This window comes from Canis lupus, chromosome 14 (assembly GCF_048164855.1).
Source record: "Canis lupus baileyi chromosome 14, mCanLup2.hap1, whole genome shotgun sequence".
NCBI classification, from domain to species: domain Eukaryota; kingdom Metazoa; phylum Chordata; class Mammalia; order Carnivora; family Canidae; genus Canis; species Canis lupus.
Genome location: NC_132851.1, coordinates 36,407,400 through 36,513,229, shown reverse-complemented (window position 1 = coordinate 36,513,229; position 105,830 = coordinate 36,407,400). Strand labels below are relative to the sequence as shown.

Genomic DNA, 105,830 nt, shown 5'->3' with positions numbered 1-105,830 from the left:
GGGCTGCGAAGGCGGGCTCTCCCCTCGGTCCTCCCCTCCCCTCCTCGCCGGCAGTCCCCTGGCGCCTCCCCTCTGCCCCCACAGCCTCCGTCAGTCCATGTGGCCCACATCACTCCTTGGGCAGGACACTGGCACCTCCCCGTTTCCACGGGGCTACCTGGGCAGCCCATAGGGACAGTCGCCAGGCTGCGACTTCAGAGGAGGGTGCCCTGCCCTCACCCTGCAGGGCTGTGATGCTGGGGCGGGGGCACCTTATGCAAAGTGCACAGAGCTTCCCGGGGGCTGTGGTGGCCCCGCGCCCCAAGCTCCTTCACAGCTGCCCTGAGCAGCCCCCCCTCCCAGCGGGAGATGGACGGAGCCTCTCAGCAGAGGCCAAGCCAGGAAGGGTCTTGGTGTGAGTGCCCCCAGCAAACCCAGAGACAGGAACCAAGGCCACCAGCAGGTCCCGGAGGAGGAGGGGGCCCCGTGGGGGCGTGAGGAGTCAGAGGGAAGGGAAGGAGCACGGGAGGGAGCGTTGGCGTGAGGACCGCTGCCTGGGGTCCCCCCGGCCTGGAGCGAGAGCTGGCCTGCGGGCGCCCCAACCCCCGGGAGCTCGTTCCTGCCGCCAGCCGGCCAGGGCGCCAGCAGACCTGCACCCCACGCTTCCTGGGAGGCCGAGCAGCTACCAGCTAGAAGTTTCTAAGGGATCTTGTGGGCGGCGTAGGGAGTGGAGGCTTGCCCAAGGCCCTTTTCTGAGACAGGCTGGGTGTCGTGTAATGAGAATAGATACTGGGTCTCTGCCCCCACTTCCTGACAGGGAGCTCCTACATCCCTTGGGATTTCCGGCCAGCCGGCTGATAGGAGTGTCTTTTGTTCTAATGAGAGAAAGACCCAGAATGATGAGAGGCTTGGAATGCTCAGCCCCACCCCGTCCTCAGGGGGGAAAGGAGCTGGAGGTGAGTGAATGATAGCTGTGGCCACGAGCCTCCGCCAAATTCCCTAAGCGGTGGGGTGCGGAGAGCTTCCTGGTGGGTGCACCGTCCACGTGCTGCGGGGCGGTCACCCCGGCTCCAGGGGACAGACCCTCCAGACCTGCCGCCTGCGCCTCTTCATTCGCCTGTATCCCTTGTAACAGTCTCGATACCAGGCTGGTAAACCCAAGTGGCACTTTCCTGAGTTCCGTGAGCTGTCCTAGCAAATTCTCAAACCTGAGGAGGGGGTCAGGGAACCCCAACGTGTAGCTGGTTGGTTAGACGTAGGGGTGCCCAGGACTTGTGAAGCGTCTCTGTAGCGGGGGGTGGGACTGAGCCCCTCACCCAGCTCCCCAGCAGTTCGTGTCAGAGCTGAGCGGATCTGCAGGGCGCCCCGCCAGGGGCAAAGTGTGGGATCGGCTGGGGTGGGAACCCCACACTGGGCGGCCGAAGGCGTTGTGAGTAGAGGACAGGTTCCCTCACTGAGCCGGGAAGGGAGGCGGCCTCTGGCCCTGTCTGTGGCCTCCCGCGGGGCAGTGGGGGCCGTGGGGGTGCGCGGTGCGCTGCTGCCCAGGAGGTCCCCCGTGGCAGGGGCTGCAGCAGGGAAGGCTGAAACCCTTCACTCAGGCGCAAGAAATGGCTTCCAAGGCCGTGCCCGGCTGTCCGTGGCTCCCCCAGGACGGGGCTGAGTCTGACCGTCCCCCATCCCAGACGCACCGTCCGGGGAGGTGAGGTGGGCAAGCCCGCAGGAGGCCTTGTCCGGGGTCGATCTGGCTCGGCTCATCCCCTGGGGCACCGGCTGTTAGGATTAGATGAGCGGATCCTGTGTGCCCTGCATGTGCTCACTACATGGCCAGTTGGCCCCTTGGCCGGGGTCTGGGAATGTTCCTTGTGGCCCCGGGCAGCAGGAGGTCCCATTTGCGGTGTCCATGCTGCACACCTGTCCCAGGTGAGTCGCCCGCACCGTGAGGGCCCCACGCAGGGCCCGTGTGAGGCTGTCCTTCCTCTGCTCGTGTCCAGAGACGGAGATGCCTTCGGAGGGAAGCGCAGCAGTTCCCCAGCGGCACGGCCGAGCTCGGGGGGCCGCTGGCCCAGCACGGGGCAAACAGTAAGTAAAGCAGGACAGCGGAAGGGTCTGGTTTTCCTCTGGCCCAGCCTGAGGAGGGAGCCCAGGACCCAACCGGGCTTACCCGGATTAAACCGAGTGCCGAGCTGCAAACAGAGTGGCACCTGCCCCAGCTGGCCCTCTGGGAAGGGGGCGCTGCTGCTCGCTGGGCCTGTGGGCAGGTGCACGGGGGCCATTAGCAGGAGCCAGGCCCAGAGCCCGCAGTCACAGCGACGGTGGGGAAACTAGAGGGCGAGTTGGTGGGTGTGGGGGCAGGAGGATCAAGGAAGGCTTCCCGGGGGAGGAGGAGGAAGGGATCTCTAGGACTGCGGGGAAGGGGGATGTGTGCTAAGCAAAGACCTGGAGGCAGGACAGCAGCCTCCTGAACCCCTGGAGCACGGAGAGCATACCACTCCCCCCAGCCCCTGAGGACGGGGCCTGTGAAAAGGTGATGGGTGACCTTGTGGGGACGTGGTGGGTGGGGGCTGGGCTCTGTTTGGGCTCAGATGGGGGACATTGGCCTTGGCCTTGCTGCAGTTCACCAGGGGGAGGATGGAGGAAGGGCTTTCAAGTGGGAGAACAAGCATGTGCCAGGAGGCCTGGCACAGACCGGAGGGCAAGGCATATGGGCAGTTAGTTGGGGGGAGTGCACGGCCCCAGGGCCCGGGGAGGGCAGGGAGGCCCCAGGAGGCACCTGGGGGCTCTGGGGCAGGTGGAGCGCCCCCCACGACGAGCCCCTGGACCCAGGAGAGGCCAGGCCGGGAGACAAGGGCTCGGAAGCAGGTGGCTGAAGAGGGGAAGAAGAGGGGCTGTGCCCAGGGGTGGTTATGGCTGGGGCCCGGGGGCCTGGGGGGGCGGGGGACGGGGGTGTTGGCCACTGCCCGCTTCTCCTCCTGTCCCTGCACCCCGCCCCGCGAGGCACACGGCGTCCCGGCCTTTTCTTCTCCGTCGCCAAGCCTGTGTGCCTGGGGCCTCAGCTGCTCCCTCCGCGCGTTGGGCGCTCTGCCCACAGGCCTCACGTGGCCTCTCGCGTCCCCACCTCAGTTCCACGTCGCCTCCCGCGGGGGGCCTGTCCTGACCACCCGGCTCTCCCTGGAGGACGTGGCCCAACCTGGAACGATCTCTGCTCGCCCGTGCATGGTGTGCTCTGTCCTCTGCCAAAACGTGAGCCCCTGGGAAGGCGCCGGCAGGTGGAGGGCCCCGGGTGGGAATCGGCTGCAAGCCGTCCCCAGCCTGGGGGCAGAGCCCTGAGGCCATGCCGTCTGCAGCTCAAACAGAGCCCCAGCTCCGCCTTGCTGTGCGACCACCAGCGGGCGCCTCCACCTCTCTGCTCCTTGATCTGTCGTCCGTAGGTTGGAGATGATGATGCCCCTCAGCGGGGGTTGAGGGTTATGTAGCTAAGGGGCCTGGAACGGTGCGGGCATGTCTGGGTGCCCAGCAAACACTTGCGGGTGAAAGAATGAGCATAGCCATTCCCCGGCTGTCGTGGCCCTGCCACCTGTGAGATGTGTGGCCTTGGTGACGCCTCTTTGCCTCCCTTGGCCTCAGTGTCCTGCTCTGAACAATGGGACCTACCCCATGGCAGCCTCCAAATCCGTCACCCACAGGAACAGGAGACATGGGGCTCTTTCAAGGATCTCCCGGGTGCTCTGTGTTGTCCACGGGGTCACTGAGGTCCCACCTGGGACCCCAAGTTCCATCATGCAAAACACGTTGAGCAAAGCACACACACACAGTCCGTGAAGAGGCCACAAGATGCAGACGGGGGGAGTTTGAGCGCAAGGCTGGGCCTGGGTCGTCAGGGCGCCCAAGACAAGAAGACCCCAGGCCGCGGGTCTGCTCTCTGTAAAATCCTGAGCCACGGCCGCCCAAGGACCCCCACCCACCCAGACGGAGAGGCGCGGACTGGGAGTCAGGGGAGAGGAAACAGGACAAAGCGCTGGCTCAGCACCACAGAAGGCAGACGTGTCTCCCCGCAGCAGCCTCTGACCAACAAAAAATTGACGGCAACCCGAATGACCATTAACAGCGCCCGGATGAATCAACGGCACTTACGGACACGAGGCCAGACGGGCTGATAGTACGTGTACAGCCAAGTGTGGCTGTCGTGGGTGACACGTGCACACAGCCAGCCCCATTCAGGTGCACAACACACACCCCTGCCCCCACTGCAGTCACAAAAAACTTTACTGCTTCCATGCATCAAAAGTCATCTAGAAAAATCCTTTGAGGAGGTGGCAGGGACACCTGCCTCCCCTAGAATAGTGGCCCCCTTGGGGCCCAAGAGAGGCTTTCAGAATGGGGTGCAGGTTGGGGGCACTTCAGTCCCATTGCACTTGCTTTACAAGTACATGGAGGGTGGGGGAGAGACAGAGATGATGGAGGGTAAAGGGGCGAGATGATCGAGACCTGGGTGGGGAGAGACGACGGAGAGACAGAGATGAGAGAGACAGATTAAAGCCTAGGAAAGCTCATGCAGAACAATGTGTGACTCTGGTGCAGATATTGGCAATTGTCCTTCTTGGAATTTTCCCGTACTTTTAGTTCCATAAAGAAACAAAAACTTTGCAAGAGTTACCAGAGAAGATACCAAGTGCGATAAAGTCTTGAAGGACGAGGGACAATGTTGTCTTTTTGGAGGAAGCGGTGTTAGAAATAACCCAGGCACCCTGAAAAATGGCCCAGCCAAGCCTGCGTTCCCATGCCCCTGCCCTTTCCGCTGTCAGAATGCCCCCGTCGCCCCCGGGTCAGGGTGAACTGAGTCAGGCCACGTGTACTGGAAGAATCAGAGCTTCATCGTGGGGCCAGCAGGAGCCAGGGAGCCATGTAAAGCAGGGGTGCTGCTTGTTGGCATCTCCCTGTCCTGGTTCCTCCAGGTGCCCGTGCCATTGGCTCCTGGACACTGCGGTCCTACAGCTGGGGGATCTAGAGTCCTCCTCCCTCCCAAGGGCCAGGAATAGGCTGTGTCCTTTTCATTTCACCAGCTGAGCCGGGTTGGTTGTGCCCTCCTGACATTTGTTCCCTTTGGGCAGGACAGGCCTGCCATGGCCCCACAATCACCTAGCTATCATGCTCTGTCGTCCAAAATTCACCAAGCGGAGCAAAGATCCCTAGGAAGATGCCTGAGGACCTGAACCCTGGCTCAGCCTCTTGTCAACTCTGACCTCAGACAAGTCGCTTAAATTAAATCTCTTTTCCTCATCTCTTTTTTCATCTTTCAAGCCTCTCATTTTCATCTCCATAAATGGAGATAAACATTCTTACTTCATGGGCACCTTATCCTCCGTGTTCCTACACATGACGGCAACTCCTCAATAAATCCTGGGTTCCTTCTCCTCTCTTCTCATTGCCTTTCTTTGTTCTACAAGGTACGTGTCCAGCCATATACCTGCCATTCCACCATTCTAGGAAGATTGACACCTGACATCTCTGTTCCCCATTAGTCTACTATGTGGGTTAATTTATTAGGTAACAAGAAATAATATAAGACAGATCTCTCTAACACACATGCTCAAATGAGAAATGGATTGCCTGACAAAGGCCTGAGCTCTGTAACTTGTCACAATGAGCTCTCTGCATTCAAGCAAAGGCTGGATTTGTGGATGGTTTCAAAAGACCATCCCTGCCAGCCCAGAAAGTACTGTCATTATAATGCCTTATGAGCCAGCCTGGTCCTAGTAAGCAGAAAAGAGTGATGTGCATGCGGGCACCTGGCTCCTGGGTCTTCTAAACAGTGTCTTAAGGGATTAAGGATCAAAAGAGGGTGTCAACATGATGGGTTAGGGGCCTAGACTAAGACTCTTACTAAAAACAATGATAAATGTTGGTAATTATACAAAAAAAACACATTTGTGAGTGCATCTCTTGGCTGGCAGAGAAGTGAGAGATACTCAGCCCAGTACCTGTGTGTAGGCAAAATCCAGAGGCAAATGATGCACCGATGCCAGCTTTCACTTTGAGGGTTTTTGTCAAAGCGGGAGCATCAGTTTTTGCTGCCTTACAAAATTGAAAGGAGGAAGACAAATCCCTGAGCTCATCAGGTGGGAACTCTAATAGGAGGCTGCTCCTCATTAATTTGGAAGCCCAAAGGATTAGATCTTTATTAAAAGATAAACTGAAAATACCCCCTACTCTACTCAGTAGAAATAAAACTCCCCTGTTTCCACCCTCTGACTCCCACCCAAATTGGCCCTCCTGTGAATCTGCAGTCCCAAGTCATGCTCCCTAAATACCTTCCTCAAACCTCGAGGCATTCATAAGTTGTCTTTTTTTTTATAGATTTTTTAAAAGATTTTATTTATTTATTCATGAGAGACAGAGAGAGGCAGAGACACAGGCAGAGAGAGAGAAGCAGGCTCCACGCAGGGAGCCTGATGCGGGACTCGATCCTGGGTCTCCAGGAGCACGCCCTGGGCCAAAGGCAAGCACCAAACTGCTGAGCCATGCAGGGATCCCCACATTCATAAGTTTGAACGTGGTCCTAGACATCTAGCACCCCCTGCCACCACATGGCATCTTACAGAAGTAAACACATCTTCTCTGAAGGAATTCATGGTTGTCCCAAATTTCCGAGTTTCTATAAGGAAAAAGAATAATTCTCTGTTAAAGTTATCATATCCAAAAGGAAACAGTGGATCAAGCATGAGAGCCAGAAGAAACAAAATCAGCAAACTTAAGCTCAAAGAAAGGTATTAGATATTGGTTTTATCACACATAGACTATAAAATAAGTATGCTGAATATGTTATGAGAAATGAGAAAAGATTAAAATGAGCAAAGATCAGGCAGCCCGGGTGGTTCAGGGCAGCCCGGGTGGCTCAGCAGTTTAGTGTCGCCTTCAGCCCAGGGCGTGATCCTAGAGACCTGGGATCGAGTCCCATGTCAGGCTCCCTGGATGGAGCCTGATGCCTCTGCCTGTGCCTCTGCTGTTCTCTCTCTCTCTCTCTCTCTCTGTCTCTCATGAATGAATAATTTTTTTTTAAATCTCAAAAAAAAAAAAGTAAAATGAGCAAAGATCTAGAACATCATAAAATAATCAAATGAAGCTCCTATAACTGAAAAATAGAAGAGCAGATTAAACCCAACTCAGGGGAGAACTAGTGAATGGAAGAGAGAGCTGAACACATTATAAAAAATGCAGCCCACAAGGACTAAAAAGCATCAAAGAGACTTAAGAAAACACAGAGGACAGTGAGAAGCTCTCACATATATCTAATCAGAGTTCCTGGAGGAGAGAGTAAAGAGAATGGAGAAAAGGCAGTATTCAAAGAGATAATGACTGAGAACTTCTCAGAATGATAAAGACAAAAATCCCCATATTTAAGAAGCTCAACAAACTCCAAGTAGCATAACATTTAAAGTACACAATAGGCACATTATAATACAATTTCAAAGACCAGATGCAAAGGGATAATTTAACAGGAGCTAGAAAGACAAGACAAATTACCTTCAAAAAAAGTAGCAATTTGCTTGATAGCTGATTTCTCATCAGCAAAAACAAAGTTCAGAAGTCAGTGGAATAATATCTGAGAATGTGCTAAGTAACATGAGTACTTTTCAACAGGTGAGATAACATTTCCTATTAAAAAAAATAGGGTTTTTCACCACCAAAACCTCATTAAAGGAAATTTTAAAGAATGAACTCCAAGCAGAAAGAAATGGATACCAGAAAGAAAAAGATGCAAGAAGGAACAATAAAGTGGCACATACATGAGTAATCTAAACAAGCATTTATTGTGTAATAATTATGGATTATGGAGTTAAAACAGTGGAATTAACATATATAGCAAAATAGCACAAATGTTGGTAAGGGGATGATGAGAATCAAAGTGTTCTAAGGTGCTTTAATTTCAATTTCAAAGATTTAGGATGAGGGTAAAGATATTGATTAACTTAGATTTAAGCTTTGGTATTTTAATCATGGAAATTTCAATTCTGGGGTAAACATTAGGAAAAGGAGAAATACCGTGAGCAATTTCTAAACTGGATACTCTAAAAGGAATTTTAAAAACACAATTATTCTATCCAAAAAGAGGCAAAAGGGAAAGAAAAGGGGCCACAAAAATAAATGAAAATGGCAGAACAAATAAAACCACAACAATGGTATTATCCTCATATTATAGTTGGGAAAAATGAGGCACACAGCAGTTAAGTAACAGAAATGGTTATAAAGAAAAGTTATGGAAATAAAGTAATGATATACCCCCAGATAAGACTACACAAAAGGAAAAAGATATACCAGAAAAATACCAATAAAAGAAAATCTAAAGCCAAAGATAAATTATTTCTAGAGATAAAAGCAATGACATCATGATGGTAAAAGCGATAACTCATCAGGAAGCTATAATAACTCTAAATATATATGCAACCAATAATCTAGCCTCAAATACATAAAGCACATCTGATAGAACTACAAGAAGTATACAAACATCTCTAAGTGAAAGATCAAGAAGACAAAAAGTATTAAAAATACAGAAAATTTGAAAAATTCAACCAATAAATTTGATTTAATAGACTTATGTAGAATACCTCACTCAACAGCTACAGAGAGACATTTTTATCAAGGACATATGTCAATATTTGCCCTATGGCCCAGTATATAGTTGAAGGACTGTTGTCATACATTCTCTGAACCCAATAATGCTTAAGTTAGAAATCAATCAGAAAAAGTTGATTATAAAAGTCTCATGTATTTGGAAATTAGGAAACACTTATAGATCACTCAGAGTTGAAAGAAGAAATTACACTGAAATGTAAGAAATATTAAAGTTGAATAATAATAAAAGTATATTCCAAAACTTGTTTAATACAGATAAACGAAGGATGTTTTATAAACTTAAATGCTTATATTCAAAAGAGGGAAGCGTAAAAGTTAATGAACTAAGCTCCATTCCTAGGAGCTGAAAATGATGGTAGAAGAGATCAAAGAAGATAGAAGAATATAATAAAGATAAGATCATAAATTAATAAAAGAAGAAACACAAATAACAAAAAGCCAAAGGTTGTTTCTTGAAAAGGCTAATAAAATTGAGAAACCTCTGACTAGATTAATAAAAAAGAAAAGACACAAATAATCACATTACAAAAAAGAGAGGACATCAGATACTGCAGACAATAATAAGAGGATATTATAAAAGGAAATTATGAAGAATTTCATACTAATAAACTTGAAAACATAAATGAAATATAAATTTTCTAGAGAAATGTAATAAAAATGGAAACTTATGATAATAATAATTAGACTGAATAATCCTAAAGCCATTAAGAAATCATATTAATGGTTAAAAGACTGTTTCCAAATGAAAATCCAGGCCCAGATAGTTTTTACCAGTAAATTCTAGTTCAAGGAACAAAACATTCCAACGATACACAAAATATTTCTGAATGTGGAGAAAGAGGAAAAACACTCATATCTTTTATGAGGCTTGTGTAACCTTGATACCAAAATCTGACAGACAGCATAGAAAAGGAAATTTCAGCCTAAATCATGCATCAACGTGGATGCAAAACTTCACATCTAAATGTTAGCAAGTGGATTAGTGGTATGTGAAGAAGATGACATATCATGACCACGTTGCATCTATTCAGAGAATGCAAGGTTGGTTTTACATTGGTAAAAATATAACGAATTTGCCACGTTAACAAATAAAAGAAGAAAAATCATACCCTTCGTATAGATGTGGGGAAAGTCTTTGATAAAAATCAACATTCTTTCATGATTTTCAACCCCCACCAAGCCACCAAAAAACCTCTTAGCAATCTAACTGGATAAAAGGATATCTATAAAAACTATACACACAGCAAACCTTATTCCTAATGTTGAAATATTGTAAGCACTCTCTTTATGATCAGAAACAAAACAAGGATGCTCATTATTTCCACTTCTATTCAACACCATATAAGTGGTCCGTGTCAGCAGAGAAATGCAAAGGACAAATTAAAAGGCGTAAGGACTAGAAAGGAAGAAACCAAACTATTGTCATTTGCACATTATATCACCAATCACACAAAAAATCCTAGAGAATATTCAGATTTATTAAAATTAATAAATTCTTAGCAAAGCTGTGGGGGACGAAGTCAGCATAGAAAAATCCACAGCAATTTTGAACCACAGCAACAGCTAGAAAATAAAATGATGAAATTTACCATTGATTTCTATGGTACAAAAAAATACAAAGAATCTGTGGCAGGCAGAGTAATGGCATTCCATACATGTCCGTGTCCTAATTCCTAGAACCTGTGAAATACTTTGGGTTATGTGGCAAAGAAGAGTTATGGGCACAGATAAAATTAAAGCCGCTAATCACTTGACTTGAAAATAGGGAGATTATTCTGAAATATACAGGTGGGCTCAATGTATTCACAAGGATCCTTAATGGGGAGAGGGAAACAAAGGACAATCCGAGAGATGGCAAGTTGGGAAGAATTTAGCCTGATATCCCTGCCTCTGAAGATGGAGGAAGGAGCCATGAGCCAAGACATGCTTCAATCTTAGAAACAAGGAAACAGAGTCTACCCTAGAGCCTTCACAAAGAACACAGCCTTCCAACACCTTGCCTTTTGCCCAGTGAGACTCAGTTTTGAATTCTGACTTCCAGGCTATAAGATGGCAAATTTGTATTGTTTAAAGCACTAAATTTGCAGTAACTTGCTACAGGAGTGATAGGAAAATAATATGGCACCTAAGAGTAAGTTTTTTCTTTGATGTGTAAGACCATCACGGAGAAAAATATTTATCGGGCAGTATTAAAGGAAATCTGACTAAATGGTAGAATCCTCTGTCTCATAAAGGCATTAATTCTCACCAAATTGATCTATAGATAGCGCCAACGCAACCCCAATAAAAGTCTTCACAACTTTTTTTGTTGAAACTTAGCAAGTCAATTTTAAAATGTATTTAGAAATGCCAAGACCCAGTAATAGCCAATGTACTTTTGAAGAATAAGTCAATATGTATTATGATACAAAATAAATAGACACTGCTGAATAGAAACATGGATGGACTGAGAGCCCAGAAACAGACCTATGCACATATGGACACACGATGTGTGAAATGCTGCTACCACACCCCAGTGGAAAGAGAGACCTTCCCTCAAATAGTGCTGGGAGACTGAGCAGCCACCGCGAGAGACATCAGACCTCACTACACACCACATACAAGAATCTGTTCTAGGTTAAGACCTAAGTGTGAAAGCCAAAGTATAGAACAATTAGAAGACATCATAGATATCTTTATGATCTCAGGGTAGAGATGGATATCCTAAGTAAGACACAAACATCACAAGCCATAAAAATGATAAATTTCACTATATTAAAATTAAGAACCTTTGCTCACAAAGTGGGAAGACAAGTCACAAACTGGGAGAACTATGAGGTGGGTCTGACACCATAATGAGATTATTCAATCTGAAAATAATGTAAGTGACTTAGATTCATGGTCCATAGAGAAGAGCAAGTTCTATGGCCCCTCCTGACTGTGACTGGGGCATGTCTCCTCTGGGGAGGGGGACAGAATGCGATCTAGTGAGCACCAGAAGTCTCTACCATTCCTAGGAAAGCCGAACTGGCCGTACCATACGACCCAGTGATTCCACTAGCATGTACATATCTTAATATTTAGTGGCTTGTGCAACAAGAGCCCCGTGCCAGAATGTTCGCAGCAGGATTGTTCATAATAGGAAATAGGGACATGAGTCCACATGCCATATTAAGAATGGTAAGTATGTTGTGGCATTTTGGGATAGCAGAGTACTATGTAATGGTGAATATGCAACAACATGGAACACTTCAAAAACATGTCGATGGAATGAAGAAAGCAGCCAGAGAACATATGCATTATTATTCTAATTACACGAAGTCCCCAAAGCAAAGAAATCACTGTATTTATTGAGGAAACATACTCAAATTGTTAAAAAAAAAAAAAAAAAAGTAAAGACAAGTGAATAATTGACACAAAATTTGGTATAGATTCTTTCTGGGGTAAAGAAGGATGGGTTTTGAGAGGGGCAAACAGGAGGCTTTGGGAATTAGGTAGTGTTCCACTTACTCACCTGGGCAGTGGAAACTTAATTATATGCCTCTCTCCAAAAATTGAGATGTTCGCTTCAGGCTTGCATGACGAGAATTGTCAAAGACATGGCTTTCAGTTAAGAAAAAAAAGGAAGAAAGAAAAGATTCCTTGGCACTGGTTCAGCAAACCAATAAAGAATTCTTCCCTTTTTCCACCTTTGGAATTTAGTTTGCCATTTCAAACCTGCTGATTAATCTCACCAGGTTCCTGGCAGCGGTCCAGGCCAGGAAATGGGTGAGGCGCGAGCCAAGGGACGGGAGCGCCTTCAGCACTGCGGACAGCGGCCAACAGCTGGCCCAGTGGAGCCCAGTGGAAGGACAAAGGTCTACCAAAGTCAAGACCCACCCACCAGCAAGCTGGTGGCCCAGCTGTTCAACAGAACCCAGGTCTCCCGCGGCCTGATCCAGTATTGTTTCCATTGCCCCCACCCCACCCCACAGCTTTGGGGAAGAGGACCAGAAGTCCTCCATGAGCCAGCAAGTGACAGGGGGACTTCCACGTGTGGCTCCCGCATTGAAGGCTTGGGCTTAGCAGTCAGTCCAGTGGGTGTTAGGCCCAGACCCCGCCCTGGCCCCCCGGGTGCTCTGGGAAGCCTCTGCACCTCTCCAAGCTTCCTCGACCATCACATCCCGACCCCGTCGTGCTGCTGTGACCGCAGTGTTAGACATATCAGACACTCAGTAGTACCAAGTTGAGTAAACAACAAAATTCCCTCAGCCTTTCCCTCAGTGGATTTCAAATCAGAAAGGGACTGATTTTATGGTAAAACAATACTACCCTTCAGAAACTGTTTTGGAAATAAGCCCCATAGTATTTCCATATGAAATCTTGGCATTTGCTAACAACGTCTTACTTGTCTTAGTTTTGTCCAGTCCTGTTTACTTCACTCTGTCTCGCCAAGAGGTGCTTGGAGAACAGGGTGACCAGATGCCTACAACATATTCCCAGTGCCAAAGGTCCACAACCACACATCACAGTCCCAAAAAAGAAAAAGCTCCCAGAAAGGTAACATACCCTTCTTTCTACTGATCACTAGATTCTGCTAGTGTTTTGTTTAGAAATTTTCACCTATAGTCCTTAAGTACTATTGGTCTATAATTCCCCTTATTTTGTATGATTTGTATTAAAGTTATTCTAGATGCACAGAATGGATAAGGCACTTTCCCTTCTATCTTTTTATATGGCCTAAAATAGTTTAAATAGCATTGAAATGATTAGTTCTTCAGAAATTAGATACCACTCAGCTGTGAGCCCATCTGATTGTGGTGCCTTTTCACTGATAGGCCACCAAACACCTTCTAATCTCTTATATGGTAATTGGTCTATTAGAATTTCCCATTTTTTCTTGGACTGATTTTAGTAATTTACTTTTACCAGGAAATCGCCCATTTCCCTAGAGTTTTCAATTTGTTATCACGGAGTTGCAGAGAATATTACCTCATAATTATTTTTATCTCCCCTGTATCTGTAGCCATACTAGTATGTCTGCTTGCTCGCTCCTAATCTGGCCTAACTTCACTTTCTCTCTTTATTCTCCATAATTGGACTCACGAGTGCTTTCAAAAAAAAATTTTTGTATTGGCCATTTCAAAAAACAAGCTTTTGCATTGACATATTCTTTCCGCTATTTTAAAATGTTTTCTATTCCATCAATTTCCATTCTTATCTTTATGAATTACCTCTTTCTTATTTCTTTTTGTTGTTTCTTTTCCTGATTGCTAAACACGTTGCAGTGTTCAGACTTTCTTGGTTCTAGTGAAGGCATCTCGGGCTGTGTGCTTCTAAGCTGTGTTAACTCCACTCCATATGCTTTAGTGTGAAGCATCTTTGTCTTTGCTTTCCAGATAGTATGTGATTTCTCCTTCGATTTTCTCTTTGATCCAAGAGTTCTATAGGAATGTTTTAAATCTGCAAGTAAAGTGTTTCTGAGTCCCTTTTTATCATTTATTTCTACTTGTATTGGATATAGCCAGAGCATGAGGTGAGAAACTGTTCTTGTGCTCTTGAATTGGGGAAAATTTTCTTGGTGGCCTATTAGATACTGTTTTAAAAAAAAACAACAACAACTAATTTTTATCAGTGACCTTTTGGGAATGTATGAAAATATATTCACTATTTGAGAACATATGTATACATATAATTTATGTAATATTAATGTTATATGTAATTTTAATATAGTATATATTGATTATAGAATTGATCATACACATAATTATATAATTATGCAATATTTATATATATTAAATTTTCTATTATGTGCAATTTCATATTTCATATATTCACATTTATTTGTTGCATTGTTTGGTGTTGTTAATTTCTTGCTTTTAAATTTCAAGTGTACAGGAAAACTGAGAGACAAATATAAGGTATACTCTATATCCTTCACTAAGATTCAATAACTGTACATTTTACCATATTTGTTTTATTTACCATATTTATACTGAGGTGCTTGAAATTTAAGTATGGGTTTCATGGCATTTCACCCCCAGATAGCTGAATTTGCCTCTTTAATAAAGAAGGAAGCTTCTCCACCTAATCATGGCACCATCACTGTACACGAGAAAATTATAGTGATGTTCTATGACCTTCTAAAACTCCATCTACATTCAAATTTCCCTAATTGCTCCTCAAATGACTTTTAAAAATCTGATTTGTTCAAACTAAGATCCAATCAGTGGCCATGCAATACTTTGGATTGCTCCTCAATTTCTGGCACTTTTGTCCATTTCTGATAGAGATATGCAATTGTCTCTCACTCACTGAGCCTGTTCCTAGTGGGCTTTGCTATATATGCTTAGCTTACTCAGCTTTATACCTTTTTTTTTTTTAATAAAGGCTCACGGATATAAATCACTTCATTGTATGACATTCTAACTTATCACACATATTTTTTACTTTTTAAAATTTTTTTTTATTTTTTACTTTTTTGAGATTAATATGTGTCAGTCGTACTTTTTAAATTTGCTTTATCCTTGCAAATGTCCTCCCAACAGTTTTTAAAAAATATTTAAAATATCATTTTTTTTCAGGTGTATATCTAATAGCCTATAACTGGCTTTGTTCCTTCCTTCTGTTTGCTGGTTGAACCCAGCGCGACACTTCCCTTCTTCTATTGGGAGAATTCAGTTCTTTCCAATCAAGATGTAAACTCATGCATTTAATGTAGTTTTAGAGTAGTCCAGTTGCTTATTTCTTCTGCATCATTGTTTCTCATTTTTGATGGCTTGATCAAGTTTTGGTTCCTCCCATTTTTCCCTTTGTTAATTTGCAAGTCTGTTAATTTGCGAGCCCTTCTGTTCTGTTCTGGACTGAACATTTGTGTCTCCTCAAAACTCCTGTTGTCAAAGCCACTACTTAATGTGGCTGTATTTGGAGAAGGGGCCTAACTAAGGTCAACTGAAGGCCTAAGGGTGGGGCCCAGATCCAACAGGTTTAGTGTCCTTCTAAGAAGAGACACAGAGTGCTCTCTCTCCCTACCCTCGCCTCAGCGCCTACACAAAGAAGGCCCACAAGCACACAGCAAGATGGCGGCCACTTGGCGGCCAAGAGACAAAAACCCAAGTGCGAGATCTACCTTGCCAGCCCCTTGATCATGAACGCGCAGCCTCCAGAACTGTGAGAAACCAATGTTTGTCGTTCACGACCTCCCAGTCTGCGGTATTTTGTCACGGCAGCCTGAGCAGACCTTGGGACACCTCCCCTTATACTGATGGCCACCTTCTCGTCCCTGTTCGTACAACCAGACACAGATTTCTCCACCAGTAGCTAAAAATAGGATGACAGCTATTTCACACAATAAGATGTTCTATTTTTCCCCTAATTGCTTCTCCTCAGTCCAATAAGATGACACTTCTAGAATTCTTTTATTTTCTTCCTCTCCCGTCCCTGTCAAAGATGAGATCCTTGGAAAGTTTATCATTTCCCCCCTGCCCATAACTTGCAGAGGTTGCTGAGCTATGACTTTTATAAATAGACTGTCATTAGAATTTTTGCTTCCAGTAGGGACCTTCTATTTCAGGATCCCTTAGTTAGCACTTGGATGACACAGTCCAAGACAGGTCTATCCTTATTCATTTTGATTTAACGTATCCACATATCAAGGCCCGCTGCTCACCACTGTGTCTTTCCCTTTTCATGTTTGTTCGTTTTGCGGGCTCTGCGCTTTCTCATTTACTTTTGGGCTTCAGTCTTCTCCTGAGTCTTTTCCTTGCGCGGGGGGTGCAGGAGATGAACAAGGACTCGGGAAGTGCTCTCTCAGACATCTTCCTTTTGCCTTCACAGGTGAGTGAGCACAGTCTGGGGACAGGGTTCTTGGGTGAAGGTCTTTGCTGGTCATGAGATTGGCCTGAACCCCACCCCCATCCCCCAAGGCTTGGCCACGTGGTGTGCTTCGGCCAACAAAACCTGTTCAGAAGTGATGTAGGTCATTTCTGGGCCGAAGCTTTCAGGGCCACGGTGAGATCTGTCAGATTCCCTTCCCCATCAGGGATCCTGGGAGCCCCTGGCAGGGGGAGCATCTTTCAGGGCCTGGGTCTCAGAGGGACCTCAATGAGCAGAGCTACCTGTCAACACACATGAGCCAGGAATAAGCCTTTGTAATCGTAAGCCACTGACTTTTTAATTTAAAAATATGTTTGGTGCTGCTATGTTCTAGTCAACTCAGGCTGCTACAACAAAATTCCACAGACTTGATGGGGAGGGTCGGGCTGGGGGTGCTTAAAGCACAGACATTTATTCTCACAGCTGGGGAGGCTGGAAGTCCGTGGTCAGGTGCCAGCAGACTCAGTTCCTGGTGGGAGCTCTCTTCCCAGCAGCTGTGTCCTTACATGGCCAGAGACAGTGAGCTCTGGTCCTTTCCTCTCTTCGTAAGATGTCTAATCCCATTGCCCCTGTGGCGGGTGGCTGGTGGCAGGGTGGGGGCTCATCTAAATCTGATTACTTCCCAAAGGTCCCACCTCCAAATACCATCACACTGGGGGGTTAGGGCTTCAACACAGAAATTTGGAGACAAGCATTCAGTCTGTTACATGCTGTGTAACCTACCCCATCGTGACTGATTCAGAGACAGATGGGACAGGGGGCACGCACTCTCCCTGGGTGTAACTCTTCCCTTCCTGTTTGGCTCTGAGCCCCCTTAGATGCCATCATTTTTTGTTGTCAGCTCTTTGGGGGCTCAGATCTGACTGCTGGATGCTCCTGTGTTAGTCTGAACCTTCTCCACCACCACGACCCCCCTCCCCCACCAAGAAGCAGATGCTGAGATGCAGTTGAACACACAGGAACTTTACTGGGCAGGAGGCCTGTGAGAGGAAGCGGGGAGACAGCTGGGAGAGTCATCGCCAGTGATGGAGATCTGACCCCAAGCGAGAGAGGAAAGAGGGAGGGAAGGAAGGACAGGAGGGTGGAGGCCAAATGGTCAGTCGAATTCAGCATCCTGCTCAGAAAAGGCAAATGGGCTGGAGGTAAAGCGACGCCTGACCCCAGAGCCTGGACCTCATCCTCTTCCTGCACCCTCTGCACGACAGCTGAGAGACGCATGGGTGCGACCCACTGCGGGTCAGCACGGCTGAGCACGGGCTGCACGAGAACGGAAAAGGGTGGGCGCATGTGGGGCTGAACCCGGGCAGTATTGCTGATGAGGGCAGGGAAGCCACCAGGAGCGCAGTGCCTGGGTCTGTGACGTGTCAGTGCCCTGACCTCCCCTTTGCAGCCTCCAGGGCCCGGACCGGGAACTGGCCCAGTAGATGCTCAACAGACCTTTGTGTCAAGAAAGGACAAGTACACATAGCTCCGTTCTGTTCCTGATAATCTCAGATTCTAAGATCGAGGCTGGGAGCGACGAGACTCTGGGGTGCAAACACCAAGGAGGGGTCCACCTGGCCCCACCGGGTCATCCCCCCTCCTGCCTCTCTCTGACCTCCCCTACGCTCTCTCTCCGCACAGCCACCTCCTCCTCTCTGGCCTTCTCTCCCGCCGCTGCCTCCCCCTGCACGGGTCTAAAGCCCCCAGGACAGTTGTGTGGGAGTCGCCAATGTCCTTGCATTTGGAGAAACAGCAGTAGCTTATGAGAGAGGGACGGAGACAAGCAGAACCAGCTCGTCTTGGTTTGTGCTCACCTGCTCCAGGCAGTCTGCGAAGAGCTCAGCACGTACCACGACCCCATTTCACAGCTGGGGGAACAGACTCAGGTGAAGTGACAGGCCCAGGGGCGGACCGCCAGTACACGGGGGAGCCAGGACGCAAGCCCAGGACCTTCGGACTCCAAAGCCCGCCTGTTTGCATGACCCCTGCCTGAAGTTCCGAGACTGTGCGCCCCCTCCCCCGCCCCGCCACCGCCCCATCAGCCAGGGGGCTCCTCTGCACCTGTTCTGCAAGGGAAGGGCCCCGGTGCTCGGAGTCCAGGGGCCTCGCCCACGAAATATTGGAGCTCAGCTCCAAGCCAGGCCTGCCCCGAGTGCAGACCGAGCCCTCAACTGTGACAGGCCACCTCTGAGCGTGTGACGGCCCCGGCCGGCCGGCCCTGTCTCAAGCCCCGCATCCTGGTGGGGCCATGCTTGAGTCAATCTATTTTTTTTTTTAAGATTTTATTCATTTTCATGAGAGACACACACACACACACAGAGGCAGAGACACAGGCAGAGGAAGAAGTAGGCTCCCTGTGGGGACCCTGATGCGGGACTGGATCCTGTGACCCCAGGGTCACGTCCTGAGCCGGAGGCAGAAGCTCACCCGCTGAGCCACCCAGGGGCCCCTTGAGTCCATCTCGATGCTTGTGTGGCGTTAGGACTGCCTGGTTGTCCTCTACCCAGGAGGCGTGGAGTCTCTGCCCAGCTCCACCCGGGCTGCTCTGGGACACTGAGCAGGACAGAGACAGGTGCGCCGCCTGTGGTGTGGGTCTGGCCTCAGCCCGGTGGCATCAGGGCCCCCGACTCCCTCCAGCCTCCTCCTCACACCCTCTCGGACACCCACCACCTTCGCACTCCCTCCTGCTCCGGGAAGCGGAGGCCAGCGTCAGGGTGTGGCCGTCAGGGCTGGGCCGCATGGCCAAAATGCTGCTAATGTCCCTGCATGGGAAATCCTTCGGATTTGTTTTTTTGGGTTTTTTGTTTCATTCTATTTTCCATTTTTATTTTTTGGATTTTATGCAAAAGGTATTATTTGTGATCAAGAATAAAAAGGACAAAATGATTTTAACAAAAGAGCTGGTGATTCAACCTGCAAACCATTGAGGAGATCTGCGATGGGCCCCGGGATGGTGGGCAGGGGCAGCGACCTGGGGACCTAGGACGCCACCCGGAGCTGTGGGGATCACCATGCGCCCGCCAGGCCTGCCCTGGGGCATCGGGGGCCAGACAGCATGTGACCCGCAGTGACCTCGCCCAGCTCGCCCCCCGACGTCCCCCGGGTCCCTTGTGAGCAAGAGATGCTCAGCAGCGGCCTCTGATGGGCTGGTGATGCGAGCTGCGCCCACAGCGGCCCCAGTGCCTTCAGTCATCAGAGCTGGTGTCTTCCTCGATTCACCTGGCCATCCATTTCCTGGTGACCTTCCTCCCTCCAGGTCAGAGAGCTCCTCGGGCCCGGGCCCCTGTGCTGACGGGGCAGGCAGGATGTGGACACCCCACACCCAGGCAGTGGGGGCTTCCAGGCCCCAGTTCTGTCCACACACTGAACACGGGGCTTCTGAGTCGCTTCCACGGCCGGTGAGAATCATCGTGAACTGGCCCTGTCTCCCGTCCTGCGGTGGCAGCGGGGCTCGGAGCCATAATCTCTGATCTCATTTGGGCCACCTTCCCCTGGGCCACATTCTAGCCACATTCACCATTTTGTTCTTCCCTGAACAAGCCAAACTCCTTCCACTGACCCCAGGGCCTTTGCATGGCTGTCCCCCCTGCCCGGACGCCCTCCCCTGAACAGGAACATGTCATTCCATGTCTCAGCTCAAATGCCGCCTCCTCAGGGAGGCCATCCCTGACCACTGCACCCAAATATCTCTCTGCCCACCCCCCACAGTGCTGTCCCATGTTTCCTCATCCTCCTCCTACCATCTGGCCCCAGCTTCACCCTGCTGCTTATCCACTTTTTTGTCCCCCCTCCCAGCAGGACGCATGCCCCAGGGAGGCAGGGACCTTTCTGTTGGCCCCCCGACCCCCCTGGCGGGCCCCGGAGGCAGAGGCCGGACTGCTGAGCTGCATAGACTGTCCTGGGCTCATGGGACCAGGAGGTGGATGGTGTCCCAGCTCTGCCCACGATGACTCCCTGGACTTCTCTGGGTCGTGGGCTCTGCACCTGTCCAAGGAGGTAGGAGACCTGGTCCCTAACCCCTGGCCCTGGCCCTGCGGCGTGTACTCAGGGTGCCAACAGAGCCCGCGCCATGTTCACAGCAACCATGCATGCCGGGGATTAGCCTGTGCCATGGCCGGGGGGCTGGAAGGAAATGTCCCCTCTGCCGGGAAGCCCTCTGGAGTGGCCCAGTCGGGGCTCTCCGGGCTCGCCAGCTCCGGCCCCTGCCGTCTGCCGTCTGCCCGGTGGAGCCCAGCACCATCCGTCGGGTGCAGGGAGCCCAGCCTGGCGATGACGCAGGGGCAGAGGTAGAGGCCAGGCACGTGCACGGAGCACCCGGTGCTGATTCAACCTGCTGAGAGTCCCCCTGGCCCTGCGCTGTGCCAGGGACCCGGGTGGGCTCCCGTCCCCAGGACGCTCGGGGCCCAGGGCAGCAGCGGAGCAGGGCCGAGCGTCTGCGGGGTGCGGGGCCAAGCCCAGACCCAGCCTTCGGGCAGGGAGCCCTCCCAGGGGTGGGGGGGCTGCTGGACCGAGGCCCCCGGAAGGACCCCGCCTCTCCCCCTCCCCCCGGGAGCTGACAGGCCCGTGCGGATCCAAATGGTACACCTGCGGGTCCCCGAAATAGCAGCAGTGCGCACAGCGGCCGCATCACGCTGCAAAGCCGCTCCACCTCGGCTGCGTCTGCAAAAATACCTCCTGCCACACAAAGGTGAAAACGGCAGAGGCGAGAACCGGTCTTCTGGGGAGGGAAAACAGTAGAACACCCTCCACGGGGATCAGTCAACTCTGGGTGTAGGCACGGCCAACCCCCGGGGAGGGACCAGGTCCCACCGGGAGGGACTGGCTGCAGGCGGGGAGCCGCAGGGATGGCCCTGGGGCCTTGGCCAGCAGCCACCATGCCCCATCCCCTTCATCAGATGGGACGGCTCCCCTCTTGCTTCACCCCCTGGGAGGGGCACAGAGAGGGCGCCCCATTCGCCCCAGGTCACCCTGGAGAGAGGGACGCCTAGGGATTCAGGCCGTGGTGGCCTGACCCCCGTGTCCTTACCCCACAGGTTGGGAGCCACCGGGGCCTCCCCCCACCCCCCCCAGCTGGCACCTGCTCCAGTCTTACCTCACCCGCAAGTGTTCAGTTCAGACCAGGAGGCTCAGGTGGGCTGCTTCCCCAGTCCTCCCCTGCGTACCTTCCAGCAAAGTGTTGTTCTGGTCTGTTTTTTTGTTTTTTAGATTTTATTTATTCATTCCTGAGACACAGAGAGAGGCAGAGACATAGGCAGAGGGAGAAGCAGGCTCCCTGCGGGGAACCCGATGCGGGACTCGATCCAGGGACTCCAGGATCACGCCCTGGGCTAGAGAAAGACACTCAACCCCGGAGCCACCCAGGTGCCTCTGTTCTTATCTATTTTTAAGAGCAGCGGGTTTTTATTTTTAATTTTGTTTTATTTCGTATTATTATTTTATTATTTACTTTAAGCAGGCAGAGAGTGAGTTCAGCAAACATCTCCTCTCCGTGAACACCGAGCCATTCCAGGCGCTGGTGGCGGGGAAGCGACCAGGAGAAAGGTCCCCGGTGCTACTTCCGGGCCACGGGCTTGTTGCTTGTGAATCCGTTTCATTCATCGGGTCAGCAGCTGCCAGAGCCTCTGCTCTGCGGTGTCCCAGGGACCCAGGTGCAGAGGGTGGGGGGCTGGGCCCTCCTGCGCCCGGGAGCCTTGGTGGCCTTGGGGGTTGGGGGTCAGGGGTGGGTCTGCTGCTGAAGCCCTGGTTCCCGAGACCCACCCCCCACCCCGGGGGGCACAGGGTCACAGCTGCTGGAGGCACCTGTGGGCTACGGAGCCTCGGGGACCCCTTGATAGATGCTGGGCACCCCCAGGCTCTGTGGGGTGGCGTGGAGGTGGGCTGCGGTTCCTGCCCCATTAAGATGCCTGAAGTCCACCAACCACTTGTCCGCTCATAGTGTGTGTGTGAGTGAGTGTGCTCAGGGCTTCAGGGAGTGTCCTTAGCTTGAAGGGGGGCCCTTGAGCCCTGGCTTTGCCTTCCCCGCTCCAAGGCCCAAGAGTTTAGGAACTCAGAGATGCCCAGCAGGACCCGCCCGGCTTGACATCTCGGGGAGGACCCCTGGCCAGTTTGCGGCCCATGTCCCCTGGTCACCTGGCCACGGGTGTCCAGGGAAGCCGAAGGTCTGACGACCCAAAGGCCACAGGCCCTGACTGTCCACCCTCAGAACCACGTTCCCTGCCCGCTGACATAACGTTCTGGGGCCCCGTGGGCAGACGGAGGCACACCCAGCCTCATTCCCTTCTCCACCTGTGGCTCTGCCTCTGGTATCTCGGAAGTCCTGGCCAGAGTCCCACCTCCCTGCCCTGTGACCCTCACTGCATGTCACCCAAGCCTGGGACCTATCTTGGCATCCTCTGGATTCAGTCGCGGAGCCCACTGAACAGCCTCCTGTGCAGCGGCCGCTTCCACTCGTGCCTGTGCCGGGAGAGGCGGGGCACCGCGCCCGAACTCCCACCCGTCCACCCCACAAGGGCCTGGACTCATGGCTACTGTCCTGAACTCGTGGGGCCTCAGCTGCATCACCAGCCAGCGGGGACGATGACAGTCTCAGAGTTATCGTGAGGACACGACACCAGCTCAGGCCCAGCGCCCAGCAGGTGTCCAAGGAACATGCGCTCAGGACCAGTCATCCACCAGGATCCCTGTACCACTCTCCCGCTCGAGGACTTACCATGGCCCCCATGTCCCCTCACGTCGTGTGGAGGCTCTTTTTTGCCATCTCAGCTGAGCCAGACTGAAAGGAAACAGGTGAGTGCTGAGCCCAGGATGAGCCCCTTGGGTTGCCCTGTGTTCAAGATCCTTCTCACCAGAGACCCGCCTGGGACCGACCTCACGTGGGGCAACGGCCTCAGACTTGCCAGCGAGCGAGCCCAGCCCTGCCCGTTAGCTGCCATCCAGCGGTGCACCTGCTGCGTGCCCGCTGGGCGGCCACGACCCCGCACGACCAGGCTGAGGCGGCCACGGCCCTGCCCTCGAGGAGCTCCATCAGGCGGGGGATGTAAGTCCGTGCGGGGACACAGGAGCCTAGGCCAGCCCGGGGGCCCAGGAAGCTTCTGGAGGGCATGCTGGTGGAGCTGAATCTTGAAAGACGAGAGGATGAGAGCCCAAAGAGGGTAGGGAAAGGTGTGCCAGCAGAGGGAACAGCATGAGCCAGGGCACGGAGGTGCTGTCGAGACAGAGGCTGGTGCTGGAGGAGGGGCGGAGGGAGGCAGGAGCTGAGGTGGCAACGCCGGGGGCAGCCTGGGCTGGTCGAGGAGCCCCCGTCGGGTTCCAGCAGCGAAGCGGTGTGTTCCGAAGGTCGCGGCAGGCAGGGGAGAGAGGGGGCTGCTCGGCGGGGCCGCCAGGACCTGGGCCGGAGGACGGCCTGTCTGTGTGGGACCAGGGTGGCGTCCAGGCCTCCTGCCCCCTGTGCCCAGCAAGCCGGGCCGGGACAGCGCTCTCGAAGGGCGGCCGGGGCCTGGCTCTGAGGCCAGCTCTGCGCCCGCCCAAAGGCAGATCCCACGCTCAAGTGGATTTGGGAGATGCTGTTCACGGCACTGCAGCCTGCGGGTCAGGACGCCTGTTGGCAGGCCCAGGCTCTGCGAAATCCTGAATTTTCCTGCTTACCCAGTGTCCCCAGTGCGCCCAGAGAAACGCTCTCCATGGTGTGCTGATTCACATCCCAAAGGAGAGTCTGGCAAGCTCCTGAGGGCCTGGCTGCCTGGCGACAGAGCCCTTCTCTCTGGAATCTGGGGGCCCAGAGTGAAGACACGCCATCCGCTGCAAATGTCGTGGGCCGGGAGCACCCGGTGGGGGCCAGCGAAGCTGCGAGCGCGGGGAGGCGCCTACAGAGCTGGCATGGGAGCCCCGAGGAGACCACAGCTTCTCTTTGTGATTGGGGCCCATGCGGCTTAGCGCCTCACCTTCCCCATCTATAAAATGGGGGCAGTGATTCCGCAGCCTCTGCCTATTTTCAGGGGTGGGGGTATTAACGTGACACAGCATTACACGCAGGCATCCAGGGAGTTTGATGTTCTGGAAGCAGCAGGCCGTTGTGGCTCCTTGCCAGCAAACAGTCCCGGGCCAGCGCCGACCATGACGATGTCCGCGCAGGCACCGGGGCACCAGCCTGGGAGCCGGGCCTGGAGCACGGTGGCTCCGGGGCTTCCGCTGGCAGCAGAGTGTTCACGGTTTCAGGGACACAGTGCTGTGGTGGCAGGCCCGGGGGCGCCCACTCTGACTCCCCACGGGACCAGCGTCCACTGCTGGGCTTCCCTGGGTGAGACCGGGTAACCCGCCTTGGTCCCTGGAGGCCAATGACAAGCCGGCGCGGGTGGAGAGCCCCGCAAACAGGTAGGCAGCAGATGCTGTAAGGGCGCGATGTTCTTTATTACCTGAACCAACACATCTGTTTTTACTAAAGAAGATACCGAGGTCCAGGGAGGCCCAGTGACGGACACAGGCCGGCTGCGGCTCCTGCCAGGCTTGGGATGAACCCACAGTGGCCTATGCTGCACAGAGAACGTATCTGCTCCCCTAAATCAGGGGGTCTTGCTGGGGGTGGGGGGAGGGGTGGGGCTTTCCTGCCTCCCTCCCTTTGCCCCAGCTCCTCCTAGAAATGCTTTCCCAGGTCCTTTCTCATTGGTTGGGAGTTGAGTCCCCCCCCCACTGGAGCTGGGCTGGAGTGGGTGCCCCCGGAACCCTAGGGGTAGCAGAGGAGCTGGGCTCACCAGAGGCTCCCCAGAGGCGCCTGCGGTAGTCTAGGCTCCTTGTGGACAGTCAGGCAGTGCCAACCCACAGACCTAGCTGAGCCGCTGAGGTGTGGGGGGTGCTGGGGACATAGGGGAGACGCCAGGAGCCAGGTTCTGCTCCAGGGACCTCACTTCCACCGGTCGGGGGGGCAGGTGGGGGGTAGAGAGTGCCGCGTGTGAGTGTCCTCTTCCAGCCCCAAGATCCCTCCCTGAGGTCTGGCTCCGGGGGCTTGAGTCCAAAGGCCATATTTTGGAGCGAGGAGAAAAGGAAGAGGCAGCCTTTGTGTGTGTGTGTGGGGGGGGGGGGCGGTGGTCTGTGACTCTCCAAGGCACCATGACGTTGGGGTCAGAGGGCGGCTGGGGTCCTCGAGGGAGTGCTGGACAGAAGCGGGGTTCGAGGTGGTAACTGTCCTGTGTCCTTGGGCACGTGACTGTCCCCCGTTGGAAGCCTTCCCACCTGTAAAACAAGCAGGTTGGACTAGGTCACATGCGGTCCCTTCCCCCTTCCGGTGGGCACAGGCGGTTCCATTTTCCCGAAAGGCAAGGCGGTGTGTAAACCGAATGAAGCTTGGGTCTGTCACTGGAGAGCATCCCCGCCCGCCCCGCCGGCACCTGCGGCGGGGACAGCCCGACTCCCCTGCCCACCTGGCTCCGAGCGGGGCCACCTGTGGGCCGGAGTCCAGTGCCCCCTGGTGGCGCCGGGCGGGCGGGCAGGCGGCTGGGGCGGCCCGGCCCGACGGCTGTGACTCAGGGCTGCGGCTGCGGGGCGCAGGAGGCCCGGCCGGCCGGTTCCGCCGGGTAATTACCAGCTGCGGGAATCCTTGTCGGCGCTCGCGGTGACTCACCGGGCGGCCGGGCTCATTCGCCGAGAGCAGGCGCCTCGGCTTCCAAAATGAATTCCAGGGGAGCACCTGCTCCGCGTGGGGGCTCCCCATCCCCGGCCCGCTGCGCCCGCAGACCCGGCCGGCGGCCCAGGTGGGGCCCACAGCTCCGGCCCCCCTGCCCGTAGGCCCGGGGGTGGGGGGGGCGCGAGCACCCGCGGGTCCCATAAATGGGGTGGACAGCGCCCCAGCAGCGGAGGGGGGCCTCGGGGAGGCACAGGGTTCCCACGCTCTCCTGACCCCGAGTCCCCGCCGATGCGCAGCCCGAGGGGGCGACCCGGAGGGGTCAGCGCTCCGACCCGAGAGCGCGCACGGCCGGGGCCACCCCCGGGCCCACCCCGCGACGCCCTCGGCCACCTCTCCGGCGTGTTAGCGCGCCGCCTGGGGGCGTCCCTTTACCCAAGTCTCCATCTCTTCCTTGGCTGGGGTCCAGGGACGGTCGCCAGACCCAGGGAGGGGGAGCCCGGGGTCTCCGCGCCTTGGGCCTACCCACTGCGAGCTCCACTGCTCAAGTGGGGATTAAGGGGGTGGGGGTGGGGGGGCGGCGAGGGAAAGCCCTCGAGGACCCGGGGAGGATGGGGGGAAGCGGGCGGAGGAGGCTGCTGTGGGCCGGGGCTGATGCGGGGAGAGGCCTCCCCTCCGGACCGACTCAAGCAACCGCTGCGCCCCCGCCGGAGCCTCGTGCTCCCTCCCCGGGGCTGGTCGGGAGTGGGGCCCTCCGGGCGCGGGCGGGGGAGGGCGGCGCGGTTAGGTTCTGGGCGCAGCACCCGGCGCCCGGCCTCGGGGAACCAAGGAATGTTTCTGGGAAAAGCAACGGGGAGGGGACGAGGAAGGGGGAATGCGGCATCCTTCCCCGAGGCCGCGACCCCGAGCGTGGCGGCCGATCTCATCCCCGGCGCTCCCCGGCCGAGAGCGCGGGATCAGCAGGTGCCGGGCCACCTGTCCGGCGACGCTCGCCGGGGGCTAGGGCGGCCCCGGGGCCCGGGCACGCGTCGCGGAGGTGCGCCCGCGGCAGGTGGCCGCCCCGGAGCGCCCTCCCCCGCGCGCCCCCCGCCCCCGCCCCCGCCCCCCTCTGGCGGCTCCCCGGAGGTGCCCGTCGGCCTTGTCGGGGCTCAGCCCCGCGTGCCCCCCAGGCCCGGTCCTCTCAAACTCTCCGCCCCGCGTGGCCGCAGGCGCTCCCGGGAGCCGGGCGAGAGGGACCCGGGCGGCCGCCTTTATCCTCCCATCCCCCGCCGCGACCCGCCGGCGGCTCCGCCCCCCACCCTCGCCCGGGCGACACCCGGCGCTCGGCCCGCCCCGCCCCCGCCCCCGCCCCCGTCCCCGCCCGGCCGCCCCTCCCCGGCTCCCTCCGCGTGCGCCGCGCGCCGCGCTCGGTCTGCAGCGGGAGCCGCCGCGGCCGCCTCGCCAGCTGGCTGGGGACCAGGCGGGAGGTGGCGCGCCCGGGAGGCTGCGGGAGGGAGGGCGGGGGGGAGGCAGGCCTGGCCGCGCCGTAGCCCGGCCCCCGCCCCCCGGCCCCCGCCCCCCGCGGCCCTCCCGCCCGAGCGAGGTGCCACGCGCGCGCGCACACCCGGGCGCACACACACACGCCCGGACACACGCGCACACACTCGGCTCCCTCCGGCGCGCACGCACGCAGCGCCCCTGGCAGACCAGCGCCGCGGCCGCCTCCCCGGACGCCCGGACGCCGGAGGGCCCCGACCCCGGCGCGGCTCATGCGCCCGCGCCCCCCCCGCAGCTCCGCCAGGCCCGCGGGACCCCTCCCGCCGCCGCCGCCGCCGCCGCCGCCGCCGCCGCCGCCGCCGCGCCCGCCGCCCCCGGAGGAGCGGGCTGGCCGGCCGCCGCCGCCGCCGCCGCCGCGCCGCCCCCCGGCCGCCCCCGAGGCCGCTCCGCCGCGGGCCCTGCCGCCCTGGGGCCGCGCCCCGCTCCCGCGCCCCGAGGGCTGAGCCCCGCAAACTTCGCCGCCCGGCCCGCGCCCCGCGCCGCCCCCGCCGCGCCCCCGCGCGCGGACCCCCGGGCCTCGGGCCGCCGCGCCCGCCGCACCTGCCCGGCCCCCTGCCCGCCCGCCGGGGACTCCGGAGACGCCGCCACTTCGCAAACTTTTGCGGCCCCCCCCGAGGGGGGGCGGGGAGGCCCGGGGCGGCGGGGGGAGGTCCCGCGCGGCGCGCAGACCCGCGGGCTCCTAGCCGGCCGCCGCCGCCCCGGAGCCGGAGCCGGAGCCGGAGCCCGAGCCGGAGCCGGAGCCCGAGCCGGAGCCGGAGCCCGAGCCCGAGCCCGAGCCCGAGCCGGACCCCGAGGGGCGCGGGCCCCGGCGGCCGCCCTCCGGCCGCGCTCGGGCTCCCGCCGCCGCCCCTGCTGCTGCTCGGGCGGGGGCGCGGGGCGGGGCGCGGGGGGCGCGGGGGGCGCGGGGCCCGGCGGGGCCGCCGTGCATGGCCCTGCGCAGCGGGGCGGGCTGCCTCGGCCGGGTCTGGCGCAGGGTGTCGGGGCTCCCGGACGCCTGGCCCCGGCGCTCCAGCAGCCTCCTGTGCCTGTCCGCCTTCTCGCCCGAGCCCGGGCCCGCGCCGCCCCTGCCCCGCCGGCCGCCCGGCGGTGGCGGTGCCGGTGCCGGTGGCGGTGCCGGTGCCGGTGCCGGCCCGGCCGGAGGGGGCCCCCCCCCGCCTCCCCGCCCCCCGCCTCCCCGCCGCCGCCGCCGCCGCCGCTGCTGCTGCTGCCGCTGCCGCCGCCGCTTACAACTTGGAGGCGGCGGCGGCGGCGGAGGAGGCGGCGGCGGCCGCCGGGCGCTGCAGTGGGACGCGCGCGGCTGCGAGCCTGCGGGACATGCCCCCCGCGCCGGCTCCTTGCTGGCGGCCATGAAGAGGCAGAACGTGCGGACTCTGTCCCTCATCGTCTGCACCTTCACCTACCTGCTGGTGGGCGCCGCCGTCTTCGACGCCCTCGAGTCGGACCACGAGATGCGCGAGGAGGAGAAACTCAAAGCGGAGGAGATCCGGATCAAGGGGAAGTACAACATCAGCGCCGAGGACTACCGGCAGCTGGAGCTGGTGATCCTGCAGTCCGAGCCGCACCGCGCCGGCGTCCAGTGGAAATTCGCCGGCTCCTTCTACTTTGCCATCACGGTCATCACCACCATAGGTAAGGGCCGCGCGCCCCGCGCCGGGGGAGCCGGGGGGAGCCGGGGGGAGCCGGGGAGGGGGCGGCCCGGCGCGCGGCGCGGGGCGCGCAGGGTTAACCGCAGCGGGCAGCCCGGGGCCGGGGGCGGGGGGGGCCTCCCGCCCGCCCGCCCGCCGCGCCCCCTCCTCTCCCGGAGCCCCCCCTGCGCCCCCCTGCGCCCCCGCGCGCCGCGCCCCTCGCCGACCCCACCCGCGGCCCCGCCGGGCGCCCGCTGTCTGGCCGGGCGTGCGCGCCCCGAGCGAGCGTGCCGGAGCCGGGAGGGCGGAGGCGCCACTTTTGCGAAGAGAGTGGAGCGCTAAGAATAATCCCAGAGCAGACACCCACCCACCCACCGCCCCGGCGCGGGCTGGGCTGGGCTGCGCGGGGCTCCCAGCCCTACACTTACTACCGCTCCGGGACGCGGAGAGCGCGGCCCGGTCCCGCGGCCCTTGGGGACTCGCGTCCCGGCGGCCCGGGGACCCTCGCTCGCCGCCTCCAGCCCAGATGTCAGCCGCCCTCCCTCCGGGCTCCTCTCTCGCCGGGCGGTCCCGAGCCTGGTGCTGCCCAGGACCCGGGGCGGGGGACACTTTGCTCCCTGCTGCTCGGGCTAGGGGTGGCCGCGGGGACACCGCTCGGAGAGGGCAGCGCAGGACATGTGCACCCCGCCAACCCCTCCGGGCCGGGGCACAGGGTGAGGCAGGTGGGCTTGCTGCCCAGGAACTGGGGAGGCTCAGCCCTGGTCTAGGGAGACGGTCCAGCCGGTGCACCCCGGGGACCGCTGTGGGTCCCCCTCCCAAGGGCGCCTCCGGCCGCCAAGCCGGGTGCCCAGGGCAGTGCCCCCACCGAGCTCAGGGGGTTTGGAGAACCCACACGTGTGACCCTTGGAGACCCTTGGGAATTGGAGCAGGTGGCGGCTTCACCCCAGTGGACGAGGCAGCTGGTCGGGTGGTGTCCCTGTGCTTTGCAACTTGTCTCGGCCGCGAGGCACCCTGCCTCTGCACGGCCATCTCCTTGGACCTGTCAGGGCCACTGTGTCGGCTCCGGTGGCCTCTTTTCTGTGCCAGGTCCCGTGCCTTGTGCGCCCTCGCCGCCGCGAGGCCCCGGCCTGCCCACGGCTCCGTCCTCCCTCCGCCCCGACTCCTCTGGACCTCCTTCGCTAATTTTCCCCTAGATGTTTTTCTTTGTCTGGGAAGCTCTGCGTGCTGAAAGAGCAGGATTTCTCAGTGCCATATGCAACAGGAAGCGCCAGCACAGGACGGCCTGTCTTTGCTTCTTGCTTGAGAAGACTTTGTGGAGAGTCATCTTGTTTGAAATGTTTAATTCATCGGTGCAGGTTTTTCTGTTTTGGGAAGGCAGTTGCTCTTCTGTCGTCTACGTAACCAGCTCCGCTCCCGCCTGCCCCACGCGCTTGGCCCGGCGGCCAAAGCACAGAGGAGCCCTCCTTTCCCCACCCTGTGCTTCCAGCGCCTGAGAGGCCCGGGCGGTCACTACCGTCATCTTTCTCTTTAAACTTCCAGCCTGAGCTGTGGCGGCCACACAGGGACGCACAGGGCGGGGGACCCCAGGGACCCCGGGGCCTGTTTGCTGGGGAGCCAGAGCCAGGGATGTGCCTCCCCGGCTGACTGCCCTGGGGGAGAAGCCCGGCATCCCCTAACCATGCCTTGTGTGACCTCGGCCAGCACCCTGGCCCCAGGAGTGAAAGGAGCCCCTGAAACCCCTGGCTGCTCTCGGGAGCTGAGCTCCAACAGTGAGACGGCTAGGGTGGGGTGCAGAGCAGCCCCCCAAGACGGTCCCGTTTACCTGAAAGAGTAAATAGCGAGACTGATAAAGTTCACATCGGGGTGTGTTTATAGATCCTCGCTGGTGGTTCCGGGCGTATGCCTCGAACGCTGAAGGCTCCAAAGAGAAAAGTCAAGGAACGTGGGGCCAGATGGGGGTGGGGAGTGGGGTGTTAGGTCAGCAGAGCTCACAGTGGGGGCTCCCCTCAGTCCCAGACCAGGGTGGGGGGGGCATCTGATGACCTCGTGGATCTTTCTCACTTCCTTCCTCGGTTTCCACCTGAGTTTCTGGAAAGAAAGGTTGGAATACGTCCGTAAGGAAGAAAACACTGCCCCGAGTCAGCTGCCCTCACCCTGTGCTTGGAGCCCAGGGAGCTGGCCTGTCCCCTGAGTGTGGTCGTGTGGGGGACCACAGGCAGGTCAAGCCCTTTCCTTCCTGGGCCGTGGCTTTCCCACCTGTGGAAGGAGCCTGACGCAGCACTCACCTGCCAGGCCCATGGGGTGGGGGGTCTCCCAGGTGGCATCGCCCCTGCTCTTGGGAGGTGTGAATCCAGTTCTTTGACATAGGCCGGGCCCGCCCGTCTGCCCTCGGCAGCTGTTTAGCACCGGAGCTCAGATTTACAGGAAACAAAGCACCTTTCTAGTTAATTCTGTTTGTTTTCTTCTTTTTTTAATATAAATGCAAATTAAGGTCCTCCTCGGCCTAGAACAAAACCCAGCCCCAAGCCAGGCCCTCCGAGGAACTGTCTCCTATTGGACAGTGATATTAATGAGTCAGGTGAATCTTCACGGGTGTTCTTATTTTTAATCTAACCTTGAGCGATTTCTCGAGCCTGCTGCAACTTTGAGCTCCCGTCAGCGAGGCGGGCGGGCCGCAGTGGCCCTCGTGGTCTGTCAGCGAACGCCGCTTCTCGGATCCGGTTATTAGCTCACTCTGTGAAATGGATTTTAAAAACAATATAATTAGCACTTTGCGCCGGCTCCATGGCCACACCTCCGTGAGAGGCTGGGAAGGGATAGCACGCCGGCCCCCCGGCCGGCTCTGGGGGGAGCCGGGGCGCAGCCACTGCGGCCCAAGGAGGGGGTCACGGGGCCAGCGGGCCCGGAAGGGGCACATTTGGTGCCGCCACTGACGTTCGTGCCACCTGAAGCCTCTTCTGGGGACGTGGTGGTGCTCCCTTGTGAGCGGCGGGTGTTGGGGACGGAGGCCCCGGTCCCGACCCCGGTTGTGCTTGTCTGCTGAGCCGGGTGCCTGGAGGCCCCTGCCCTGCAGGCCCAGGGCCTGGCGACAGGATCCCGCTGCTCCCCCGGGCCAACCTGCAACCGCCCTCCAGGAGGTGCTCCCGGCCCAAACCGTTCCAGGGCCACTGCTCCCTGGACGGCAGAAGGGGATCTCCGGGTCTCTTCCGTTCTGACTCTGACACCTGTGACCTCCGTGGTCACCCCCCTTTAGGACCATTAACCAAGAAGAAAGCACGCCAAGAATTCAGATCTCATCCGCAGGGCCCGGGAGGACCGCGTCCATGCCGGTCTGCATAGGGGAGGACGGAGGGCTGTTGGAGGTGCGGGTTGGCAGTTCGGCTACAGCCGGGAGGGGCAGTGTTTCTGTGGACCCTCCGGGTGCATCGGAAGCCGGGGCGGCCCCCCAGGAGGCACGGTCTGCGGCCGGGGCGGGGCACACTCCGAGCAAAGGGTTTGGGGCTCCTCCCTTGGGCGGGGGAGCCTCCCGCCGCTGGGGGTCAGAGTGCAGAAGGGCAGCTCCCGGGTCTCGTTCCTGTGGGACCCCTGGGGGTGGGGTGGGCACTCACTTGGTGGGACGCAGCCTCCGTTCTTGGCGGTGGCTTCCAACACGGGGTTTCCATGCTAGCTGTGCGCCCGCGCCTGCCTCGTCTGCATCGCCTCTGAGACTCTGGGGACAGTCTAGATGACAAGATAAGGTCCGACTCAGGCAGGAGGGAAGCTGCAAACCCAAACAGTTGCTTGCGCTCCAGTGTGAAGAGCAGGGGGGCGACTCCCGGGTAAGCAGTCAGTCGGGGCCAGGGTGCAGGACCCCCAGGGGGAGTGCTCTTCGGTGGCTCCTCCCGGCAGGTCCTCTCCCTCCAGGGAGGCCGGGCTTTTGGCCGGGCTTTCCGCTGGGCCACCCACTGCCTCCCTGAGCCGCGCCCCTCCCCCCTGCCCGTGGTTGTCACGGTTTGTCCTGCCCCAGGCAACGAGTGTCTGTACCCCGTCCACCCCCCACCCCCACCCCTGGGCACCTGCGGGCCCAGCGCGGGGTGGGCTCCTCCCGAAGGCGGGCAGAGCGGAAGCAGGCCCCGCGGGCCGAGCAGGCTGGTGCCAGAGGCCGCGCGTGGAGCTTGCACACGGGGCGCACCCCACCCAGGAGACCTGCGGGAGCCGTGCCCCACTTGCCGGATGGGGGAACTGAGGCACCAATGAGGCAGCACAGGGAGGCGGGAGCTTGAGCCGCGTCCCGCACCGCGGGCTCCACTGTGGCGTGGGCCTGCGGAACATTCCATCGGCGCCTCTCTGCTTCTCACGTTGGCTCCGCTGCCGAGGAGCCCTGCCCTGCGAGACCCGGAGAAGGCCCGCTCACCCACACGGGGCCCCGGACGGGAGGCGGTGGCGTCCCCTGTTCCCTTCTGGTGTGTAGGGGTGGGCGATGCCCGTGGGGCCCCTCCTGTGCCCGGGCGCTGCCTGGACCTGGCCTCGCTCCGGGTGGCACTGACCCTCCGGCGAGTGTTGCGGACTTACAGCCGTCGTGGAGGAGACGGGGACGTGAGCTTCCCTGTGACTCTGGGGCTGTCCCGGCTCTCACGGCCACTCCTGTTCTCCCCCGGGGGCATCGGCCCAGCCAAGCCCAGGGGTAAGAGCAGCAGCAGGAGGGGAGGCAGGGTCACCCAGTGACCCCATCCCTCCTCCATGCACCTGTCCACACCTCCCTGTGTCCATTCCCATGCGCTCACACCCTGGGTCCTCCACGCACCTGTGTTCACACCTCTCACCCTCTGGCCGTTCCCACGTGCTCACACCCTGGGTCCTCCACGCACCTGTGTTCACACCTTCCTCCATCTGTTCCCATGCACTCACTCACTAGGTCCTCCACGCACCTGTGTTCACACCTCTCTCCATCCGTTTCCACGCACTCATACCCTGGGTCCTCTGTTCACCTGTATTCATACCTCCCTCCATCCATTCCCACATGCTTACACCTTGGGTCCTTCACACACCTGTGTTCACACCTCTCACCCTCTGGCCATTCCCATGTGCTCACACCCTGGGTCCTCCACGCACCTGTGTTCACACACGTCCCTCCATCCATTCCCATGCACTCAGTCACTAGGTTCTCTACGCACCTGTGTTCACACCTCCATCCATCCATTCCCACACACTTACACCCTGGGGCCTCCAGGCACCTGTGTTCACACCTCCGTCCATTCTCCTGCGCTCACTTTCTAGGTCCTCTGGGCCCTGTTTCTTCCTGTTCTGTGCACCTGTGCATGCGTACAGCCATCCTTCTGTATGAAGTTCACTCAGTCTCTCACTCATTCACCCCTCAGTCCTCCATCCCCCAGTTTGTTCACTCCTCCATCAGTGTGTTTTTACCCACCTTCTTCCCTGGGCTGAGGGGGGCACTGTGCTGGCAGGAGGCATGCAGCAGTGAGAGGCGTGCAGCGCCTCTGGGACCGTCTCAGTAAGTGGTCGATGTGGGGATCTCCACGGCGTCCCGGCCACAGCTCCTTCCTAAAATAATGGTCAGCCAATCCCAGTCACTTCTGATTTTTATTTTTTTATTTTCTATTTTTTTTAAGATTTTATTTTATTTATTTTTAATTTTTTAAAGATTTATTTATTAGAGACAGAGAGAGAGAGAGAGAGAGAGAGGCAGAGACACAGGCAGGGGGAGAAGCAGGCTCCATGCAGGGAGCCCGATGTGGGACTCAACCCCGGGTCCCCAGGATCACGCCCTGGGCCGAAAGTGGCGCAAAACTGCTAAGCCACTGGGGTGGCCCACTTCTGATTTCTAAAAGTACTTATTGAGGGTCACCTGGGTGGCTCATTGGTTAAACATGCAACTTTTGATTTCGGCTCAGGTTGTGATCTCAGGATCATGAGATTGAGCCCCGTGTTGGGCTCTGTGCTCAGGGAGGAGTCGGCTTGAGATTGTCTCTCCCTCTCCCTCTGCCCCTCCCCCTGCTCATGCACTCCCTCTCTCTCAAATAAATAAATACAAATCTTTAAAAAATGTTTATTGAGTTATAACATTCACGCAGAAAAGGACACTTATCAAAAGTATACTGCTCAATAATTTCTTTTTAAAAGTTTTTGTTTGTTTCAGGGGTAGAATTTAGTGATGCATCAATTAGTTGCACAGAACACCCAGTGCTCATCCCGTCACGTGCCCTCCTCCACGCCCGGCACCCGGTGACCCCAGCCCCCCAGGCCCTCCAGCCACCCTCAGCCTATTTCCTAGAGTTCAGAATCTCTTACAGTTTCTCTCCTTCTGTGTTTTCATCTTATTTTTCCTTCTCTTCCCCTTGTTTTTCTGTTTTCTTTCTAACGTTCTGCATGAGTGAAATCATATGGTATTTGTCTTTCTCCGATGGACTTATTTTGCTCAGCATAATACCTTCTAGTTCCATCCATGTTGTTGCCAATGACAAGATTTGATCCTTTCTGATGGCTGTGTAATATTCCGTTGTCTATAGCCCACATCTTCTTTTTAAATTTTTTTTTTTTAATTTTTATTTATGATAGTCACACACAGAGAGAGAGAGAGAGAGAGAGGCAGAGACATAGGCAGAGGGAGAAGCAGGCTCCATGCACCGGGAGCCCGATGTGGGATTCGATCCCAGGTCTCCAGGATCGTGCCCTGGGCCAAAGGCAGGCGCCAAACCGCTGCGCCACCCAGGGATCCCAGCCCACATCTTCTTTATCCTTCATCTGTCGATGGACACCTGGGCTCTTTCCACAGTTTGGCTCTTGTGGACATGGCTGCTGAGAACATTGGGGTGCAGGTGCCCCCTTTGAATCACTGTGTTCGTATCCTTTGGATAAATCCCCAGTAGCGCGATTGCTGGATTGCAGGGTAGCTCCATTTTTAACTTCTTGAGGACCCTCCATACTGTCCTCCAGAGTGGCAGCACCAGCTGGCACCCCCACCAGCAGTGTAAGAGGGCTCCCCTCTCTCCGCATCCTCGCCAACATCTGTTGTTTCCTGAGCTGTTAATTTTAGCCATTTTGACCTGTGTCAGGTGGTATCTCCTTGTGGTTCTGATTTGTTTTTCCCTGATGCCGAGTGATGTTGTTTTGCTCAATAATCCTTATAAACAAGCCATGCCCTGGTAACCAGCACTCAGATCAAGAAATACTATTACTAGCACCCCAGAGTCTCCCTCACCGTTCAGCTTCTTTTTGAATGCCTCCAGTGCCAGGGAGCTCATTGCCTCTCATGTCAGGGAGCAGGACGTGCTTAGATGAATGACGAGGTTCTTGTGTGAGGTTCTGACCTGGTGGGGCCACAGTGTGGAGAAGAGGGCTGTGTGTGTTGGGCTGGGGGAGGGATTAATCTTTAAAGAGGTGACCAGTTCCTATGGTGGTCACCTAAAGACGGGTCAGAAGGTCTGCATTCAGAAACTGAAAGTTGGGAGGCTCAGGCCCAGAAGCGGAGGGAGGGGGGGCCTGTGGGGAGCAGCTGGAGCGGGTGGGGGGTTGAGGTCGTCCAAGCTGGCAGCCCAGGGCCCACCCCTCTGACCTAGAGCATGGGCAGCCCCACGCTTTCTTGGCACCAGCCTTGCCAGAGCACCAGGAAGATAGTGGGCACCAAGGCCCTGCACCCAGCAGAGCCCCAGGACTTGGGAGGGGCCCCGGGCGGGCTGGCCAATGAAGGGGGCGGGCGGTCTGCACTAAGTACCACGGGCAGAGGAATTCTGGGACGCCAGCCTTCCCGAGGGGGTCCGCTTCCCCCAGCTATGGCGCGGGGGTGGGGGTTGGTGTCCATCCCATCAAGGGGGTTTTGTTTGAGGGTCCCTCTTCCTGCCTGGGCTCACCCCAGATCTCTGCCTGCAGAATGTTCTCTGTTTTCCACCGCGGGCACCCGCTGGTCCCGAACCGACGACGTCAGGGCCCTGGAGCAGGTCCAGGTTGCGGGGTTTGTACCAGTCCCGCCTGCCCCTCCCCTCCCCCCCGCCGCGTGCGCTCTGGGAGCCCGGTCGAAGGCGGGATGCCCTGTCCGCCTGTCTGGGTGCCGCACTGAACGCCCCCTCGCGTGTGCCCCTCCCGGGCGGCCGCTCCCTCCTCGACGCGTCCTGAGCTTCGAGAACCAGCCGTTTCTCTGTCCCGCGTGGCTGTGAAGGCAGGTGCCGTCCCTGGAGCTGATCCGTGAGCGACACACCAGCGACACGCTAGGCAGCCGCGCCGCGGGCCTGGACGGGTGGGGGGGTGGCGGATAGAAGTTGCGGTGGTGGGGAAAGCGAAGAACATTCGGGGCCGCGAGGGTGCCGGCGGCTGGTGGGCTCCGGGGGCCTCCCTGGCTCGTCTCCCCGGCCTGGCGCCGCCTCCACACCCCCCGCTCTGCCTGGGCTCCGGGGCTCAGCCCGGCCTCGAGCGGTGGGAGAGACTGCTCGGGGCGAGCCCCGATGGTCCTCACCCTTCCCGCGTCCCCAGCCCTGGAAGGAGCCAGTGGGTGGCCCGGTGGGGGGGGGCAGGCATCAGACCAGAGGAAGGGACGCTGGGGCAGGGGTGCGGTGTGGTGAGGGGGGCGCTGGGCCGGACCCCCGGAGCCTTGGGGCAGGTCCGTGCGCTGCCTGAGGCCGCTGCCTTCCCCTCCAGGTGACTGAGCACAGAGGGGCTGGGGGGTGCGCGGATCTGGGGTCCTGTGGCCCCGGGGGGGGGGGGCTGCCTGCGTCTGCTCATCCTGGGGGCCCCACCCTGGGTATGTCCCCTGCGCCTCAGCTCCACCGTCTGTGACACGGAGCCGTCGGGCTTCGGGTGTGTGGCTGCAAACGTGGGGCACACGCCTGCAAACGGCCCCCTCGCCAGCACCGACGGCAGGCGGGAGGCTGGTGAGCTCCCGTGTGGGGCACATCGGGGGAGTTGTCACCATGTAGCCACCCAAGTCACCCTCTAGGGGACATCTGTCTCCCGCACTGCCTCGTCTGGGTCCCAGGACCCTGACCCTTGTGAGGCGTCTTGCCCGCCGCAGGAGGAGGCTCTCAGGTGGGGTGCCGGGCTTGGGGCTTTCGGGGGCCATCATGCACCAGCCCAGTGTTCCATTTCCCCAGCCTGTTCCTGTTGAAAAAATGTGGCTTCGGGATACCACCCCCCCGGCCCGTGAGGCCCCATACTCCTGTCTTCCCCCTGCCAGTGCCCCCGTCCCTCTGGGGCAGAGCCAGGTCCACAGGCCAAAGCCCCCCTGGTCCTCCCACAGGTCGGGGTCTCTCCTGCCTCCTGCTGTGCAGCCGTGCCTTGCCCTTCCCCAGCTGCCCCTCCCCTGTTCGGCCGAGGGCCTGTCCCTCTGCCCCCACCCATCGCACCTCGCTGTCCCGGGGCTCCCCCTGGCCCCCGGTGCCACAGCTTCGTGTCTGCGCCGGAGCGTCCCTGCTGCTCACCTGAGGCCTCAGGGCAGGGCTGGGCTCAGGCTCCCGCAAGGGGGCTCACAGGCCTGCTGGACCCCGAGTCACACCCCGGGGCCCCCAGAGCAGGACAGCTGGGGGCTGAGCGGCCCAGGGCCCCGTCTCCCCACTTGGTTAGGCCTGGGGGCCACCCAGCAGGTGCAGGTACACCTCCGCCTGGGTTTGAACTTGGTTTTAATGGAAGAGAGCTGGGTAGGGGACTTGCCCCATGGGGAGCTTCCCCCCGTCGGCATAGATGTGTCATCTCGGGCCCCGGCACCACTGCTGGTGACAGACCCGTGTGAGCTAGAGGGGCACCCGGCGGGGTCGCCCATCTGTGGAGTGGCCCTCGGCTGTCGCTGGCTCTGCTGGATGCGTGAGGTGCAGCTTGTTCAGGAAGGTGAGGCCCCTCGGCGAGCGTCACCAGGCCTTCGCCTGAGCTGGGGGTGGGAGGGGGGAGTCATAGGTTCACTCGCTGCCCCTCGGGGCTGCTGGCCCTCCGGCTTCCCGCCCTGCGACCCCTCGGCTCCCTCTCCCTGCCTCCCGCACACCCTGTTGCCCCACTTGTCTGGCACTTCCCCACCTGGGACGGTGCCTGTTGTTCCCTCCACCCAGCCTGGCACACTGTGCTCCCAAGGTGCTGGAGACCGTCCTCGTGTCTGTGCTCTGGATGCTGGTCAGAAGGTCACCCAGTGGGTGCTCGGGCTGTGCTGGCGCTGTCCACGTGAAAGCCCCTTGGCCCTACGAGGTATTTGTGGATTGGCTATTGGAGGGAGCGTCAGGACTAAGACGCCGTGTCAGGGACCCCGAATGTTAGTAAGTGTGCAGCCTGTGGCGGAGGTGTCCTTGGGTCCTGTTGAGCATTTGTTGGAGCGGTGGGGTGTGGGCATCCATCTGGGGCGCTGTGAGTCCCAGGGGACGAGGGGCAGAGGCTGGGGGCTCACAGCCACTACCTGGTGGCCTGGGCTGTGCAGTCGTGCCCTGGGCTCCCGGGATCGTTTGTGCTTGCACATCTGCCCCTTCTGCTGCACCTGCCGCACCTTAGAGCCCGGTGGGGGGGCGGGCTTGGTGAGGTGCCTCTGCCCTTCGAGTCAAGTACTTCTCTGGAACCTGCGGGCCTGCATGCGGCAGAGAGTGCGGGGCCGTGCGGAGGGCCCGCTCTGGCCGGCGGTGCCCTGGGATCGGACCCCCCGACCCGATCCGACCCCGGGGAATTCCCCCCCCCACACCTGCACGGACTTTGGGGCTGGGTACTCCCGAGCAGCAGGGCCGTCCTGTGTGTGCTCCACGTTCAGCAGCCCTGCCCTCTGCTGACGAGTTGCCAGCGGCACCCCCACCCAGTTGTGACAAACAGAAATATCTCCAGACATTGCCACCTGTCCCCCGAGATGCAGAATGGGCCCCGGCCTGGTGACTTCTCTTCGCCGAGCCCCTTCGGTGGAATCGGAGAGTAAGCCGCCTTCTGGGTGATGGCGGGTGTGCTGGCGTGCCCCGGAAAGGGGGCTCCTTCCCTCTACTCCAAGGAGGACACACAGGGAGAGGTGGTCCAGTTGTGGGGTTTTGCCCAGGAGGTGACTCAAGTGAGCTTTCAGGCGCACAGTGTAGATGGGAATGAGGGCTCAGGTGGGGCTGAGGTGGGCTTGTTCCTGGGGGATGGAGGGAGCCACTCGGGGGGGTTGGGGTGTCACTCAGAGGTAGGGGTGAGTCACTCAGGTGGGATTGGTGGGAGTCGCTCCGGAGGGGTTGGGGTGAGTCAGGTGGGACTGGGGTGAGTCACTCAGGTGGGTTTGGAGTGAGTCACTCAGATGGGATTGGGGGAAGCTAGACACTCAGGTGGAATCGAAGTGAGTCACTTAGGGGTAGGGGTGAGTCACTCAGGGGGGCTCAGGGTCAGTCACCAGGTGGGCCAGGGTGAGTCAGGTGGGCTCGGGGCGAGTCAGTCAGGTGGGCTTGGGGTCAGTCACCAGGTGGGCTTGGGGCCAGTCACCAGGTGGGTTCAGGGTCAGTTACCAGGTGAGCCCTGGGTGAGTTGCCAGGTGGGCTTGGGATCAGTCACCAGGTGTGCCGGGGCCACTTACCAGGTGGGTTCAGGGCCAGTCACCAGGTGGGCCAGAGCGAGTCAGTCAGGTGGGCCAGAACGAGTCAGTCAGGTGGGCCGGGGCCAGTTACCAGGTGGGCCCTGGGCGAGTTGCCAGGTAGGCTCGGGGCCAGTCACCAGGTGGGCTTGGGGCCAGTGACCAGGTGGGCTTGGGGCCAGTCATCAGGTGGGCCAGGGTAAGTCAGTTGGGTGGGCCTAGGTAGGGGGGAGTCACCAGGTGGGCCCTGGGCAAGTTGCCAGGTGGGCCCGGGTGGGGAGAGTTGCCAGGTGGTCCCAGTGTCAGTTGCCAGGTGGGCCGGGGAGCTTCGGGGTGTTGGGCAGCACCCCGGCTGGGCCCTTGGCCACCCCTCATTGAGGTGGGGGAGCGTGGCCCCAGCCCCAGCCCGGCTCTAGGGCCCGGAGTGTGTCTGGAGACAGCTCCGGGTTCTGTGCCTGCCGGCTGGTATTGCCGCCTTTGTGTCCTTGGAGTCGGTCTGCAAAACGGGTGCTGGTGACCCCGGGGCTATGAGGGCTCCCCCAGTGTGAGTGCCGTTTCCGGGAGCTAACAGATTCTTTGCGCCCTGAGCACTGAGTCCCTCTGGCTGTTGGCAAATGGGTCTGTCGCTTGTTAGGGACGGGGCTCAGGCCAGAGGGACCCAGGCGCTGGCAGGGTGGATGCTGGGGGTGTCGATCCACACGGTGGCTCTCCCGTCACTGAGCACTAGCAAGCGACAGCAGAAAGCATTTATAAGGAGGGGAGAGTCCCCGCAGCGTCCCTGTGGTCACACACAGACGGCTGTCGCTTCTCACGTTCACACGCGCGTCGTTGCCGCACGTGACCCCTGGTTCTATCATTTTATCGGCAAGAACGTGTTCGAGCTTACGTCCAGCTGCCAGGAGCAGAAAGTCCAACTAATGGCGACTTGACCCCACCGCAGTCCCGTTTCCTCAGTCGAGGCGGGTGGGCCGACGGGGCAGCTCCCTGAGGCCCTCGGAGGCTGCGGCTCCTGCTGGAGTCACTCTGCGCGGTCATCTTAGCTTGGCTTCTGTCCTCAGGCCGGTGCCTCATGGCCCCCAGGTGGCTGCACCGCCACCGGCGTCACCTCCAGCATCCTCCTGGCAGCAGGAAGCAGGCCAGAGAATGAGCGAGAACGGCAACGTCCCAGCCGGGCGGGCCCCTGCCTGTGGAGCTTTCCTGGAGGGCGCCCCAGGGCCCCCCGACACCTCGTTGCCCAGGACCGTGTCTCCTGACCGATCCTCGCCGCAGGGGGATGGACGATGGGGCACGCGTTTCTGGGTTCTGCTGTGTTGGCAGGCCCCGCGGCGTCTGAGGGCGATGCCTGGTGCTTCTGAGCCCCTTTCTCCCGGTGAGTTTATATCCAGCCTCGTGCTTCTGCCGTCTTCAGGGAGGTTTATTTTTTACGGCTCTGCATCCACTAAAGGAATGTACTGTTGTCCCTTTACTGTCCTATTTATAGCAATTTAATGTACCTTTTTTATTTTCATTTTTTGCCAATTATAGGTAGTGCTTGACCGAACATCTGCGTGTGCGCGTGTGCGTGCGTGTGTGTAGACTCCGCTGGGTTCTTACTGGAGGGTGTCTGGTGGTGGCGGGATTCCCGGGCCTGCGGGCGGGAGCCGCGGCGGCGGCCTGTGCTGTGTCCCCAGCCACCACCACGGGGTGCACGTCTCCTGTGCGCCTGCGCCTTTAGCCCTCCTCGGCCACGCGCGAGACATCTCTTCCCGTGTCGCAACGTCTTCTTGGTGACCTTTGTGTGGCCTGGAGCCGGTTGTGCGGGGCTGGGGGGCTGGTGTCCCCCACTGGGAAGACCCACTGTCACCCCAGATGCAGCGGGTCCGGGGTGTATGGGGGGCGGTCTGCGGGCGCAGTTGTAAATCCTGGAGCCCACAGCCTTGTGAGCGGCGCGGAGCCAGGAGGGGCAGCGGGGTCTTGTGGGCCTTGGTGTCTCCGGAGACGGGAAGGTCTCCCCCGGGCCCGTCTGGCCCAGCTGGTTGGCTGGAGCGTGGAGCGGAGGGGCGGCCCCGGTGGGGAGGAGCGGGCCCCGTGGGGAGGAGCGGGCCCCATGGGGAGGAGCTGCCCTGGTGGGGAGGAGCTGCCCTGGTGGGGAGGAGCGGGCCCCGTGGGGAGGAGCTGCTCTGGTGGGGAGGAGCGGGCCCCGTGGGGAGGAGCGGGCCCCGTGGGGAGGAGCTGCCCTGGTGGGGAGGAGCGGGCCCCGTGGGGAGGAGCTGCTCTGGTGGGGAGGAGCACCTTCTATGACTGATGAGCCACGTCTGTGAGGGGAGAGAAGGGACGTCTCGGTGGCTACCTCCCTGCCCACCCTGGACCCGTGAACGAGAACTTCAGAGATGAAGGCTTTTCCGAGTGCTGGCGCTGTGGCTAGCCCCGTGGAGATGTTGTTCGTCCGTGGGATTGTCTTTTTTTTTTTTTTTTAAATAAGATTTATTACTGAGACACAGAGAAAGAGAGAAAGAGAGAGAGAGAGAGAGAGAGAGAGGCAGAGACACAGGAGGCAGGGGGAGAAGCAGGCTCCATGCAGGGAGCCCGATGCAGGACTCGATCCCGGGTCTCCAGGATCAGGCCCTGGGCCGAAGGCAGGGGCTAAACGGCTGAGCCACCGGGTGTCCCGGGATTGTCTGTTTTATGACTCGGTTCCAATCCTCAACCACCTTCCATCCGCGTCGCAAGCCTGTGAGGTTGGGGTTGAGGACTACGCCCCGCTGTGCTGATGGGACTCGGGGTGGTCCAGTGACTTGCCCGCGGTTCCCCCGGGGGCCTTGACACCCGAGCTCCAGTGATGGGTCCTGGAGCCCTGCATCCTCTCTGGCGCACCCGCCCCACCTTCCCTCCTGGCGCCCAGGGGTGCTCCACCCGCCCGGGACCCTGGGCTGGATACCGGAGCATCAGCCTCTGTGATTATCTGTCGGACGCGGGGGCTCACGGGCCATCTGTCCCAGCCTCTGCGGATGGGCTGGCGCCGTGCCTCACCCCTCCCGTGACGGGGAGCTCGCCGCCCGCCCTCAGGTAGCAGGGGAACGGCGCATGTGGCTTCGGGGTCCAAGCACACAATGGGACCAGAGGACCTGTCACCTGCTCGTTCTGGTTTTGCCGGCCAGAGCCGTGGCCCGGGGCAGGTGCAGCCGCTCTCCTCCCGCCACGACCGCCGTGACAGTCGTGGCTCGTCAGGGCTCCGGCTCCTCGCGGACACCGCCTCTGGGAGTCTCATCCCCTCCGCAGCCTGGGCAGATGGATGATTTCACGTGTTCCCATCGTAAGCGGACGCGGAAGATCAGGGCGGTGAAGTGACTGGCCCGAGGTCACGCAGCTCAACGGCGGCAGGGCCGGGAGCCCGACCCCGCAGCCTGACCTCGGAGTCTGTGCTCATAACCCTAGTGTCACAGACTGCCGCTTTCGACCTTTGTATCAGTTAGCTAGTGACGCGTAACAAATCACCCCCCCAAAGGCGGAGGCTTAAAACAACCCCCATTTATTACCGTGCGCAGCCTGGGGCTCAGCCGCTCCAGATGGTCATCGCTGGACCTGCAGGCCGCCGGGCCCGCTCTGTCCTCAGCCGCTGTGTGTCTTCCTCCCGGCGATGGCAGAGGCCCAGGAGGGCAGGGAGGGCAAGCGGGGCACCTCATGCCGTGACCCTGCTGACACGTGCCAACGGCTGACACGAGTCACGCACGCCCAGGGCGGCACATACGCCTGCGCAGCACCCCGCTGGCTGACCGGGAGCCCGTCCACACCCCTCGCCAAGCCCCTCGAGCTCTCTGACATCGGCTGCCGCCGCCAGGCGCGGTGGAGGGAAGCCCGGCTTAGGACTCCAGTCGGGTTCGGATGCTGCCCGTGTCACAGCTCTAAGCTGATGTGCTCTTGTCTCTTCTGGAATGTAGACGGTGCACTGTCTCCCGCTGCGTTAGGCGGCTCGGCGGCCGAGACAGGGTGCCACGCACCGGGGGCCTAAGCACCAGGAACCTGATTTCTCCCGGGTCTCGGCACCAGAGGTCTGAGGTCAGGGTGTCTGGAGGCTCCTTCTGAGGCCCCTTCCCTGGCTTGTAGGTGGCATGTCCCCTCCCCCCCATGTCCTCCCACGGTCGCCCCTTTGTGCGTGCCCAGGTCCTCCCCTCTGCCTCTTACAGGACCTGACCACTTTGCAGCAGGCCCCCACGCACAGCCTCAGTTTACCTCAATCACGTCTCTGGAGACCCGTCTCTGAACACGGTCACATTCAGAGGTCCTGGGGGGTTAGGACCGGAGCAGGAATTATTTGGGAGGACACAGTCCAGCCTGTCACCCCCTCGTAGGGCTGAGGGTCCGGTGAGACGGTGGGGACGAGAGCACCCAGTCCAGGGCCTGGCACGGAGCAGCGGCTCACAGAGGCTGGTTCTGTGCCGCGTCTCGCCTCATTATGGCCACAGAGGTTCTTGTGGCCCCAGCGTGCCGTTATTCTCCACATCAGCTGTATGTTGGGCGAAAGGGCCACGGGGGACCCAGACCTGTGCCCCAACTTGCTGGCTCCCACCTCGGCGTCCCCATGGTCAGACTTGGGGTGATCCTGCCTCCTTCAGCACCTCCGTGGGGACAGCGGCGGGCGGGGGGGGGGATGCATGAAGCCTCCTGTGCCGCCTTTAAGCTTCACTGTAGGGACGTCTGGGTGGCTCAGAAGTTGAGCGCCTGCCTTTGGCTCTGGGTGTGACCCTAGGCCCCAGGATTGAGTCCCACATCAGGCTCCTTGACAGGAGCCTGCTTCTCCCTCTGCCCGTCTGTCTGTCTCTGTCTCTGTCTCTCATGAATAAATAGGATCCTTAAAAAAAAATAAACTTCACTGTAATCAGATTTTTTAAACAGCGTGTGGTGCTCCTGTAACTTACACGCGACGCAGGTTGACGTTGAGTTTTTGGGGGTGGCCTTCGTATTATGAGTCTGCATAATAAACGAGGCCTTATCTTTTGGGGATAAACCCTTGAGTGGTTGAAATGCGGAGTCTGGGGATTTGCTTCAAAAGCATCTGAATTGCAGGGGATGTGGGGGGTCTGGGGTGGCGGGGATGGGGATGGAGATGGTCGGAGCTTGGCCCTGAGCTCTTCATGACTGGAGCTCAGTTATTTGCGTCTGGGCGTCTGCGACACCGTTTTTCTTACGTCGTGTGTATCTGGAACCACGGAAACGACTTGAACCAGAACATAAAGTAGCAGAGGCAGCGCCGGGGCAGGCCCGGCCCCTCGGCCCCACTCCCGGGAGGTGGCCGCTGCCAGCAGCTCGCCGTGCGGAGGGGGACGGGGAGCTGGCTCGGCTCCCGCGCCGGCCCTGGCCTGCTCACAAGCTTTCTTTGGCCTGTACATCACTTGAAAATATTTGGAATTATTAGTTGCCGACGCGTATTGATCTCTTAAAAGAACCAGCTCTTGGTTTTATTTATTAGTCGGGTTATGTGTCTTATCGATTTTCACGGTTGTATTTATTAAACACCTCTTTTGCATCCTTTACTTTGGTTTTTCTCTCCCGACGATCAAGCACCGAGAGTGACTGGGCTGTGTTTTTTTTTTTTTTTTTTTTTTTTTGTTGTTGTTGTTGTTTGGTTGTTTTTTTTAAAGGAACGCATTAAAGGCTACACATGGTCCTCTGCGCGCCACCGTGGCTGTCTCCCGTAGCTCTGCCATTGTCGCCGGTTCCTAAATACCTCACCAAGGAGCGCATTTTTTTTTTCTCTAACCCAAGAATTACTTGAAGTATGCTGTTTTAACAGGACCCACCTCCGTGCACACACGCTTTTGTCAGCATGGCGATCGCGAACGTGAGCTTTGTGGCCTGACTGCCTGGCCGTTACCCTGCCCTGGCCGTGTTACTAGCTGTGTGACCTTGGGTGTGTAGCACAACCTCTCTGTGCCTTGGCTTTTGCCATCTGTGACGTGGAGATAATGGTCCTAACCATAGCCACAGCCGGCGAGGTGCTCAAGAAGACTAAGTTAGCCGTTGTGTTCCACGCCGTTGAGCATGGAAGGAGCTCACGGTCATCAGGTGTTCGCTCTCCGGAGGCGCGTTTCTGATGTTCGGCATCTATGTCTTAAAACTTACCGGACTTTCTCCCTTGTCATGAAAAGATTACTTTTGGTAACGCTCCGCGGGTTTTGGAAAAGAGCATCTGTCTCCCTGGCGTGCCTGCCATTCGACCTAAACCTATAAAATCAAACTGGTTTATTAGGTTATCCAGGTCTTTTCCAGCGGTGGAAAAGTGGCGACGTCAGCCCACGCACGTGTTGGAGGAAGCACACGGAGCGTTTTTAAACGATCGCTGTCTCGTGGCCTCTTGTGCACGGTGCAGAGCCTGTGCTCCATCCGTCCCGGTGCCCACGGCGCCCATCCCCATCGCGGTCCCACCATGGTCCCCTGGCGCACCCGCTTCCCCGGCCCTGCGCCCGTGTGTACGACCATCCAATTATCGTCATTACTTCGGAGGCCTCCTTAATTCCCGACGACACCTGCGGGGCCTCCTCCAGCACTCAGCGCTGGGGGTTCTCCTGCTTCCCCTTGCAGTTCCGACAGTTTTAGCTCCATGTGTTTCAAAGCCTTGCGGTTAAGACGTGTAGAGGTTCGCGTTTGCGGTTTCCTCCTGGTGGCGAGGCCTTACAAAGCCGGCTTCCTTATTGTTTTTGATATTTTCCTGCCGTATGTGCTTTCTTGTCCCGAGATTACGTCTGTGCCTGATTTCTTTTATTAGCGTTTGTTATATAGACGTTCCTGTTTTTAGCTTGGGTTTTATCCTTCCCCTTTAGGAAGATCGTGGCACGGCTTATAACAAAAGGCACAAAAATAAGGTACAAAGCCAGGTCAGAAATCTGTGTGTGCGTATGTGAGAGAGTGATTCATACATATTAACCCTCACGATGGCCACGCGAGGTGTTCATATGTGTTTGGGGCCTCGGAGGAGGAGGAAGGACAGAGGGACAGCCTGTCCGACGCTGGGCAGGACATTGTGGAGTGGGGCGCGCTCTCGTGCCTCCACTGAGGGCTGACCCCGCGAGGTATCAGCAGCCTCGAGGGGGCCGGGCTGAGGGGTGGGCAGCCGGGGGCCACCCAGAGGACATGGAGTTGCCAAGGGTGCCTGGGTGGACTGTCCAGGGAGTGACGGGCTGCTCCCTGGGGTACACCCCCCCCCCCTCACCGGGCCATGGGCGCCCAGGCAACTTTGATCATCCCACTCCGCCTTCCTTAGTTGTGCTATTTGTGCTTGTGCTGGTTGCATCATCTATGTTCCAAGCGGGAGAAGAAGGATGGGACCGAGGTCAGGAGGGCTGTGCCTGCTGGGATTGCTCTCTGAGCACACTTTCCTGGAAGCCCACAGCAACTCCTGCTTCTGTGTTCTTGGCCGGGGGTGGGTCTCCTGGGCACACGCAGACAGCGGGGTGGGGTGGGAGGTGGCCGCGTGGCCCCTCTCGCAGCCGCCTCCGGGGCTCCTGGGGTGGAAGGGACCTCCCGGCCTCCTGGCAGGGACAGCCTCCGAGCCCTCGGCCGCCGCCAGTACTACCGTCCTGGTGAGTGACCTGGTGCCGCACGGTCCGAGGCGAGCCCGCGGGCAAATCTGCCCCGATGTGGGCTTTCCCTCCCTGCGTGGGAAGTGAGCCTGCAGCCCGGGTCGGCCCTGGGGTGTCCTGCTGCTGAAGACGCGGGCCTCGGCTGCTTTATTTGGCGTCGCGGGGTGTCTCAAGCCTCCCTCGTGGGGGAATCCGCAGAGACGATGGGGCTGAAATGGGAAAGGCTTTCACGGGAGGGGGGGGACCCCGGAGTGAGACGAGCAGGGCTGTATGGGCGAGTGGGAGGGAGCTGCCTGCTTTCCAGACACCTGCTCTGCACCCTCTGGGGGGGCCTCCGACGTCGGCGGGACATCATCCTCTGCTTCCGAAGCACTTCGTTCCGGGCCCAGCAGTGACCTTGCAAGGAGGACGTGCTAAGTGGGCTGGGACCCCATCTCTCCTTCCTGGCGGGGGTGTTGGCCGCCAGCCAGGACCTTGGCCTCCTGTGCTTCAGGCCAGTCCCCTGGGGGGCTCCCCTTCCCCGGAGCCCGCCACCCCACCCCCACCCCCACCCCACCCCCAGACCCGGGAGACCTGGCCGGCAGAGGTGTTCTGGGTTTTTTCCTTCGGGTTTTGTTTTCCAGCCCAGCCTGGGTCCTTTCTGGGCACAGAGAGGAGCCCTCTAATTTTTGGCTTCCTCCGGGGATGACCTAAGCATTTGTTTTTAAAGGGCTGGCGGGGGCCACCGGCCATTATGCAACACTGCACTGAGACCGTGTTACCCGCTGGCCCTGTTCCAGCGCGTGCATTGCTGAGGTGGCTCAAGGCCTGTGCCGCTGTGCATCGCACTGGCCGCGGGCCCTCAAATCAGATCGAGTCACTCCCTTGCTCAAAAGCCGGCCGTGGCTCCCGGCGGCCTGCGGCACGCGGGCCCGACTCCTCCGGCCCTTGAAGTCTGAGCTCTCGCGGCCCCTCGCCCCGTCCCGCGGGGCACCCCGCACACCCTGCTTACCAACCGCTCAAGCCCCTTCCTCCGTGAAGCCCTCTGCGGCTGAGTAGGGGCCCTCCCGGGAGTCCCCGCAGCGCTCGGGCCCCCCGCTCGCGTGGCACCCGTCGCCCTGCGTGCCGCTCCCTGGCTTGCTCCCCTGGCCCCGCGGTGGCCGAGGCACTTGTCCTCCGGCGTCTGGCACCGAGCAGCCCCTCGGAGACTGTTTGTTGAATGAACAGGGGCATGGAAATGGAACAGCTTCCACAAGAGCTATATTTAATTGTTCTAGAATATTCTCCAGGCCTTTCAGAAAAGCAGATTCTTGAAAAACAACAGCTGAATGGCAGGTGTTCGCGTGGAGTGGTGGGTAGTTGTGGGGAGGGCAGTCCTGTCTTCTGCGGGATCTGGGGTTCCCTGCACCCCTCGGCCTCACCGTGCACTCTGAGGTGCCTGCTGACTCTGTGGCCTTTCCTCCAGCTCCCTGGGCCCCGCAGGGCCTGGCGTGGCTTCCGTGGGGCTGCCAGGAGCTTGGGAAGGGAGCCCTCTTCCCGCCCAGGCTCATCCCCTGAGCTCCGGGCCGGGCCACCTGCGTGTGGGGCCAGCTCAGCGGTGGTCCCCGGGGGGCTCCCCGCCCGGGTCCTCACACTGGCCTCACCCCTGCAGGTTGCCAGGGTCTCGCCCCGTGAGGTGGGACTGACCCCGCCAGCCTCACTGGGGAAGCTTCTGGACTCTCCCTCTTGCTGGTGAAGGGAGCCCTCAGCCTTCGCGCCGCTGTGCCGCCCGCAGCCCCACAGCCACGGCGAGCCTCCCAAAGCTGGCGGCCCCCCGGCCCGGCACCCAGGCCCCCAGGGGCTCTGGGAGGTCTGCAGGGTCAGGTGCGAAGTCCTGGGCTGTGTGGATGCCGCCCCCCTGCCAGGTGCGGGTCGCCGTCGCATGGAGCGGGGTCCCTTGGGGGGCCTGCACTCCACCTCCCGCCTCCGCCGGCTGGGCCTTGACAGAGGCCGCGTGCCCCCTGGGGCTCCGACTGTTGGGGGCCTGGCCTGCCCTGCCCCGGGCTAGCTGGGCAAACAGACTGCACGGCGCCGTCTCCATGGGTGGAGAGGGTCGCGCAGAGGCCCTGTGAGGGTGCAGCCACCTGACGTGGGTGCCTTGGGACGGGGCGGGGGTGCCGGCCTCGGTGCCACACATCCCTGTGCAGAGGTGAGGTGCGTGGCTGGGGGTGCTGCTGTTGAGGGAGCTGCAGACTTGGGGTGTGCAGGGGATGGAGGAGCCAGCGTTGGGGCCGAGTCCTGCCTGGGGGTCGGGCCAGCATCCTCCCCACCGCTGAGTGACCTGGAAGCCGAGCCCTGGCACAGGCAGGGAGGAGGCCCGGGAGAGCGCGGGGCTGGGTGCGGCAGGGGCTCTGCAGGAGGCGGAGGAGGGGCCCTGCTCTGGAGCCTGAGAGTGAGACCCACGGCTTCACGTCCTGGCTTTGCGGTTCTCCGGGTATGGCGGTGCCCCCTGTGCGCCCCCTTGCCCCCTGGCGCCTGGGGCTGGCCGGAGAATCCACCGCAGAGGGCTGGGCGGGGACTCAGAGAGGGAGGCGGGTGGCGGGCCTGGCACACCTGCCTTGGGACCCGTCTTCCCTCCGAACTGATGGCAGCTGTCCCCGGGGCGAGGTGCACTTGAGAGAGAGCCCTGGCTGCGGGGGGGGGGGGGTGGGGGGTGGGCGGTGGCGGCGCCCGGTTCACCCCTCTGCCTAGTGGGCACACATGCAGGCTTTGCACGGTGGTGGCCGCGGGGAGGGTGACCTGGGGACATTGAAGTCACAGAGGGCAGAGCGGCTTGTCCCGGCTCGCCTCCCGCCCCGGCTCCAGCCCAGGGCTGTTCCCCGAGTGGCGCTCGGTGCTGGCCAGCCCCGGCCCCTCTGGAGGTGTGCAGGCCCCTGCCCGCTCAGCAGCTGCAGCTGCCTCTGCCTGTGAGATGGGAGGTGGGGGATGGAGCATGCCTCTGCGGCCCTGCCCCCGTGCCCCCCATGTGCCCCCCAACCTCCCCGGAGGACCAGGCCTGAGCTGGGCCTTCACTAACCCCTGTGCCCCCTGTGTCCCCCTGGGAGGACCAGGCCCTGGAGCTGGGCCTTTCTTGCTCCCTGTGCCCCCCACCCCGCCAGGAGGATCAGGACCTGAGCTGGGCCTTCCTTAACCCCCATGCCCCCTGACCCCCCCAGGAGGACAGGCCCTGGAGCTGGGCCTTCCCTGCCCCCCTGTACCCCGTGTCCTCTCCGGGAGGACCATGTCCTGGAGCTGGGCCTTCCCTGTCCCCTGTACTCCCTGTGCCCCCACAGGAGGACCAGGCCCTGGAGCTTGGTCTTCCCTGCCCCCTGTGCCTCCCGTGCCGCCCGCCCCCCCTGGAGGACCAGGCCCTGGAACTTCAGGCCCCCCCACTCCTGCTGCTGCTGCCCAAGGCCGAGCCAGGAGCCCACACTTGGCTCACTCTGGGCAGAGGCTGTGCCAGCAGGAAGAGGAGCTGCGGGTGCCCGCTGGCCTCGGGTTCGGCTCCCCAAGTCCCCGGAGGCACGGGGTAGGCCGAGAGGCTCAGGGGGAGGGACCCAGGAATCGTGACTCTCAGGACAGCAGCGAGCCTGGCACTGGGGTGCTCACCGCCCCGGGCCACCCCTCCGTCGCTCGGGCGGCAGCTGTGACCTGGGGTCCCGGGCAGCTGAGGAGGAGCCCCCGGCTGCAGGCTGAGTGCGGGCCGCTGGGCCCGAGGGGGGTGGGAGGGCGTGGGCCTTCGTCCTGGCCTCGGCCCCTGCGGTCGCCCAGTGCTTGGGACACAGAGGAGGGCCAGGTAAATGCTTATTAGTGAGCGGTCCCAGGTGGCGTCCTGCCCGCTCGGCCCTGTGGCCGCTTCCTCTCCCTGGCTTCTCGAACCCTGCTGAGAACGGCAGCCTGGGAATCTCCCAAAAGGCCAGGTGCGGGTCCTGCCCTTTGCCCTCCCGGGCTGTGGCCTTGCGTGAGCGCAGTGACCTCTCTGAGCAGCGTGTCCTCCATGAGAGGGACCCCCGGTGTGGCACCTGCTGGGCTCTTGGTGACCGCGCGGGGCCCCGCGGCTAGCCGTCAGTGTCACTTGGGCTGCGCACACCCAGACCCAACGTCCTGGGCCGAGGGTCACCGCCTGTGTCCGTCAGGATTGTGTCCATGTCCTTAAGAAAACTCTGACCACAGCGGCTCTGACGGTCTGGGAGGAAGTTTGGGTGTCAGCAGGCCGGGCTCGTACAGCTCCTGGGGGGAGGCCCCAGCACCTCCGGCCTTCTGTGCTCCCCCGTCCTCACCTTGCCTCCGGGGCAGGAGGAAGCAGAGGTGCTGAGGTGGGTGTCCCCTGGGGTCGCACCCAGGCCTTAGGGACATAGGAGCTCCCCCGCCACGCTAGCCACGGTCACTGGCCAGATCAGGGTCCTGTGGCCACCCCTGGATTTGTGGGTGGGCCCGTGGCCATTCGGATAAAACTGGGGCTCTTGGAGTGAGGAGGAGGAGGTAGGTATCCAGCGGACGACCTACGTGCAGTCCCTGAATCAAATGCTTATTACTCTGAAATGTGCTTTAAAACAAAACAAAACAAAACAAAAAAACCCCAAACCCGCATCAGAGCATCTTTTGGGCCCTCTGCAGCGGCTGCTCGGTCTCTGCCACTGTGTGGGTGTCAGCGCTGGGCGTAGCTGGCCCGACGATGGACGGTGCAGCTTTTTGGCCCATGTGAATCTAGGGGGGAGGCCACTCATTGCTGTGTCTCAGAGCGAGGCCCGTGGTTGGAAGACGGGAGCCCTTGCGTCAGTAAGGGCGCAGCGATGGCCGCAGCCTGGCCAGGGCAGGGGGGGCGGGGACCAGAGGCCAGCCCGGTGTGCCCCGGCCCCCTCGGGAGCGGTGCCTGTGGCTTCAGACCTGGCCACGCAGCGGAACCAGGGGCCTTCCTGACCGAGGCCTCACCCCGAGGACCTGGCTTCCTGGGGCCTCATCCCAGCAGAGCCAGACGTCCCTGCGGGGTGGCTGCAGGGCTGGGAGCGGGGACAGACAGGGAGCAAGGACAGCGAAGGTCCACATGTGCTCGGAACTGACCCCTGGAGAAGGGTGTCCTGAGAGCGCGGGTGACCGTGACCTCGGTGCTCTGAGCCCACAGAGGGGAGGTGGGTTCAGCTCCTGAACCTGAGGGGCAGGGGCTCTGGGTGCCCTTCCAGGGGGAAGTCTTCTCTGAGAGGCTCTGAACCTTTTACGCCGTGGGTGGAATCTTGATTCCCGAGCTAGCCGGACGTCCTGCGAGGCAGGTGGAGCCCCGGAGTCCCGTGGCGTCCAGGCCCGGCAGGTGCGGGCAGCCGCTGGTCCTGGCGGGCTGGGCGGCCGGGTCCTGCTCCGCGCCATGGGTGCTCGGTAGCATCTGTGGTTCTCTTCTCCTTTGTGAAGGGGTCCGGCCCACTTTGCCGTTCCCACAGCGCTCGGCCTTCGGAGAAATTATTCTCTCACTCGGCCCTGGGCTGCCTCTTGGGGTTTGCACAAAACAGCAGCCCTGCCAGACTGGATGCGGGGCACAGCTTGGCATCGAGGGTCAGACCAGCCTGCAGGACAGGGTCGTGGAGAAGAGCCACGGGCCTCGGGGTCAGGCAGGCCTGCTCGGTGGGACTCGGTGTCTCAGCCTCAGTTCCCACCGGCTGCCCCAGGGTTTGCACACCCAGAGGGGACGCCCAAAGCATCTGACATCCCGAGTCCTGCAGGACCCACCGTGCCCGCCGTCCACCTTGCTGGATGTAAGGGATGCGGCCGCAGGGCAGTGACAAGCGAGGGGGGGCTGTGTACCTGCTGGTGTACAGAATTTTGGCATTTTAGCCACATGGTGTTTGTACATTGGCGACAACCACTAATGATGTGTGTGCCCATCTTGCAGGGGACAGCGGTGTCTGTGAGGCATCTTGTGCACAGAGGGCAGTCCCTGCCAGTCCTGTTTGGTCTCCAAGCCCCCCCAGGATGGGTTTCTCATGCCCAAGCCCAACTGGAGCTCCTGGACGGGGAGGCCCTGGGCCCAGTGTCCACCGTCCCTGTGACATCACACCTGGCTGGCTGGGGGGTGGGGGCGGCACCCGTGCCCACTTCGTCTCCTCGCCCTGAGTTCCCAGTCTTTGCACTCTGCTGAGCTGGGGGCGGGGAGGGGTGAGCAGATCGTGAAGGAGGTTCTGGGGACCGTAGACACGTGGGCTGCGCTGGTGGCTGCAATGCGTGTCCTCGGTGGGAGGTGGATCTGAAGGGGGCAGGCCCGCGTGGACTGCTTCTCAGGGAGGCCCGTGTGTCCCTGAGCCCCAGAGCCTGGGCTTTCACCCCTGCCTCTGCGGCCTGCCCACCGGGGGCTGTGGAGAAGCGTGCCTCTGCTTTATACGAAGGGTAAAGTGAGCCTAGGCCAGTGCCTGGCACATGGCGGATCCGTAGTAACCACTTACTCTCGTAGAATCAGGGGCAAGCGAAGGCCTCAAGGCCCTTAGGGGATGAACATCCCGTTCTCCGGGTGGCCTTGTTCTGAGGAATCCGAGCGTAATCGTCAGGCGCAGTTTCTGAGTGCCCGTTCTGCACCCGCCCCAGCTAGGAGCGGAAGTGAATAAGCCCTGGGTCTCGTGTCTCAAACAGCTCACAGAATGGAGTGGGAGAGCGACACGAACTGGCTGACGACACTGCAGGGGACCAAGGGCGAGGAGGTGGGACGGGGGGCAGGGACGTGTATCAGTCAGCGCGGGCTGCGGCCGTAACAAGCAAGCCCGGGTGTCGGTGGCTCCGCACGATACACGTTTGTTTTGCTCTCACGCCAGGGCAGGCCAGAGGCTCTCTACTGCTCGGTCGTTCGGGGCCCCAGGCTCCTTCCAGCTTGAGGCTCTGCTCCCCTCAGGTCCTCGGTGGCCTCTCTGTTCCGCCGGGGGCTGGAGAGGCGTGAGCTGGGTGTTGCCACGGGACAGATCTGGGATCGCTGTGCCTCGCTCCTCCCGTCCCACGGGGTGCCACGCGGTCACGTGGTCCTGCCTGCCTGCAAAGGGGCTTGGTGCACCTGGGCTCGCTATGAGCCCAGGACGGAGCCGGGCTTTGCGAGGTTTGGCCGGCCCAGCGGGGTCAGTCGAGATCTTCCGGGAGAAGCTAAGTTGGGCTCAGGCTGCGGAGGTCAGCTGGGAGTGGGGCGAGGTCCTTCCGCGCCAGGGCCAAGAGAGCCCGGCTCATTCTGGGGGCGGGATGGGTGGAGGGCAGCGTGGGGGGCTGTAGGATGCCTCCCCACTGCCCCCGCTGCCCCCCGTCCCCGAGTCCCCGGCTGCTTTGGTGTTTGTTCCCAGCTCAGGCGCCTCCTGGGCACCCAGGCAGGGCCCTGCTGCGGACAACGTTGCCTCCCCTGTCCTCCTACCTCTGCCCTTTTGGGGCGGCTGGCCAGCCGGGGCTCTGGGGGCTGGACTACTTTTCCTGTCATTCACATGGCCGAAGGGCAAGGAGCCCGGATCTGAATCCCTTTGTGTCTGACTCAAAGGCCAGTCCTATTTCTAGAACCCCACAGTACTTTTTTATCCCCCTCCCCAAGGCTGTGAGGACGTGGGGTGGGGACCCAGCGTGGGGGAAGTTCGAAGGGGAGGAGTCGCCATGTCCCTGGGCTGCCCTGCCAGAGGATGTGGCCCTTGGGGGCGGCCTTCTGAGAAGCGCCTGCCGTGCACGCAGGCCTCCCCGGTGAGGGATCCCCGGTTTGCCGCCTGGCCTCAGGGCCGGCGGGAGTCTGAGCTCGGGTGACCCTGGCCGCCTTGGTGCTGTTGGTGTCCATGAAGATGTCAGCAAAGTTGGAGGGCCCAAGGCGGAGCACGGGAAGAGGGGGACGGGGGCTCCCGGCCAGGTGGGGACGGCACAGGTGTTCCAGGCCGAGCAGGCGCTGGGGTTGGGGGGTCCGGGATTCTGAGTCCCGCCTCCTCCCTCCGTGTGCCCGGGTGTGGGAAGGAACCTCAGGTTCGTCCTCCGTGCCCTGGGAGTGCTGGGTCCCCTGCCCCAGAGCCAGATGGCCCCGGGGACCCGGGCGTCTATGTGCCCGTCTCGGTCAGTGCAGGTAGCCGTAGCAAAGTGGCTGCAAGAACACCGGTTTATTCCTCACAGCCCTGGAGGCCGGGAGGTTGCTATCGCAGCCGTGGTCGCGTGAGGGCCCGATTCCGGGCTTGCAGGCGGCCACCGTCTGCCGTCAGAGAGAGAGAGAAGACTGGTTCCTTCCTTCTCCGGAGGTCCCGGGGCCCCAGCCTCATGATCCTAATTACCTCCCGATGCCATTGCACTGGGGTTAGGATTCCAAGACTCCGTATGAATTCTGCGGAGACACAATCGTTCCGTCCCGAGCAGACCCCCAGATGGGCTGGCTGTGGGCAGGGGGCTGGGGGCTGCCATCTAGACCCCAGGAGCACAGAGGGGCGAGCACACGGTCTGGCTCTGGGAGGGGGGCCCCGAGTCCAGCCTTGGAGGAGGTGCTGGCACACTGGGTGTGCGTGTGCGCAGGGGGATGCCGGGGTGGGCCCCTCCCCGGTGCCCGCTGCAGCGGAAGCAGAGGCAGGCCTGACCGTGTCTTGGGCCGCGGTCCTGCAGCCTGCCGAGGCACGTGCCCCGTCGTCCCCAACACGTGTGTCTCCGACACTGTGCATGTATATGTGTCTGCGCCCTCTTTCCTACCTGCTTGTGCCAGCCGTGCAACCCTGGCAAGCTCACGAAGCTTTCCCAGCCTGATCTTGCGCATCTGTAAAATGGGCTCCTGGTGCCAACCGGGGCGGACAGTCGGGGCCGCTGACCAATGTGTGACTGCAGAGGTGACAGGTGGAGCGCACGGGGGCCTGGCAGCTTCCCGGCACCGCTAGGGTGCCCTGTTGGGACTCCCGGCCCAGGCCCAGCAAGGGCTTCTTCGTCGCAGCGTCATCGAGGTGCGGTGCACACGCCCCACGGTTGCCTCCTCGAGGTGTGCGATGCCACGGTGTCTAGTATGTTCACGGACTGTGTGACCATCCACGCCCCCGCCAGCTTCAGAGCTGGCTCGTCTCTCCAGAGAGAAGCCCCAAGCTCTTTAGCTCTCACTGCTGCTGCCCCCTGACCCCCCGGCTCCCCCCGCTCGAAGCAGACACTGCCCTCCCCTCCGTCTCTGTCAGGCCAGGTCCTGAGCCCGTTTGCTGGGTGTTCGGGGGAATCAGGTCCCTGAATGCCTCCTCACTGTAGTCTGTGCCCACGTCCCACTCTGACAGGGGACGGGGCGGGGCTCTGTCGGTGGGCAGCGGGCCGAACCCATCTCTCACCATGTCCTGTCATGCCCCTGCCTCCCCCGCCCTGGACTGGCTACACCCCAACTCCCCCACTCTGGCCGGCCTGGCACCTAGCCTGGCACCCTGTGACGCGGAGACATGGGCCCCTCGAGGAGCCCGTGAAGGTCTGCGGGCGTGGCTGCTTCTCCCTGGGGCCCGGTCCCTGGAGGACGCACGGGACCGGAAGGGGGGCTGGCCCCTCTGTGTCCCTGCGCCGGGCCACGTCCTGGGGAGCCTGGGCCCACCCGGCCCCGTGGCCCCTCTGCTCCCCGCTCCCTGGAGGCGGTCCTCAGGCGTGGGGCCGTTGCCATGGGAATTGTGTATTGGGATCTATTTTGAGACCGTTTTGTAGTGTGATTTTTTAATACAGCCTGGGGTTGGCTGTGGTTTGTCTACGTTTGTCCAAGTGAGTGAGTCTCGACTAGCCAGTGGGGTCCGGCCATTATTCCTGGATCTCACATTGCCCAGACCTTGGGCAGTTAGTAAGAGGTGACGGGGCCTCACAAGGACCCCCTTCGAAGCCTGGGCTTCCCAGCCCGCCTCCGCCAGGTGCAGAGGGGCTGACACGGTGTCCTGCCCCCGGCTTCTGCCTCCGATCAGCTGGGTGACATCAGTGGGCGGGGCGCGTGCCTCTGCCACAGAGGAACCGGGGAGCACCTCCTGGGCACCCGGGAATTACATGAATGCTTAGGGGTAGGGGGCTGGCCATTGAGCCTTGGCAGGTGCCGCGACGAGTGGCCACCATTGGCATTAGCTCCAGCTGCCACTTGGCCTGATGCAGGGTCTCCCTGGCATTGGCCTGATGCGGGGTCTCCCTGGAGTTGGCCTGATGCGGGGTCTCCCTGGAGTTGGCCTGATGCAGGGTCTCCCTGGCATTGGCCTGATGCGGGGTCTCCCTGGAGTTGGCCTGATGCAGGGTCTCCCTGCCATTGGCCTCATGCAAGGTCTCCCTGCCGTTGGCCTGATGCAGGGTCTCCCTGCCATTGGCCTCATGCAAGGTCTCCTTGCTGTTGGCTCTTACAAGAGGCCCCAACGTCCCCTGTGCGGCATCATCAGAGCATGACCTATGTTCATACACTCGATGTTTGCGTGTCGCACCCGCCTATAGACCCCACAGGGTCTGGGCCGTCTGTTCCTGCGATGCCCACTGTGTGCCTGGTCCCTGGGAGCCGCAAACAAACACTTGGAAATAAAGAAGGAACGTAGTAAGCTCAGTGCCGCCGTGCAGGGACAGCCCGTGGGGCCTTCTGGAAGCATCTCTCGCCTCCCCTGGCAGGCTTCAGGGTCCTGCTGCTAGGGGCCCCGGACAGCATCACCAAGGAGGGATAAGCCAGGAAAGGGAGCAACGGAGGGAGGCTCTGACGGTGAAGCGCTGCCCATGGTTGGGGTCGGGTCGCTGGGAGCCTGGGCACCCCCCGTCACTGGGCTAGCTTTGCCGCCCCTGGCCCCAGGGGCAGAATGGCGGGTGTGGGGCCTGCGCCCCTGCAGGTGCCTCTCGCTCTGTTCCGAGTGCTTCCTTCTTGCAGATGCTGTCGTTGGAAGGGGCGTGGATGCAGGAAGGGAGCCCGTGGGCTGAGCCGAGCAGGGGCCACTAGGACTCCCGCTGCGCGCAGCTCGGGGCTCGGGGGCCGCAGCCACAGGTGCGTCGTGGGCAGGCTCAGGGCCCTGCTGCGGAGGCCGGAGGTGGGGAGGCCAGGCTGCCCGCATCTGCCCCACACGGGGGTCTTCACCGTAGAAAACTAAACGTCGTGACTACTCTGATATCACACGATCCTCGTGAGACCAGTTAGAAGACACGGATAAGGAAGAAAGACCTGCCGCTTCCGCCCGCCACGCCTGTGGTTCAGGGATTCCAGATGCTGCCCGTCCTCACCTCCCAGACACGCATACAGCCGGCGCCCACTTCTTGCGCTTCTTTGCTCTTACAGAAAAACACGTTCGTTCTCCCCTTAGTTTCCTGTAACTTCGGGGATTCCCGTTTAGCAAACCCACACCCTGCTTTGGTGATGTGGGTGTAAGGCTGTGGCCCTGGGGGGCCACTTAAATAAACGGCCTGTGCAGTGGAATCTTCCTAAGCCACCTTCTCCGGCGTCAGGGACGTGGAAGATTGCACGTCGTGGTCATCGCGATGGCTGCCGTGGTGAGGTGCTGTGCACCCGCCTTCGTGCGTCCACGCGCGGCCCTCTACCTGCAGCTCCGAGTCACACCCGTCCAGCCCCGTTCCGTCCTCATCAGACAGGCCCTCGGGGACAGAGGAGCTCTGCGTGGCCGTGCAGGGGGCGCCTGCCCGCGGCGCCTGGGCCCTTGGGTGGCGGGCACGGAGGGCAGCCCACATGCGGGGCGCGCTGCAGGGTGCGGGGGTGCTGTTGAGGCTCCTTGGCCTCCAGGTGCTTGTGCACGACACCAAGAGCCACAAATTAACGTCCTGAGGCTCAGTGTTCCTCGTCTCCATGATGGGGACCACTGGGTGTCCACCTTGTCCACCTTGCACGGGAAGTGTGACGGCGCCGGGCCCTTGGTGGTGTCAGGTGCCAGCCTTCCCAGAGAAGTGCATGGATGGCACCGCTGGGTAGGGGCATCCCAGACACGCTGGGTGTAAGTTCCTTCTGCTCCCGGGGCAGGGCCAGGCCCACGGTGCACCTTGGCCCCTGCCAGCAGGACCTACCTGGAGCCACTGGTCCTCCCTCTGTGCCCGTGTTGTTTGGGATGGGCTTTACAGTGGGGAAGTGGCCTGCAGGGGTGACCGATGGGGGTGGGTAACGAGGGCAGGTGCGCTCCTCCCCTGGCAGCTGGGTGCCCTCCGGGGCTCCTGCTGATCATTCGGGGAAGGGCGAGAAAGGGCCCCCAGTTGAGTGATTGGTGTCGCTGCTGAGAACCCAGTGCCTGTGTGCGGGGTCAGCGGCCCCAGAAGTCTGAGGGGTTTGGCAGGTCCGGGGTTTCTGGGTGGGTAGGGAAGGCGGGGTGTGGGGGGGGGGGCTGACCTAGTGGCAGCCGTGTTAGCCCAGTGATCCCCAGGGAGAAGGGGTAGATGCAGGCGGGTTTGGTCCTGCTGGGAGACACGCGGCTTCAGGGTGCTGGCTCCGGAGCACAGAGGTTGGGTAAGGGTCCCACTCGGGGCGCCGGGCTCTCGAGGGCCTGAGCCCACACCCCGTTCTCCCGCCGCCCGCGGGGTCCTGGGGTGACGCCCCTCTCCGGCCGCTCAGGAGGGGTCAGGCGGCCCGACGCCGGGGTCTGTGTGCGGGTTGCCCCGAGGGTGACAGGACCTGAAGGGTGGGAGGCTGTGGGCCCCAGGGGCCCCTGGTCTCCCCACAGGAGCGGGGTCAGCGTGGGGAGGGCGCAGCGGAGCCAGGGTCTGGGAGGGGGCTGGGCTCACCACCCCCGCTGGGTGGCCTCTGCGAGGACCCCCTGTCTCTGGGGAGGCCTGGCCCCCGGCTGCTCTCGGGGACTCAGGCTGACAACGGTGAGGCCCGCCTTTCCTCTCTGGCCCTTCGCTCTTATAAAACTGACAGAGTTTGGGAAGGGGGAGCTGTGCTGGGCACCTCCTGAGGGTTCCCTCCCCTCCTCTCTCCTCTCTTCCCCTCCCCTCCCCTCCCCTGCCCTCTCCTCCCCTGCCCTCTCCTCCTTTTCCCTCCCGTCCCCTGCCTTCCTGTTCCCTCCTCTCCTGTCCCCTCCTGTCCCCTCCCCTCTCCTCCCCTCCTGTCCCCTGCCCTGCCATTCCCTTCCCTCCCCTCCCCTGCCCTCCCCCTCCTCTCCTCTCCCCTGCTCCCCCTCCCCTGCCCTCCCCTGCCCTCCCGTCCCCTCCCCTCCTCTCTACTCCCCTCCCCTCCTCTTCTTTTCCCTCCCCAACATCAGAAGAAGGTGAGGATCCCATTTTTGTCAAATTGATTCTCGCCCACGCTGTGGCCTGTGGAGCTCCGATGCTCAGGCCCAGGCCAGGGGTGGGCCCGATGGGCAGAGTGGGCACCAGGGCGGCGGGGACCCTGCTGCGTCAGGTGTCCTGGCCCCAGGCCACCTCTCCCACCTTCCCGACGGCCAGAGAAACACCAGCAGAAGGGGGAAGAGACCCCTGACGGCGGGACCTTTGTGCACGTATCTTATAAGTCAGGCGACACCCTTCGGGGTGAGGTCCCAAGGGAGCGGGTCCTGCCTTGACTTCGGAGTCGGGCGGCTTTGAACCCCAGATGAGCTCACACCTACCATGGGGCCTGGATGGTCCCCTCGGCCTTGGGAGGCCGCAGCTGTCCCCGGTCCGTGGGGTGTGCGCCATGGCCCTGGGCTCGCGAGGATCGAGAGACAGTGGGCGTCTCGTGTGGGGCGCCGGCACACCCACTGCCGGGCGTGTCTGTCTTCTTCCCCATCTTCTGGTCCCAGAGCCCACATCTGTGGGATGGAGGGCCAGGGTCCCGGGGAAAGGACCCCACTGAGCCTCCTCACCTGGAATAGGTGCCTGCCCCGTTGGGAGCTTGTAATGAGCAGGGACGTGTTGCTGCGTGTGGACAAGTCCCACAGAGACGTTTTAGGGTGTGGCGAGCTGGCGTTCAGTAAATGGGTGCCTCTCTCTCCCCAACGTATCGTAGCCAAGTCCCTGGTCTCACTGCGTTAGCCGTGCTGGAGCCATCTGTGTGCTCAGCCCCGTGCCGTATCACGGAGGTGCTTGTAGGCACGATCACGTGGGGCCTCGTTTCACAAATGCGGGGACGGCAGCCTGACGCCCGTCCCACTCGGACAGCTCTGAGGCCCCAGGCACGCAGGCCTGAACCAGCCGTGCCTCCCTGCTCCCCCTGCCCCAGCCCCCTCCACCACGGAGCCCTCAGGTGCAGGGCGGGCAGGTGCTGGGCCGGACTGGTGTGGCCACGGTGCTGCACATGGTTAAGGATGAAAACTAGATGGAGTGAAAGTCAGTGGAAAGAAAGAAAATCAGACTAGATGTTGCCAAAGACGTGGTGAGGCGCCGGTTAAAAGATGCAGGTTTTTTTTTTTTTTAAATTTTTAAAGATTTATTTATTTGAGAGAAAGAAAGCACGAGTGTAGGGGGGAGGGGAGCAGAGGTAGAGGGAGAAGCAGGCTCCCCCCTGAGCAGGGAGCCCGATGCGGAACTCGATCCCAGGACCCCAGGATCATGACCTGAGCCGAAGGCAGATGCTTCACCGACTGAGCCGCCCAGGTACCCTGAAAGATGCAGTTTATTGTGGATCTGGATCTTTCTGTGCGGCCAGGTACCTCCCCTTCAGTCAGCAGGCAGGTGAGCACCTGCTGTATGGGACGCTGTGGTGGTTGAGAGCACAGGCTCGGGCTGGCGGCTGGGTTCGAGTCTTACCTGTGCTGCCCGCTGGCCTCAGGAGCTGGGTGACTAATGAAAGGGCCCTCTCTAGGATCAGTTTCCTCATCTGTGAAATGGGATGATGATGGTGCCTGTGGAGCTCAGGGAGCCAGACCCATGTAAACCTGCCAAAAGCCAAGATGTAGGTGCTCACCTGTATCTATTTATTTAGCATTTGATGGATAGAAGGGTCCCACACAGCGTTGCATACAGTGGGGCTTAACCCCCAGCGACAGCATTGCGTATCATTTTACCTGTGCTAGGCAACAGTACAGGTGGGGAAACCGAGGCCCAGGAACGCTAGGAACTTGCCTCTGGTCGCCCAGCAGTAGACGGTAGAAGCAGACTTAGACCTGTGTCCCTGTAGGACGATTACGCTTATTCCCTCCGGGTTTTCCCCATCCCGTAGTGGGGATGCCGACAGCCACAGTGTGCACGCCTGGTCTCTGGGCGCAGACCCCAGGTGGGTCCTGAGTTCTCCCTTGAAAGCCTGAGCCTCGGGGCCACGTGGCTATCGTTTGAGCGCTTTTCTGCATCCCAGGTCTGGTGCTGAGGGAGCACAAGGGGGGCGCTGATGAACTCAGCTCCTGTGAAGTCCTTTGGAGCTGTGAGTCTCCCATGTGGCTGTGCCAGGTGCGGCCTGCGGCCTCACCTGGCACCCAGGTAGACAGGTGGAGTCTTGGTGTCATCCGCATCCCCAGGGACTGTGTGCATTCAAGTTAGAGAGGCACTGGTCTGGACAGTGGGCTCTAGGTCCTCCTGCCCCGGCTGTTTAGAGGCAGATCTTGGGGGTAATGACACCCCCTTTGTGCCTTGTTCCATTTCACAGAAGGGGGAGTTGTTAGGAGCGGGTGAGGGTGAGGAGCTGAGCTCCATGAGGACCTCCTGTGCAGCACCCCGGGCAGCTGGGGAACCTAGCAGGTGCTCAGTGTGGTAGGCAGAGCAATGCCCCCTCACCCCAAAAGCCGGCACACCTGTGAGTATGTTACCTTGCGTGGCCAGGGAAAATTTAAGGTTGCGAATCGGCTGACGTTAACACGGGGAGCGTGTCCTGGTTCATCCGGGGGCCAGGCTGAGGCCAAGCGTCCTTAAGAGCAAGGCGGAGACGGAGATGGAGGTGGAGAGCTGGGGGGGGGGGGGCGGAGATGCCTCCCACCTGCTTTGGAGGCGGAGGAGGGAGGAGGGCGAGACCCAGGCAGCAGAGTGCCAGAGCTCCCAGAAAAAATGGGATCCCCTAAACCCTGATTTTACCCATTTTTTCTGACTTCCGTGCTCTTGAAGTGTAAGAAAATACATTTGTGCTGTTTTAGGCCACAAGTTAGCGGCGGTTTGTTGCAGCAGCTACAAGAAACCAGCACAGTTGATACATGTGAGCCCGATTCCTTTGTGTCAAACTGTACTGGGGTCTGTCCATCCTTGTTTTGGGAAGTGAGCATCCCCACCCCCAAATCTTTCAGGTAGAGCTACCGCCAACAAAGACCCGTTGGGGGTCCTTTGTGCGGGCGGGGTGCTGCCCTGGGGACTAGCAGGGGCAGGGGAGCCCTCTTTAGAGCTCCTGGGCACTGAAGGGGTCACCCCACCCAGGCGGTGCTGCTCCGGGCCTGAGGTTTGTCCTTCGCCTTCCTGCTCCCACCACAGCAGGAGGGCCAGAGGCTGGCTGGAGACCTGCCCTTTGGGGGAATGGCGGCAGAGGCTGATGGCCAGGACCCTAATCCCCTTTTTTGCACTTATTAACCGTAACAGCTGGGGAAGGGCAGGGTCAGCTGCCGCGTGGCTCGGTAAGAAAAGCTTCTCCCCCTGCCCCCCTTCCCTCCTGCCATCCCTGACCTCGTCCTGTCCTGCTCTGGCCACACCTGTGCGTTCCTGCAAGCTGCCCCCGCCCCCAGCCCTCCCACAGCTTCACTTCTGGAGTCCTGGGCAGGGGCGGGGTGGGACCACTGGCCTCCCCGCTCGCCTGCCTCCGTGTCTGTGCTGCCCTCCTGTCCCTCCTTGCCGCAGGACAGTGGGCCTGTGGGTAGGAGGCCAGGCCTGGAGGCTGGCGGGGCGTGTGGGACCTCGGGGAGGCCCAGGATGGGCCTGAGGAGGAGATTGAGTCATGACACAGGCCCCCAGGGCATGGACAGCTGCGTAGTGCTGAAGCCCAGCAGCGGCTCCTGAGAGGGCCAGGCCCTGGGCAGGTGCTGGAGGAGGGGGGGAGGGGGAGGAGGGGGAGGAGGGGAGGGGAGGCAAGGCTGTGTGCCCAGCGCAGCACCGTCAGGCCCTGAGCACCTTGTAGCCCCAGCTGAGGCGCTCCCGACACCGTGTCCACCTCGCCGCCTCACACTGGGCAGCAGGGCCCCTCAAGGCAGTTGCCCTGGCAATGAGGAAGCAGGGTGGTGTGGGCTCTGGAGGGCACGAGTGGGTGGGCTCGGTTTTCCTGGGCGGTGGCTCTCGGCCGCCCCCTGGGGGTCATGGGTCCAGACCTCGTTGGTTCTTCCTTGGGAATAAGAGCTGGGCCAGATTTCCACTCTTGAGTCTCGTCCCCATAAAAGAAGGAGGTAGTCAAAGCCCTCAGGGCACCCCGGTGGTAGGCGTGGGTTAGCTGCCCCCCCTCCCCCTTCCACCTCCACCTCCACGTCCAGCCCAGGAAGCAGGGAAAGCGCTCCCACCTGCCTGCTGTTCCATGAACACTTGCCCAGGACACCATCTCTCACCATCTCTCCTTCCTGCCTCAGTCGGCTCCAAGCCCCGCCCCGACCACACTGTCATCGCCCTCTGTCCCCTCCTGTGTCACGTACCTATGCCCTGGCCCTGCCTCCTTCTGTCACAAGGGAGTTTCCATTCCAGTCAGGGAGGTACAGCCCCACTGCCGATTCCGGGTCCTCCTCGGCGGCCAGAACGGGGCCAGCAAACAGTAGGCGCTCATTACATGCTTGTGGCCTGCATGAAGGGGCCCTGCGGTGCAGCTCGAGGCCTGGGGACGGTTGGGGAGCTGGTGCTCCCGAGCCCACCTCTCTTGGTTTGAGTCCCGGTCTGCTCCTGGGAAGTATCTCAAACGGTGCATTTTCTTGCACTTTCACCAAAGATGCGTGGCAGGTGCAGGGGTGCCTGTCGGGAGCTGGGGGAAGCAGGGGAGGGGGCGGCAACGAGGGCTCTAAGCTGGGCTCCTCTGCCACAGGCTCTGAGACTTCCCGAGGCCGATGACCTCGCTGCCTCAGTTTCCCGTCTGGAATACAGCAACATCACGGATCGGAACAGCCTCTGTGGGAGCAGCGGTTGCGTGCGCTGTGTCCGCCCCGCAATGACAAGGCGGCGCGTGGCTTGGATAGTCAACAGGCGTTTGACTGAATGAAGAACGTCCCCAGTATGTGACTGTCTTCACAGGTAGCAAACTATTTCCTGAGTGACGTCATGAGATAAAAGGGACAGAAGATGAAAACAAATCCAAAAAATAGTCTCCTTTAAAGCTTTACTAAAATACTCACCTGGTTGCCTCTTTTATGGACGATTCTGAGCTTCGTGTGCCCGAGCTGGGGCGTGGAGGCCCTGCCTGCCTCGTGAGCTGCTGTTCCAGAGCGTCCGCGGCCCGTGACTTGGGGCTAAGTGCTCCGTAGAGCCTCCCGTTTAGCCGATACCGTCATATTTCCGGGCAAGTGGAGGCTTCATTTAATGGCTAAGAATAGCACGTTTGGAGGGGTGGCCGCTCACCCGGGGCCACATGCACGCAAACCAACCAAACAGCTCTGACCGGCGGTTTGCGCAGGTCGTGCCTTCGCGTAGCCCAGGTATTAGGGCGGCACGTAAAGGTGTTCAGTGAAGCAACCTGCTCCTGCCCTGTTCCGTGGGCAGGACGATGGGACGGTGCGCATCAGCCCCCACCTCCCTGGGGCATCCCTGGCAGCTGCCGCGGGGCCTCTGGCCAAGGGACCTGACCCTGGCCTGCCCCGGTGCGGAGGCAGCGTCTGTGCTCCCCCATCTGGGTCGCCCCAGCTCTCCTGTCACCCTGTGACCAGCGCTCTGGGCGAAATTCTCTCCGTCCTGAAGTCTTTAGGTGGGCTCTCATTCCCTGCCAGACGTCGGGGAGGCGAGGCTCGGAGAGGCCCAGCAGCCAGGTAGGGGCACCAGCATGCCCGGGTTTAGTTCTGGCTCAAGCGGGCACCAGCCTTCCCACCACACGGTGTGGCCGGGCTTCCCTGGGGTGACAAGGCAGGTGTCCTGGGGGGACAGGGGGGACCTAGCCAGGAGGACCATACAGGATGCAGATGGAGGGTGCTGCATACAGGTGCTGCGGTGGGTGTAGAAGGCCCTGGCGTCGGGTCTGCGGGGAGACACGGTGAAGGAGGGCGCACAGGCTGTGCTGGGGGCCGCGCCGGGCAGTGGGGGTGCCGGGGCACCGTGTGACCTGTGTGGAAGCTGTGCTCGGGCCCTCGGGGCTGGGGAAGGGGGCCATGGGGAGAGTGTGGCCTGTGTCAGGGGACAGGTGATGGGGGCGGGGGTGCTGAACCGGTCCCCACGTGATGGAGGCCAAGACCAGCGACGGCTCTAGGAGACGACCGCGGTCGTTTAGCAAGTAGAGGACGAGCGCTGTGAGAGTGCGAGCCCCGCCGGGATCCGGCCTGACAGAGAAGGGGTCAGCTGGTCGCAGGGAGAGGGTGAGGGGCTGTGGACGGCGTCCCGGAGCAGGGGCCGCCCGAACGGGCTCACCTGTTTGGTCCTGGGAGCAGCCTGTCCTTACCTGGACCTGTGGGAGGCGGGAGGTGGGAGGCGGGAGGCGGGGGCAGTGGTGTCCTGCGCCGAGTCACCTCCCGTCCCCTGCCCAGGCCGCCCGGTTTTGCCTTCGTCCCGTCATTCTCAGCTCAGGTCTGGGCCCCAGGCAGCGTTGGGTCCCTGGCACCCCGGCTCATCCCAGTCTCCCTGGCCCCCGTGTCTCCTGAGTGCCCCCCAAGTTTTATGGCTCAGCCTCCATCGGAGGGACCACTCCTCTTTGATCCCGGCCCCCTGCCCTCCCTCCCAGGGCTCTTCCTTCTGTCCAGGTGAGGGATGGGGGGGGAGGGGGCGCTCCTGGGGCTCCCGCAGCTCTCGCTGGAAGGCAGGGAGGCTCTCTTGAACCCCGCCTTCTCCCCCAGGAAGCCTCCCTGACTGCCCTGGATCCTCTCTCTCCCCCTGACCCCGGTTGGCAGAGGCCACGGTGACATGGGAAAAGCTGTGCATGTGGCCTTCAGCAGTCGTTCCCCCTCTCGGGGCCTTGGTTTACTCGTACGCGAAATGGGGTCAGCACCATGTTCCCTGCAGGGTGGATTTGGGATGGCGAGGATCGCCGAGACGCTGGCACAGGGCCCGGCCCCTCTCCGCCCGCTCCCAGCTGCCCTGCCAGGTGGCGCCGCTTCGGTCCTTCCTGCCCCGACCGGTGGGCGTCTCGGGCTCTCGCCCCCGCCCCCCGCCCCCGCTGCCTCCCTCCGCCCAGCTCCGGGCTCTAGAAAATCTGCCTAGTCAGGTCTGAATGAGGGAGAGCCAGCCAGCCAGCGTGTCTGGGTGGCGAGAGAGGCTATTTTGGGAACGAGCCGGGGAAGGAGTGTTTTGTTTTGTTTGCTCCTCGTGATTACAAGAGGTGGCACAGTCCTGCCTCCCTGCTCCTCTCCTGGACACCGAGGGAGCCGAGCGGGCTCCGGGGAAGAGAAGGAGGGACGCGGTCCTCCGCGACATGGGCTGTCAGGCTTCCTGACGGCCAGAGGCCGCGTGGGTCTGCAGCCCCCATCACTTGTCGCTGTCAGCTGGTTCCGGAGCCATGTCTGAGAGGAGGGGAGTGGGGGGGAGGCTCGAGAAAGCAGGGAACTCGGATCCTGACACACCAGACTTTTATTTCCAGCTCTGCCATCTGCCTGTGTGTCCACCCATCCACCCACCGACCTGTCCATTTTGAACCAGCCGTCCTCCTGCTCGCTCATCCACCCCCTCGTCTGTCCCCCAACCAGCCATCCATCCATTTGTCCCTTTGGACCATGTATTCGCCTAACCATCCATCTAGCCATCCATCCACCATCCATCCACCCATGCACCCATCCATTTGTCCCTTTGGACCATGTATTCGCCTGAGCATGCATCCATCTATCTTCTCACTTATTCATCCACCCTTTTTTCTGCCCACCCATCCAGCCACCCATCTGTCTATCCACCCACTCACCCATCCATCCATCCACCCATCCACTCACCTACCTACCTATCCATCCACCTACCCATGCATCCATCCATCCATCTACTCATCCATCCATCCATCCACCCACCCACCTACACATCCACCCATCCATCCACCCACCCACCTATCTACTCATCCATTCACCCATCCAGCCACCAACCTACTCATCCATCCATCCATTCATCCACCCACCTACACATCCATCCATCCATCCATCCATCCATCCATCTATCCATCCATCCATCCATCTACTCATCCATCCACCCACCCACCCACCCATCCTTCTGCAGCAGGCACTATAGCACAAATCTGTGCTTGGTGCTGTACGAGGCTCCAGGATAGTATGGGTAATGAGATGCCCTGCCTTTCCCAGTAGAAGCCATGATTACACAGGAATTTGGCATTGAATTTTTATCTTTCTGGATCCTCCAGTATCTCCGGGTGCTTGGAAAGCTTCAGACTAGGTGCAGTGTGAGGGAACCACATGGGGGCCAAGATGAAAGACTCTTGGAGGACGTGATACCTCAGCTGGGACCAAGGAGAGTCCAAATGTCTGTCCAACCTGCCGGGGCCTCCACGGCTGCCGCCTTTGCTGAGGGAAGAGCCTGGAGGGCAGCCCTGATGTGGGGATGGGCTTCTCATCAGAAAGCCCGAGGGTCTGGGGCTCAGAGAGGAGTAGGGGGTGGGCGTGGGGGTGGGGCGTGGGTTAGATAGCGCTTGGCCCTGAGTGCTGGAGAGCGTCTGCCCTCTGCCTGCCCATTGGGTAGAGTCCCTGGGATGCCTGGCAGGGGTGGGGGTGTGGGCACCTGCTCCGAGGCCTGCTTCCTGTTGGAGGCTCGCTCTCGCTGACCGGGCAGCGCCGTCCTCGGGTGAAGGGAGCTGGGGCAGTGGGACACAGCACCCGAGGGGCCTGGTGGCTCGTGTTTTACAAGTAAATGTTAGAAATACTCCCCAGAGCCTTCCCTGGCTGTGTAAGCAGAAAATTGAGATAAACCTCGGTTATTCTTAGGTTATGCTTGGTTATTTAGAGTTTTCTTTTCCTTAAAAAAAAAAAAGACTCATCCTTTTCCTCCCCCAAGAGTATTAAACTGGAAAGCTCTGTTCTTGAGGGAATTGAATGGACAAGGCTTTAGGCTCAGCGTCGTGCCCTGGGCAGTGACTTGCTGTGTGGCCTCCGTGCACTCGCTTGCCCACTCTGGGCCTCCACATCCCCCCACCCCAGGGTGAAAGGATCATGGGGATTAGATCTGACCCCTCCTGCCCCGAGGCTCTGCAGTTTGGGGACGCGAGAGGCGAGGTCCCTGGCAGCGTGGAGCTGGGAGGGTGCCGCCGAGAGCAGAGCAGAGCTGGCCTGGGGAGGGAGGAGTGGGCCTGGGGGCCTCCGGAGGGCGTGGAACACAGACTCCTCTTGAGCTGGTAATACCGCCTCATGTTTGTAGGGAGATTTGTGGGTTTTGAAAGCACTTCCCCTTGTGCCGTCCGATTTAGGTTTTGAGTATCTGTCCAACAAGCATTTAAATATAACGATCCCTCAGAAACGTCTGGAGAGAAGAGGCAGAGGGGTCTCCGGTGGGTGTTCTGAATGTGGGCCACGGGAGGGGTGAGTCCTGAAATTGGGGGGAGGGTCCCCCGTTGCAGGGGGGCGGTGGGGGCTCAAGTAGGCGGACGCTCTGGGCAGGGGGGCTTCGCTTCAAAGCAAATATGGCACAAAAATAGAGCATTTCAGGTGCGCTTTTTATTAAGATAAAGCCAAATGTTTGTAAAATGCGTTCGTAGCGTCCTCCATTCCCAGCCACGTATCTGTGACCTCTTATGATAAAATACTTGCAGAGAGAGTGGTCCTTGTCCCTTGGAAACCCGGTATGGAATCGGAGGCCCTCAGGGCTGGCGATTTTGGGATTCTCGTCCGTCCCTCCACGGAGCAAAGCCCAGGTGGCTGGGATGTGCCAGGCGCTGTGCCCCATCGTGTCAACATTGTATAAATATTCGAGCAGAGATTGAGTGTGGGCGGGGCTCGGGGCGCAGCAGCAAGCCTCCCAGGCACACACAGTGCCCCCGCATCTCCCTGCCGTGTGGCCAGCGTCGCCCTCCCCGGCTCCCAGGACGGTGAATTCTGACTGCAGGAGAGAAGGTGCGGGGGGAGCCGGGGCCGGGAACCCCTGCCCGGCCCCTGTGGCTCAGCAGGACCCTCAGCTGCTGCCAGGGAGGAACCCGGTGTCAGGAGTGCCCGGAGGGTGCCACCTGCCAGCCAGCGGTGGACAGCGTTCGGCTGCACGGCGCTTGGCATATTTATGGGCCCGTGAAATATTAACTAATCATCACTTGGCACTTTTCTCCTGAACACTCTTTGGGGTCCATGTTCCCCCTCCCCAAAACATGCCCATTTAATCCACCTCCAGCTCCCAGCACGAGAATCCCACCCTCGGAGCATCCCAGGGTGGGTGGTGCCCCCATCTTCCGAGTATCCGAGGAAGCCCCCTCGCTGTTTGGGGAGGGGGTCCTGGGGGGCAGCAGCAGGTGCGTGGCACATGGTCAAGGAGCCAGGGTGGGTGGGCGAGATCCCCAGTGTGGGCACCTCCATGTGTGCTCACCATGCTCCGTGTGCTTGGGTCCTGAGCGACCCCGGGGGCGGATTCTGGGCTGTGTGGCTCGGTGCCCCGTGGCACCGCCGCAGCATGGGTCTTCCACTTGCACCCCTGGGCCCACTGGGGATGACGTTCCCTGGTTCCTGGGGGGTGTGAGAGTGAGGATGTTTGAGACTCAAACTGGTGCTGCAGGGGGTTCCTGAGATGGGGGAGTGTGAGGTAGACTGGATGTCGTCGGGTCCTCGGGGGGCTGGGCCTCAACCCACATGACCAGAGGTCAGAGAGGGCTGTGGCGGGAGGACGTGCTGGTCAGGCGGGCTCCTTCCCTGGGCTCAGGCCGGAGCATCAGCCCCAACAAATGACCCTGGAGCCCAGAGCCAGCGCCCTTGTGCACAATGCCAGACAAAGACTCGGGCGAGGGGCTGGAGGGGGCTGCGGTTGGCAGGATGGGGGTGTCAGGGGAGCCAGCGGATGTCTGTGTCTCTGACCGTGGGGCACCTGCAGTGGTGACGGGCCCAGCTGGGGCTGCAGAGCGTCCGAGGCCACAGGGGCTCCAGGCCTCCCTCAGGCTCCGGCTCCTCCTTGCACGTTGGGGAACAGCTCAGGGCAGGTCGTGCAGCCTTGGTCTTGTTTCTGGTGACCTGTGGCCCGGTGTTCTTGTTTGTGCATTCATCCAGATATTCTTTTTTTAAGATTTTATTTATTTATTCATGAGACACAGAGAGAGAGGCAGAGACACAGGCAGAGGGAGCCTGATGTGGGACTTGATCCCAGGACCCCACCCAGACGCCCCTCATCCAGATATTATCGAGCTTCTGATATTAATGGGAACAGATGCTCTCAGGAGTGAGTGGGGCTCTGCTGGCCACCCACCTGGGCTCATCAGGATCAACCTGAGGGGGACGAGGGGCCAGGCAGGGGGTGACGAGGGGCCGGGCAGGGGAGTCTCACTGCATCTGCAGCTTGAGCACACTAAGGGATGACAGGCAGCCGCTTTGGTCCTCTCACCTGTCATGGGGCAGAAACCCTCACCCATATTTTGGGCAAAACGGCCCATTTCCCTGAGATTTCTGGTTCTTAAAATTCCCTCTGGGGCAGCAGCAACCATTCCATCTCTAGGAGGCTCCAGGCCAGTCCCTTCTTGCTTGTGGTCAGATGACGAGGACCCTAATGTGGGGTCGGGAGGTGGTCCCTCCTCAGGGTCGTCCTCCGTCAGTGGGGAGGACAGGGAGGAGGATGGATGGGGCGGAGCAGGAGCAGCCACAGGGCGCCCGGCCCTGCTTAGCCCCTGCCCCCGTCCTAGGTCAGCAGCTGCCCCCGCCGGCTCACCCTCGGGCCCGCGAGTGCTCCCCCGACAGTCATTAGCCTCATGAACCCCTCGTGTGCGCCAGGCCGTCACGGTGTTCGAGGGGAGCTGCGATGCAGGCCCGGCTGGCGAGGCCGTTACCACCATCCCGTGGAGTCGTGTGCTGACGTGCGAGAACTCAAGCTTACTGGTGTCAGGGTGCCCCACTTTTGCCCCTCCGGTCTATCCAGACAGCAACCGGAACGACACATTGAAAATCAAACCAATCTTGCTCCTTTTGGATCTTATTCTGGGTGGAACGAGAAGCCACCTGTGAGTTCGAAGCCAGGTTCTTCCCATGGACACAAGGCCCCTGCCTGATCTTAAGTTCCCAGGCCATGCTGCTCCTACCACAGGACCTTTGCACATGCTGTTTCCTCTGCCCGGAATGCCCCTCCCCCAGCTATCTGCCTGGCTTGCTCTCTCACTGCCCTTCGGGAGAGGAGAAAAGGGCGCCCTTTCTTGGCCTCCACTTGTACAACCCTGCCTCTTTCCTTGGTGAACCTAGAATTCCCACTCGGCTCCCGTCCCGTGGAGTCTCCGTTCTGGTGCAGGGGGGAGTGTGGTTTACTGCTTATCGGGTGGTGCTGTGGTTTTCTGCTCTTCCCCCAGGTCTTAGAGCGTGTTAGGTGCTCGGTACGCGTTCTCTTAATGAGTGGTTGGGGCACAGAGGTTGGTTTTCCCCGAGTTACACAGCCAGGAAGCGGTAGGGCTGGGATGGGAAGCCCTAGAACCAGGCCCCGTTGTCTTGCGGGTGCTGGGGAGCCATGGCAGGCACTCGAGCCGGGGAGCGCCCCTGCCGGCACAGTGGGCCTGGCCAGGGAGAGGCCCCCCGCCAGGCTGGGGCTGCCCTGGGGCTGGATGAAGAGCCTATAGCAGGAGCCCAGTGAGGGAGGGAGGCGATGCATGTGGGACACATTTGGGGCTGACGGTGGCCCACCCTGCTGACTCTTTGTTTTTGTGAAATCCACCCTTGCTGTCCACCCACAATATTCTCTTGCTGCCAACCACCCCCCAACCCCAAAATCAAAGGGCCCGGGCTCACCCAGCAGCCTCCCGTGCCCCGGGCTTCAGCGTCTGCGTAATTAAACACACACACGCCACTGGGGCCAATTTTCCGGATCACGTCTACTTGAAATCCTTCCATTTTCCACCAGCTGAACGGGAGTGAGAAAGGATAATTTCGGGGGAGCGCATCCACCGTCAGTGGACACGGGGCCTCGCAGCCCAGGCCCAGGCTGAAGGTGTGGGAGGGCGGACGCTCTTCTTGCAGGGCGAACATTAGCTCAGCTGCCTTTGGTTATTTTTGGGGAGGACGTTCACAGGAGGGGATTATGAAAATGGGTGGACGTAATTCCTTCGGCTTCCAGTAGCTGCTTTCCCCTTCTTAGTAGCGACCCCCGCCACCGGGGACATGGGGGGTGGAGACTGAGCTCGGGAAGGACAGCGACTCCCCAGGCCAGGCCCCCCGCTCCCCCAGCACCAGGCGCCCCTGGGTACGCGTCCAGGCCGGCTCCGCAGTCAGAGCCCCTCCAGGGCCACCGGAGGCTGGGGCGGGCTCCCTGCGGGCATGCCCGGGTCCCTCCAGGTCTGCAGGCTGGCAAGACCCTTAACCCTGCTTGGGTCTCTGGCTTCAGGGCTGAGACGCGGCCGCTCGGGGACGGGCTGGTGCCAGCCGGGGCTTGCGGGCAGCAGGCGGCGACGGTCAGCTCCCGCGTTTCTGTGCTGAGCCAGTCAGAGGTGGGAGGCCGGAGCCGCCTGTGAGGGGGGACAGTGCAGATTGCTGGGGTAGCTCCCCTTGAGCTCAGATACCTGTCAGAACGTATCACAACTTCGGAGCGTGCAATCTGGTGGCACTTGGTGCATTCACTGTGCATGCAGCCGCCACATGTGCCCCGTCCCTATCGTCGCCCCCACAGGGGACCCTGCACCCACACACACCAGCCCCCTGCTTGCATTTCACATAAATGGAGTCAGACACGTAGGTGGCTTTTTGGCATCTGGTTCCTTTCACTCGGCATCAGGTTTTCAAGGTCCATCTCGAACCCCCCCCCCCCCCCCGGTCTAGGGCTGAGTACTCTTCCCTGGAGAAGGAGCACCCCTTGCTCATGCCCCCCTCCGTGCGTGGACACGGGGGCTGTGGTCACGCGTGCACGACTATTTCTGTGCTTCTTGCGGTTCCTTTTGGGGGGACTTCTCGTGGGAGAAGAATCGGGGGCTCGTGGGGAACATCTGTAACCGAAGGACCCCCCTGGCTATTTTCCGCAGCGGCTGCACCAGCGCACAGCCTGTGCTTCCTTCAGAGGGAGCAAAGGTAGACGCTGGAGACCTGTGGGTTTCCTTTACAGCAGAAGTCAGGGCAGGTGGTTTTGGGAAGTTCTAGAAGCTTCCTGTCTCTCTCAGCGTGAAAGCCAAAGTCCTTCCGCATCGACCCTGCTGCTTGGGTCCCTGGGATGTCAGTACCTCCTCCCCCTCACCAGCGGCCCCCAGTCACCCTGTCCCTCTGCTGTCCTCCCAAGGGCCAGCATGCTCCTGTCTCAGGGAGCCCCTTAGCCACGGGGGTCCCTGCAGAAGAGCGTGGCACGTGCCCTCAGCGCTTTGGCCCTGCTGTATGACGCATTTGTTTATTATGTTTGGTGTTCATCATCTCCCAAAAATGTCAAAACGTGCTCATTAAATGGTTAAACATGTGAACGCAGAAAGGACCCAGATGAGCTCCAGAAGAAGCCTCCCACCGCTTCTCAGAGGCCAGTGGTGCTGGGAGCCCTGGATTCCGGCACTGCCTTCCCAGTGTCCAGGCCATTCCCTCCTGCTGGTGCTTCACTGGCACGCAGCCCGGGCAACTCTGCTTGTGCCATTGAACCCCAGGCTTGCAGGGACAGTGGGGGAGGTATGGATGCACTGGGGCAGGTGCCCGGGGTTGGACCACCAGCTCTCCCAGGCTCCCAGGGAGGGTGAGGGAGATGTGGATGTGCTGGGGCAGGTGCCTGGGGTTGGACCACCAACTCCCCCAGGCTCCCAGGGAGGGCGGGGGAGGTATGGATGCACTGGGGCAGGTGCCTGGGGTTGGACCACCAGCCTCCCCAGGCTCACAGGAACAGTGGGAGAGATGTGGATGCACTGGGGCAGGTGCCTGGGGTTGGACCACCAGCACCCCTAGGATCACAGGGGGACCGGGGGAGGTGTGGATGCGCTGGGGCAGGTGCCTGGGGTTGGACCACCAGCCACCCCAGGTTCGCAGGGAGAGCGGAGAGGTGTGGATGTGCTGGGGCAGGTGCCCGGGGTTGGACCACCAGCCAGGGGCTGTGTTAGAGGTTAGAGATCCAGGCAGTCATCCCCTGTTGGGGTGACCACATCGGTTCACCTTAATAACTGAGAAGCACCAGTTAGTGTTAAGCTACGAACCTACACCTGTTTCTAGGAATGTGTGCTTATCATGATTTATCGTGTTCGAGATTTTAAAAGGGCTGGAAAGACGGCCTGAAGCGCCAGCCCCAGTACCATTCATGCATTCGGTCATTCAGCCGGTCAGTAAGCAGATGTCCCTCGAATCCCCGTTTATTCCCACGCGTAGGACCCCCCCAGACACGGACACGGCACATCCGTGAGCACGCCGACCGCTGACTGGTGGGCCGTCCCTTGCTATTCCGGGTGGGGCTTCTTCGGGATCGTAATCTGAGTCACTAGTGAGAGATGCTGCTCCAGTCAGGTTAGAGCCCCGTGGCTGGCACGAAGGCCCTCCTTCCACGCGGAGCCGGGGCCAGCATCCCTATTGTTCTCATTAACAGAAGTTTAGAAGCCACTGACCTATCGTCTGCCCAGGTTCTCCCTCGCTCTTCTCCACAGGACACCGGAGGAGACTCAGAAACTGATGGGTTTGGCAAAATGTCAATTGTTGGTCTCGGGCTTTGCACGCCAGGCCAGTGCACACCTGCAGGGGCAGGTTCGGGGCCGGCAGGGGAGCGCGCCGAGGCCTGTGTGCCGTGGTGCCGTGCATCCCAGCAGGATGCGGATCAGGTGTCAGAGGCAGAAGCGCCCTGCCCACGCTTGTCCTGATGGCTGCCGCCCCCAGGGCTCCCCCTTGTTCCCTAGACCCAGGCCTGGAACACGGGGTACAGCTCCAGCCTGAGGAGGGGGAGGAGGGGGAGGAGGGGTCTTGCTGGAAAGGGGAGCAGCGGGGCCGTGGGGTCAAGTAATGGGAGAGAATGGCAGTGAGGGGAGCAGGGGGGGCTTGCAGGGGGAGCTCTGAGCAGGTGGGAGGAGGGGATGGGTAGGAGCTGGAGGTGCCAAGCTAAGGCGGGGTCAGGTCTGAGGTTCAGGAAAGCCTTCTAGCTGCCTTGGGAGTGGGGGGCTGGGGAGCAGGTGGGGGCAGGTGGGAGGCTCCGGGCAGTGATGGTGGGATCATCCTGTCTACGTCTGGGGGACTCCAGTGGGCAGGTGCTCAAGAAGCCAGGCTGATGGCCAGCCAGGTGATGTGAAGGACCTTCTGGCCGAAGCCGACCCTGAGCCACACCTGTGCTGGGAGCATGGGCGACGGGGGCGGGGCAGGGGCTCCCACCAGGCACCTGCTCTGGGCCTCACATCGAGCTCTGTGTTTCCAGAACGTCTTCTCTAGTGGAGCTTCCCACACCCTGCGCCAGGAGGTGGTTCAGGCCCTGACCCGTGGCAGGGAAGCCCGGGGCTTGGCTCAGCCTCCTCCTCGCCTCCCAGCCTGGACAGTGGGGGCAGGCACTCTGCCCTCCTGAACTGAATCCTCGAGCGGGGTGAGCCCCAGCCTTCAGGAGGTGAAAGGATCCTGACCTCTTCTGGTAGGCAGTGCCACTGGGGCCCAGAGAGGGTGTGTGAGGTGCCCAAAGCCACACAGCATGAGTCTTTCTCCCATCCTCAGTGCCCAGGGCCCCGGGGCCCTCTCCAGGGGTCCTCGGGTGGGAGTCCTTGCTGAGGGCACAGTTCTCCATGGTGCCCATCCATACTGGCCGAGGTGATGGAAGTGGTGCAAGGTGCAGGGAGGGGGGCACCCTCGAGTTCAGGCCCGATGCCAGCCTTCCGCCTCTGTAGCTCCCTCCTGCCTGGTGTAACCCAGGTGGCTGTGGCTGCAACCCCCCACCATACCACCGGGGCCACCAAGTGGGCCTCCCATGCCTCGCTGGCCTCAGCTCTGCATCGGGGGCAGTGGCACCCACCCCGCAGGGCTGTTGAGTTTCAGCCTCCAGACCCACATGCACGTTCCAAGCCCGCTCGCCTCCCAGGTCAGCCCGGGTCCGCCTCTGGCTGCAAAACCCTGCCCGGGAATATCGTCTGAACCATGGGCTATGATCCATTAGTGGGTCACAAAATCGAGTTAGTGGGTCACAGCTAGAATATTAAAAAATGAAATAGAATAATAGAATGGAATCAAATAACAGAATAGCAGGAGAGGGAGCCGCACGGCAGGGAAGCTCGGTCCTGAGACGGGCCCCGGGCGCCAGCTGCCGGGACGCCGTGTGGCACCCGGGCCTGGGCTCGGGTCGGCCCTCAGGCTGCCTGGGCTTGGCCATCATCTGTGCCACCTTTGAGCTGGGGACACGGGTCAGGAGGACAAGAGGAGCACAAGCGCCCACACCTCAGTCCCGAAATGTCCTCATAGGCAGACCTGGCCCCGCAGTGAGAGCTTTGAGGCTGGGGTGACCTTTATGTCCCTGGGAGTTCCCAGGGCAGGGCAGGGCAGGGGTGGGGAGCCCCTGGGAGCGCCCCTGCTCCCCGCGCTGGCCTTAGATGCCCTTGGGCTTTGGCTCGAGTGTCCTACGTGGGGACCCCCCTCCCCGCCCCCGGGACCTTGTCTAGCTGCAGCTGAGTCCTGGTGGGAGATGAGGTTTGCTCTCTCCTCCAGGAAGCCCTCTCTGATGGGCTGGGGGTCTGGGCGAGGAGCACCTCCTCTCACAGTCTAGGGAGTGAGCAGTGTGGTCTCGAACTTCCTATGCAGGGTAGTGGGTCCCCACTGACCTGCCCCAACCTGTTTGCCCCCAGGGCACCTACACAGGGTGTATTTAGGGCAAGGATAGGAACGTGGGAGAGAAGGGATGCTGCTTCCCCGCCTTCTCCGAAGTGCTTCCCAGTGGGAAGAGCAGGAAGGCTTCCTGTAAGGGGGAGGCCTGCGGAGACACCGTGGGGTGGGGGGCAGCACGGCACAGGGCACAGACGGCCGGCTGAGGGGCACGGGAGCTAATTGGGCTTGGCTGGCGTTTGGGGTCTGAAACTGCTGAACCTGAGGTCCCTGCTTTGTGGAAAGTGACGGGATAGAAGGAGGGGGCATCAGAATCCCCACGGGACGGCCCAGGACGCCTGCGCCTTGGCGAGTTGTTCGCATGTGGGAGGCCGGAGGATGGGGCGGGGGCGCGTGGGCTCAGCTGGGTGCTGGGGCAGGTGGGGAAAGGTCCCAACTAGCACACCCGGGGATCCGGGCCTCCTTGGTGGGGGGGTCCTTGGGTGTGTTTGAGGAGGAGGATGGAGCACAGCGTGTAAGAAGTATTCTTGGGCCGCCTACCCCTAAGCCCACTCCCCCGCCAAGCAGAGATGGGTCCCGGTGTCCCAGATGGAGTAAGTGCTCCCCCGGGGCCTGCAGCTGGCCAGCCGGAGCCCTCTGCTTGCATGAGCGGGCGTGGGGAGGGGAGTGTTTTCTCCTTTGGGGGAGTGCTATGGTGGGGCAGGAGACCCGAGAGCTGTCCTGCTGGATGATTCCACGGTGGGGAGTGTGATTGGAAAGGGGGATTGGCGTTGCCATCGCACGAGTTGGGAGACCAAGCCCCCACCCGGCTTCTAGGTCCATGTTCTGGAATCTTCTTTGCTCTTACCCCTGCGCCCCATCCCTGCAGCGTCCCTCGGTCACGGGATCCAGCTTGGAGCCGCACGCCTCACACCCATTGGCAGTGGGGCACCCTGGCCAGGCTCCTTATTTGAAGGCAAGTCCACTTCTCTGACCCCCAGGAGCGAGGGGGAGGGGCGGTGCTCATCCCCCCACCTCCCCACCCCCCCACCCTATAATGTTCTGGGGGGAGGGCTTCTCTCCCTAATTTCCCCCTGAACTCGTTGTCAGCGGTCCCTCCTTGAGAAGCGTGTGTGCCGGGTGCCTAGGGGTTTTGCAGGGACAGTTCTGACTGGCAGGCCCAGCCCGGGGTGGGGAGACCCCAGGTAACGCACCCCAGGGCACGGTGCCCATTTCACGGGGGCTGAGAGGACTGAGGATGCGAGAGCCAGGCCCAGCGTCCCTCCAGTACGGAGCTCCGGCCTCGTGGTGGGCGCCTGCACGGGCCGTACGTGCTGACGGGGTGGGCGAAGCCAGGCTGGTTTCAGGGGGGCAGGGTGGGAGGGGGCGTTCCCTGGGGGTCCTGTGGCTGCAGGGTGCCTGGGGGGGGGGGTCCAGTGTGCAGCCGCAGGGCACAGACTGTGCCTGCAGGGTGGCCTGGGCGTCGTCCACCCCCCCCCGCCAGTCCTGCACATCACAGGTGACCTGACCCAGCAGGAGGGACGGAGCCCCGACGTGATACCAGGCCCTGGGCAGCTGCTGCCCCGCTCTCGCTTAGCCCTCTCCGGGAGGCGGGGAGCGCTGAACACAGCCGTGAAAGGCGTTTTTATGAACAGGTGACCCCGGGGTCGGTGTGCTTCCCGGCACTCAGTAGCAGGAGCCCCTGGCGGGCCCGGCACTGCCCTGCACTCCAGGTGACACACGCGTCCACCATGTGTCGTGTCCCCAGCTGCCAGTGCGGCACAGAAATAAATCTTGTGCCTGCCGCTGCTGCTGCTGCTGCTGCGACGGCTACCGCGGACCCCCTCTTCGCGCTGCCGTCCCCCTGCCGGGCGTTTATTTCCCCACCTTCCCTACCTGCAGACGTCTGGGCAGAGGGGGCTGCGGGAGCCCGGGGGTGGGATGGGGGGAGCCCCGGGGAGGACAGCCCGACTGCACTGTCGGTCAAGGGTGTGAGGTCACAGGCTGAGGGGCCCAGCAGCCTCTGCAACGTGGTTGGTTGCAGGAGCTGGGGGTGTTGTTTGCAGCAGACTGAGGACAGTCAAGGAGGCGAGTCAGGTGACAGGCTAGGGTCCCCGTCTCCAGCTTGACCGCCGGGTCACCCAAGGTAGGGGCGCTCTGCAGGTGGGAAGACTGCACACTGTGACTTGAGCTCCGCAGCACCCCGAGCGCAGCCGACACGTGCCCGTGGGCTGAGGTGAGCACATCTGCGCTGCTCCTGGGGCCACCGGAGGCCCTGTGACCTGAGCCTTGCCTGGAAGGCCAGGGGCGAGGTGGGGATTGGGCAGTTGGGGTTGTGTTAGGCTCAGTGGACGTGAGGGGGCCAGAGCAGTTGTGGGCCAGCGGCTTGGCCCTAGCACAGGCCTGCCCTCACCCGATGGCACCTGTGTGCTGAGGGTACTCGTGCTTGCTGGTCACCTGCGGCATGCCAGGCACTGTGCCAGGCACACTTGTGAAAGGATCGAATAGATGCGCGTGGCCATTTGTCCTGGGTTCCAATCCTGGCTTTGCCGCTTGCGGGGCCTGGCCCTTGGCATGGCCATTCACCTTCTCCGCGCCTCCACGTCCACCTCCGCAGGGAGGGGTCACCCCAGCGCCCGCTGAGGGGACCAGTGGGTTCACTCATCCGCGTCACTTGGCACAGGGTAAGCGCTCCGTGAATGTCGGCAGCTCATATTTTATAAATGGGAAAAACGGGGCTCAGAGAGGCGAAGTAACCTCCCTAAGGTGGCACAGCCAGCTGCCGGGCTTCAGAGCTCCTCCCCGTGCCCGCTCCCATTTATCGTACTCACACCGCACCTGGGGTGGCTCCAGGACCGCAGAGCTCCATGTGACTAGTGCTGCTTACGTTGGCTCAGTTAACCTGGCCTCGCACGCAGTCCAGGGCGGGGGCACGGGGCAGGGGCGCCTCCGTGGGTACCAGCGGGGCAGGGGGGCGCCGAGGCCTGGCCCTGGGTGCAGGGGTGGGGGCGGGGGCTGCAGGACAGGGATGGACAGTGGAAGGCACGAGACTTGGGGGGCAGGTCGGAGCTGCTGTTGGAGACCAGGGGGAGGTGGCACCTGAGCGTGGCCTGGGTGTGGTCCCAGGAGTCACTGCCGGGATCCCTGCCCAGGGCAGCATGAGGCTCTGTGGATCCAGCTGCCCGTGAGGAGGGAGAGTGCCCCTGCCTGGGGTGGCCTGCGGGGGTGGGGGGGGGGGCGCTGGAAGTCCCCCGAGGACTCCAGGGCACAGCTGGCGAAGAGGGAGCAGCGGGTGGAGGCGGACGAGGACCCTTCTCTTTCCTGCGGTCTGTCCTGGGCCCCCCGCACAAGGCAGGTAGTGGCCTTCCGCCCAGGTAGTGATCCTGGAGTCCCGGGATCAAATCCTACATCGGGCTCCCTGCATGGAGCCTGCTTCTCCCTCTCTCTCTCTCTCCCTCTCTCTGTCTCTCATGAATAAATAAATAAAATCTAAAAAAAAAAAAAAACAAAAAAAAAAACCCGGTGTGGAAAAAAAACAAAAAGCAAAACCCGGTGTGTCTTAGAATCCGAAGTGCGTCTTTTGTAGACCGCACGCAGCCGGATCATGTTTCCGTGCCTCCTGCCAAGTTCTGCCCGTGGGGTAGTAGTAGGAGTCGATCTATAGTCAGTCACCGACACGGTAGGATTTAAATCTGCCATTTTGCTGTTTGTTTTCTGTGGGTCCTTTTTTTTTTTTCCCTTTTGCGCCTCGATTCCTGTGTGCTTGCGTTTTGTTTTTAGATAGATATTTTTTCCAGCATGCAATTTTGATTCCTTTGTTGTTTCTTTGACTGTTATATGTTTTTTGAATTATTTTCTTAGCAGTTGCCCCACTCCCCTGGGGATTCTAATCAACATCTTAACTTTAAAAGGTGTAGTTTGGATTGATACCAACTTAATTTCGATGCTGCGAGGAGGTCCACATAGCTCTGCTCCCTCTCTCTTCTCCTGCGCTATTATTATCATGCAAATTACCTCTGTGTATGTTGTAAGCCCTTCCACACTGCTTTATTATTATTGCTTTATTCACTTGTTACTATTTAGTGAGGCATCATTCTCCTACTTGCCTGTAAGTCAGTAGATGTTTCTTTTTTGTTTTCCTTTGAAAGTATTTGTCACAGTGGATGTTGTATCTCTGCTAAACCCTGGATTCCTTGGGGGGAGTTGCTATCGGCTGTGGATGGGCCGTACTTTCCTGGGTCTTTGTGTGTCTTAGAGTTTTCTGTTCAAAGCTAGACATTTAAAATGACGTCATAGGGCAGCCCGGGCGGCTCAGCGGTTTAGTGCCACCTTCAGCCCAGGGCCTGGTCCTGGAGACCCGGGATCGAGCCCCACGTCGGGCTCCCTGCAGGGAGCCTGCTTCTCCCTCTGCCTGTGTCTTTGTGTCTCTGTCTCTCTGTGTCTCTCATGAGTAAATAAAAATTAAAAAATAAATAAAAAATAAAATGACATCGTATGGCAACTCTGGAAATGAAGTTCTCCATCCCCTGGAGGGTTGAGTGTTGTTGCTCTTGTTGCTGCTGCCACTGCGTGTTTGCCTCGTGGCTTTCCTGGATGGATTCTGTAAGTCTGCATTCTTTATCGCGTGTGGCCATGAGGTCTCTGCTTGGCTCGCTTTGGGGTCAGCTAGTCATTGCGTAGAGATTTCCTTAAATGCCTCGAGCCGGCAGGTCTCCCAGTCTCTGCCGAGGGAACCTGTGTGCGTTTTGGGGTGCACGGTGCTCTGGCGGGACGTCGACAACCCCATCTCAGCCTTTGCTGTCTGCTTGTGCGGGGTCTCAGGGTCCTCCAGAAGTGAGACTGGGGCCATCCCAAGTGTTTCCTGGGAACGTACGGAGCCCTATATTCGTGTGGGTCCTTTTAGTCTCCCAGCGGTGTATCAACACATTTCAGTTTCCCATTTTCCAGTTTTTTCTTTCTAGCTTTATGGTCATCCTCTTGTTAGCTCCAACCAGTAATGCCCATTCAGGCAACTGCAATGTTAAAAAATGGCCTGTGATTGTTTTCAACAAATGCCCTGGGCATATGATTTTATCAGTGAGCAAGCTCTGAGTCAGATCAAATGAAGACAAGCCATGGGAATGGAGCTTTTCAGGGCACTGCCAGACAGGCCGGATAATGGCAATTTGGGGGTAGGGGGAGCTCCAATCTTCCTCTACACACCCCCCTCCCCCCCAGTGGCTGGCAGAGGCTGTTTTTCATAGCTATCATGATTGCTGGGCTGTTGGTTAAGGTAACTGTGGAGCTGGGGACAGGGAAAAGGGAATAGTGTAAGTTAAAACACCATAAAGCTTTCCTTTCTTACTGAAGAAGAAGGAAAAAACCAAAACAAATGCTTCTCGGATTATTGCAAGTCTGCAGTTAATTTCCAGATTTCAAAACAGCTGATTTTGACACTTTTTTGAGAGTGTTCTCATTGTTTGGAAGAGCAGATTTTCTGGGGTCCTTACTCTGCCTTTCTAGAAGTTGTCTGCCCAGCAGTGAGGTTCTGTGACCTCAGGAAGCATGTTACAGATGAGGTTTCATCAGCAGTAGCTTGACCTCCCTGAGCATGTTTCTTCATCTGAGAAGATGGGAGCAATCATCCCTAGCAGCTGGGGGTGCTATGGAAAGAAGGTTCTTTTTAGACCCTTCCCTTAGGAAAGGGGATGATGAAGGATCTCTGTTGTTTAATTTTGCACAGTGCTCAGCCCACGTTCTGGCATTTCATTGGTTTCTGGTCTTTTTCTGTGGTAAGGACAAAAAAATCCCGAGGGCCAGAAATGGTGTCCTTTTGACTAAAACACAAAGGGTTATTAGCAACAGACATGAATCGGAGACCGCTGGGGTCCCCATTTGGAATACTTAGGTGAAGAAATGATGGTGCATCTCCTTGAAGCTTAAGAGGAATTAAAAACGATGTTGATGAAGAATTTTTTTTTGCTGGGGATATAATGGCACACCCATTTTCCTAAAGTTGAGAAAAGAAGACTGCACGACGGCTTCTATATTGTTTGCCCTCAGCCCAGGAGGATGTGTTCCGTAGTTATTTGGAGGGAACAAGATAGAAAGCTCTAAGGGTTGCCTTTTGAAGTGGTGGGATTGTTGCTCATGCTTTCCTGCTTCTGTAGCCTCTTTAAAACAAAAAACAAAAAACAACTTTGTGACCTGCGACGGCGAGCAAGGCTAATTCCTACAATTAGCACATTACGAAATGGGCGAGTCGAAGAAGTAAGAAAGAAAATGAAGAGAGGTAGTTGGGAGTCTCCGAGATAAGGAGGGTTAGAGCTCTGGGAACATTTCCATTTCTTGTTTTGCGTTTCTGTTTTTGGTTCTCTGCAAGGTTAGGTGACCTGCCCAAGGTCACGTAGCTGAGCCCCATAGGGGGTGGAGCCAGGACCTGGGTCTTCCCTAATAGTTACGCCAGAGTAATTATGAACATAAAGCAGTCCCCTTGCAGCTGCCGGCCTGCTCCCCTTGCTGGTGGCATTCAGCACCGGACAGTGATGGACATTGGTGGTGACAGATTTAGGAGAGTCCGCCTGAGCGACCGTCCCTCTTGGCTTTTTCCGGGAAGGGTATCAAGGGCGATGCTCTGGTAGGACATGATTTCCTTCCTGTGGGGCTGGTAGAAAGCAGCTTTAATCGGTGGGCTTTCACCTCTGGGGACCCCATGGATTCCCGAACGGACCTCTTAGGCTCCAGAGACCCACCCAGTCTCCAGCCTCACACCAGGCTCAGAAGTGGGCGCCAAGCCCAGAGCCCTGCTCGTGTTCAGGCCGTGGCTCCTAGACCCCAGTTTGGGTGGCTCCGTAACGCTGATGCCGGGGCCTGCCCCCAGGGTCCTGGTGCTGTGGGTTGGGGCCGGGAATCTGCATTTTGATTGGCACCCCATGGGTTCCCGTGCACGGTTTGGGGCCATGCTTTGCGAAGTGGGCTAGGGAGCACTTGGCTCCTCAAAAGGAAGGGACATGGGATATTTTGCAGAAAGATGCAGGGGTGGCCCGGGGCTGGCTTGGGAGGAAGGGTGACCGCTGTTGGGACTTGCATGTGCTCAGGCCTGGGCTGTGTGTGTCGCGATGTGGGGGTTGCTTTCCCTGCGACAGATGAGGAAACCCGGGCTCAGTCAGGTGACCAGGATAACTGCAAGTCCAGCTTGAGGCCAGCCGGGGCCCAGCTCCCTGGATGTCAGCCCCGTCCTGTTGGCAGGGATGGCTTTCCCGCTCCCAGACCACCTGGCTCTTCCAGCAGACTGTCCTGGGAGCACTGTGTTGGGGGGGCAGGTTTTGGTGGGGGGAACTATGGGGGTGGCAGATTAGGTTTCCACTAACGTTTTTGAGGGCCCACTATGTGCCTCACGTCTGTGATGTTTCACGCCACCCGCGGTGCTCTGGGGAGGAAGCTCAGAACAGATGGGCATCTTGTGCTATTTCCAGCATCAACACGGCTGTTGCTGTGTGTACCTGGCGCTCCTTCGTCCGAGTTCAAGTGCTTGGCCAGGTTACTCCTTTTAGCCCTCACAGCCACCCCGGGCAGCAGGACCAATCTCACTCCCAAGTGACAGAGGGGAAACTGAGTCCCAGAGAGGACGTCTGTGACCTGAGCCCAGTGGTCTTCCCAGGCCATCCCTGGAAGGCCACCTTCCCCAGTGCAGCCTTCCTGCAGCCAGCATCTGAGGCTGGTCCTCAGGGCGCTCCGGAGGCTGAGGGGCCCACACCTGCGATAGCCGCAGAAACCAGGCTGGTCCTTGTTTCCCCCGGGGCTGAGCGGGGACAGCCCGTCCTGGCAGAGCTACTGCACCCCAGGCTGGGGCGGTCCTCTCCGTTGGACCTCCTTGGCCGAGGCTGTCTTCCCGCCCTGCACAAGCAGCTCCCAGCCACCAGGCCACTAATAAGACAGATGCAGGGCCGCTGTTGCACAGTCCAGGGCCATCCCTCATCCACAGACAGCTGGGCAGCTGCTTTAATTAAAAGGGCTCCATGGCTCTGGAGAGATGAATCGAGGCCAGCTTCTGTTTGTAAATGCTTCCTGCAGTGGGTACGGAGGTGTCTGGGCAGGCCTTTCTCCATGGGGCGGGTGTGCCCAGAGGGCCTCAGCAGGTGTGGAGCTCGGGGTCTGATCCCATACACGGTGGGTGGGGGGGGAGTCTTAGCAGGTGCAGAGCTCAGGTCTGGATCCCATGCACAGGCAGGGGTGGGGCAGGCCTCAGCAGGTGCAGATCGCAGGGCCTGATCCCATGCATAGGGAGGGGCTCAGTGGGGGTCTCAGCAGGTGCAGAGCTCAGGGCCTGATCCCATGCACAGGGAGGGGTGGGGCAGGGAGCTTGCTAGTTGAGATGGGACCCTGCACAGCTTCTCTAGGAGCTCTGTCATCACCCTTGACCTGGGGACGTTAGCGGCCCACCCTCGGGTTCTCCTTCACACCCTCGTGATCATCGTGCCTTCTGCGAACCGACAGTGAACTTCGAGCTTTTAGAACAGGGCTCCCCGCGGAGCACCGTCCTCACGCTCATCCTTATGCCATGGTCATTCCCGTGGTCACTGTCACCGTGGCCACCACTGCCGCAGGCTCCCCAGTGCCTGACACCTGCTAGGTGCTCAGCAACCACCTGTTGCTTGGATGGAGTTAAAGTGCCCACCTGTGCCGGACACTGGGGATGCAGAAATGGAAGACAGATCCATTTCATCTTCCGAGATACGAAGGAAGGCGATGTCCCCACCAGGGACTGTGACAGTCTGTTCCTATAAAGGCAGGTGTACGCCCTGATGTCCGAGCCCTCGGCCTGCCTCCTGTCCACCTCAGGAATACCTCCCCTTCTCCCCGCCCCAGCCTCCTTCCCTGCTCGGCGCCAGCGCCCACGCCCCTCGGCCAGCCAGGCTCCCCACTTCCATCCTCCCCTGGGACACTGGACCTCACCCTGGCAGCAGGGGGGCATGGGGCCAGAGCTCTGGGGCAGGCAGGGGTCTGGATGCAGATCCCCACTTTGCCAGGTGGTCAGCTGAGTGACCAAACCTCAGTTCCCTTGTTTGAATTATGGGCGTAGTAATTGTACCCACTGTGGGCACTTTGGGGTCTCGGACGGTGCCTGGCGCACAGCTGACATCGTTATGTTCTTAATGGTTTTGTTTTAGTTTAGTCATTGTTTTCACAAATTTGTACTGAGGCTCTACTACGTACAGGATGCTGGGGGCTCCGTATGGCTGTGAATAAATAACCAGGATCTAGAGTGTTCCGTGCCAGGCACTGCATGCCTGACCCTGCCCGCAGACCCCTGCCCACCCCTGCTTCTGGGGTCTGCATGCAGCAGAGCAAGATGCAGGTGGTGACCCAGGCAGGGACCAGCAGGGCTGCCCCGGGTCCCTGGCCAGCGTGTCGGCGTCGGTGGCTTCCGCCTGTCCACAGATGGCTCCTAGGCCCTGGGACAAAGGCTCTGAAAGTTTCTGACAAAACACGGGTCCCACACACCCCAGGAGGGGGGCCCCTCACTGAGGAACCCAGGGCAAGCCTGGCCTGCCTGGCGAACTTATTTAGAAACTACCTTCTGCCCCTCCACCCGAGGAGGCTGTTCCCTCAAACTTTCCATCCCGTGCATAACGATGCCAGGTGGAGAGACACCACAGGGGACCTTCCTTGTCCAGCCGTTTGGCAAGCAGCCTCTTCCCATGTGCCAGGCACGGCTCCTGAAACAGGTGGGGGTCAGAGCTCGCCCTTGAGGTGCTCCTGCTGGCCTGGGGGGCGGGGATGGATGGCCCCCCAGTGCAGATAACCAAGGCGGCTTCTACAGTGGGCCCTTTGCAGGGGACAGGCAGGCATGGGAGGCCTCAAGGGATGGCTGGTGACGGTGGACTTGCTGTCCTCGTGATCTGCAGGCCCTGCAGGGAGTGAGGGCGACAGGCACAGGGGCAGACCGCTGGCACATGGACACAGGTGCCTCTTGCTGAGAGGAGGAGGCCTTGTCAGTACTGGACAGGCTTGGCAAACGCGCGGCCTGCACCCCATTCACGTGCACCTGAATACCTGCCTTTCAGAGAAGGGGAAGGTCAGGCCCCCCCATCCCTTCCCAGGCCTCTCTCCCTCAAAGCAGTAACCTGCTGGAGCTCCCTGGCAGCTCCCCGCCCTCCTCGGGGTCTCCATCGCCCTCTGACCTCTCAGGCAAGCCCTGCTTCCTTGTCGATGGCATTTCCCTGGTCCCACGGGCCATTTGAGCTTGAGACCACCAGCCTGAGGGAGCCAAGAAGCAGGAGCGCTTTGACTCTGCACCGTGGGTCCCCAAGGCTGAGGGAAAAGGAGGTGATCCTGCAGGCAGGCTGTGTGTGGAGCAGAGGAGGGGTCTTCAAGGCCCGCAGTGCAGCATGTGCAGACATCCCGAGGCGTAAGGCAGAAGAAATAAGAGTCGTGTGCACCTGCGACGAGCTCACTGACAGCATTTACGGGGCATCTTGGAAATGGAAAGGCAAAAATCAGAGCACCTGGGGGTCCAGGGAGAGGACCCTGATATTAGGAGGCCCATGCCTGGTATGTGTGTCCATGATCTCGAACACTCCCAGCAAGCCCCGGGGAAAGGACAGACCAGGAGCAGGATGCCGAAGCCCGAGCTGAAGTCGCACAGATGAACCGGAGTCGGGTCTGCCTTGAAGCCTGGGTTTTTCCACTCACTCTGCCTTGAGACCGGGGGACACCTCGGGTTACTCTTGTATGAGGGAGGGCTGGGCAGTGTGCGCACGCACATGTGTGCACTTGCGTGTGCGGCTCTTGCAGGGGCCGGAGGCAGCATTTTTAAAAGAGCTTGACACAGGATGGTTTTGTGGCAATTGAGGATCGTCCACCTAATAGCTGTATGTCCTTGGGCAAGTGACTTGGCTGAAATAATTAATCCTTGCAGCTTCAAGAGGCTGGCACTGTTGTTGTTCTTGATTTGCCAACAAGGAAACCGAGGGCAGAAAGGCTGGGTGCCAGGCATTGTTCTGCGCTTTCATAAGCACACACGTTTAATGCGTGTTTACTGTTAAAAATTAGGCAAGTGGGGGACTGGGGCTCCTAATGCTCTTCAGTTTTATCTTGCTCCTTTTAAAGTTATTCTTCACCACAGTGTGTCCAGGGCCACAGATTCAGGTTTGTGTGTGAGTCTGTGCACATCTCTGCATGCATGTGTGTCTGTGTGCATGTCTGTGTACACGCACACATCTGTGCATCTGTGTGTGACTCTGTGAATGTGTCTGAATCTGTGAATGTGTGTGCACATCTGTGTCTGTGTGCATGTTTCTGCATCTGCAGGTGTGTGTGTGCACGTCTGTGTGTGAATCTATGAACGTCTGTGTGTGCACATCTCTGCATGTCTGCATCTGCAGGTGTGTATGTGCACGTCTATATGTGTGAATCTGTGAATGTCTCTTGGTGTGTGTGCACATCTCGCATCTGCAGGTATATGTACGTGCATGCCTCTGGGTCTGCGTGTGTCTGTGAGTCTGTGTGCACGCCTCTGCATCTTTGTGCACACACACCTCTGCATCTGTGCACATGTGTGTACATGTCTCTGCATCTGTGTCCAAATATGTGTGTGCCCACACACGTGCACAGGGCCTGGGATCCTGTTTCCTCTCCCGTGAGACGGACGTGACTGTCCCAGTGCTGACCCCTGGCCGAGTGAGGACAGTGCACACGGGCTGTGTGGCTGCCCCCCCAGTGAGGCCTGTCTCTGGGTCTGGGGGGTGAGGTCAGTCCGCACATACCAGCTTCTGGGGTTCGGCCTCCAAGCTGGTAAGTGGTAACGTCTCCGAAGTTCTTACGGTGAGGGAGCCACGCAGCACGTGCTGTCCCTGAGCTCAGGGACTCAGTGCAGCACAAGTGACTTTTCCTCTCCACGCTCTGCGTGGTCACTCTGTCCTCCAGAGACCCTGAGGCCCCTGCATCTCCAGGGAGAGCAGGAGAGGAGGGGAAGGGAGGGGGAGAGACGCTCAGAGTGAGAGACTCAGGAGGCCGGTGTTTGTGGGCGGCAGGAACCCTGCTGCTGGCACTGAGTCACCAAGGCCACAGGCCGCGTCCCCTCGCAGGGCCAGCACGGGCCAGCCGTGAGCATGGGGGTGGGAATCCTCCCGCTTCTGCTGCTCTTTGACACAATGAGCATCTCTCAGCACTTGGGGCCCCGGAAGCGAGTTCGCAGCCATCAGGCTCCCACAAGTGTGGAGCGGGAACCAAGTTCCGATCTGCCAGCAGGGACGGGCCTAAGACAAGGCCTGGTGGCGTCGCCAGGCCTTGGACCCCTGTCGGCGCTGCTGTGCCCTGGCTTCTCTGTCGGCCCTTCCTGTGCAGCGGGAGCTCTGATAGCCATGCAGAGTCCCAGGCCCCCAGCAGTCCCCCAACCCCCCGACCCGGGACCTGCACTGTCCTAAGATCCCCGGCCGTCCGATCCCCATGAACACCCAGGTCAGGACGCCGTGGTGGAGAAGCCGCAGATGCAACACCCCCTGCTTCATCTAGCTGCTTAGGCGACCCGGAGGCATGGACGTTGGTAGGCGACCGTGTTCAGCTCCGGCTGTGCACCCTGGCCTTTGCTCCCCAGGGCCCATTGGCGCCTGAATTGTGCCCATTTCACAGATAAGGGACGAGGGTGTTGGTGTCAGGCCCTGTGATGCCGTGTCACCTGGGTCTCTGTGCGTCCAGAGCTCCTCTGGAGATTCGGGGTAAGGAGGAGAGCCCTGTCTCGGAGGTGGTGGCACGTGTGCGGGGGGCCCTTGAAGAGCACGGGGCCCTGTCCCACGGAGGACAGTCCGCCTCGACCTGCCGGCCTGCGGGCCGGGAGTAACTTGGCCTCCCAGGCTCTGCGGGTCCCCCGACCCCGTTCCGTCCACTGTGAACGGCGTGAACCCCGCGGGCTCCCTCCCTCTCCTGCACTCCAGGCCGAGTTAGTTCTGGAAGTCAGTCTCCATCAGACCGAGGCCGTACTCGTTACCACTTGATGAGCAGGTGTCAGGCCCTGCTGGGCCTCACGTGTCCTTAATCCTGCTGCAAACTTTCAAAAGTCAGCCAAGTTTTATGTACTTTTTCCTATGAACTTCAGTTTTTAGTTGTGGGTTAGTTTTGCCGCCTTTGCTTCTAGTGTCTTTTTCGGGGAGAGGATCTTGTACTGTGGGTGAGGGGAAGAGGAGGGACGACCAGCAGAGGGGAGAGCTCTTCCTCGGGGGGTGGGGGTGGAGGCTCGCAGGAGGCGGGAAAGAAAAGGCAGGTTTCCGGCATGTTCTGGAAGGCGCAGGCACCACTGTCCCCATGGTGGGGTCAGGGGCCTGCAGTGGGAGCCCAGGTCGGGGAGGTAAGGGACGCCTCACCCCCCCGTCCCCCCCTGCCCCGCGGCACCTGCCAGGGCGGCCTCTCCCCCAGGACGAGCGAGCAGTAAGCCACTTGGCTCAGTTCCTGGCCCAGGCGACGCCCGCAGTCACGGTGATGGTGGTCAGGGCTCCGCGTTAGAGGGTTTCCCTGTCGTCAGTGCTGATGCGGACTTGTGGGGAGCCGCTGGGCACAAGGGCGGGTTCCCTGGCTCTGGGGTCCCAGGGCGACGGGGCTGCAGCAGGCCTGGGGCCCAGTGCCCGCCAGAGGGCGCCCGTGCTTCTCCCGTCGCTGCCGGCTGTCTGCGGTGCGGGCCCCAGGGAGGGCCCGACGGTGGGAGGACAGGGGGACAGGGAGGGACGGCGGCCTCCAGCCATCCCAGCCCTAGACACGCCTCCCTGCCCCGTGGCAGAGGCGCCTCTGTGGAAGCCAAGTGGTCTGGGGGCGCAGGGCCGTGCCCCTGTGGTCCAGGCCTGGGGTGCTGACCTTGACCTCGTCCTGCCCTGGGTGCCTACAGCGTCGGGGCTGGGAGCCCTGCAAGATGGGTGCCTTGCCAGCTCGTGACAGGAGAGCGCCGGCTGGACCACAGCCTGCCCCTGGCCGCCTCCAGCCTGGTCCTCCCGGCCGGTGGAAGGGCGCTGCTGGGCAGACCCGGCCTCTGGACCCTGCTCCAGGCCCTTTGCCCTGAATCTCCCCCCCTCCCCCAGGGGCTGTGCTCTCAGGGCTGCATCCTGGGCCCTCCTGTCAGCAGAGGTGTCCTGTGGCTGCTGCAGGGCTAACGTCCCTCACGTCCACCCAGAGGCCCAAGGGGGGGGTTGGGTAAGGGAGCCCAGCGAGCCGTGGGTGCTGACCGGGGGGTGGTCCTCTGGTCAGCCGGTGTTAAGGCTGCATCCTCACCCCACCCACCCCCAGTAGGAAGGACGGTGCTGCTGCCGAGAGCCTGGGCTTCTCCGGAGTGGCCTTAGTCTCCCCCACCCCGCCCCCGAGGCCCCAGGACCCCGGTCAGCTCAGCGCCTCCTCCCAGAAACCCCACAAGACCCCCAGGCTCCCCCCTCCTCCCTCCCTCCCTCCCTCCCTCCTTTCCCCCTTTCCCCCATCCCTCCCTCATCCTCAGGGACAAAGCAGGGAGAGTCTTGCTTTTCATGTCTTCAGTCCAGCAGCATTTAGTAGATTCACAGGACTGGGCAACCACCACCTGCGTCTAGTTCCAGGACCCTTGTATCCTCACCCCAGAGAAAACCCCCGGACCCAGCAGGCAGCCCCTCCATCCTCTTCCCTCCCCAGCCTCGCAGGACCTGCTGCCTGCCTCCGTGGATTTGCCTGTTCTGGGCACTTCCTATAACAGGCTCCTGCGGTATGTGTCCGTGGTATCTGGCGTCTTTCCCTTTGCACGATCTTTCCTTCTGTGTATCAGAATACGCTCCCTCTTCGAGGCCGAGTAATATTCCACGGCAGGGAGGACGGGCCCACACGTTGCATGTCCGTTCATCCACAGGCGAACATTTGGGTTGTCTCTCCCTCTTGGCTGTTGTGAACGTGGGTGTACAAGCATTTGAATACTTATTGTTAACCCTTGGGGCTACAGACCTAGGAGTAGAACTGCTAAAAATAATTTTTAAGGAGATGTATTTCTTCGTGGCTTGGGTCTGTGCTGAGCGCAGAGTAAGCTGCCAAGCAAACCCCGCCTCTCGCTGTTCTACTGATGTCCCAGTGGGCACGCGGTCGGCGACAGGGCCGCCGGGATGCACCTGCACCCCTGAGGGCTCCCTGATGCCCGCCTTGCAGGGCCACTGTGGGGACTAGAGGGGACGCACACACGGTTCCCCGGGCCGCGTCCTCATTCATAAATTGGGATAATGCTGCTCGTTGCACTGGCTCCTCGTAATGAGAAGGAACCCGGGGGGCAGAGGCGCAGCCGCAGAGCTGGGAGGAGGCACCGCAGAGCCTGGGCCGGGGTTTCTGGGCACCCGCGGTCCGAGGGGTGCCCCTGAGGGGTGACCACAGACCAGCGAGAAGATGAAATGTCCACTTGGCAGAGGTGCGGGAGCGGGCGCAGGTGGACGTGCTGAGTGTGCAGGCGCCCGGGGGTCCACACCCAGCCCCCCGCGTCTGGCCTGCCCAGCCTCACACCGGACAGAAGGGCAGGGAGGCCCGTCATGAGCTCTTATCGGAAATTCATGCCTTGTGAACTTGTATGTTGTTCAAAAATAAATTTTTAGACGTAAGATGAAGGGAAACCCAAAGGGAGCCATTTGGGAAATTAATAATTTTAAAAGCCTATGAGAGAATTGTTCTTTTCATTCAGTGAAACCCTAAATCTGCTGATTTTCCTCCACAGAACACAGGGTGCCAAACCCGTGAATAAGCAAGTCACCGGGGCCTCTGCTCGTGGCTCCAAGAAGGGCTGAGGGCTTGGGATTTGGCAGCCTGGGGCCCTGGGTAGAGAGTCTCAGTGTTCTCATCTGTGAAGTGGGTTCGCGTGTTCTGGAGCAGAGTTCCCCACGGGGATTGTAGGAGGGGCCTCAGTCTACCCAGGAAGACCATGCCCACTTGGGTATGGGGGGCAGGGCTGGCTTCGGCCCACTTGGGGAGGCGCCCCTAGGGACGATGGCACCTCTCGCTGCCTTGGTTTGTGCATCTGTGAAGTGGAATGGCCAGCGTCTGCTGCCCCGGCGGACTCGGCCCTGGAGGGAGGGTGGTGAGCAGTGGCGTGTGGCATGTGGCAGGGCTCTCAAAACTTCACTTGTTCCCCCGTCTCCCGTTTCCCGCCTCTCCTCCTTTCCCCCACTTCTGGAGCATCATGACCTCTGTTTTAGACAAACAGATGGTCTATTTTGTTTAGACATTTTAAAACGTGGCACAGGGGCAGCCCGGGTGGCCCAGCGGTTCAGTGCCGCCTTTGGCCCAGGGCATGACCCTGGAGACCCAGGATCGAGTCCCACATCGGGTTCCCTGCATGGAGCCTGCTCCTCCCTCTGCCTGGGTCTCTGCCTCTCTCTCTCTCTCTCTCTCTCTCTCTCTCATGAATAAATAAATAAAATCTTATGTGGCACAGGTGGCTCAGAGGGGCGCCTGGGCAGCTCCATCAGTGACCTTCGGCTCAGGTCATGATCTCAGGGTCTTGGGATCGAGCCCCACTTAGCGGAGGGCTCCCTACTTAGCGGGGAATCTGCTTTTCCATCCCCCTCTGCTCGTCCCTCCCTTCAAATAAATAAATCTTTAAAAAAAATTAAATGCCTCATCAGACATCAGTTAGATTCCACATTTAAAGAAATTCATATTTCTAGCTTCTCCTTAAAAATCAGGAGGTTGGGTCACCTTTGCCTGTGGCCGGGCTGGGGTGCATCTTTTTCAGAGGTCCAGATTGTGCCCCCCGCCCCAGCCACCTTCCCCACCCACCCGGCTCCCCGCAGAGGGATGTGAGGTGCTTGTAAGAGAGGCCACGTCAGGTGCGGGGCGTGCGAATTGCGGAGGGCTGTGTTATCCGTGCAAAACTATTCTTGGTGATTTGTGGTCAGGTGTAGAGCAGGGTAAGTGTCAATCACTTGCAGTCAAAGCGCTGGCTGAGGCCAAAAGACTTACTGGGGAGCAGACTGGACCGTGAGTAGGGCTGACTCGATGCTGGGCTCAGGCCCAGGGGTGGAACGACACATCCTGTCTCTCGGGTCAGGGAGTTCTCCGAGGTTGTGCTCATCCTCGTGGTGCTGAAATGACTTCAGTGGCTCCGGACGTCACACCCCAGCAGAAAAGAGCAGAAAAGGACTCGTTGGTTCAGTGCGTGGCTGGCAACCCAGTCAGAACCTACAAGCAGCATCGTTCCCTCTCGGGGGGTTGAAACCAAGCCCGTGTGGTGGCCCCCAGTTGTGTGACACTGCAAGAGGGACGGCCCTGCCCGGGGCGGGTGCGACAAGGGGCATCCCTCTCAGGTGAACGTGGAGCAGCATTGTCGTATCTGGAAGGGACTGCTTGGCCGTGCAGTCCCCGTTGCGGAGAGCGAGCCCTGGCTTCGGGGGTCTGGGCGGCCTTCCCCAGGTCACGGTCGGCAGGTGGCAGACGGAGCCAGACGCCGACCTGAGGACTTACTGATGCTGCCAAGGGACCTCCTGCAGACCCTTCCTGCCCACTCTCCGCCTCTCTGTCCCCGACAGACCCCATGAGTCATTTTCCTCTTTGGTGTTTGCAGACACCTGGGTCTTAATAATCACGCAGAGCTCGTTCGGGGGCTCGAGCGAGGCCAGCGCCGTGGGAGGGTGGATGAGTGGGATGCTTGCGGTGCAACCGAGTGAGGAGCCGGCCAGGAAGCGCGAGGGGCCGAGGGCAGCTCCCCTCCCCGGCACCTCCCTGCTCAAAGCCACCCTGACTCATTCTTTAATGGGAAGTGTGCCTATTTTAATTCCTATCGGCACAAAATCCTTGTGTGTCCTTTATAAATATTTCATCCTGTTCCAGCAGCGAGGTCCCACTGCCCAGTCCCTGTGTAGCCACCTCCGTCCCCGTGCAGGGCTGGTCGGTCCCCAGCACCTGGCTGTGATGGCCGCTGCTGCTCACCCGAATGAGGGTGCCTGGGGAGGGGGGTGACCACTCAGCGTCCCCAAGGGCCAGCCTGGTCCACCCCGCTGCAGTGTCCTGGCATGGGAATTCAAAGCTAGGTCACTGTCCTCTGGCCAGGCGATGAGGGCAGGCTTCGGGGAGGGGCACCCCACAGCAGGGAAGCCTTGCCAACCTTGAAGTGCTGGGTAGGCAGGCCTGGGAAAGTCACTTAGGCCAGCTGTTGACGGGCCTTAGATCCCCAGGGAGCCAGAGGGAGCCACAGACAGCTCTTGAGCACCGGCGTGCCAGGAGCGAGGCTGGTCTGTGACCTACGGTGCCCGGCTGCCTTACTTACTCTTCACAGTGGACAGAGTCTGCTGGACACTCAGAGCATCTTTAATGAAATGCTGCTCAGTGGAGGAGCCAGGTCTGGGAAACTTCTCATATTTAGTGAACTTCTGGAAAGTCTGGGAGCAGCCGGCGAGGAAGGAGGAGCACGAGGCATCTTCCAAGGGAGGGCTGCCTTCTAGCCGCAGCTAGTTCTTCAGGGAGCCCCAGACCCAACAGAAATGATTAGTTTTATTAGGCTCCTTCCCTGTGTCTCTCGCCTCCGGAAGGCTGGAGCCTGCTCATCTTGTTACCTAGCCGCAGCCGGGGGATGCAGGCCTCTTCTCCGCAAGCCTCTCCTAGGACAGGTCAGGGAGGCGGGCTAAGTATACTGAAGGGGCCATGGAGGGAGACTGGATGAGCTGGTGTCCTGGGCTCCGCTGCGGCGGCCTCGCGATTGGCCGGGGCTTCCAGGCGGTGCCTGGACCCAGAGATCATTTGCACGGTGATGCATCCCTCTAGGTTCTGAGTGCCTCCCCCGTGCTGTACTCTGAGATCGCAGAGGTGAGTCAGGAGTGGGCAGTACTGTCCCTAGAGCCCACGGTCTGGCCAGGAGACAGTGGGAGGAGGGAGGAGAGGACCCCGGGCAATGACCCGGCCCACGGTGGCCTCAGCTGTGACTCCAGCAGGGAAGCCAGTGTCCATGGGTGAGAGAGGAGCGCAGTCGGGAGGGGGGGCGGTGCTGCCCTGGAAGCCCCCCAGCCCCCACTCTGGGTTTGGGGGTGGGAGCTGGCACAGAGCGAGCAGGCTGCTGGGGCCTTCCGTCAGGCCCAGGCCCAGCTGGCTGAGGACCCGCAAGGGCACCTGGGCGCTAGAAAGCCTGCACCCAGCATCTGAATGCCAGCCTGGGGTGGGGGCTCAGCTCCAGCGGGAGGCCCTGCTTCTCATTCCAGCTTCATCTCTCTCTGCTCCCTGTCCTTGGCCCCATTTCACAGATGGGGACACTGAGGCATCCTTCTGGGAAGCCCAAGAGTGGCAGAGCAGAGTCCTCACAGCTTTTCAGAGTGGGGCTTTGGAAGGGTGGCCCCATGTCTTGCAGGGCGGCTGCAGGCTGGCCGCCTCTCCCTTTCTCAGCCTCCTGCTCCACATGGGGCCCGTGAATGGAGGGACTCCGCGGAGGTCACATGGCGGCCACCCGGAGGCATCCATCCGGGACAGCCTGGTTTCAGTATCTCTTCTGTGCCCTGTGCATGCCTCCTGAACCCTGCATAAATTGTTTTTAGACATCGCTTTCCCAAAAGGATGAATTATTCATTTCCAGTGGTGGAAGGGCAACCGGTATAGTCCTCTGTGGGATTCCTGAGGTTATGTGGCCTCTGCGGGACTGGGAGGTGGAGGAGGAACTGGCCCTGGTGCCTGGGGAGCCTGGGGACGTAGAGGGAAAACCGGGACAGAGATGGAGCTCGTGAGCTCCCAGGACTGATCCCAAGTGGGGGCTGGGGGATGAGAGAAGGAGAACAGACCCCCTCAGCCTGGGGGTCCTCTGTGGCCTTGACACCCATGCCCTCAGCCTCTAAGGCCCCCCCTTGTGCCGGGCACTGAGGGAGGCCCTGGCCATGGGCTGGCTGGCTGCCTGGAGCCCCTTGGGAGATTTGGGGGAAGTCAGTCCCTGTGGGTCCCCCATGACGAGCAAAGGTCGTCAGAATTGGTGAATATGGCTCCCAACCCAGGGAAGCCAGAGTGCATTCATTCATTCATTCATTCACATTTGAAAAAAAAAAAACAGTCTGAGCTGGTACACTGGTTCTGTGAGAACATTGGAGATTTGTACCTTGTTGCCTTGGGAAGGAAGGAAGGCTTTCCACGATCTGGCACATGCACATTTTGTTCTTTCTCATCTTACACCTGTAGCTTGCAGATACTGTGTAGCCTAGTGAGTCATAAATATGTGCAATCCGTGCAGCATATACATAAATGTGTGCACATCCTGTGCCTTGAGTGTTCTCTGCATGCACACACACACACGGTCTGCGGAGACAAAGTCTGTTGGTGAATGCGGGTCTGCTCTGGGCATGTCGTGTATGCTTTTACGTACTGGTAGATCTGTGGTGTGTGTGCCTGCGTGTTCCAAGTCCGGGTGTTCCCCGACCCACACGTACATACTGTTCGTGAGGTTCCAAGTGTAGGCCATACGTCTTCTGCACAGAGCACCTGCAGACGCTACATCTGTGTATTACACACATGGCTTATGTATTACCTGGTCGTAGACACGATGTGTGTGGACCTGTCCACCTACGGTGCCTGGAGCGTTGTAGCAGCAGAGACGGTGAGCAGATCCAGGGGAGACTACGCATAGCGTATCAGTAGGGCCTGTGCAGGAAGCAGCACTCTCAATCAGTGGGCTATTTATAGACTCTTCTGGAAAGTGTGGGTCGGGTGGAGGGAAGGCGTGGCATTCTGGACGAGCCGTGATGGAGAGCTGGGAATAGTTACTGGAAGTGTAGAGAGTAGCTTTATGCTGTGAACCTGCTGGCAGAGGCGGCCTGTGACCAAGGTCCTCCCCTTCCTCCCTTCCTCTGACCTCCTGACCCACTAACTGGAAACCAGAGAGCAGGGTGGAGATGGGTGCGTCCGGTTGGGGAAATCGATGATGGCCTGCCTGGCTGCCTCTTTCCCGGAAGCATTGCGTGTTCAGCAACTTGTCTCTCACCGTAGTGGGAATAGTCCTGTGCCCAAACCACGGGGCCCTAGGAGATGCATTAATGTGGAAGGCCCTGAACGTTGGTGGCGTTCGTCTCCCACACTCTTACTGAGGCCTGTTCCCACTGTAACGTGGCGGTGAGATACACCGTGGGGTGTTGGAATGATGAAGTCCTTCCATTCTGCAGTGTGACAGATGGCCGGAAACCCAACACGCCCCGACACGGGGTCTGCAGACGTACTGCTGTCCGGGCCACATGAGGAAACTGCTGCTGACAGGAATGGGTGGATCTGGGCACCCCAGGTGCAATTTTTTTTTTTTTTGATTCAGCAAATGCTGTGTTGGCTTCCTCCAGTAAATATATCCCATCCGGAGCCATTAACTAATATTACCGCCTTAGTAAGTCTCCAGCAGTCTACTGTTTTCCCACCATCCATCTGGCTTTTGTGTCAGCTACGCAGGTGAGCTATCTAGAGGTAGAGTGGGATTCCCACCCCTGCATTTTGTATAAATATAAACCCACTTGTTTACCGAGACGTGCTTCATTCTTTCCTGAAGACCTAAGTCTCCATCTGGTATCATTTACCTCTAGGAAGAACTTCCTTTAGTAATTATGCTCTGTAGATCTACTGGTAACACGCTTTCTTTAATGTAAAAATGTATCTTGACTTCATTCTTAAAGGATATTTCCTGTGGATGGACAATTCCAGGTTAACAGTCTTTTTTTTTTTTTTTCTAAGCCCCTTAAAGATGTTATTCTAGTGTTTTCAGGCTCCCAATGTTCATGATTAGAAGGAAGACGTATTCAAAAGTGTTCTCTATGTGAGGTCTTGTTTCTCTCTGGCTGCCTACAAGATTTTTCTCTGGTTTTCAGCAGTTTGATGTGTGGTGGTCTTTGTGTTTATCCTACTTGGAGGTCCCTGGGATTCTGGAATCTATAAGCTTGTGTCTTTCACCAAATTTGGTTAATTTTGGCTATTTCTTCAGAGTTTTTAGGTCTTATTCTCTCTTTTGCTCCTGGGATGCCTTTCTTCAGGTCGGATTTCTCGATTGGTTGCTCTCCCCATCAGCCTTTGGTTTCCCCATTCTATCCTTTCTGGCCTGACTCCAACTTTGTCATTTCATTTTCCCTCTTTTGCAAAGAATATGGGGTTTTTGAGGGGCTGGAGCTCAGTACTGGTTCAGTGGGATTGATGGTCAGAGAGGATGAACACAAGGCATCCTGGAAGCAAACAAATGGTGTCATTTCTCTACTGAGAATATGACCCCTGGGGTAGGTAGGACATGGCATGAATTCCTGCCAGGGGAGGGAGATAGACCATAAGTGATAAAGTCCTGGTAGAGAGGTGTGAGCTTGAGCAGTCAGATGATGTTTCTTGTGGGAGACAGGGGGCAGGGGAGGTCTTGGGGGGTCTGGTTGGTCCCTACTGAGTACCAGGCCCTGTACTAGGGGCTGTCTGACTCAGCAGGTCTGCACAATCCCACCTGAAAATTATTATGATCCCATGTAACAGATGAAGAAACCAGGGCACCAGACCACCCCTCCCAGCCCTGGATAATACAGCTGGTGAAAGGACTAGGAGCCCATGAGCATACGGCTCAGGGTAACATCAGGGAAGCCATTTTTGAGGGGGGGGATTTGAGATGTAGGAAGGCTGTGTTCATCCTCCAAGCTCTCAGTCCAAATGCTGCCCATGATTCAGGTTTTTTTTTTTTTTCTTCCTTTTTCTGGACGGTATTAGTTTCAGAACTTGAACCTGCTGAGTCTTGCGTTCTTTCTGCCATATTGTGTAGACCGTATCCTGACTCTGATATGAATAACAAGTAGCTGAATGGCACCTGGCAGGTAACTTTACCCTTTCAGCACCCCATCCTCATTCTGAACACGAGGAAATACAGAATCGGCTTTGCACAACGGATGTAGGGGATTAACGAAGTGACGTGCTGTGAAGTTGCACAAAGAGTATCAAAAGCACTTACCCGTGCACGGTTCTTGAAAGATTATTTGCTCCCTCTTTCCTGGGAAGCCCAGAGTCACACAGTGGCACAACCGTATTCCTTCATTTATTAATCTTCTACAGGCTAGGTGTTACTCTAGGGGTGGGGGATCCAGCAGTGAACAAAACAGGTACAAGTCTTTGCCCTCCTGGTGTTTGTATTACACTGTGCAGTTACTCCTCTGGATTCAAAACTCTCTGCTTTTGAGCCTCGTTCTTGGTGCCCAAAAGCTCTGGGTTCAAATCCCACCTCTGAAGAAATCAAGGTGTCCTACTGTTAGGTAACCAGAGCTCAGTGTTCTTGTTGTATCAGACTCATCATGCCTGGTTTGTAGGGTTGTTAGGTGGTCAGAGTGAGGATCTGTGGGATGAGGACTCCGCCCAGAGCCTGGTCTACAACAGTAATGTTGGTCCACAGTGGCCATACTTCATTTTGTCCTTTGGCCTCACTACTCTCACAGCCTTATTAGTGAGGATGCTGCTTTTTCTTTTTAAAAAAACTTTGTTTTGCTCTAAAAACAACAAAATGCTCCCTGCCCCCCTCCTCTGAACTGCCCCAAAGAGCACCTCTCCCATCCCTAAATTTCAAAGGACACCTCCCTGATTCTTCCTTTTCCCTCCTCCCTCCAGGATGCAGGCATGCTCTAGCCTCCATCCCAATCGAAGTGCCCGCACTCCCTTCCCAACCCCAACCTCAAGTGACATTTCTTCACTGGCTCTCCCTCCCGGGTTATGGGCCTGCCCCAGCCCCTTCCTCCCTGAAATGCCAAGTGCAACCCCACCCCAGACCTCAGGGGACCTCTCCTCACTCCTTCTCCCTGTTTTCTCACCCCTCCCCTCAGGTTATGGGCACGCTGCCCCCGGCACCGACGCGGGCAAGGCCTTCTGCATGTTCTACGCGGTGCTGGGCATCCCGCTGACGCTGGTCATGTTCCAGAGCCTGGGCGAGCGGATGAACACCTTTGTGCGCTACTTGCTGAAGCGCATCAAGAAGTGCTGCGGGATGCGCAACACGGAGGTGTCCATGGAGAACATGGTGACCGTGGGCTTCTTCTCCTGCATGGGGACGCTGTGCATCGGGGCGGCTGCCTTCTCCCAGTGCGAGGAGTGGAGCTTCTTTCACGCCTACTACTACTGCTTCATCACGTTGACTACCATTGGGTTTGGGGACTACGTGGCGCTGCAGACCAAGGGCGCCCTGCAAAAGAAGCCACTGTACGTGGCCTTTAGCTTTATGTATATCCTGGTGGGGCTGACTGTCATCGGGGCCTTCCTCAACCTGGTGGTCCTCAGGTTCTTGACCATGAACAGCGAGGACGAGCGGCGGGATGCCGAGGAGAGGGCGTCCCTTGCCGGAAACCGCAACAGCATGGTCATTCACATCCCCGAGGAGGCACGCCAGGGCCGGCCCCGGTACAAGGCGGACGCCCCGGACCTGCAGTCCGTGTGCTCTTGCACCTGCTACCGCCCGCAGGATTACGGAGGCCGCCCGGTGGCCCAGCAGAACTCCTTCAGCGCCAAGCTCGCCCCCCACTACTTCCACTCCATCTCGTACAAGATCGAGGAGATCTCACCAAGCACATTGAAAAACAGCCTCTTCCCGTCCCCCATCAGCTCCATCTCCCCCGGGTTACACAGCTTTACCGACAACCACAGGCTGATGAGACGGCGGAAGTCCATTTAGGGTGCGGGGCGGGCGGCGTAGGCAGAAAGAGTCACTTGTCCTGTTTGACCTCGAGTTCCACTGGCCCACCTCGTTTGTTCTTTCTTATTATTAGTATCCTTTACTGTTGTCCTCATTATCTATTATTTTCTTTCCTTTTTTCCTCCCCTCCCCCCACCCCATGGTTTCCTTCCTTCCTCCCCGCCCCTCCTGGCGAGACAGAGCAGGCCACAGGGAAAAAGAAAGGCCCGTCCTCCTCTGAAACTCGCGTCTGAGCATGAAGCATGGATTTCTTCCTTCCTTCCCAGCGAAGTATGCCTTACATTTCTCCGCAGCCTGCCCCATCTCTGGGGTGGCCTTCCCAGGACAGGTGTGAGACCGAGACCACCAGGCAGAGCTGAGAGGATACCCAACCCAAAGTTGCACACCAGGCTGCCAGCCGGCGAGTGCCCACCCACGTGCTGTCTGACCTAACTCCTCTCTCTCCTCCCCAAAGCGGTGGGTGGCTGTGTGTGTGTGTGTGCGTGCGTGCACGGACTGTGTGTGAGTGAGGGAGTACACATGCCCGTGTGCTTCCGTGTGTGTGTGTGTGTGTGCGTGCACCGTGTGGCAAAACGGAAAGTATCAGGTATTCACGGTTTTCTTTTCCATGACACAGTTCTGTTGATAACCTGCTTTCAGCGGCTTCCAAACAAAATGGGGAAAACCAAACCCACGAGGTTTTTGATTTATCATTCTGCCAAACCAAGCATGTTCCATAAGCGGTCTTCTCTCCCAGACGTGTCATGACCATATTTTTTAAATGCTAGGTTCTAAATTATATTAACTTCTTTTTAGGGGGGTGGGTGGGAAAGAGGACATGGATCATTTTAGCTTGCCAGTTCAAAAATTTTTTAGAAGCATGCACTTTGTTAAACTGGTATGCATTATCAACGCAAGAAAACAAAACTAGCAATGGAATAATCCAAAGCCAGTAATAATATTAATTTATTAAAGGATTTATTTTTAATCATCTGCAGTTCTAACAATTTACCGTGCAACTGGAAGTGTCAGGGGAAACTGGAAAATTGTTGGAACCACAGAGTATTTTGTTACTTCCCTCTTATTTATAGAAGGATGGAAGCGGTGGTGGTAGTGGTGGCGGTTTGTGCAGCGTCTACCTGCATAAATAAGAATTGTGGTTTGGGATGCTTGGATGAGAATGGGTATTAGGTGGATGTGGTTTATTTTCCTAATAAAAAATGACAGGGCATTCCTTGTTTAAAAAATATATATACGTATTTCAAGAAAGACAGTCTCTAATTGCATTTGATTTGTAAATAAGGGCAAGTCTGTGTTGGTCTCAGGAAGCGTTTAGAGGCAAGGAGCGGTGTCTTGGCCTGCTGGGAACGTGTCAATCTCAGGGGACAACTTTCCTGAGAAGTGGAGAAATTCCTCCCTGTGGTCCCTTTGGACGACCCACAAGGAAGGCCTGTTAATCTCCTAGGGGAGGGCAAGTCTATAGAATTGGGCACACTGGGGGTCTTTTCAGTGACCCGAATAAAGAAAAATCTGGAATCCAAATTCCCAGAGGGGACCTTCAACTTCGCTCGTCACCACCCCTATCTTTTCTAGAATTCACTCACCTTCCCATGTCTTTTTCATGAAGGGAATGGTCATGACTCTTGGATAGAAAAGGGCTTTGGCCCAGAAGGAGCAGCGGGAGCCCCCGTGAGATCTCCCGGAGTGGAGGATCCGCTGCCTAGAAAGAGGAGGTCTGAGGGATTCCTGAGAGGATAAGCCACCTAGATGCCACCAGCCCCAAGCATTTGGGCCATTGGAGTGAAACACAGCAGTCCAGACTCCTCTGGAGGGGCAGGCACTGTAGTGTCACATCCCATGTTGACAGTGGCCTCTGCATCCAGGACACAGGGCCTGGGAAAGGGGTCCGAGAACCACGGTTCTCAACCTTCACGGTTGTCTTGGTTCACTCATTTAAAAACAAAAACAAAAAAAACTTTAGGGCTCTAAAACCTGGCCAGAGAATAGATTTTTTTTTTTTCCTCGTGGAAGAAATTCTTCATTATTGAGGGATCATAGGTATGAAAATACTAGTCCACCTTTGCAGAGTGCCTCCTGCTTTGGAGGAGAATGCTTGCGATCGGTGTGAGGTTTCTCATGAACATCTTTGTAAGATTTGTCCTCAAATGGGGTGTATGACAATCTTTGATCTGTAAGGGAAACTGAGGCACAAGGTGGCTGGTTTGCTCAGTGTTGCAGAGCTGGTCCTGGCCCGAGAAGCTGGCTCCAGCACACCGTGGCCTCTGCCTTCAGCCTTCAGCTGAGGCCACCTGCTTCTCTCTGCCCACAAGTGGGTGCACCAGGAGTCAGAAGAGCCC

The 105,830-nt window shown here is 59.3% G+C and overlaps 1 protein-coding gene and 1 long non-coding RNA gene across 3 annotated transcripts; one reads left to right on the top strand and one right to left on the bottom strand.

Annotated features, from left to right (window-relative positions):
• Window positions 1–18,726: 18,726 nt before the first annotated feature.
• Window positions 18,727–29,274, bottom strand: LOC140603898 (uncharacterized). 2 transcript variants are annotated; one of them, XR_012006905.1, is made up of 4 exons: window positions 28,975–29,274; window positions 21,872–25,650; window positions 21,518–21,647; window positions 18,727–20,409 (listed from the first exon to the last, which is right to left on the bottom strand). It is a non-coding gene; the product is annotated as an uncharacterized lncRNA (long non-coding RNA). The 2 variants fall into 2 exon arrangements; XR_012006906.1 differs by lacking the exon at window positions 28,975–29,274 and adding an exon at window positions 25,839–27,093.
• On the top strand, window positions 28,839–104,742 carry KCNK9 (potassium two pore domain channel subfamily K member 9). The gene is made up of 2 exons (XM_072774631.1): window positions 28,839–29,203; window positions 102,632–104,742. Exons 1-2 carry the CDS (start codon window positions 28,921–28,923, stop codon window positions 103,471–103,473), a joined length of 1,125 nt encoding a protein of 374 aa, XP_072630732.1. The 5' UTR covers window positions 28,839–28,920; the 3' UTR covers window positions 103,474–104,742.
• Window positions 104,743–105,830: the final 1,088 nt, after the last annotated feature.

Excerpts from the sequence above, each read along its gene's own strand:
- KCNK9 (XM_072774631.1), top strand. The coding sequence starts at position 28,921 with ATGAAGAGGCAGAACGTGCGGACTCTGTCCCTCATCGTCTGCACCTTC. Across the intron at positions 29,204-102,631 it reads CACGGTCATCACCACCATAG|GTTATGGGCACGCTGCCCCC; the intron begins GTAAGGGCCGCG and ends CCCTCCCCTCAG.